At 41.5% G+C, this 144,179-nt stretch overlaps 1 protein-coding gene across 1 annotated transcript; it reads right to left on the bottom strand.

Annotated features, from left to right (window-relative positions):
* Positions 1–34,748: 34,748 nt before the first annotated feature.
* Positions 34,749–122,277, bottom strand: LOC126460020 (molybdenum cofactor biosynthesis protein 1-like). The gene is made up of 7 exons (XM_050095896.1): positions 122,179–122,277; positions 100,756–100,976; positions 96,362–96,617; positions 82,454–82,678; positions 73,088–73,233; positions 59,433–59,518; positions 34,749–34,804 (listed from the first exon to the last, which is right to left on the bottom strand). Exons 1-7 carry the CDS (start codon positions 122,275–122,277, stop codon positions 34,749–34,751), a joined length of 1,089 nt encoding a protein of 362 aa, XP_049951853.1.
* Between the last annotated feature and the right edge of the window lie 21,902 nt (positions 122,278–144,179).

Below are 144,179 nucleotides of genomic sequence, written 5' to 3'. Positions count from 1 at the left end.
TGCTCAGTGTAATGAACTAAGTGATACAGTTACCCTGCACTGGTGCAACGCAATCTAATAGTGTTCTCTCAGGAGCCACTCAAAGCACAAACTCTTAGAGGATTCACCCTTCTTGTACTAAAGTCGGCATTGTGCCTATTGAATTCAATCCCGATGTGATTTCTGTGTTTCATGGTCTACGTGAAGGTCCAAGGATACAGTAAACCTGCTCTGGTGCACCAGAATCTAATACTGGTTTCCCAGGAGCCGCTCAAACAAAACTCTTAGAAGATTCACTCTGCTTGTACTTATGTCGGCATTGTCCCTTTTGTATTCAACCCGGTGCAATTTTTGTGTTTCATTTTAAATGTGAAGGTTCAAAGGATACAGTACACCTGCACTTGTTCCTCGGAATCTAATACTGGTCTCCCAGGAGCCGCTCAAACCACAAACTCTTAGAAGGGTCACTCTTCTTGTACTTAAGTTGGCTTTGTCCCTTTTGCATTCAATTCCGATTCAATTTCTGTGTTTCATGGTCCATGTGAAGGTCCTAGGGGTACAGTAAATCGTATCTGGTGCATCGGAATATAATACTATTCTCCCACGAGCGACTCAAACCACAAACACTTAGAAGATTCACTCTTCTTGTACTTAAGTCAGCATTTTCAATATTGTATTCAATCCTGAAAACATTTTTGTGTTTCATGGTCAATGTGAAGATCCAAGGGATACAGTCAATTAGCACTGATGCATCGGAATGTAATACTGGTCTCCCAGGAGCCGCTCAAACAACAAACTCATAGAGGATTTACTCTTCTTGTACTTAAGTCAGCGTTGTGTCTTTTGTATTTAATCCTGATGCGATTTCTGTGTTTCATGGTCAAAGTGAAGGTCCAAGAGTTGCTGTAAATTCTGCACTGGTGAGTCACAATCTAATACAGGTCTCCCAGGAGCTGCTCAAAGCACAAACTCTTAAAAGATTCACTCTTCTTGTCCTTAGGTCGGCATTGTCCCATTTGTATTCAATCCTGATACAATGTCTGTCTTTCATGGACAATGTGATTGTTCAAGGGATACAGTAAACCTGCACTGGGGTTTCGGAATCTAATACTGGTCTCCCAGGAGCGGCTCAAATCACAAACTCTTAGAAGATTCACTCTTCTTGCACTTAACTCGCCATTGTCCCTTTTAAATTAAATCCCGATTCAATTTCTGTGTTTCATGGTCAATGTGAAGATCCAAGGGATACAGTCAACCTGCACTGAAGCATCGGAATGTAATACTGGTCTCCCTGGAGCCGCTCAAACAACAAATCCTTAGAGGATTTACTCTCCTTGTACTTAAGTCGGCGTTGTCTCTTTTTTACTTAATCCTGATGCGATTTCTCTGTTTCATTGTCAATGTGAAAGTCCAAGGGTTGCTGTAAATTCTGCCCTGGTGCATTGGAATCTAATACTGGACTCCCAGGAGCTGCTCAAAGCACAAACCCTTAGAAGATTCAGTCTTCTTGTCCTTAGGTCGGCATTGTCCCATTTGTATTCAATCCTGATGCAATGTCTGTGTTTCATGGTCAATGTGAAGGTTCACGGGATACAGTAAACCTGCACTGGAGAATCGGAATTTTAATACTGGTCTCCCAGGAGCCGCTCAAATCACAAACTCTTAGAAGATTCACTCTTCTTGAAGTTAAGTCAGCGTTGTGTCTCTTGTTTTCAATCCTGATGGAATGTCTGTGTTTCAAGGTCAATGTGAAGGTTCACGGGATACAGTAAAGCTGCACTGGAGAATCGGAATCTAATACTGGTCTCCCAGGAGCCGCTCAAAACACAAACTCTTAGAAGATTCACTCTTCTTGAACGTAAGTCGGCATTGTCCCTTTTGTATTCAATCCCGATGCAATTTCTGTGTTTCATGGTCAATGTGAAGGTCCAAGTAATACAGTAAACGTGCTCTGGTGCATCGTAATCATTTACTGGTCTCCCAGGAGCCGCTCAATGCACAAACTCCTAGAAGACTCACTTTTCTTGTACTTAAGTCGGAATTGTCCTTTTTGTATTAAATCCCGATGCAAATTCTGTGTTTGCTGGTGGATGTGAAGGTCCAAGGGATACAGTAAACCTGCACTGGTGCATCGGAATCTAATACTGGTCTCCCAGGAGCTGCTCAGAGCACAAGGTCTTAGAAGATTCACTCTTCTTGTCCTTAGGTCGGCATTGTCAAATTTGTATTCAATCCTGCTGCAATTTCTGTGTTTCCTGGACAATGTGAAGGTTCAAGGGATACAGTAAACCAGCACTGGGGAATCGGAATCTAATACTGGTCTTCCAGGAGCCGCTCAAATCACAAATTCTTAGAAGATTCAATCTTCTTGAACTTAAGTCGGCATTGTCCCTTTTGTATTAAATCCTGATGCAATTTCTGTGTTTCATGGTCAATGTGATGTTCCATGGGATACAGTAAATTCTGCACTGGTGCATCAGAATCTTATACTGGTCCCCCAGGAGCCGCTCGAACCACAAACTCTTAGAGGACTCTTTCCTCTTGCACTTAAGTCGGCGTTGTGCCTTTTGTATTCAATCTCGATGCAATTTCTGTGTTCCACGGACAATGTGAAGGTCCAAGGGATACAGTATGCCTGCACTGGTGCATTGGAATCTAATTCTGGTCTCCCAGGAGCCTCTAAAAATACGTACTCTTAATAAATTCACTCTTCTGGTACATAGGTCTGCATTGTCCCTTTTGTATTCAATCCCGATGCAATTTCTGTGTTTCATGCTCAATGTGATGTTCCATGGGATACAGTAAATTCTCCACTGGTGCATCGGAATCTAATACTGGTCTCCCTGGAGCCGCTCAAGCCACAAACTCTTAGAAGCTTCACTCTTCTTGTACTTAGGTCGGCATTGTGCCTTTTATATTAAACCCTGATGCGATATCTGTGTTTCATTGTCACTGTGAAGGTCCAATTGATACAGTAAACCTGCACTGGTGCACCGGAATCTAATACTGGTCACCCAGGAGTAGCTCAAACAACAAACTCTTAGTAGATACACTCTTCTAGTACTTAAGTCGGCATTGTGCCTTTTGTATTCAATCGCGATGCGATTTCTGTTTACCATGGTCAATGTGGAGGTCCAATTGATACAGTAAACCTGCACTGGTGCATCGGAATCTAATACTGGTCTCCCAGGAGCCGCTCAAAACACAAACTCTTCAAAGATTCACTCTTCTTGTACTTAAGTCGTCGTTGTGCCTTTTGTATTCAATCGCGATGCAATTTCTGTGTATCTCGGTCAATGAGAAGGTCCAAGGGATACAGTAAACCTGCACTGGTGCATTGGAACCTAATACTGGTTTCCCGGAGCCGTTCATAGCACAAACCCTTAGAAGATTCACTCTTATTGTCCTTAAGTCGGCATTGTACCTTTTGTATTCAATCCCGATGCGATTTCTGTGTCTCATGGTCAATGTGAAGGACCAAGGTTACAGTACATTCTGCACTGGTGCATCGGAATCTAATACTGGTCTCCCAGAAGCCGCTCAATGCACAAACTCCTAGATGATTCAGTTTTCTTGTACTTAAGTCGGCATTGAGCCTTTTGGAATCGATTCCAATGCAATTTCTGAGTTTCATTGTCCATGTGAAGATCCCAGGGATACAGTAAGCCTGCACTGGTGCACCGGAATCTAATACTGGTCTCCTACGAGCCGCTCAAACAACAACCTCTTAGAGGTTTCACTGTTCTTGTACTTCAGCCGTCATTGTCCCTTTTGTATTCAATCCCGATGTAATTTCGGTGTTTCATGGTCAATGTGAAAGTCCAAGGGATACAGTAAACCTGCACTGGTGCATCGGAATCTAATACTGGTCTCCCAGGAGCCGTTCAAACCACAAACTCTTAGAAGATTCACACGTCTTGTACTTAATTTTCACATTGTCCCTTTTGTATACAATCCCGATGCAATTTCTGTGTTAAATGGTCAATGTCAAGGTCCAAGGGATACAGTAAACCTGCACTGTTGCATCGGAATGTAATACTGGTCTCCGAGTAGCCGCTCAAAGCACAACCTCTTAGAAAATTCACTCTTCTTGTCCTTAAGTTGGCATTGTGCATTTTGCTTTCAATCCCATTGCGATTTATGTGCTTCATGGTGAATGTGAAGATCTAAGGGATACAGTTAACCTGCACTGGCGAATCGGAATCTAATACTGGTCTCCCAGGAGCCGTTCAAAGCACAAACTCTTAGAAGATTCACTCTTCTTATCCTTAGGTCGGAATTGTCAAATTTGTATTCAATCCTGCTGCAATGTCTGTGTTTCCTGGTCAATGTGAAGGTCCAATTGATACAGTAAACCTGCACTGGTGCACCAGAATCTAATACTGGTCACCCAGGAGCCGCTTAAACAACAAACTCTTAGAAGACACACTCTTCTAGTACTTAAGTCGGCATTGTGATTTTTGTATTCAATCGCGATGCGATTTCTATTTACCATGGTCAATGTGGAGGTCCTTTTGATACAGTAAACCTGCAATGGTGCATCGGAATCTAATACTGGTCTCCCAGGAGCCGCTCAAAACACAAACCCTTAAAAGATTCACTCTTCTTGTACTTAAGTCGTCGTTGTGCCTTTTGTATTCAATCGCGATGCAATTTCTGTGTTTCACGGTCAATGAGAAGGTCCAAGGGATACAGTATACCTGCACTGTTGCATGGGATTTAAATACTGGTCTCCCAGGAGCCGCTCAATCCACAAACTCTGTGAAGATTCACTCTTCTTGTACTTCAGTCGGCATTGTACATTTTGTGTTATATTCCGATGCAAATTCTGAGTTTCATGGTCAATGCGAAGATCCAAGGGCTGCTGTAAATTCTGCACTGGTGCATCGGAATCTAATACTGGTCTCCCAGGAGCTGCTCAAAGCACAAGCTCTTAGAAGATTCACTCTTCTTGTCCTTAGGTCGGCCTTGTCAAATTTGTATTCAATCCTGCTGCAATGTCTGTGTTTCCTGGTCAATGAGAAGGTTGAAGGGATACAGTAAACCAGCACTGGGGAATCGGAATCTAATACTGGTCTTCCAGGAGCCGCTCAAATCACAAACACTTAGAATATTCAATCTTCTTGAACTTAAGTCGGCATTGTCCCTTTTCTATTCAATCCCGATGCAATTTCTGTGTTTCATGGTCAATGTTATGTTCCACGGGATACAGTAAATTCTGCACTGGTGCATCGGAATCTAATACCTGTCTCCCAGGAGCTGCTCAAACCACAAACTCTTAGAAGACTCTTTCTTCCTGTACTTCGGTCGGCATTGTGCCTTATTTATTCTGTCCCGTTGCGATTTCTGTGTTTAATGGTCAATGGAAAGGTCCAAGGGATACAGTAAACCTCCACTGGTGCATCGGAATCTAATACTGGTCTCCCAGGTGCCACTAAAACCACAAACTTTTAGATGATTCACTCATCTTGTACTTATGTCGGCATTGTCCATTTTGTATTCAAATCCGATGCAATTACTGTGTTTCATGGTCAATGTGAAGGTCCAAGGGATACAGTAAACCCGCACTGGTGCATCAGAATCTAATACTGGTCTCCCAGGAGCCGCTCAAACCACAAACTCTTAGAAGATTCACTCATCTTGTACTTAGGTCGACATTGTGCCTTTTATATTAAACCCTGATGCGATATCTGTGTTTCATTGTCACTGTGAAGGTCCTATAGATACAGTAAACCTGCACTGGTGCACCGGAATCTAATACTGGTCACCCAGGAGCCGCTCATACAACAAACTCTTAGAAGATACACTCCTCTAGTACTTAAGTCGGCATTGTGATTTTTGTTTTCAATCGCGATGCGATTTCTGTTTACCATGGTCAATGTGGAGGTCCAATTGATACAGTAAACCTGCACTGGTGCATCGGAATCTAATACTGGTCTCCCAGGAGCCGCTCAAACACAAACTCTTCAAAGATTCACTCTTCTTGTACTTAAGTCGTCGTTGTGCCTTTTGTATTCAATCGCGATGCAATTTCTGTGTTTCTCGGTCAATGAGAAGGTCCAAGGGATACAGTAAACCTGCACTGGTGCATCGGAACCTAATACTGGTTTCCCGGAGCCGTTCATAGCACAAACCCTTAGAAGATTCATTCTTCTTGTCCTTAAGTCGGCATTGTGCCTTTTGTATTCAATCCCGATGCGATTTCTGTGTCTCATGGTCAATGTGAAGGACCAAGGATACAGTAAATTCTGCACTGGTGCATCGGAATCTAATACTGGTCTCCCAGAAGCCGCTCAATGCACAAACTCCTAGATGATTCAGTTTTCTTGTACTTAAGTCGGCATTGTGCCTTTTGGATTCGATTCCAATGCAATTTCTGAGTTTCATTGTCCATGTGAAGGTCGCAGTGATACAGTAAGCCTGCACTGGTGCACCGGACTCTAATACTGGTCTCCCAGGAGCCGCTCAAACAACAACCTCTTAGAGGTTTCACTGTTCTTGTACTTCAGTCGGCATTGTACATTTTGTGTTATATTCCGATGCAAATTCTGAGTTTCATGGTCAATGTGAAGATCCAAGGGCTGCTGTAAATTCTGCACTGGTGCATCGGAATCTAATACTGGTCTCCCAGGAGCTGCTCAAAGCACAAGCTCTTAGAAGATTCACTCTTCTTGTCCTTAGGTCGGCATTGTCAAATTTGTATTAAATCCTGCTGCAATGTCTGTGTTTCCTGGTCAATGAGAAGGTTGAAGGGATACAGTAAACCAGCACTGGGGAATCGGAATCTAATACTGGTCTTCCAGGAGCCGCTCAAATCACAAAATCTTAGAAGATTCACTCATCTTGCACTTAGGTCAACATTGTGCCTTGTATATTAAACACTGATGCGATATCGTGTTTCATTGTCACTGTGAAGGTCCAATTGATACAGTAAACCTGCACTGGTGCACCGGAATCTAATACTGGTCACCCAGGAGCCGCTCAAACAACAAACTCTTAGAAGATACAATCCTCTAGTACTTAAGTCGGCATTGTGATTTTTGTTTTCAATCGCGATGCGATTTCTGTTTACCATGGTCAATGTGGAGGTCCAATTGATACAGTAAACCTGCACTGGTGCATCGGAATCTAATACTGGTCTCCCAGGAGCCGCTCAATGCACAATCTCCTAGAAGTTCAGTTTTCCTGTACTTAAGTCGGCATTGTGCCTTTTGGATTCGATCCCAATGCAATTTCTGAAATTCATGGTCAATGTGAAGGTCCCAGGGATACAGTAATCCTGCACTGATGCAACGGACTCTAATACTGGTCTTCCAGGAGCCGCTCAAACAACAACCTCTTAGAGGGTTCACTGTTGTTGTACTTCAGCCGTCATTGTCCCTTTTGTATTCAATTCCGATGTAATTTCGGTGCTTCATGGTCACTGTGAAGGTCCAAGGGATACAGTAAACCTGCACTGTTGCATCGGAATGTAATACTGGTCTCCGAGGAGCCGCTCAAACCACAAACTCTTAGAAGATTCACTCTACTTGTCCTTAAGTTGGCATTGTGCATTTTGCATTCAATCCCATTGCGATTATGTGCTTCATGGTCAATGTGAAGATCTAAGGGATACAGTAAACCTGCACTGGCGAATCGGAATCTAATACTGGTCTCCCAGGAGCCGTTCAAAGCACAAGCTCTTAGAAGATTAACTCTTCTTGTACTTAAGTCGGCATTCTGCCTCTAGTATTCAATCCCCATGCGATTTCGGCGCATCATGGTCAATGTGAAAGTCCAAGGACTGCTGTAAATTCTGCACTGGTGCATCGGAATCTAATACTGGTGTCCCAGGAGCCGCTCAAACCACAAACTCTTAGAAGATTCACTCTTTTTGTACTTAGGTCGGCATTGTGAATTTTATATTACACCCTGATGCCATATCTGTGTTTCATTGTTACTGTGAAGGTCCAATTGATACAGTAAACCTGCACTAGTGCACCGGAATCTAATACTGGTCACCCAGGAGCCGCTCAAACAACAAACTCTTAGAAGATACACTCTTCTAGTACTTCAGTCGGCGTTGTGCCTTTTGTATTCAATCGCGATGCGATTTCTGTTTACCATGGTCAATGTGGAGGTCCAATTGATACAGTAAACCTGCACTGGTGCAGCGGAATCTAATACTGGTCTCCCAGGAGCCACTCAAAACACAAACTCTTAAAAGATTCACTCTTCTTGTACTTAAGTCGGCATTGTCCATTTTGTATTATTTTCTGATGCAAATTCGGAGATTAATGGTTAATGTGAAGGTCCAAGGGATGCAGTAAAACTGCACTGCTGCATCGGAATCTAATACTGGTCTCCCAGGTGCCGCTCAAAGCACTAACTCTTAGAAGTTTCACTCTTCTTGTCCTTAAGTCGGCATTGTGCCTTTTGCAATCAATCCTAATGCGATTTCTGTGTTTCATGGTCAATGCGAAGATCCAACGGATACAGTAAACCTGCACTGGTGCATCGGAATCTAATACTGGTTTCCCGGAGCCGATCATAGCACAAACCCTTAGAAGATTCACTCTTCTTGTCCTTAAGTCGGCATTGTGCCTTTTGTATTCAATCCCGATGCGATTTCTGTGTTTCATGGTCAATGTGAAAGTCCAAGGGATAGAGTAAACCTGCACTGGTGCATCGGAATCTAATACTGGTCTCCCAGGAGCCGTTCAATGCACAAACTCCTAGAAGATTCAGTTTTCTTGTACTTAAGTCGGCATTGTGCATTTTGGATTCGATCCCAAAGCAATTTCTGAGTTTCATGGTCAATGCGAAGGTCCCAGGGATACAGTAAGCCTGCACTGGTGCACCGGACTCTAATACTGGTCTCCCAGGAGCCGCTCAAACAACAACCTCTTAGAGTTTTCACTGTTCTTGTTCTTCACCCGTCATTGTCCATTTTGTATTCAATCCCGATGTAATTTCGGTGCTTCATGGTCAATGTGAAGGTCCAAGTGATACAGTAAACCAGCACTGGTGCATCCGAATCTAATACTGGTCTCCCAGGAGCCGTTCAAACCACAAACTCTTAGAAGATTCACTCGTACTTAATTTTCACATTGTCCCTTTTGTATACAATCCCGATGCAATTTCTGTGTTAAATGGTCAATGTCAAGGTCCAAGGGATACAGTTAACCTGCACTTTTGCATCGGAATGTAATACTGGTCTCCGAGGAGCTGCTCAAAGCACAAACTCTTAAAAGATTCACTCTTCTTGTCCTTAAGTTGGCATTATGCATTTTGCATTCAATCCCATTACGATTTATGTGCTTCATGGTCAATGTGAAGATCTAAGGGATACAGTAAACCTGCACTGGCGAATCGGAATCTAATACTGGTCTCCCAGGAGCCGTTCGAAACACAGACTCTTTGAAGATTCACTCTTCTTGTACTTAAGTCGGCATTCTGCCTCTTGTATTCAATCCCCATGCGATTTCTGTGCTTCATGGTCAATGTGAAAGTCCAAGGGCTGCTGTAAAATCTGCACTGGTGCATCGGAATCAAATACTGCTCTCCCAGGAGCTGCTCAAAGCTCAAACTCTCAGAAGATTCACTCTTATAGTCCTTAATTCGGAATTGTGCATTTTGCATTCAATCCCGATGCGATTTCTGTGTTTCATGGTCAATGTGAAGGTCCAAGGGATACAGTAAATCTGCACTGGGGAATCGGAATCTAATACTGGTCTCCCAGGAGCCGTTCAATGCACAAACTCCTAGAAGATTCAGTTTTCTTGTACTTAAGTCGGCATTGTGCATTTTGGATTCGATCCCAAAGCAATTTCTGAGTTTCATGGTCAATGCGAAGGTCCCAGGGATACAGTAAGCCTGCACTGGTGCACCGGACTCTAATACTGGTCTCCCAGGAGCCGCTCAAACAACAACCTCTTAGAGGTTTCACTGTTCTTGTTCTTCACCCGTCATTGTCCCTTTTGTATTCAATCCCGATGTAATTTCGGTGTTTCATGGTCAATGTGAAAGTCCAAGGGATACAGTAAACCTGCACTGGTGCATCGGAATCTAATACTGGTCTCCCAGGAGCCGTTCAAACCACAAACCCTTAGAAGATTCACTCGTCTTGTACTTAATTTTCACATTGTCCCTTTGTATACAATCCCGATGCAATTTCTGTGTTAAATGGTCAATGTCAAGGTCCAAGGGATACAGTAAACCTGCACTGTTGCATTGGAGTCTAATACTGGTCTCCGAGGAGCCGCTCAAAGCACAAACTCTTCGAAGATTCACTCTTCTTGTCCTTAAGTTGGCATTGTGCATTTTGCTTTCAACCCCATTGCGATTTATGTGCTTCATGATCAATGTGAAGATCTAAGGGATACAGTAAACCTGCACTGGCGAATCGGAATCTAATACTGGTCTCCCAGGAGCCGTTCAAAGCACAAGCTCTTAGAAGATTAACTCTTCTTGTACTTAAGTCGGCATTCTGCCTCTAGTATTCAATCCCCATGCGATTTCGGCGCATCATGGTCAATGTGAAAGTCCAAGGACTGCTGTAAATTCTGCACTGGTGCATCGGAATCTAATACTGGTCTCCCAGGAGCCGCTCAAACCACAAACTCTTAGAAGATTCACTCTTTTTGTACTTAGGTCGGCATTGTGAATTTTATATTACACCCTGATGCCATATCTGTGTTTCATTGTTACTGTGAAGGTCCAATTGATACAGTAAACCTGCACTAGTGCACCGGAATCTAATACTGGTCACCCAGGAGCCGCTCAAACAACAAACTCTTAGAAGATACACTCTTCTAGTACTTCAGTCGGCGTTGTGCCTTTTGTATTCAATCGCGATGCGATTTCTGTTTACCATGGTCAATGTGGAGGTCCAATTGATACAGTAAACCTGCACTGGTGCAGCGGAATCTAATACTGGTCTCCCAGGAGCCGCTCAAAACACAAACTCTTAAAAGATTCACTCTTCTTGTACTTAAGTCGGCATTGTCCATTTTGTATTATTTTCTGATGCAAATTCGGAGATTAATGGTTAATGTGAAGGTCCAAGGGATGCAGTAAAACTGCACTGCTGCATCGGAATCTAATACTGGCCTCCCAGGTGCCGCTCAAAGCACTAACTCTTAGAAGTTTCACTCTTCTTGTCCTTAAGTCGGCATTGTGCCTTTTGCAATCAATCCTAATGCGATTTCTGTGTTTCATGGTCAATGCGAAGATCCAACGGATACAGTAAACCTGCACTGGTGCATCGGAATCTAATACTGGTCTCCCAAGAGCCACTCAAAGCACAAACACTTAGAAGACTCACTCTTATTTACTTAAGTCGGCATTGTCCTTTTTGTATTCAATCCCGATGCAAATTCTGTGTTTACTGGTGAATGGGAAGGTCCAAGGGATACAGTAAACCTGCACTGGTGCATCGGAATCTAATACTTGTCTCCTAGGTGCCACCAAAACCACAAACTTTTAGATGATTCACTCATCTTGTACTTATGTCGGCATTGTCCATTTTGGATTCAAACCCGATGCAATTTCTGTGTTTCATGGTCAATGTGAAGATCCAAGGGATACAGTAAACAGGCACTGGTGAATCGGAATCTAATAATGGTCGCCCAGGAGGCGCTCAAACCACAAACTCCTAGAGGATTCTCTCTTCTTGTACTTAGGTCGGCATTGTGCCTTTTATATTAAACCCTGATGCGATATCTGTGTTTCATTGTCACTGTGAAGGTCCAATTAATACAGTAAACCTGCACTGGTGCACCGGAATCTAATTCTGGTCACCCAGGAGCCGCTCAAACAACAAACTCTTAGAAGATACACTCTTCTAGTACTTAAGTCGGCATTGTGCGTTTTGTATTCAATCGCGATGCGATTTCTGTTTACCATGGTCAATGTAGAGGTCCAATTGATACAGTAAACCTGCACTGGTGCATCGGAATCTAATACTGGTCTCCCAGGAGCCGCTCAAAACACAAACTCTTAAAAGATTCACTCTTCTTGTACTTAAGTCGGCATTGTCCATTTTGTATTATATTCTGATGCAAGTTCGGAGATTCATGGTTAATGTGAAGGGCCAAGGGATGCAGTAAAACTGCACTGCTGCATCGGAATCTAATACTGGTCTCCCAGGTGCCGCTCAAAGCACTAACTCTTAGAAGTTTCACTCATCTTGTCCTTAAGTCGCCATTGTGCCTTTTGCAATCAATCCTAATGCGATTTCTGTGTTTCATGGTCAATGCGAAGATCCAACGGATACAGTAAACCTGCACTGGTGCATCGGAATCTAATACTGGTTTCCCGGAGCCAATCATAGCACAAACCCTTAGAAGATTCACTCTTCTTGTCCTTAAGTCGGCATTGTGCCTTTTGTATTCAATCCCGATGCGATTTCTGTGTTTCATGGTCAATGTGAAAGTCCAAATGATAGAGTAAACCTGCACTGGTGCATCGGAATCTAATACTGGTCTCCCAGGAGCCGTTCAATGCACAAACTCCTAGAAGATTCAGTTTACTTGTACTTAAGTCGGCATTGTGCATTTTGGATTCGATCCCAAAGCAATTTCTGAGTTTCATGGTCAATGCGAAGGTCCCAGGGATACAGTAAGCCTGCACTGGTGCACCGGACTCTAATACTGGTCTCCCAGGAGCCGCTCAAGTAACAACCTCTTAGAGTTTTCACTGTTCTTGTTCTTCACCCGTCATTGTCCCTTTTGTATTCAATCCCGATGTAATTTCGGTGTTTCATGGTCAATGTGAAAGTCCAAGGGATACAGTAAACCTGCACTGGTGCATCGGAATCTAATACTGGTCTCACAGGAGCCGTTCAAACCACAAACCCTTAGAAGATTCACTCGTCTTGTACTTAATTTTCACATTGTCCCTTTGTATACAATCCCGATGCAATTTCTGTGTTAAATGGTCAATGTCAAGGTCCAAGGGATACAGTAAACCTGCACTGTTGCATTGGAGTCTAATACTGGTCTCCGAGGAGCCGCTCAAAGCACAAACTCTTCGAAGATTCACTCTTCTTGTCCTTAAGTTGGCATTGTGCATTTTGCTTTCAACCCCATTGCGATTTATGTGCTTCATGATCAATGTGAAGATCTAAGGGATACAGTAAACCTGCACTGGCGAATCGGAATCTAATACTGGTCTCCCAGGTGCCGTTCAAAGCGCAAACTCTATGAAGATTCACTCTTCTTGTTCTTAAGTCGGCATTCTGCCTCTTGTATTCAATCCCCATGCGATTTCTGTGCTTCATGGTCAATGTGAAAGTCCAAGGGCTGCTGTAATTTCTGCACTGGTGCATCGGAATCTGATACTAGTCTCCCAGGAGCTGCTCAAAGCACAAGCTCTTAGAAGATTCACTCTTCTTGTCCTTAGGTCGGCATTGTCAAATTTGTATTCAATCCTGCTGCAATGTCTGTGTTTCCTGGTCAATGTGAAGGTCCAATTGATACAGTAAACCTGCGCTGGTGCACCGGTACCTAATACTGGTCGCCGAGGAGGAGCTTAAACCACAAACGCTTAGATGATTCATTCCTCTTGTACCTAAGTTGGCATTGCCCCTTTTGTATTCATTCCCGATGCGATTTCTGTGTTTCATGGTCAATGTGAAGGACCAAGGATACAGTAAATTCTGCACTGGTGCATCGGAATCTAATACTGGTCTCCCAGGAGCCCCTCAATGCACAAACTCCTAGAAGATTCAGTTTTCTTGTACTTAAGTCGGCATTGTGCCTTTTCGATTCGATCCCAATGCAATTTCTGAGTTTCATTGTCAATGTGAAGGTCCCAGGGATACAGTAAACCTGCACTGGTGCATCGGAATCTAATACTGGTTTCCCGGAGCCGATCATAGCACAAACCCTTAGAAGATTCACTCTTCTTGTCCTTAAGTCGGCATTGTGCCTTTTGTATTCAATCCCGATGCGATTTCTGTGTTTCATGGTCAATGTGAAAGTCCAAGGGATACAGTAAACCTGCACTGGTGCATCGGAATCTAATACTGGTCTCCCAGGAGCCGTTCAATGCACAAACTCCTCGAAGATTCAGTTTTCTTGTACTTAAGTCGGCATTGTGCATTTTGGATTCGATCCCAAAGCAATTTCTGAGTTTCATGGTCTATGCGAAGGTCCCAGGGATACAGTAAGCCTGCGCTGGTGCACCGGACTCTAATACTGGTCTCCCAGGAGCCGCTCAAACAACAACCTCTTAGAGGTTTCACTGTTCTTGTTCTTCACCCGTCATTGTCCCTTTTGTATTCAATCCCGATGTAATTTCGGTGTTTCATGGTCAATGTGAAAGTCCAAGGGATACAGTAAACCTGCACTGGTGCATCGGAATCTAATACTGGTCTCCCAGGAGCCGTTCAAACCACAAACCCTTAGAAGATTCACTCGTCTTGTACTTAATTTTCACATTGTCCCTTTGTATACAATCCCGATGCAATTTCTGTGTTAAATGGTCAATGTCAAGGTCCAAGGGATACAGTAAACCTGCACTGTTGCATTGGAGTCTAATACTGGTCTCCGAGGAGCCGCTCAAAGCACAAACTCTTCGAAGATTCACTCTTCTTGTCCTTAAGTTGGCATTGTGCATTTTGCTTTCAATCCCATTGCGATTTATGTGCTTCATGATCAATGTGAAGATCTAAGGGATACAGTAAACCTGCACTGGCGAATCGGAATCTAATACTGGTCTCCCAGGTGCCGTTCAAAGCGCAAACTCTATGAAGATTCACTCTTCTTGTTCTTAAGTCGGCATTCTGCCTCTTGTATTCAATCCCCATGCGATTTCTGTGCTTCATGGTCAATGTGAAAGTCCAAGGGCTGCTGTAATTTCTGCACTGGTGCATCGGAATCTAATACTAGTCTCCCAGGAGCTGCTCAAAGCACAAGCTCTTAGAAGATTCACTCTTCTTGTCCTTAGGTCGCCATTGTCAAATTTGTATTCAATCCTGCTGCAATGTCTGTGTTTCCTGGACAATGTGAAGGTCCAATTGATACAGTAAACCTGCACTGGTGCACCGGAATCTAATACTGGTCGCCGAGGAGCAGCTTAAACCACAAACGCTTAGATGATTCATTCCTCTTGTACCTAAGTTGGCATTGCCCATTTTGTATTCATTCCCGATGCGATTTCTGTGTTTCATGGTCAATGTGAAGGACCAAGGATACAGTAAATTCAGCACTGGTGCATCGGAATCTAATACTGGTCTCCCAGGAGCCCCTTAATGCACAAACTCCTAGAAGATTCAGTTTTCTTGGACTTAAGTCGGCATTGCGCCTTTTCGATTCAATCCCAATGCAATTTCTGAGTTTCATTGTCAATGTGAAGGTCCCAGGGATACAGTAAGCCTGCACTGGTGCACCGGACTCTAATACTGGTCTCCCAGGAGCCGCTCAAACAACAACCTCTTAGGGGTTTCACTGTTCTTGTACTTCAGCCGTCATTGTCCCTTTTGTATTCAATCCCGATGTAATTTCGGTGCTTCATGGTCAATGTGAAGGTCCAAGTGATACAGTAAACCTGCACTGGTGCATCGGAATCTAATACTGATCTCCCAGGAGCCGTTCAAACCACAAACTCTTAGAAGATTCACTCGTACTTAATTTTCACATTGTCCCTTTTGTATACAATCCCGATGCAATTTCTGTGTTAAATGGTCAATGTCAAGGTCGAAGGGATACAGTAAACCTGCACTTTTGCATCGGAATGTAATACTGGTCTCCGAGGAGCTGCTCAAGGCACAAACTCTTAAAAGATTCACTCTTCTTGTCCTTAAGTTGGCATTGTGCATTTTGCATTCAATCCCATTGCGATTTATGTGCTTCATGGTCAATGTGAAGATCTAAGGGATACAGTAAACCTGCACTGGCGAATCGGAATCTAATACTGGTCTCCCAGGAGCCGTTCAAAACACAGACTCTTTGAAGATTCACTCTTCTTGTACTTAAGTCGGCATTCTGCCTCTTGTATTCAATCCCCATGCGATTTCTCTGCTTCATGGTCAATGTGAAAGTCCAAGGGCTGCTGTAAAATCTGCACTGGTGCATCGGAATCAAATACTGGTCTCCCAGGAGCTGCTCAAAGATCAAACTCTCAGAAGATTCACTCTTCTAGTCCTTAATACGGAATTGTGCATTTTGCATTCAATCCGGATGCGATTTCTGTCTTTCATGGTCAATGTGAAGGTCCAAGGGATACAGTAAATCTGCACTGTGGAATCGGAATCCAATACTGGTCTCCCAGGAGCCGTTCCAAGCACAAACTCTTAGAAGGTTCACTCTTCTTGTACTTAAGTCGGCATTGTCCCTTTTGTATTCAATCCCGATGCAATTTCTGTATTTCATGGTCAATGTCAAGGTCCAAGGGATACAGTAAACCTGCAGTACTGCATCATAATCTAATACTGGTCTCTGGGGAGCCGCTCAAAGCTCAAACTCTCAGAAGATTCACTCTTCTAGTCCTTAATTCGGAATTGTGCATTTTGCATTCAATCCCGATGCGATTTCTGTGTTTCATGGTCAATGTGAAGGTCCAAGGGATACAGTAAATCTGCACTGGGGAATCGGAATCTAATACTGGTCTCCCAGGAGCCGCTCAAAACACAAACTCTTAGAAGACTCTTTCTTCTTGTATTTAAGCCGTCATTGTCCCTTTTCTATTCAATCCCGATGTAATTTCGGTTCTTCATGGTCAATGTGAAGGTCCAAGGGATACAGTAAACCTGCACTGGTGCATCGGAATCTAATACTGGTCTCCCAGGAGCCTCTCAAACGACAAACTCCTAGAATATTCACTTTTCTTGTACTTAAGTCAGCATTGTCCATTTTGTATTCAATCCCGATGCAATTTCTGTGTCTCATGGTCAATGTGAAGTTCCAGGGGATACAGTAAACCGGCACTAGTGCATCGGAATGTAATACTGGTCTCCCAGGAGCCGCTCAACGCACATACTCTTAGAAGGTTCACTCTTCTTGTATTTAACTCGGCAGTGTGCCTTTTGTATTCAATCCCGATGCAATATCTGTGTTTCATGGTTAATGTTAGGGTCCAAGGGATACAGTAAACCAGCACTGGTGCATCGGAATCTAATACTGGTCTCCCAGGAGCCGCTCAAACAACAAACTCTTTGATGATTCACTCTTCTTGTACTTAAGTCGGCATTGTCCCTTTTGTATTATATCCCGATGCAATTTCTGTGTTTCATGGTCAATGTGAAGGTCGAAGGGATACAGTAAACCTGCACTGGTGCATCACAATCTTATACTGGTCTCCCAGGAGCAGCTCAAACCACAAACTCTTAGAAGATTCACTCCTCTTGTACTTATGTCGGATTTGTCCTTTTGTATTCAATCCCGATCCAATTTCTGTGTTTCATGGTCAATGTCAAGGTCCAAGGGATACAGTAAACCTGCACTGTTGCATCAGAATCTAATACTGGTCTCTGAGGAGCCGCTCAAAGCACAAACTCTTAGAAGATTCACTCTTCTAGTCCTTAAGTCGGCTTTGTCCATTTTGTATTATATCCCGATGAAATTTCTGAGTTTCATGGTCAATGTGAAAGTCCAAGGGATGCAGTAAACTAGCACTGGTGCATCTTGTGATGTTACAAAATAGAAGTGATGTTGCTATTCAATGGAAAGTTGGAAATTGAGATTTAACTAACTGTTTTATCAATCACAATTGGCGTAAGAATCATGGATTGACCATTGTCATAAAATATTGCATTATGAGATGTGAATAGTTTTTACTTGCGGTTTTGCGTGGCTTGAGGCAGTCACAACTAGCGTGCTATTGATTAAGGACTTGCGTTATCGTCTTTCTAATTACTTCATAATCGTAGATACGGTCATACCCGGTTGTGAAGTTATTGTTATGACAAAAAAAATTTCCTAAGGGACCAGAAAGTTCTTAAGGGCGCAGAAACAACTGTAACATCACACAATAGGGAAATTCGATATTAAAGCTGATGCAAGAAGACGATAAAACAGTTTTCTTTTTATCAATGTAACACGCACATTAGACTGCTGATCTTGGCGTCTGTAATATTAGCAGAATGCACAATTAAAATGAAAATAATACTGAGGAGATAATAGGAATGAGCACTGCTAAATGATTCAGTATTCCCAGAACAAATATTTATTATAAACTAAAACATTTCGTACCTTAAGCTTAGTACTACAATGACGGTAGATTTTTATGTCCGTATCATGTCCACTGAGCGCTCTTTTATATAGCCATTGTCTTCTTTGAGTCGCTCGTGCGTCGTCACGGTAAGTTATAACAGTTCTTTACACTTCACTCAAACTTAAACATAACACGTTTTTATACATTTAGTAAAAAATTAGATCAGACTGCCACAGATCTGCGTCTGTCTTACTTCAGAAAAACAATACAAGTCTTCTTTAGCGCTCATGGCTTCATTTGTTCTCCAGCGAACAAAATAGTGAAGGATCGCATATCCATCCGTACTTTTCTGTTTATATTGCCGCCCAAAGACGACGAATTACATTATCTAGAAAATTCCACCGTCGCCATGCGACGCCTTATTATATATTAATCATTCTTTATAAACAAGTATTTGCCTTCTGGCTGAATTTGCTGTTTTAATTAAGCCAAAAATAGCGAATATCACATTGCCTCCCATGAGGAGAGAGGGAATGCCGAAGGATTACCTCGATCCTCATGTCCTCATGAGATATTCGTGATTTTTGGTGTGACATTTACATAACGTTACTGGCGTACAAAGTACATAAATTGAAATCACATTTATAAACATATATCAGATATTTTAATTTTTCAAAATAAAGTTTTTCAGTCTTTGTTCATCAGTCACTTCATTCCATAATACCAAGACTAACATTTATGTGCATTTTTAAGTTTGGTCCATATTTGCTTATAACAATAAGTGAACGTTCATTTCGCTCTTCAGGGGATAGAATTCAGAAATTACTTTCTCTTGAGCTTAACAACTAATACATGAGTACAGTGAGTGCTTATTTTCACTAAACTAGAGTGGACAATGTTCGAGCATCTGTTGACTCCTTGTGGTTCAATTACAGTTTAATAACGTAGCACTACACTTCGTGATGCTTTCACTTTCTGTGTTAGCTGTCTACGGCGTTCATCATGCAGTACATCTGTCCTTTCCACTGTGGTCCCAGGAATTCAAGTGGCTTCCCGGGTTTTTATTTACAATATGAAACAGAAGAAGTGGAAAATTATTAGTATAATTTATAACCTATTGGATACACATGTTAAGGATCGGGACTGGTCTGGAGTTTAGGGTCTTCCTATAGTGCACATTCATTTTCTTTGTCCATCAAGAGACAGGATTATAATTCATTTTAGCAGTGTTCAGGAGTGCCGGTATTAAAGGCTTTAAGGTCTGAGTAATCTAACAATCTACTTCTCACTCATCTTAACTTCAACTCAAGAAAATTGCTTAATTTACATATGAAAATGTAGTCACACAAGTGTACAAATGTCTTTCCTCCAGTATGTACGATTGAAGTCATGGCAGTTAGCAGTTTAAAGTTTGGATTGTTTCGTCACCCACACGTCAGCCACTCACAGCGGCTGCACAGTGTTGCGTGAGCTCCAATACTTAGTATCCGTTCGCGCTCAGGCTGTAACAGAGCTGCTGGTCGTCGATTGCTCCCTTTTTTTTTTTTTTTTGTGAACATCGTATCACACGAGTGCATCGATACAAACACCTCGCGCGCGTTTCCCATCGGAGGAGCCGGACACTGAAGTTGCCTCCATACTTCTGTCAACTGCCTCCCATGAGGCTCACAGGTAAGTGACGACGAATGTTTTAGCTGTCGCTGCACTTAGAACAACACTGAACTTTGCGTTGCACCTGTTGTCGTAGCCTTGATTTCTCTTTTTTACACTTGCAGTACAACACTACCACTAGTATACAGTGAACAGTTATTTTTATTATGCACGTCGCACTTTAGTGTGTATCTTCACACAGCATTCGTGCTTAGTTCCTTCGCCGATGGAGTTCATTTACAAAACAATCAATTTTGCACGTTTCCTCCACTGGTATAGAAAGACTTATATTCTACTATTTACAAAATATCACTTACGAGCTAATATTTACAATTAATGGTCACTCCTTTTGTTAAGTCCAGTGAACAACTGCTTTATGAATGGACTCTTTATATCTCAAGATTTGCTTTCACTAGTGAACCTAAAAATATTCTTTCAAACTTTCTTTTAAGTGCTCATCTCCTCATTATGAAAACTACAGGTTTCGCAACACTCGTTGCATTTATTCTTTAGTGCACCCAAGATCATTTTCTACTGCCACGCAGCATATCTACTACTTAACGAGTACACATTTAACGCTGAATCTTTTTTTTTCTTTTTGTGCTTTCCTTTGTGCTTGCCAAATTTTTTTTATATTTGAGGGCAGACTGGATAACAATAGTTCTCCCTCTTCGCTTCATGTACTCAGCAATCGTTCTCTGTTAAAAAAAAAAATAGGGTAACGCGTGTCTACTATTTTTTTGCATGAATGGAATTACCGACAGTTCACTGGGTTTACGCAACCGGTCCATAACAAACATTACCAAAGCTAGCGAAGTTCATCACGCTACGTGTCTCATTTCTCATAAGCACTGCTTTGCTTCGAAGCACACGTGCCTTTTACAAGTCGACCCTTGGTCTGGGTTAATGAACCAGGATCAAAAGGAACGGGCACAAGGAAAATGGATTTCATAAGAGGAGTGTCTTAGGAGACATTTTTGCAATAAAATCTGCATGTAAATAAAATTATCTTAATAAACATAGGCACATATATAAACTTCAACCTCCTTCCTTACAGCATGCTTTGCTACTTCTACGTCTTACTCAGGTTATAGTCAATATTAAGTTTAAATATCACTGCATTGCTTGTTCTTTAGATTAGCCTTCAATTAGGGTATTGAATGGTCGCTAGATTACACTACAGATCTTCTGAAGATCTTTACTTGGACTTATTTATGATACAGGGGGCTTGCTGTGTGGTTATTTAGTACCTTTATTCTACTGAAATCAATTCGTCAGCTAACATTCCTCATATACTCTTTACATTGGGCTCAGATCACAGGGAAATAGTATACTTTCATAGCAATTAATGGCCTCGTGGAGTACTTACGCTACATTATTGATGCTTCATGGTTTGCCTCTATTTGTACTGTATTTCACCTAACTTAGTTTACTACAGCTTATTGTCTCCTTGCGTGAACACATGTGGGTTACCACTTGTTTTTCCATTTAACAGCACGCTTTAACTGAACTTTAAGCTATTTCTTCTACTCCTGTCCACTGTCTGGACTGTTTGAACATGTACCCTTTTTTTTAGGCAGGTAATTTGGGCTTTTACTACAGAACTTCAAGTACTTACATTACTAAAAATAAATCTATCTTCTTGTACCTTGAGAGAAGTGCTTATTTACGCATCCTCCTCCATTTCTCACCTTTACATATTTTATTTAGCTCCGGGCAATCACCTCGCAAGCACTTTTTTTCTTATTACCAACTTAAAATTAAATTGAAATTCTTGGTGCAACCTCAATTTCCTGCTTCAGCTTGTTGAAGAAATATCAGTTCATGTCCATCACTATAAACAATTTTTCCATACATAGCATTTAATACTTAAAGTTTACATGTAGTAGCCGTTACCATGTAGTCAGTGCACTGTTCAACACAATACTTATCATTAACAGTTCACACAAGGAAATTTCCAATACGCAAGAGGTAAGAAACCAAAACAGATGCTATCTGCAGTTGAGGCTGTGTCTGTAAACTAACTCTCTGTTTCAATGGACCAATCGCTCCCGATATAGAGCAACCCTGAATCGGCAATGATAAAACTTTTGAAACAGAAGACACCTGTCTGAAAAGACATGATGACATCACATTGATGTTTGCTCCTGTATCAACAATGGCTGTGACAGGAATGTTAGTAATAGAAATCTTAATCGAAGCCTGGACCTGTTCATCATAAATGTCATTAATGTCTTGAGCTTCTAGGTCAGGTGCAAGGTCATCTCGTAAGTCGGTCTCATGGTCGTACCGTATTGCATTAACATACTCAGAATCAGAGTATTCGTTAGTACCCCCACTGGAACCGGCAGCGACCTCTAGGAGGCTGAAAGGTGCTGCCTCTAATTTTCCGCAGGATGTTTAACCTGTTTGTCATTCACGGCCTTAGGTGTTTGTTCCGTTTCATATTGGTGCTGGTTATGTGGTACAAATGCCGGTGTAGAGGGGTAAAATCCACTGGGTGCATTCACTTGTGAATAAAATACTTGAGAAGGCTGATGTCGCCCGATCTTTTGGTTGCCGGCAAAACCATTTCCTTGTGAAGGAAAGTTCGCATTTGGTGCCATTTGAAAATTGTTCCGCGGTCCTCTATCCTGTGAATAGTTGTTCTTATGTTGTGCTGGGTGGCCTCCGCCTTGCCCATGCCACTTGCTATATTTCGACCTATAACTTTGATTGTACACTGGCCCATTTCAAAAATTACCACTAGTTTGTGGAGAATTTCCATACTGCTCAGGCGCAGAATTAAAGGGTGGGTTTCCGTACTGATGTTGTACCTGGTGGTTGTAAATTGGGTGGTATCTCTGCTGATTACTGTAATTGGTTTTCTGCTTCCGTTTAAAGTTATTGCCGTTTGCGTTTTGATAACCGCTGGCAGGTTGGTAACAGCGGTCGCAGTAGCTCTCTCTGTCCTTGGGCGCATTGTTGTCCGCGTGCGATGCATTCTGCTGGCTACCAGGGAAGAATTTGCCGCTGCCAACCTTGGAGCGCACATCCTCGCTAATTAAATCTAAGGAATCCAGCACAGAAAGGAATACATCCGTGTCTTCTTCGGACACATTTACTAATTTCTCTCTAATAGACACAGTGAGTTTGCTTTTGAGAATCATAATTACGTCCTTGGAAGAAATCGGAGAATCCCAGAATTTAATTTTTGCTAGATACTTCTCAAAGTATCGCCGGAGACTTCCATGCTTCTCATTGAAAATTTCCGCACCATACACCTCCTTCCTTAATCTTTGCTGTACCCCATTACTCCAAAATTTTGCCAAGAACATTTTCTCAAACTCTTCATAATTCCTACACGTGTCTACCATTTCCGTTCCCCATAATGCTGCATCACCAGAAATAAAGCCAGTGACGAACTGAATACGCTGTCTGTCTGTCCAGCTCCTGGGAAATATGCCGGAAAAATTCTTTAGGAACACGATGGGGTGCATTTCTCGCTTCTGCGGATGAAAAACAGGAAAAGTGCGATGCTTAATCACACTTTCCTCTTGCATTAAACTCACGATTGTGGGCGGATCATTTAGTTTCCCTACTCGGGACTCAACAGGACTGTTGTTTTGCATGTAATCAGGCGGTGAACGATAAGGAGTTGACTGACATTCGTCACCGTCTAAAGAGTTGTTCCCTATAGTTTGCGTATGTGTGTGCGGATTTTCTACCCAGTTTCTCAGCATTCTGACTTCGTCCACTACTTGCTGCTTCCACTCGGGAAGATCCCGTGTAAGTGTCCTCCGAATCTGTCCCAATTCAGAAACCACTGTGTCTCCCGACTTACCAGGAGCAGCTAAGATTTCATAAGTTACATCCTTGACAGTCTCCCTAAGCTCCTCCCTGACCTTCTTTTCGATAAAAATATCTTTACCCTTTATCAATTAACTGTAGTGTTCCGACAATGCCTCCGCGTGTGCTTTCACGGTGCTCTTAACCTGTTCTTCGATATTGATTGAGTCTATCTGCCTCGACAGATCCGCTACTACACCTTCAATGTCAGATACTGCATTTCTAACTGAGTTTATTTCTTTGGTAGCTGCCTGAATTTTTGTGTTTAATGTTCCAGATACTTCAGCTATTTCACTTTTCACCTGTTTCTGCATTTTCTGAATTTTATCACTGATCTTAGTTTGCACCTCACCCAAGTGGGTATTTAATTCAGCCGTAATTTCTTTATGCAGATCTGTTTTGATTGTGCCTAGCTCTGTTTTTAATGATTCACTTACAGCATCTAGTCGGGCGTTAACAGTCTGCTTTTGTGTTTTTATAGTCTCATTTTGTGTTTTTATATTCTCATTTACTGCGTCAAACTGTTGTTTCAGCATTTCCATTAACGCACCGAGGTCATTTGTAGCTGCAGCCGGACGAGTTTGGACTTCAGGGTCACTTTCCCCTGTTACAGACATGGTTAGTTCAGTTTCCACACGGGAACCTACCGTTCGCGATCGTAAAGGGTATGGAATACTATTAACGTCTTCACTCCCGTCTCCTGTTGTCACCTGTCTCTGTTTACTATCTGCCATTTTCGTCAGTAAATCACCTGTTCGGGCGCCAAGTGTGATGTTACAAAATAGAAGTGATGTTGCTATTCAATGGAAAGTTGGAAATTGAGATTTAACTAACTGTTTTATCAATCACAATTGGCGTAAGAATCATGGATTGACCATTGTCATAAAATATTGCATTATGAGACGTGAATAGTATTTACTTGCGGTTTCGCGTGGCTTGAGGCAGTCACAACTAGCGTGCTATTGATTAAGAACTTGCGTTATCGTCTTTCTAATTACTTCATGATCGTAGATACGGTCATACCCGGTTGTGAAGTTATTGTTATGACAAAAAAAATTTCCTAAGGGACCAGAAAGTTCTTAAGGGCGCAGAAACAACTGTAACATCACACAAAAGGGAAATTCGATATTAAAGCTGATGCAAGAAGACGATAAAACAGTTTTCTTTTTATCAATGTAACACGCACATTAGACTGCTGATCTTGGCGTCTGTAATATTAGCAGAATGCACAATTAAAATGAAAATAATACTGAGGAGATAAAAGGAATGAGCACTGCTAAATGATTCAGTATTCCCAGAACAAATATTTATTATAAACTAAAACATTTCGTACCTTAAGCTTAGTACTACAATGACGGTAGATTTTTATGTCCGTATCATGTCCACTGAGCGCTCTTTTATATAGCCATTGTCTTCTTTGAGTCGCTCGTGCGTCGTCACGGTAAGTTATAACAGTTCTTTACACTTCACTCAAACTTAAACATAACACGTTTTTATACATTTTGTAAAAAATTAGATCAGACTGCCACAGATCTGCGTCCGTCTTACTTCAGAAAAACAATACAAGTCTTCTATCGCGCTCAAGGCTTCATTTGTTCTCCAGCGAACAAAATAGTGAAGGATCGCACATCCATCCGTACTTTTCTGTTTATATTGCCGCCCAAAGACGACGAATTACATTATCTAGAAAACTCCACCGTCGCCATGCGACGCCTTATTATATATTAATCATTCTTTATAAACAAGTATTTGCCTTCTGGCTGAATTTGCTGTTTTAATTAAGCCAAAAATAGCGAATATCACAATCTGAATCTAATACTGGTCTCCCATGAGCCGCTCAAAATACAAACTCTTAGAAAATTCACTCTTCTTGTACTTAAGTCGGCATTGTCCCTCTTGTATTCAATTGCAATGCAATTTTTGTATTTCATGGTCAATGTCAAGGTCCAAGGGATACAGTAAACCTGCATTGGTGCATCAGAATCTAATACTGGTCTCCTGGGAGCCGTTCATAGCACAAACCCTTAGAAGATTCACTCTTCTAGTCCTTAAATCGGCATTGTGCCTTTTGGATTCAATCCCAAAGCAATTTCTGAGTTTCATGGTCAATGTGAAGGTCCCAGGGATACAGTAAACCTGGACTGGTGCACCGGAATCTAATACATGTCTCCCAGGAGCCGCTCAAACTACAAACTCTTAGAGGACTCACTCTTCTTGTACTTAAGCCGTCATTGTCAATTTGTATTTAATCCCGATGTAATTTCGGTGCTTCATGTCAATGCAAAGGTCCAAGGGATACAGTAAACCTGCACTGGTGCATCAGAATCTAATACTGGTCTCCCAGGAGCCGCTCAAAGCACAAATTCTTATAAGATTCACTCTTCTTGTACTTGAGTCGGCATTGTGAATAATGTATTCTATCCCATTGCGATTCCTGTGTTTCATGGTCAATGTGAAGGTCCAAGGGATACAGTTAATCTGCACTGGTGCATCGGAATCTAATACTGGTCTCCCAAGAGCCGTTTGAAGCCCACAGTCTTAGAAGATTCATTCTTCTTGTACTCAAGTCGGCATTGTGCCGTTTGATCTAAGCCCGATGCAATTTCTGTTTTTCATGGTCAAAGTGAAGTTCCAAGGGATTCAGTAAAACTGCACTGGTGTATCGGAATCTAATACTGGTCTCACAGGAGCCGCTCAAAGCACAAACTCTTAGATGATTGACTCTTCTTGTACTTAAGTCGGCATTGTGCCCTTTGTATTCAATCCCGAAGCAATTTCTGTGTTTCATGGTCTATGTGAAAGAGCAAGGGATACAGTAAACCCGCACTGGTGCATCGATATCTAATACTGGTTTCCCAGGCGCCGCTCAAATCAGATACTCTTAGAAGATTCACTCTTCTTGTACTTACGTCGGCATTGTGCCTTTGTATTCTATCCCAATGCAATTTCTGTGTTTAATGGTCAATGTGAAGGTCCAAGGGATGGAGTAAACCTGCATTTTTGCATCGGAATCTAATACTGGTCTCCGAGGAGCCGCTCAAAGCACAATCTCTTAGACGATTCACTCTTCTTGTACATAAGTCGGCGTTATGCCTTTTGTTTTCAATCCCAATGCAATTTTGCTGTTTCATGGTCAATGCGAAAGTCCAAGGGAAAAAGTATACCTGCACTGGAGCATCGGAACCTAATACTGGCCTCCCAAGAGCCACTGAAAGCCCAAACTCTTAGAAGATTCCCTCTTTTTGTACTTAAGTCGGCAATGTGCCGTTTCAATTAATCCCGATGCAATTTCTGTGTCTCATGGTCAATGTGAAGGTCCAAGCGATTCAGTAAACCTGCACTGGTGCATCGGAATCTAATACTGGTCTCCCAGGAGCCGCTCAATGCACAAACTCTTAGAAGATTCACTCCTCATGTACTTAAGACGGCATTGTGTTTTTGTATTCAATCCCGATGCAATTTCTGTGTTTCATGTTCAATGTGAAGGTCCAAGGGATTCAGTAAATCTGCACTTGTGCACCAGAATCTATTACTGGTCTCCCAAAAACTGCACAACGCACAAACTCTTAGATGATTAACTCTTCTTGTACTTAAGTCGGCATTGAGCTAAGGTATTCAATCCTGATCCAACTTTTGTGTTTCATGGTCAATGTGAAGGTCCAAGGGATATGGTAAAACTGCACTGGTGCATCGGAATCCAATACTGGTCTCCCAGGAGCCGCGCAAAGCTCAAATTCTTAGATGATTTACTCTTCTTGTACTTAGTTCGGCATTAAGCAATTTGTATTCAATCCTGATGCAATTTCTATGTATCATGGCCAATGTGACAGTCCAAGGGATACACTAAATACGCACTGGTGCATCGAAATTTAATACTGGTCTATCAGGATACGCTCAAACCACAAACTCATAGAAGATTCACTCTTCCTTAACTTAAGTCGTCATTGTGCCTTTTGTATTCAATCCCAATGCAATTTCTGTGTTTCGCTGTCACTATAAAAGCCCAAGGGATGCAGTAATCCTGCACTGGTGCATCGGAATCTAATACTGGTCTGCCAGGAGCAGTTCAAAACACAAACTCTTAGAAGATTCACTCTTCTCGTGCTTAAGTCGGCATTGTGCCTTTTGTATTCAATCCTGATGCATTTTCTGTGTTTCATGGTCAATGTGAAGGTCCAAGGTATACAGTATACCTGCACTGGTGCATCGGACTCTAATACTTTACCCATCAGGAGTCGCTAAAAGCACAAAATCTTAGAAGATTCCCTCTTCTTGCACATAAGTCGGCGTTGTGCATTTTGTATTCATTCCCGATGCAATTGCTGTGTTCCATGGTCAATGTGAAGTTCCAAGCGATACAGTAAAGCTGGAATAGTGAATCGGAATTTAATACTCTTCACCTAGGAGCCGCTCAAAGCAGAAACTCTTAGAAGATTCACTCTTCTTGTACTTCAGTCTGCATTCTGCATTTTGCATTCAATCCCGATGCAATTTCTATGTTTCATGGTCTATGTGAAGGTCCTAGGGATACAGTAAACCTGAACTGGTGCATCGGAATCTAATACTGGTCTCCCAGGAGCCGCTCAAAGCACAAACTCTTAGAAGATTCTCTCTTCTTGTACTAAAGTGGGCATTGTGCAATTTGTATTCAATCCCGAAGCAAATTCTGTGTTTCATGGTCTATGTGAAGGTCCTCGGGATACAGTAAACCTGAACTGGTGCATCGGAATCTAATAGTGGACTCCCAGGAGCCGCTCCGAGCACAAACTCTTAGAAGATTCACTCTTCTTGAACTTAAGTCGGCATTCTGTCTTTTGTATTCATTCCCGATGCAATTTCTGTGTTTCATGGTGCAATGTGACAGTCCAAGATATACAGTAAATCTGCACTGGTGCATCGGAATCTAATACTGGTCTCCCAGGAGTCGCTCAAAGCACAAACTCTTAGAAGATTCACTCTTCTTGTACTTATATCGGCATTGTGCCTTTTGTATTCAATCCCAATGAAATTTCTGTGTCTCATGGTCAATGTATAGGTCCAAGGGATTCAGTAAACCTGCACTGGTGCATGGGAATCTAATACAGGTCTCCCAGGAGCCACTCAAAGCACAAACACTTGGAAGATTCACACTTCTTGTACTTAAGTCGCCATTGTGTATAATGTATTCAATCCCAATGCAATTTCTATGTTTCATGGTCAATGCGAAAGTCGAAGGGATACAGTAAACCACCACTGGTGCATCGGAATCTAATACTGGTCTCCAAGGAGCTGTTCAAAGCACAAACTCTTAGAAGATTCACTATTCTTGTATTTAAGTCGGCATTGTGCCTATTGTATTCAATCCCGATTCAATTTCTGTGTTCATGGTCAATGTGATGGTCCAACGAATGCTGTAAACCTGCACTTGTGCTTCGGAATCTAATACTGGACCCCAGGAGCCGCGCAAAGCACAAACCCTTAGAAGATTCACTCTCCTTGTACTTAAGTTGGCATTGTGCATTTTATATTCAACCCCGATGCAATTTCTGTGTATCATGGTCAATGTGAAGGTCCAAGGGATTCAGTTAACCTGCACTGGTGCATAGGAATCAATACTGGTCTCCCAGGAGCCGCTTAAAGCACAAATTCTTAGAAGATTCACTCTTCTTATACTTAAGTCGGCAGTGTGCATTTTGAATTCAATCGCGGTGCAATTACTGTGTTTCTTGGTCAATATGAAGGTCAAAGGGATACAGTAAACCTGAACTGGTGCATCGGAATCTAATACTGGTCTCCCAGGAGACGCTCAAATCAGAAACTGTTAGAAGTTTCACTCTTCTTGAGCTTAAATCGGCATTGTGTCTTTTGTTTTCAATCCCGATCCAATTTCTGTGTTTCTTGGCCAATGCGAAGGTCCTAGCGATACAGTAACCCTGCACTGGTGCATCGGAATCTAATACTGATCTCCCAGGAGCCGCTCAAAGCACAAACGATTAGAAGATTCACACTTCTTGTACTTAAGTCGTCATTGTGCCAATTGTATTCAATACCGATTCAATTTCTGCGTTTCATGGTCAACGTGAAGGTCCAACGAATGCTTTAAACCTGCACTTGTGCTTCGGAATTTAATTCTGGTCTCCCAGGAGCACCTCAAAACACAAACTCTTAGAAGATTCAATCTTCTTGTACTTAAGTGGGCATTGTGCCCTTTATATTCAATCCCGATGCATTTTCAGTGTTTCATGGTCAATGTGAAGGTCCAAGGTATACAGTAACATGCACTGGTGCATCGGAATCTAATACTGGTCTCTCAGGAGATGCTTTAAACACAATCTTTAGAAGATTCAATCTTCTTGTACTTAAGTCAGCATTGTGCGTTTTGTATTCAATCACGATGCAATTTCTGTGACTCATGGTGAATGTGAAGGTCCAAGGGATTCAGTTAACCAGCACTGGTGTTTCGGAATGTAATACTGGTCCCCAGGAGCTGCTCAAAGCACAAACTCTTAGAAGATTCACTTATCTTGAACTTAATCCGGCATTACGAATTTTGTATTCTATCGCGATGCAATTTCTGTTTCATGATCAATGTGAAGGTCCAAGCGATTCAGTTAACCAGCAATGGTGCTTCGGAATCTAATACTGGTCCCGAGGAGCCGCACAAAGCATAAACTCGTAGAAGATTCACTCATCTTGAACTTAATCCGGCATTATGAATTTTGTATTCAATCCCGATGCAATATGTGTGTTTCATGCTCAATGGTAAGGTCCAAGGGATTCAGTAAAACTGCACTGGTGCATCAGAATTTAATACTGGTCTCCCAGGAGCCGCTCAAAGCTCAATCTCTTAGATGATTCACTCTTCTTGCACTTATGTCGGCATTAAGCCTTTTGTATTCAATCCCGATGCAATTTCTGCGTTTCATGGTCAATGTGAAATTCGAAGGGGTACAGTAAACCTGCACTGGTGCATCGGAATCTAATACTGGTCTCCCAGGAGCCGCTCAAAGCAGAAACTCTTAGAAGATTCACTATATTTGTATTTTATCCCTATGCAATTTCTGTGTTTCATGGTCAATGTGACGGTCCAAGGGATACAGTAAACCTGCACTGGTGCATCCGAATCTAATACCGGTCTGCCAGGAGCAGCACAAAACACAAACTCTTCGAAGATTCACTCTTCTTGTATTTAAGTCGGCATTCTGACTTTTGTATTCAATCCCGATGCATTTTCTGTGTTTCATGGCCAATGTGAAGGTCCAAGGTTTACAGTAAACCTGCACTGGTGCATCGGAATCTAATACTTAACCCCCAGTAGCCGCTCAAAACACCAACTCTTAGAAGATTCACTCTTCTTGTACTTAAGTTGGCATTGTGCACTTTGCATTCCATCCCGATGCAGTTTCTGTGTCTCATGGTCAATGTGAAGGTCCAAGGGATTCAGTAAACCTGCACTGGTGCATGGGAATCTAATACCGGTCTCCCAGTAGCCACTCAAACCGCTAACACTTAGAAGATTCACTCTTCTTGTACTTATGTCGGCATTGTGTGTTTGGAATTCAATCCCAATGCAATCTCTGTGTTTCACGGTCAATGTCCTGCAAAGTAGTGTTCCACGGCCCGCACAATCTAGAGAACATCCTTGTCCGCCCCTAATCCTGTGAGTGACCCAGGTGCAAGTCCTGTCCCGCAAATCCACCCACCACCTCCTACAGCAGTCCAGTCACAGGCGTCTCCCACCATATAAAAGGCACGATCATGTGCAAAAGCAACCTGTTAAAAATCAGCTATGCTGCAATTACCATACAATTTTCCATGTAGGGATGACAAGTAACCAACTGTTCACTCGCAGTAATGTCTAGCACCAAACTGTGGCAAACCAGAGACTTGACATTCCAGTTGCCAAGAAGCTGTACACCACTTCAACAACTGCTTCGCTAGACATACCATTTGGATATTCCCTTCCAGTGCAAGTTTTTCTGAACTATGCAGGTGGAAATTGTCTCTCCTGCACATCTAATGCCATCCACCTGACCTAAACCTCTGTTAATATTTTTCCCACTGTATCACTTTACCTTTCTCCTTCTCTCTTCTGTACCCACCAATCTTTTCCCATTCAGACCATGTACTGTCTTCTCCAATCACTCGTCCCCCCCCCCCCCCCCCACCTTCAGCTACTGCGCGTGTGTACATTTGGGTGTTTGTGTGGTTTCCAAACTAAACCATGTGCATTTTAGATATGTTAGATCCATATACTTTACCTGAAACTAATTCTCTGAGGTACTGAGACTACTGCTTCCTGGCTCAGGGTTTCTATTTTCACCTAACACAGAAGTATTGTCTACAAACAAAAGTGTATGGGACAGGATATTTACCAGTGAATCATTCACACTGGACACCAAAAAGACTGTTGTGGGGCATGTAGACAACCCCCGAGATGGTGCACCAAGGCAGTGTGACTGCAGGAGCAGACAGCAAAAACTCTACACAAAAGATGGTCCAGCACTTCTCAGAGCTTACAGTCAAAAATTATCAGACAAGGTGTCCATATTATGCAAATTAATGTAGGATAAACAAGTGACAAATGCAGTTACCAAAGCAAATTAGATGATGAGCATGCCATCAGTATTATAGCTCTATAGGAAATGCATTTAGGTGATAATTCAGCAGCTACATGCAAGATTACGCAATATAAAGCAATATCAATACTCCTCTCAATTGTTAGGTGCATCCACAATAAATGAAAAAAGAAACAGCTCTTGGATTATGCTGGCTTAAGCTGTCAGAAAATTAGTGATGTGAAGTAATTAGGATAAAACTCAAAGGCCTGTTTATTACATCAGTCCACAAATCATCTAACGGAAAGTGTCTGACACTAGTCTTACACACAGCAACTAGACAGCACGTATATGTTTAAGATTTTAATTCCAAAACACAACCCAGAGATACATAAATAGAGACAAAAATAGAGAACCATTGTTCGAATGGATCAACACACAAGAAATTATCTAAGTTTGATGCCAAGGAATTTAAAACGTTTTGGGCAGGCAGATGGAAACTGATACAAAACCTGACCCATCCATCTTTTCCACTGATGAGAACGAATTACCACTGAATCACTCAATAGTAGTACTGAAACATTTTTCAAGGAGTGTACATTGGCTCACAAAAGTTATCATTGGTACTGAAATATCAGTTACAAAATACATTGATAAACCCTCATGGAAATTTGAAAAAGCTAACTCGACACAATACACCCAGGAAGTGGAGAGCAACCCACACTGGACACCTCAAAAGGCAGAACATTGGAAATTATTGTAGATGTAGCTAAATGGAATATCTGAAGGGAAGTAACAAAATAATGGGTACTAGGATGGGATAAACCTGCCCAAGTCCTCTACAAAGGATACCATGTGTCTAAATAATGTTTTGATAACATTTTGTGTTTAAAAATATGTGTGTGTATAAATTGTTCATGTTGATGTAAATTTGACAATTTAAGAAATGGCCATGCTTAGGAACAATGTAAGAAATAGGTGTTATGTAAAAGCCAGTGTGCTTTTGTTTGAAACAAAAATGGCTGTGGTGAGTGGAAAAGGTGCGAAAGGCGAAAGGCGAATTGGCGTGCTACCTTGAGCAAGTTCGGGAAGTAAATCACACAGTCTGTAGGCAGCAGTGATTGAGGTAACTCCTTTGTGGAGCAGAAGCTTTGCCTGCAAATTTTCATAAAAATGCCTCGGTTGAAGACTGCAAACAGCTTGCAGCATTGCTGCGAGTTGTTGAGCTACTGTATGTAAAACTGAATGAACCCAAGTAGAGAAATTGAGCCCATACAGCAAGAAACTTGCAGGCCGTAGTGTGGGGAGTGTAGCCGTCATAACTGTTCACCACACTCAAGCCTACAGCCACCAGATAAGATTTTTTTCTATTTTTACCTTTGTACAGCATGAACCATTAATTTAAACTGTGTTTTAATAATCATTCTTGAACTTTACGGAAACTGGCTCACCCTGTTATTTCATCCTAATCATACATCTGTATAGGGTTCCTTCCTGGTGTTTGATTAATCCGAGTGTCCTGTTTTACAGACTTATGAAGTGCCAAGTTAATATAAAGAGGCACCATTTAAATTGCTTTAGTGTAAATAATAAAAATGTTTTCTTAACTATTGCAAAGTGTTATGGTTTGCTTACATAAAATTCAATCAGAGTGAAGCCAAGTTACTAGAACCTGTTAGATGGCTATACAGAATTAGTTCAAAGAATAATAGCTTTTGAAAGTAAATTCCACCAAGAAAGAGGTTTTCTTTAAGTGAAATGTTCAGTTAAAAAGTGTGTGCTTTAGTGTCTAAGTATTTAAGTTTCTTGATTATGGAAAGTGCTTTTCTAAAGGTTGTCCCCCCCACCCCAGCTAAATTTTTTTACCTTCATTGAAGTTATCTACTGGGCTTTTTCTTTTTTAAAAACATAATGTATAAAGATGTAGCCCAAAATTGTTTAAGTGAGGTAATTTATTTGAAGAGCCAAACTAAACAGTAGCAAGAAAGTAGGCAAAATTCACATTTCTGCTTCTCCAATACTTCACTATTTCATTGCCAGGATAGGTTGGTGACCATTAAGTAAATGTTTTAAACCACTAAATGAACTTGGAAATGAGTTGTCCTAGCTTCAGTATATTATTATTCATACTGTGTTCCTATCTAGCCACTGGGTAAGATCTTAGGAAAAGAAGTGAATAGTCCAATTTACTTATCCATTAGACGCAACACACGGTAAATCCTGTAAGAAGGATAACTCTATTGATTATCTTTTCCTATAAACAGGACTATCCTTCCATAGTGTACTTTATTTGGAAACTAAACTAAGAGGGTTATACGTGGCAACATAGAGACAGGGTTTCTGTTATTTACGTAAAAGCATACTAATATCATAATGGTAGTGTTATAAGGTCCTATTAATGTGTGGTCATGACATTTGTTAAATGTCTCACCACATTCCTATTGAAACTATTTACTCTTTTTGTAAATAACACCTATGACAATTTTATACAAATGTCCACTAAGACTTTGCTCGTCAACTTTCATTTAGGTAACAGCGATCTTTTAGATGTATTTAAATCAGTACTGTTAAGAAATACTGACTAGCTTTATTTTCAAGAATCTCAAGTTATACATACTGTTATCCTCCAATAAGAATCATTGGCCGATTCTTCATCTTTGACAGGTTCATCATGCCTGCAATGCAAAACATTATGTTTTGTATTAACAGATGAAATCCAACTTTTTAAATTTAATAAATGCTTATACAGACATAAAGTTTCTTCAAAAAATGCATTTCTGACAACTTCCTGTCACAGATAATTTTCACTGAATGTTTCAACCCAGTTATATTGCTGATGAGAAGCAAATGTTGATCTTTTCCCTCTCTTCCTTCACCATCTCCTGTTTTGTTCACCTTGACATATTTCTACCAAAAAGACTACCCCAATGGATCCACTGCTTATATTTAACACACAGTAAATTCAGTGCAAATATTTTCTTAACACAGGATGTGCATTGACGAGCTTGAATTAATCAGAAAAATATAAACAGATACTAACCGTTCCACAGCTCTTACAAAATACTTGCATTAAGTAATCATCAAAGCTACTTTTTGTACAGCAAGAGGACTAACAGTCAAAATGGTGCTACATGCTACAGGCAGTGCAATACAATTTATTTTACTCATTGCTACAGCAATAAATGTACTTACAAAAATATTCAGACTTAGACTATAATCAAATACAGAGAGAGAAAATATTCTAACTAAAGAGATATAGCAGCCATAGGCAGAAACAAATAAAAAAACTGATACTAATCTTAGCTTTGAGGACCAAAAGTTTCTTCATCTGGAAAACGTAAAAAGAGAAATGAGACTGTTCAAGAAATAAGGATGAAAATTTAGGATCTTGAGTCATGGAAGATGGATGGTTAAATGAATTAAAAAACTAGACTGGACATGATGAAATTCAGATGCGAAAGAGCAGCAGATGATGTAATTTTAAACGCTGAGAAATAAGATCTCTTCAAGAGGAGCCACCAAAAGGTCAAATAAGTGAAGAACAAGCTGAAAATACCAGTAAATGGGCTAAAATGGCGGCAAATAGATAAAGGAAACAGAAAGAAAGTGCTGAAGAACAGGCAACCAAACAACAACAACAACAACAACAACAACAACAATAATAACAGCACATTGTAGCAATATATAATAGCAGTCCCACAACATCTGGAGGAAGATTTTCCACTAACAGAGCAATAAATTCATGAAGCCATCAAATCTTCCAAAACTTCAAAGCAACAAATGAAGACCCCACTACAGCAAAATTATTGAAATAGTCAGAACACACAAATGATCTACAACTGCTGTTTGAGAACATTTGGAAAGCTGAAGAGATTATGGAAAGCATTAATCCACAGCTATGAAAAAAAGGGGACACACAAAATGTCAACAATTGCAGAGATGCCTCACTTCTGCCAGTGGTATACAAAATATTATCAAAAATTCTCTGGACAGAGTTGTAGAAACTTTAGACAAATAACTGGGAGAATCTCGAGGAGCTCTAGAAAGGGAAGACCCTGCACAGAGCAGATGTTCATTAGAAATTCAATAATCCTCCACAGACTGCTAATCACCAAACCTATAATAGTATCACGTATTGGTTTCAAGAAAACATTTGATTTGGTAGGCAGAGAAATTATAGGTAAAATCATCAAAGAATTTTGTGTTAAAGCAAACATAACCCTCAAAACACTAGCAAATAGGATGACTGAAGCTAATTTTATGGGAGAAGTATCTCAACCATTTGAAATAAAAACTGGTGTTAGACAAGGGGACAGTTTATCACCTTTACTGCAACACTGCATTCTAGAAAAAATAGAAAGTATCTGGAATTTGGAGAAAAAAAAATCACAAAATTGAACCAATAATTTTAGGATGAATAACAAATGGAATTAAGGTACACTGTCTGGCTTCTGCAGATGATTCTGATATACTTTCAAAAAATCTGACAGACAGTTATTGAAAGAAATCTTTTGGAAGAAATAGCAAAGAGAGCAGGTCCCAAAATTTCAGCCCAAAAAACAACATTGATGACAATTTCAAACAATGCATCAACATTCTTAGAAAAACAAAAATGTAAAATAGCGTTAGTAAGTAAATTTAACACTCTCTGTACCAGGCCTATTTTATGCACCCGTCCCTAGAAACCGGGCAATTTTACCAATATTAAAAAAATTACTGCATCAAATCTACTGTTTGGATTGTGGCAAATTTGGTACCATCTTGAAGCTGCACATTTCTACTTTAATTCTGAGTGAAAGAAACTACTTTACAATGCACAGCTTTAAGGTACAGTTATAGAAATCACTTAGATGTTTTAAGAATTTAGAAAAAGTCATACGAATAAGGGAATACAATTGTGATTTATTTTTAACCAAAATTGTGGCACTACATTACATGTTTCTGATAGTATACAGTATTACATATAAATTTCACACAGAATCATATTGTTTTTTAGTGTGGAAAATTTTAAAGCAAGGTTCCAGGCAGAGTGCAACGCCACACTGTTCACATTCGTATCGTGTCTCTTTGCGAGAAGCCTTGCCACTCTGTTTCTTGCTCCTGGAACTGCACACGTGACACACACGAGCAGCATACTTCTTAGTAGTTGCAGGTATGTGCTGCAAAAAATGTCTCTTTGTTAGCCGACCTACAGTTCCTTCATTTCTTGGAATGAATTCAAGTGTGTCGTCTTCAACAAGCTGAACTGCAAGCACTGTTATAAAGTCTGTTATTGTAATTTTCTTCCTGTGCACTGCATTGTACAGCCAAAATGCATTTGATACTCCCATAAGCAGCAAATGGAAATATAATTTTCGCCACCATTTCACAGTTCTGTGCTGGAACGGATTGTACTGCAGGCGTTGGTCTCCAATATCCACTCCAATTTTATTGAGGTTGTAATCAAGTACCTGAAGTGGTTTCAATACTACAGACCCATTTCTCTTAGTATGCGTACCAAATGTTGCTTGATGCCTTGTAGACAATGTATACACATCTCTCTTATCTTTCCACTTCATTGCCAATACATTATCTTTACGCCGAAAAGACATTTCGCCCTTTTTCAGCTTAGCAGATACTAAATCTTTAGGCAATCCTTTCCTGGATTTGTTCACAGTACCAACAGCTCCAGTGCCTTTCTCTGCCAGTTGCTGAAATAGCTCTGGACTGGAATAAAATCGATCTAAATACACAGTGTGGCCTTTGTTCAGCAAGCTGCTGTCAGACAACAATCGCAAAATAACCGCAGACGAAGAATTGTCAACAATATGCTTACCAGCATAAACTTCAAAATTTACAACATAGCCACTACTGGCTTCAGCAACAGCATATACTTTCAGTCCATACTTATGAGGCTTATTTTGCATGTAAACACGGAAACTCACACGACCTCGAAATGGGCAAATTCCTTCATCAATTGTCACTTTTTCTGAGGGACGATATGCCTGGATACATCGCTCCTTCAAATTATTATAATATGGCAAAACTTTGTAAAGTGGATGAAATCCATCTTCGCCTGGTTTTTTCTGATTTGAATTGTCAACAAGATGCAAGCATGACAGTATCTGAGTGAAACGCAAACGGCTCATGACATGGGGACAAAAGTTACAACTAAGAACAGGATTAGTGCTCCAATGGTCCGCAATTTTTGGCTTTTTCGAAACACACATGTGGAAAATAATACCCAAGAAACGCCTCATCTCACTTATAGTCACTGGCTTCCACGAACTCAAAACTGAATGGGGCTTCAGATTATTTCCTCTTCTTTTCTTCTGTATTGTCTGTGATGCATACAAATTTGTCTGTCTCTTGAGTTCATTTACGTCACTGTCAGTAAGGAACACTTTACTGCAATCCAGTACAGAACTCGACTCATCAATATCCACTAGTATCTGCCTGGGTGTCGTGTTGACAGGCAGAGGTCGGTAGGTGTCAACTGCAGTCCACTCACTGTCTTTCGGATACGGCACAGCTGCTGGATTTGAAGCAACACCTTCAACATCATTCTCGTCTTCATCTGAAGACAAACTGTCATCAATCTCGTCTTCTAAAAAGAATATCACATTATGTGTAACTACATACATCGTTTACACATGTTCAACAGATATGTGCGTACTGCACAATTACGTGGAAAATTCGGAAATACGTACCTTCAAACACACCATTGCATTCAGAATCGTCTGAATCACTCTCTACATTATCCAGAGTGTCGCTATGATTGATCAAATCCGCAATTTCTGCGTCTGATAAACCGCGCCGAAACATGATGACAAACAACTGAATGATATACAGACTGAGAACGCAAAGATAAGTTTTAACATGAATTACAGCGCTGCCGTGACATCTATGGACGCATTTTGTTAATAAACATCTGAAAAACGTATAGCGCTGGCCAAACCCGTAGAAATAACGTTGCAGTGTTTTGAATGAAATTAAATGTAGCGGCCCGTAAATTTTACGGGCTTGGTGATTTTCGCGCGATCCCAGGCCCGTAAATTTTACGGGCTTGGCGCTTAGAGTGTTAAATATATTGGACAAACTGTACAACAAAATGGACTGGAAGAATTAACAGTAGATGCAGGAGTCAGCAAACTGGAGAGAGCAAATCGTTTGACAAAGGATATTTACAACAAGAAATGTACAACTAAAAAAACAAAACTAAAACACTATCCCACAGTGGTATGACCAGGATGTTTATGTGGATGAGGATGCCTAATGATGAACTATAAGCTGGACAGAACAGAGGATCCTCAAAGGAGCATTATTAGAAAATAATGGTTGCAATACAAGCTACAGATGGCTGGAAAATGAGAAGTAATGAGGAGATCTACAAAAATTTTGAGAAAATATCAGAAGTAATGGCTAAAAGAAGATTAATCTTTTTTTAGAGACCTCTACTGAATGAGTAGTTCTGGAAGAAGGAATCAATGATAGCATGGATTACAGAAATAAGAAAGAAACAACATCAAACAATCAGAGATAATAGAAAGAAACCTTTTTACAGATAAAATACTGAATTTAAAAGGATCATCACCTCTCCAAGATCAAAATTAATTTCATCCCTCTCAATAAGACCATGAAAACCGGAAATAAAATTCATAAATGTGATATTGCGAAGCTCAAAATCAATCAAAAGATATTGGAACAATGCCACCAGTAACTGACAGTTGAATCCCATAAATGGGCAGACATTGACTCCATGATCCAACAAGCAGCTAATACTAAAATCCTGACAGCTAAAAAGAGGAATCATACATGGTGGAATGAGGTTTGTGGTGAGGTGGTGGCCCAAACAGCAAGTGCATGGAAAAAGTGGAACTCTACCAGGAGACCTGATGATTTTGATGTATTCCATGAAGTTCGAAAATATGCAGCCAGAACTCTATGAAGGTCTAGGCAATTGCATGAGAAACAGCAGTTAGAATAGATCGATCAGCGTTTCCAGATAAACAATGTCAGAGACTTCTATCAGACGTTCAAATCGAATTTGAAAGGATACCAAGCCCCTAGTTATTGTTTTAGAGACGAAAATGGAAAGCTCAGTGTTGTGTACATAGTTCCGCATATTCAGCGTGTACACAAATTTCCCACTAGAGTGCGCCCCACTAAGCACAACAGCGCAGGCGCAGCGCTCGTCCATCTCCGCACTATGAGATGGCGCTGCCATAGAGACGGACCAAATTCTGCTTCCGCCGATCCGCATATTAATATGTAACACAGCCAATGAGATTGCTGCTAACATAGAACATTTTCTCCTCGCGCATCACACTCGCGCAGTGATACATGAACGTGCGAGGTATTATAACGAGTGTAAAGACCTTCGATCAGTCAGTCTGCATTTGTCTGCACCAGTCTGTACCAGTCTGCATTAGTCTGTACCAGTCTGCATTAGTCTGTACCAGTCTGTCGAGTTCTACAATTGTCTGTACCAGTCCATAGTCAAGATTCAGTCTGCGCCTAATAAGATTACCATATTCCTGTACATAGCCATGAAGATAAATGTATAGACACTTTTGTCAAGTATCTGAGATATATGTGAGAATAAGATTAACGTACCAATCCCAAAGACCTTCAGATTGTCAATTGTAAATAGCATCCAGAACCAAGTTAAGTAATTTTTATATTTGTTATTATTTTAATAAATGTGTGTGAAAATTAATCAAGTTCTGTTTAAAGTTGGTCACCGTCGATCTGCTACTCTAAGCATGCAAGTGGCATTTTTATCATCTGACCTAATGGCAGAAGATAAACACACCATGATAAGACCACGAGACATATTGCTGACACTCGCTTACTTCGTTAGAGCAACAAGTCAAATAATCTGATGGTGTGTGTACTGAAGGTCTTACAGTACGTACACCACACTCAGCCTGACCAACAAAGAAAACTGCAAGATCATGTCTCGTTACTTTGAAAACCTACTTAATTGTGTTGAACCGAAAGAAAAATTCCCTGTATGTGCCCCAATCCACAAACTACCCCTCATCTCCATCTAGTAAAGAGGAGACCAAAGAGATCATCAACAACTTTAAGAATAATAAGGCAGCTGGAGAGGATTCAATAGTGGTGGAACTACTGAAGCTGGCAAATAATGAAACTCTAGATATACTAGTCCAACTTTTTGAGGAGATCTGGAGAGCTGGGATGATACCAACTGAATGGCAGTCAGCTTTAATCCATCGTCTACACAAAAAAGGTGATAAATAGAATGTCAATAACTATAGGGGTACCTCATTAGTATCTGTTCCATATAAGATTCTCTCCAAAGTGATACAGAATAGAATAGAAGATCATTGTAACCAACTGATTGGGGACTATCAAGCTGGTTTCCGAAAGGGCGATTCCTGCGCAGAACAGATCTTTAGCCTGAAGAACATCATCAGGTCCAAAAAACTGGAAGAAATAACTATGTGGTCATGTTTGTTGATTTTCAAAAAGTATATGACTCCATCAACTGACAGGCATTAATGAATATTTTGGAAAAGTTTGGGATGGATAATACATCAAGAAAGCTGATCAAACAAACTCTTACTAACACAGTGTCAAAAATTAAATTTATGGGTGAGGTATCTGAACCCTTTACAATCAGAACGGACATAAGACGAGGAGATGGACTATTTCTCTCCTTTTCAATTGTGTCTTGGAAAAGGTCATTCGAGAGTGGAGAAAGTTATTAGCCCAAGAAGAAACAAATGAAGAGTGGTTCAGATTTGGTCCTAAGAACAAAGGAGTGTGCATTGACTGCTTAGATTTTGCGGCTGACCTGGCCATTTTTGCTAACAACATAGAGTCAGCAGTCAACAAGATAAATAGGCTGTCAGAAATTGCTGAAAAAAGTTAGACTCCAGATCTCTATTCAAAAGACAAAATATATGACGAACATCTGGAACGGACCTAAATGGATGATAACCAACCTGGGAAAAAAATTGGATGAGTTAAGAATTTCAGGTATCTCGGTGAAGTCATCCACCAGGAGAATGGATTAAAAGAAGAAGCAATTGTCGGGATGAGGAAGTTAGACCAAGCATGCCAACTGACAAAGAATACTTATAACAAAAAGTCTATGAGTATATGGGCCAAGTTCCAACATTATAATACAGTTGTAAAACCTGAGGGCTCATAAGCATCCAAAACTTTGACCACGAATAGACAAGGTCAAGCTGAGTGGCTGGAAAAGCGTGAGTGTAGGATATTAAGGAAAATCCTAAGGTAATAGATGGGTCGATGGACAATGGCGAATGAGAGCAAATGAGGACTCGTGCAGCAAGACAGAACCTATCACAGCATCCATTACAAAGAAATGATTGTTATTTTATGGTCATCTCATGAAAATGAATGGTGATTGACTAACAAAAAGAATACAGAGTTTCATCCTATCTAAGAAAACGAGGCCGAGATGGTTCAAAGAATGTGAAAAAGATCTTAAGCAGATTGGTATCTCAGAGAGAAATTCCTGAAAGGAACAAATTTAGAAGATTGGTGACCAACTACCAAGGTTTTAACATGCCATCAACATCCGAAAGACAGTGAGGGCCATTATCTGAAGGGCATAAAAAGGCACTTCTTGGAGGGGCTCAGAAGATACTGGCAGGAAGTCAAAGCTGGAGCAAGAACAAGACCCGGACACTAGAGTGAAGTCGGTTGTTACCACGCAGTCCGTAGAGACTCACCTCGATAAAAAAAATAAGTAAATAAAATTAAAAGGCTTTCAATGCAGAAGAAATAAGGGATTGAGAACAACACGAATACAATAAAGGGGGAAAAACATGAGGAGGAAATGGACGAGTACTGGAAAAACAGGAGACGACAAGAAAAGAAGAAGAAGTGAAGTTATTACATGACGAGAGATGGTGATTGGATTTGATTTGATTCAGTTTTCGTTACATACACCGAAAAAATGAGATGATTCTCGAGAGTGTGGAACATGTCAGAATGTATAACACAAAACATTTTAATATAATGAATACTACCCTGATCATTTGTCACGAGATTGTCAAAGTAGGTGAATACAATACAGTAAACTGGAAAAAGCTAATATTTACAGAATTAATACGTTGTCAGAATGAAACATTGTTATGCACTGTTAATAAATTTAGCATACACAAAATACCTAATATTGACTGTTGCAACCAAGTGCTGTCAAAACTTAAATCTAACATATTTTTACTTACGCTGGCCTAACAGTCTCTGTTAGGATATTCATCTATAGAGTAGAAGGCATTGCCTATCAAAAAGTCATTCAAACTCTGTTTAAACTGTGCTTTATCTGAAACCAAGTTTTTAATGGTTGCTGGTAATTTATTGAAAATGTGTGTTCCTGAATATTGGACCCCCTTTTGGACCAACATAAGTGATTTTAGGTCTTTATGTAGATTGTTCTTATTCCTAGTATTGATAATATGTATTGAGCTATTTGTTGGAAATATAGATATATAACTTGCAACAAATTTCATTAAGGAGTAAGTATACTGAGAAGCAATGGTTGGAATTCAAAGTTCCTCAAATAGGTTCTACACGATGTTCTTCAAAGACTGGTCCCAGATACTCCATTGCACCATTCACCGAACCTGATAACCCCGAGCCATCAGTAACAAAAATTAAGTCTTGCTTAAGAGATTTACAACACTACATGCACTTGTTACCAAAGTCTCATTTACTTTTAGAGCTATCTGTTCCACTTCCATTTTGGTCCCACTTCTCTCTGTCTTCACTATATGCCATACAGTTCTTATTTTGTTGCCCGATACAATTATCTTTTTCGCTTAATAAAGCTACTTCGATTTCTGGATTACTTGATTCAATATTTTGCAGTATTCTTTGTAATGCATTACAATTCTAATATCAGAAATGTTCCTAGATAGTAGATACAGTCTCCTTTTTGCCCCACGTGATATCTTTATTCCTTGTGTAATCCATGGTTTATCTTTTGACTTCTGTGTGATTTGAGTTACCTTTAGGGGAAAACAATTTTCAAAAGAGGAGGTAACTTTATTAATAAATGCTTTGTATTTTCCATTTGAGTCAGGTAAACATCTCTACAGTTCATGTCTTTGAGCAATTTCCTGAATTCCTCAATTTCTGGCTTATTTATTATCCTCCTGTACTCAGATTTAATATTTTTTTTCCTGACAAGTTTCAACATTTAACACAAGATGCTGCACATCGTGATCAGATAGTCCATTTGCTATTGGTTTTGTGATATGACTTTTTTCCCCTAGATTTGTTCATAAAGATATTATCAATAGCAGTCTCAGAGCATTTACATATCCTAGCTGCAAAGTTCACAGTAGGAACTAAATTGAATGATAGTGTTAAAAACACCAGCAACCACTATTTCCTCTTCTTTTGTTTTTTACACTAGCTATTCCTTTCGCTTTGTGAAATGAAGCACTGCCTAGTTCCAAAACACAGGACTACTATGACAAGGTGAAATGTTCTCAGAGTGCTACATGTATGGTAGTAAATGTAATCCGCACTATAGTTGTTTTCTGAGTAGTTATGCTGTGTGTGCTTCATTCAATCAGATGAAATGGAATAAAATCATCAATTTATTTATTTGGGCTCTTTATCACCAAGATACATTCAATGTTGGTTGAGGTTTATCTTTTGAATTCACTCCAGTGTAGATTGTCAAAATTTTATCAGTTGTCAAAGTACTTGTAACACAGTTTCCGAATTTACTGCCATCCAGGAAAGTCTCCCACTCAAATTATTCTCAGAGACTGAGAGCTGGCTGAAACCCAGAGTAGAAAGCTCTGACATATTTAGTGATTAATGGAATATATATCGGAAAGGCAGGTTAGACACTGTAGGAGAGGGAGTGTCCATTGTCTCTATTGAGGTCAAAGCTGATTGTGACAGTGAAGTTATCTGGTTGCGTATAACAAGTCTATGTGAAATCACGTTAATTAATGGATGTTTTAATCAGCCACCCGGTTCTGCTATGGCAGTTTTGGAGCCATTCAAAGAAAGTCTACAGACAGTACCATGTAAATACCTAGATCATGCAATACTAGTTGGAGGTGAATTTAGCCTACTGAGTATAGATGGTAGCCTATGCCTTTATTGCAGGGGATGCAGTCAATCTTGTGAAGCACTTTTGAATGTGGTTTTCGAAAATTGTCTTGAGCACCTAGTTTGGCACGCCACATGCAATGGAAATATCTTAGATCTTGTAGTTACAAACAGCCCAGATATCATCAATGACTTCAGCATAGAGATGGGGATTAATAATCATGATAACATCATAACAACTAAGATTACAAAAATTAATAAATCAGTCAAGAAGGCTAGGAAAATGTTCATGCCAGAAAGAGCAGATAAGCAGATGTTAGCATCTCACTTGGACAGAACTGACATCACTTAGTTCTATTAAGATGGACGTAGAGAGATTATGGTCAAAGCTTAAATAGATCGTGAATTGCACTCTCAACAAGTCTGTACCTAGTAAACGAATTATGGATGCAAAACAGCCACTGTGGTTTAACAATGAAATTCAGAAAATACTGAGGAAGGAAAAGCTACTGCACTCTTGGTTCAAAAGAGAATGCCAAATGCCAACAAGGAAAGGTTACTACCACTGTCATACCTCAGCAAAAGATCTGGCTGAGAAGCAGGGGAAATTATTGTCCTATGTAAAATCACTAAGTGAGTCAAAGTTTTCCATCAAGTCACTTGACCAGTCTGGTGTGGCAGTAGGAGATAAATGTTTTAAATTTTGCATTTAAGAAATCATTCATGCAAGAGAATCATATAAACATACCGTCATTTGACAATAGCACAAAGACACCTAACAACAATCACCACAAGAGGCCAGCGCTAGCACAAGTTGTTCACATGATATTCGTTGGACTGTTGCCTGTAAACACGTGCCATGTCAGTGCTCTTGGAAGAGAGCTGTGGCAGTGACACGGCTCTGTTGTTGTTCCTGTGTAGTGATCTGCAAAGACGGGATGGTACGTTGGGGGGGGGGGGGGGTCGAGATTTAAGCAGTGATTAAGTACTTCATAAAGAAAGGTATGAAAGCGAAGGACATTCATGCCGATTTCCAGAATACACCAGGGGACTCTGCTCCTTTGTCTTCAACTGTTGCCAAGTGGATAAATGAATTTAAATTTGGTCAGAAGAGCTTAGATGATGATCATCCATGAATAGGTCAGAAGATGTGTCACTACTCTAGAAATAATTGCAAAAGTGCGCATAATGATCAAGGAGGATCACCAATTTAGAGGGCATGAAATTGCTCACGCTTGCCAGATGTATCTGAAAGGTATTCACAAGATGGGTCAAAAACACATGAGAATGGACATATCACAAGAATGTTTGGCCTGTTTTAGGAGAAACAAACAAGATCTTTTGTGCTGGTTTGTGACCACGAAGAAACTTTGGTTTACTGCTATACCCCAGAAACAAAGCAACAATCAAAGCAGTGAAAACATGCTGAATCTCTGCCGCCAAACTCCTTCAGCGGGGAAGGACATGGCGTCAGTGTTCTGGGATGCGCCACCAAATTCCTTCAGCGGGGAAGATCATGGCATCAGTGTTCTGGGATGAGAAGGGGATTCTGTTTGTACATTGTCTCCCCACTGGGCAAACAATTACTGGAGAATACTATGCTAACCTTCTGGACAAATTACAACAAACGATATGCGAAAAAGGCCACGTTTAATAAGGAAGAAAGTCATCTAGCATCAAGCCAATGCACGCTTGCACGCATGTGCCATCGCCATGGTAAAATTACACAAACTAAGGTATGAATTGTTCCCACACGTGCCTCTTCCCTAAACTGAAAATTTTTCTTTGTGGATGAAGATTCACTTAAATGAAGAATTGGTAGCCTGAGTTGACAACTATTTTGTAGGCCTGGAGGAAAATCATTGTCGAGATGGGATCAAGGTATTGGAACACTGTTGGACCAAGTGAATTAATCTACAAGCAGGGTACATTGAAAAACAAAAAAGTTTCAGTGACATAAGTACTTTTTTTCTATTCTGTTTCAAGAATTTTTCAAACCACCCTCGTAATCATCCCTGACACCTGAAATAATTAAAAACAAATAAGTCGCCAGTTGCAGATGGAATCTCAATTTGGTTTTACAAAGAGTGCTATGTGGCACTGGACCCTTACTTAGCTTGTATTTATTGTGAATCTCTCACCCAGCAGAAAGACCTAAGCAACTGGGGAAAAAAATACAGAGGCGTCTCCTGTATATACGAAGGGCGAAAGAACAGACCCACAAAATTGCAGACCAATACCCATAACATCAGTTTGCTGCAGAATTCTTGAACACATTCTGGGTTTGAATCTAATCAGTTTCATAGAGACCAATAAGTTTATGTCCACAAATCAGTACAAAGCATCGCTCATGGGCAACTCAGCATGCTCTTTTGTCATACGACGTCTGTTCAAAAAATTCCAGAACTTTGTCCACAAAATTTTCTATGCTTATCTTTTAGTTACTATGGATTGTCTCCTTCAAAATACTCTCCTCCACAATTGATACACTGCTCCCAATATCATTTCCACTTCCAGGAGCAGTCTTGACACACCTCTTGCTGGGTCGCATAAAGTGCCGTCTGCGAATTTTCTTTTATCTCATCTACCATTGCAAAACTTCATCCTTTTCAACTTTGGAAATAAAAAGAAGTCTGCAGGGGTCATACTATTCTCACATGGAACATCTCACTCTCTTTTGTGAGATCCAAAAAGTTTTTTTGGTCTTGACTCATGAGCCGTGGAATGAACTTGGCGGCAACACAATGCATTCCAAGATGCTGTGTCATTTCATAACATGATCCAATTGAAATGTTACATTCTTCTACAATCTCTCGGACAGTGAATCTTCGACTGGCACACACAATTTCGTTGACGTTCCTGACACAAGCGTCATCAGGGGACATCTGAGAGCGTCCTGAACAAGGATCATTTTTGACTTTTGTAAAGCCATTTTTAAAACGTGTGAATAATACGTAACACCGAGTATGGCTTAAGCACTCATCGCTATAGGCTCCCTGCATCATTTGGTGTGTCTCTGTAAAGGTTTTCTTGAGTTTCACGCAAAATTTAATGCAGATGCATTGCTCCTCTAACTTTACCATCACAAAATTCACAAACCCAGATTCCATATTTCTTGATTTCCGAGAAGCATTTGACATAGTGCCTCACTGCAGACTTTTAACAAAGGTACAAGCACATGGAATAGGTTCCCAGACATGTGAGTGGCTCAAAGACTTCTGAAGTAATAGAACCCACTACATTATCCCGACGGTGAGTGTCCATCAGTGACTAGGGTATCATTAGGATCGTTCCAGGGATGTGTGATAGGAGCGCTATTACTCATATTTTCTATGTGCATAACTGATCTGATGGACAAAGTGGACAGTAATCTGTGGTTGTTTGCTGATGATGTTGTGGTGTATGGAAGGTGTCATTGTTGAGTGATTTAGGAGGATAAAAGATGACTTGGACAAAGTTCCCAGATGGTGCGATAAATGACAGCTAACCCTAAATGTAGAAAAATATAAGGTACTGCAAATGAGTTGGAAAAACAAATCCATAATGCCAGAATCCAGCATTAGTAGTGTCATGAATGAAGAAGTCATATTGTTTCAATATCTGGACATAACTTTGCAATGTGATATGAAATGGAACAAACTTGTGAGGGTCATGGTAGGGAAGGTGAATAATCATCTTTCGTTTTTTGGGTGGATTTTACTAGTGTGGCTCAGCTGTGATGGACGTCACATATAGGGTGCTAGTGTGATCTCTTCTTGAGTACAGTTTGAGTGTCTGGGATCCACAAGGGGTCGAATTAAAGCAGACATTGAGGTAATTCAGAGGCAGGATACTAGATTTGTTAACAGTAGGTTGAAATAACAACATACAAGTATTATGGAGATGTTTCTGGAACTCAAATGGGAATCCCTGGAGGGATTTTGAGGAACACTGTGCTGACTGCAGAACAATTCTGCTTGCACCAACATACATTACGCATAAGGACCACGAAGATAAGAGATGACAAATTAGGACTCATAGAGAGCCATATAGACATTCACTTTTTCTCCACTCGATTGGCAGATGGAACGGGAAAGGAACTGACTACAGTCGAATTAAAATTACTTGATAGTTGGCACTTCAAACACCAATAAGAGTTGTCAGCGTCATACTTGAACTGTCTGCTGTTGCCAAACTCCACCAAAATTGGCCAGTCACTTCCAATTCCTGGTTCAGCATTCTTTCTTGATGTATTTGTATCCCGAATTATGAACCCGACACATTTATTATGTATTTCATGACATGCGATAACTACACCAAAAACAACACACATTAACAATGCTAATGAAAGACACACATTTCATTCATAGCACTAACCAAACACTACCGAATAACTCAGCACAAGGTGTAATTCAGTATCATACTTATAGTTATCATATTCAAAGAGATCATGTTACATTAGATAAGCTTTTCACTACACTGCGTGAAACTGAAATTTTTAAGGTTGCAATTCACAGTTGGAACTGGGTCACTACATTCACATATATAAATACTTCATGCAGTGCTGTGGCATAGCACAATGGTTGGCAGATTAATATAATGTGTAGCATGTCGTAGGTTTGAATCTCATCAATGTAGCAAAATTTTTATTTCTAAATCTAACCAAATGAGTGTGATTATTATTTTCATTCAATTAATTGGTTTAAATGTATTTTTTTATTTTTAATACTTTGCTGCATCATTTTTCATCATTGTTTTGACTGTTCTATTTGGTCTTATTTTTCGTCCTGTCATTATTTCTTCATTTGGAATCTGCCTCAGTCATCTATAATCCACGACTAAGGGCCCACACGGACTGTTCACTGGTTTCTAACATGGCAGCATGTGCAGCTAGGGTAAGGATAGTTACAGGTAACAAATGACACGGAGAAATTTCAATTTGCTTTCAGCCCTGAAATTGAGTTTTTGTTGTCTTGAGTTTACCCTTAAGGGTTAGCTTTAATCGCCTTGAACAAAGCGATAATGATATTAGTACTGCTGCAGACCGTTGACCACAATTTTCTCAGCTGGGTTAGGACACAAGTTTACAGTCAGGGATACAAAACGGGTTGTCTGCCCCAGTTCAGTCACTGGTCACTTTAAATCAATACTCAACAGAGTATCCAACATTTCTGACATACCTTGCACCAGCCACTAGAAAAATTGCTCTGTGTTGAATGTGGTGTCACCGCCAGACACCACACTTGCTAGGTGGTAGTTTAAATCGGCCGCGGTCCATGTAGTACATGTCGGACCCGCGTGTCGCCACTGTGATCGCAGACCTAGCGCCACCACCAAGGCAGGTCTCGTGATACGAGAGTGGACTCGACCCCAGTTGTACGAGAACCAAGCTACCGCCCAGTTGTACGCGAACCTAGCTATCGCCCAGTTGTACGAAGCCTTTCTCTCTCATTAGCCGAGAGACAGAATAGCCATCAGAAGTTAATGGCTACGAACTATCAAGGAGCCATTTGTATCAGTGCCTATAGCTTACGAGTATTCAAGAGAGATGTATTCCAAGGAATCAATAAAAGATAAGTAAAAAGTATCTACATACTTTTCTTCTTATTCATTCATAAGTTCTCATGTTCCAGACTTCACGCCCGTCTGCTTATTGCCGTTCGTGCACCATCGGCCACAGCGTTAGTTTAGCATTCCTTTTCAGCAATCCACATCACGGTGTCGGTCCAGCTACCGACACTACATTAAACATTTAACATAATTTGTGAAGTGAGCCGCTTGTTTGTTGTCACCTGTAACCAAACGGTAGCTGGTAGCCAATGTGGCAACATTGTTGCAGCAGGTGATTGATGTCAACTATCAAGTAATTTTATTCAGACTATTGTAGTGAGACAGGGTACCTTCTGCCATGCACCATATGGTGGCTAGTGGAGTATGTATGTAGATGTGGAATCAGTCTTTCCTTCTCATCCCATCTGGAAAGTCTCCCCTGATCTGCAGTTCTGGGTAACTTTCTCAAAATCTACCCTTTTTCCTAGACCTATCCTTCACCCCTCTTCCTCCCACTTCCACCCTTCTGCCTGAAGAATGAGCTACTGGCTCTGAAAGCTCGCCTAATTATAATCTTCTCTTATGTGTGTGTTCTGCCGCCACTTAGCAAGTAGATTGTTTATCTATCCAATTCAATTATCATGTAATCAAAAGCTGCATTTAACACACCAAGTCTCTTTTACCAATCATTTTTAATATGTCCTACAGAATGTACTGTCTATCCTGTCCTTTTTTGAGATTACTGTTTTGCTGTACTTTTCTACAGGCATCATCTTACTTATTAGAAGTCAGTTCATTCATGTTGTTGTTGCTGTGGTCTTCAGTCCTGAGACTGGTTTAATGCAGCCCTCCATGGTACTCTATCCTGTGCAAGCTTCATCATCTCCCAGTACCTCCTGCAACCTACATCCTTCTGAATCTGCTTAGTGTATTCATCTCTTGGTCTCCCTCTACGATTTTTACCCTCCACGCTGCCCTCCAATGCTAAATTTGTGATCCCTTGATGCCTCAGAACATGTCCTACCAACCGATCTCTTCTTCTAGTCAAGTTGTAGAGCTGCATGTCCTCGGGAAAAATTATGGCTGTAGTTTCCCCTTGCTTTCAGCCGTTCGCAGTACCAGCACAGCAAGGCCATTGTGGTTAATGTTACAAGGCCAGATCAGTCAATCATCCAGACTGTTGCCCCTGCAACTACTGAAAAGGCTGCTGCCCCTCTTCAGGAACCGCATGTTTGTCTGGCCTCTCAACAGATACCCCTCCGTTGTGGTTGCACCTACAGTACGTTCATCTGTATCGCTGAGGCACACAAGCCTCCCCACCAACGGCAAGGTCCATGGTTCATGGGGGAGTTCCTTCATAGTCAACAGTTAAGGAATGGGTGGCTGAATTCATATGTGGCATATGTCTGTAAGATGACTCATGAACAACTTTCTAGAATTACAATCAAATATGAAAATGCTGAGAAAGAACACAGTGTGATATTGTAAGATCAGTAATTAAAAAGATGTGCAAAACAGTTGATGCCGTGGCTGTACCAGAAAGTGAGTGGCATGTCTGTTGAAGCCTGACTACAACCTAATGTGAAAAACAATTTGGGACAATCTGACACACAACTGATTCTATGCACCAATCTGTTCCCGTGGATGAGAGATGACCGAAATGAAACAGCAGTTGCACAAAAATAGCCAAGGTGACTTCATCGGAGAGAAAGAGTGGTCATTGTTTTCTAGGATGCAAAAGGGATTTGTATTTTAGATTAGCTTGCAAGACTGAAACAATACCTCACAAATACTATGCAAGTATTCTGACTCAACTGGATGAAAAAATATGGAGCCAAGACCCAGGGGGGAAAAAAAAGTTCATCGTCAGTGAAATGCATATGGTCACAAAGGCACTTTCACAATAGGAAAACTGGGAGTTTCAAGTGTGAAGTCTTCAAATATCTATTCCATTCTCCAATTTTTTCACATTCTGACTTTAGCTTCTTCTTCTTTTCTTTTTGTATGAATGATTCACTTAAGGCTACATGCGTCACAGCTCAAAACCGTTTTGTGAGTCAACAACTGGATATGTTTTCACTGCTCTGTCTCTTGTAACTCCGTTGGACATGGAGGTAGCAAATGAGGATGTAGGATGTCCATGACATACTGCTGTGCTGTCAGAGTGACCTGAAGTCATATCCGATGCTGCCCCACACGCCCTCTCCCTATGTCGTTGTCATACTCACTGACAACTGTCATCGCGGGTCTTGCAGAATGTGACTCACTGCTGATCACATGACAGGTGCAGGTGTGAAAGGGTTACAATGTGCTCGGCGTACATTACAGCGATTCTCCTATGGGCTCGTCAGACACGGTCAACCGGAAGCTTGCTGACAAGCACGCCGCCCTTATGTTCCCAAGCAGTCCAACATGGGGCCACTACCATATCTGAATGTCTCACAAATCTGCATATTGCATAATTCAATCAGCCTGGCAAATGGAGACACACAATTAGGCCCCTTCAAATTTTGTTACGTGCTGATAATGCTGACTCACAGAAGTACAGGGCATCTGTGTCCTTCACAGGGATCACACAACATCTTACACTCTTCCCATCTCTTATTGCTCCTACCATTCATGGTAACAATCCGAGACACAAACAAAGCTAATGCAATCTGGTGGCCTTTGTATCCATTTCAGAGAGTTGCGACTCTCATAATTTACCACTGGTATGCACACTCGTGAAACTATGTTGCTTCAGGGAGCTTCCCTTTTTTTTCTTCAAGCAGTTTAGTTCTTTGAATCCATTTTTCTTGTAGCTCAGAATAATTATTTTATTGTGTAGCAAACTTACAGACTAGCATTCTGGCCTGAGCTGTCAGAGTTGGCGGTCATGTGTGTGTGAGGTGTGCTTGCTTGTGTGAATGAATGGTGTGTATTTGTATTTCTTTTTCTGATGAAGGTTGTGGCCAAAAGCTTATGTATAAGTGTCTTAACTGTGCCTGTCTGCATTTTAATGTGCCATCTTTATGGTAATTAGCACTCTATCTTTTCCTACACTGCTGATATTCCAACCTGGAGTTTCCATTGTTTGAACTTACGGTCTACTGTTTTATGTTGCAGTGCACTTCTACAAGTGTAATACACAAATGTTGTCTTAGGAAAGAGCCACAATAACATCCATGTCTACCGTTTGCTATTTTTTACGAAATAGCATGTCACACTCAAAATTTAACTTAGCCAATGAAATAAGTTTGAAGATTTATTGTGTGTAAAAGACACTATGGCCCACTGTGTGGGAAATGTGGGAAGTTATGTGCAGAGACTGAGTTATCCACAGACGTGGTAAGTCTGGGGAGCTATACGGGTGTTAAAACATCGCCACCTGCTGGGATGAGGGGCCACTTACTCTGTGGTGGCACTGTGCCAGCAACGAGCTCGACCCATTGATTAGCACCACAGATGACAATGAGCAACCAGCTGCTTCTCTGTGCAGAGATATAAAATTTATCGATTTTGGACATTGGGTGACAACCTGTCACATGGAGAACAATGTTTACTCTGGCAATTTTAACACTAATCTAGTGTTCTGCAACATATTAATGTGAAATGTTGTCTATGATGTTGAGGAGTGTAAGTTAAACTGATATCTGAGAATGTGTTGTTTTTGTGGCACTATCTGGAAAATGGCCTCTCTTGCGGCTCCAAGCATAAATGTATAGTGAAGAAGAATAATTAGCACAGCACACTGGTACCGAGTAGGGATCCGGTTTACTGCTCGGCCACTAAATTAGCATATTGTGAGTACACCAGAAGAGATGCTGTACACACTTGCATATACTACATACACAAGTACAAGCATCGATCAAGCTACTGTGAAACTGCACTCTGTGTGACTCATCACTACATCAGAATACCGTAAATGTGGTGATTCCAATATCGTAAGGTCTCTTCCTGTTTGTTTTCATCAGTTGGATCTTATTTTTCAAGTATGTGGGAATCCAATGAGCTGCCTGTTTGGATACATTCTTTCTGTATGTCCCACAAGTTGGATTCTTTGGAGACACATTGTAACAAGAGTTTTTAGGAATTTGCCTGGAGATTTCACGCTGGGTTCTGTGTGATGTGTTCCATCTTTTATTCTTTGACCTAAGATTTTTACTACAATTTTACATTCTTCTAATTCAGTTTGCTGTTTTCATGTCTTGTGTTGGACAAAGAGTCTATCTCATGCATAAAGAAATTCTAATTTGATCACTGTTGTACAATGTTAGATTTTAGAGTTCCAGGAAAAATACTTTTAGTTAACTGAGAGACAGTTTGTATTTTCTGAAGTCTGGATTCTATGGCCTTCTTTTCATTATGATGTTCAGTGGTCTTTTTGACCTAATTATTTAAACTCTTTAAGACCAAATACTATGTCGTTGCCTATATAAGTTCAACTAGTGCCATTTTGGTATCAGCCAAGAATTTTTTCTCCAGGTGAAATTAGTAGTCCAATTTTCTTAGCTTACTCCCTTAATATTTCAAATTGCTTTAGCACATCAGTGATGTTTTTGTCAATTAGTATTATGTCATCGGTATAGGTTACACAATATAGTTCTATCTTTAAGTTTACGTTCTAGCCAGTGTAATAGTGCACCTGCTCTTCTCCATTACCTTACAATTTTCTTAGGGGCATAGTTGAATAGCAATGTGATATGCCATCCCATTTTCATATTCTTATGTCTGTCTTAAATTACACTGCTTGAAAAAAAGTGAGACACTCAGAAGGTGGGGAGAAAACAAATTGAAACATAGCTAATTTAGAGGGTATGTGATGTTATTTCAGTGATAACAAAACAGAGTCAAATTTACACAGAACTTATCAGTTTGAGCCCACTTATCAATACAGCAATGCACCCTGTCTGGCCTGGACAGTGAGGGAGGATGTCGTAAAGCTGCTGCATACCCTCCTGAGAAAGGTGATCCACAACTGTTGTAACTGGACATTGCAATCATGGATACAGGCAGTGGGATGGAGTTGATGTCCATGTTGGTCCCATAATGTTCTATCAGGGACAGATATGGGGATTTTGCTGGCCACAGGAGTATATCAACATCACGCAGACAATTTAAAGAGACACATACTACATGTGGACAAGCACTGGCCTGTTGAAAAATAGCACCACAATACTATTACACACTGCTGTACCATCAGAGTTCCCTCGGCCATTACAAGCCGTGACTTGAAGTTATACCCAATGGCTCCCCACACCATGGGACTCCTTTGTGACCCCCCCCCCCCAAATGTGGAAGAATGGGACCTCTCCCCATCTCCCCGGGTCACTGTCAAACTTCTCCACGATAGTCATTTGGAGCAGTGCAGGACTGGGACTCATTAGTGAACATAATGTGACACCATTCATTAGCAGTCCGTACTTCTTGATCATGGCACCACTTCACATGCAGTCATTTGCTTGGGTGTTAATGGCAGCCTATGCGCAAGACGGCAATTCCATAGTCTGGCTGCTCCTAGCTGTATGACACAGCATGTTGCAAGGAGTCTATTACAGTGAACTCCTGTTTATCCGAAATGATCGGGACGGTGGCCGGTTCCGATAACAAAAATTTCAGATAAATCAAAGTCCCCCTGTTTTCACATGTGAACACTCCAAATTGCGTCAATATTGCAAAATACAATCGTAAAACGTGCGTAGGGTATGTAAAACATTACTGATAGGGTTGCAAATAACCCTGCACTTTTTTACTGAAAAATTGTGTTGACATGTTAAAAAGGCACCAAACTATGATTGAAAACTCAAAGTTTTTAAATGCTGTATAACAAAGCTCGTTTATTTTGCATTCTTACAGAAAAAAATCTCCCTTATTTGGCAGCAGGAAAAAACAGGAGTTTTAATTTTATTACCTGCTCTTTTGAATAAAAAATAAACTACTGAACAAAATTATGAAACAAATCTAGAGATTACTCAAAGGAACAAAAAGTCTGTCTAGAGGAACTTTCAAGAAAATTAAAAAAATAACTTTTTAAGTTATGGACATAGAAGTTCTAGGATGCTCCATTACAGTTTATTTTTTGGTAACGAATTCACAAATGTCTTTTTTTTGTTTTTTTGCTTGAGAAACTATTGCTGCAACAATACATCTCCAACGTTGAAATCAAACTATTTCAGGATAAATCGTCTCCTCCTGTTGGCTGACGTACTCCAGGGCAGTTTGGATCACTTCGTAACAGAATGTGTGAGGAATATTTTTCTCTGATTCATCATCAGAAACATAGTCTTCTGACACTTTATGATCGGTCACAATTTGGACGATTCCATCCTGAGTCACATGAAAAAATGCCATTTTCCATCCACTCTTCAATGTCTTCGAAGTGTGTGTCTTTACAACCAGCTTCTCCAGTAAATTCACCAAAATTATGTCAGCTTGAGTTTCAGTGTTGCCTCCTCCTTCCCACCACTTAGGTTGCCTTACGATCTAAGAGTTTTCTCCAAGACCTAACAAGAGGAACTGGAGGAATTAGATTCCAAGCTTCAGCAATCAATGAATGACACTTAAAACATCGATTTTTTTAAGAGCTTCCACAAAATCATCTGCAGCATCAATCACACCTATTAAGTATTCCAGCATCTTGTGTCTGTAATGTTTTTCCATCGCCTCAAGAATACCTTGGTCCATCGGTTGACATAGAGATGTGACATTTTGTGGAAGAAATACAACTTTGATATCCCCATCTTGCAGATCACCTGGGTGAGAAGGAGCATTGTCCACAAGAAGTAGCGCTTTTCAAGGAAGTCCTTTTCCTTCCATGTAATTTACTACAGCTGGAACAAACTCTGCCTGGAACCACTCTCTGAAGATGGCACTGTTTATACATGCCTTAAGACTGATTCGTGTACCTCAGTGGCAAAGCTGGTTGGTTGGTGTCTAAATGCTCTTGGTGTTTTGGATTTGCCAATTAAAGTAAGACACAGTTTATGATTGCCAGTGGCATTACTGCAAGTGAGGACAGTAAATCTTTCTTTGATTTTCTTGTATCCAGAAGCCATTTCTTCTTCTTTAGAGGCAAGGGTTTTCGTTGGCAGCATTTTGTAATTCAACTCAGTTTCATCACATTTGTAAAGTTGATTGCCAGTATAACCTCCTTTGTCAATAATTGTGTGCAGTTTCTTCTTAAAATCAGCGTAGCAGCTTCATCCCCAGATAATGATTTGGCACTGATGGCAATTTCATGAATGCCATGCCGCTTCTTGAAGCGATCCTGCCGGCCATTACTTCCGAGGAATCCTTGCTTCTTTCCTTCAATCAGCTCATCAGCTCATTTTGACAAAGAAAGCTGTGGCAGCCATCAAATGAAAGCATTCAATACATCTATGCCATTTCCTCTGTTCTACCCAAGCCCACATGGCAACACAACAGGGTGTTGTACACTCACTGTTAAACACTCAGCTTTGATGTCCCGACAACAAGTGGAAAGTGTTAGGCGGCGCACTCTAATTGTCGGTTTCGACAGGGCTACGTTGCGCTGCATAGAACAATACTGTATGTACTGTACTTCCAAGGAGTTCCAATAGATGGCAGTGGCATGAAACCATGCAATACGAATAAGAAACACAATAGAGCTTCAACCAACACACACACGAATTGACAATACTTGGACTTTTGACACGCACCAGTGCACTGATTAGCAGTAGATTGCCAAAAAACACCAGCAAATGCTTGGCTCCAGGTGCACGCAAACTGAAACTTGTCAAGTGTCAATCTAGCTAGCCAAAAGTGTAGCTGCACGAGAGTTTACTGTACTTGTTCTCAGATGGCAGTCACAGACGTGAACAGATTACAATGTACTCAGTACACTACACAGTGATGCTCCCTTGTAGTGGTCTGATGTAGTCAACTGGAAGATTGATGATGAGTATGCCCTTACTTTCCAACATCAGGCCACTGTCAGATCCAAATACTCCAAAAATACAGATGTTGCAAGGTTTAACCAGGCGACCAAATGGACATCCACAATGAGGTTTCTTTCAAACTCTCATCACATAATGCTGTCTCACACCAATATGCAGCACCTTCATATCCTCCAGAGTGATGATTCAACATCTGACGCTATTCACATCCCTTATATACCACACGATGCTTGCTAAACAGCAATAAAAAAAAGAACACTAATGAATAATGAAGGAAAAGATGGACTGTTACTTACCATAAAGAAGATACATTAGGCTGCAGATGGGCAGAATTAAAAGACACTTACATAAAGCTTTCAGCCACAGCCTTCATCAGTAAGTAGTAATCTGTCTTTTCCAACATTGTTGATATTCCTACTGGAGTTTCCATTGTTTCAAGGACACTGATGCTTTTCTGTGAGTGTTTCCTTTATGATGTTTTATGCATTTTAGCTATTTTTAAAAAAAGAAAAAAAAAGAAAGAAAGAAAGAAAGAAAAAGATTTGTTGCTGGAAAACTTCTGAAGTCCAATAAAGGAGTTACAACAGCCATATATGGTTATCTGGTGGACCTTGCAGATCCAAATTCTAGGGCTGAAATGTACTGTTGACCAATGGGCATTAATCAGAATGAATACTAAATAAAAAATTAAATCCAATTTTACACATAAAACACAGGTTCTATCACTGTTGTTTTTCGTTCTATTTTGCTCTTATGTTTGCTATGACTTTTTAAGCAGAAATTTTCTTTCTATCTATAGAGTTACATTTGCTGTAATGTACCTTACCTGCATGTTGTTTCTTCTTTCTTCTCACTGCTGCCCCAATCATGGCAAGCAAGTCATCCTCACTGCATTTGCTTTGTATTGCATCTCTGTAACAACAGTTAAAACACCCGTTAAACAGTACCAGGCAATTACCACACAGTGAAATGTTGGTACACTAAAAAGGAAGAAAAACTTTGCAGAAATCTTCAACAGTAATCTTGTTGTCTGCAGTAGGCAACAGCAGGATAACAAACCCACTGGACAAGAATGGGAAAGTCATGATAGAAGTTACTTTTATTTTTATAAATAAACAGGTATCTTACACAAATGCTCAAGAGTATACATAGGATCTCGGGCTGAAGAGGTGGAGCAGAAACTGACATTAGTTTTGTTGAAGAGGGAGTACTGGAACACAGCACAATTTCTTGCAAAATGAAGCCAAATTTATTGATAAACTCTTAATTAATTGCCAAGCTCACTAATGTGACCATTTTACAACAGGTACTTACTGCTTTGAGTATATGTGACTTTTCAGGCTTGCTTGATAGATCTGTTGCAAAAACACTTTGGGTTCCCCACCAGATAACATTATGCAAGTCCCTCCCTCAATATTTCAGTGACACAACGTTTTGGCATCTTCAGGTGGTGGTGATTTCCACCATCACTGCTGCAAGATGCAACTGGCAATTTCCACATGACAGCTTTGAAATTTATCATGTGGATGACTATGACCATCATATTTAGAATTCAGAGGATTTCATAGAATACCTGAAGATGCTTAAACTAGAACTTTCAGATCTTTTAGTTAGCTCAAATGTTATATCATTACTTACAAAAGTGCCCTGCAGCCCTCATTAGAGGTTATTAGCAGCAAGTTTGAGAAAGAAATTGTGGTGCTGTTTAAAAATGTGCATACCTCATCCTATTTCTTATGTAACACCAACTACTTTAATCAAGTGGACAGTGTTCCCATGGGAGATCCTCTATTTCCCTTAGTAAATATCCAACACTCCTCCTTCTGGCAGAATGCTGAAGAGACATTTGTGGTATGGTCCACATAATACAGACACTACCTATGTTCCTGCACCATTTGCACTCGCTCCATCTGAATATTCAGTTCACTGTGGAAGTACAAAAAGATAGCAGCTTACCATTCCTGGATGTCACGGTTAGAAGAAAAGCTGACATAACACTGGGGAATAGTCTCTACTGCAAACTGATACACGCAGAGTTATATTTGCGGTCCAAAAGTTGCCGTCACCCTGCACAATGTGGTGGTGTCTTACACTCCCTGGCACATAGAGCACACGTGATCTCAGATACCGACAGTCTGCCTGGTGAGCTGTAACACCTAAGAACAGTGTTCCAGCAGAATGTTTATTCTTGTAAACAGATTTGCAATGTGTTCTGAGCAAAGCAAGTTCAGTGTAGGGATGTAAATGAAGATACTTAGACAAGCACTACAAATGGATTTCTTGCCATATTTCAGTGGCATGTTTTCAAAAATAGAAAGAATCGCTAAGAGAAACAGAATCAAGTGTGTTTTTCATCTACCAGCAAAACTAAGGAATTGTTTGTGTTCAGTTAAAGACAATCTTGACCTTAGAAAACACAGATCATATATAAGATCTGATGCCATTATGGGAAATCTTATATAGGGCAGACACCTCACATTGTGCAAGAACACTGTGTTCAACAGTGCTGACAAAAATGCCACCCAGTAAATTAGTGGTAGCAGAGCACTGCCTGAATACAGGGCACCACATGTTTCCCAAGAGCACTGAAATTTTATCCTCAGCATCATCACTCTAGGATTGTGTTTTCAAGAATGAGGCATGTATCCCTACGGTGGGCAATCTTACCAACAGGAATATGGAATTTTGACTAAGCACTGCCCAGAATCCAGCACTGACTGCCATGAAATTAAAACATTAGAAACCAGATCCTCCGATGTGTGACCTGATGCAGCACCTTGGCGAGAGTTAATTCAGCTTTTAACCACATGAGTGTCCAGAAGTGCAGTCATTGCCCACAACACATAAGCAGAAGGCTACTATGAATGGCATTTCCATCCAACTGGGAGTGCCTGTCCACACATTCGTACTCCTGCTTCTAGCCTGACAAATTTCAATTCTGCTGTGCAAATATCACCAGTCACATCTTGTAGCAGTGATGACAGGACCCACCACTACCTGAAGATGACGAACAGTTGAGTTGGTGAAATATTGTGAGGCTTGCACAAAGTTATTCAGTGGCAAATCTGAGAAGATTTGTATACATTATTTTTCTGTGACGCAGGTAATGTGCAGCAAAATGTGATAATTTTCTGCATTTGCCTTTTTGTACATTTCAAAATACCCCAAAAATTGGTGAGAAACACTGAACATATGACATAACCAGATGACATACCCCACAGCATGTGAAGCAGTCGGGGCTGAGTGTAAAGGAATGATTGAGCAGTGCAATACTTTCATTTGAGCAAACAGAGCAAATTTCGAAAACATTTTGTAAATATGATCTGTTGTAAATGTAGATGTTACAAAATTATTGTCCCTGCTGTAATCAAGCAAAAGCAGTTCTGATTTTGTGTTTTTTGCTTTTGTCCTCTTTTTGTTTACAGACATTAGTTAGTAAAGAAAACATAGGTCATTTAATGGCATTGATGCTATTCTGAAGTTTATACTCATCTACTTTTTATGCAATACGGTAGGTTTTCATTGTACTGTACTTTGCAAGAAATCAAGGAAACTGCAAGATCGGTAAATAAAATAATAAACTTCAATATAAATACATAATTGTTTAACACAATGAAAAAAAACTGCCTGCCAGATGCAAGACTCAAATCCTGAACGCCATCACTAAAGTCGCACATGTGTGTCCGTAGCCACAATGATATGAATACTTGACTTGGGTTGGGATGATCAAGTGTGACAGACCGAGAGGCTCTACCACTGCAAGCATGGCAAGGTACATCATCTGGTGACATTTATCATTCACTTTTGACGTATTTCCCAACATTTGTATCGTATCCAACATTTGTGATCCCATGTGTCTTGTATTAAATTACTTGTCTCAGGGTCATCTACAGTGCTTTGGAGGTTTTTAAATGTTAATACGCATCACCCTGTCTGTCTGTGTGTGTGTGTGTGTGTGTGTGTGTGTGTGTGTGTGTGTGTGTGTTTATATATATGAAACAAATACTAACAAAGAGATAGAGGGCCTGGCCAGTACTTACCTCAGCTCAGTACAGCCGATACATACACAAAACAGAACAGAAAATTGACGTATCCTAGCTTTCGGAACTTCGTTCCTTCATCAGGGAGGAGAGAGGGGAAAAAAGGGGAAGAAGGGAAAGTGGATTCAGTTATTCACAACCCAGGTTATGAAGCAACAGGGGAAAGGTAAACAGGGAGGGTAGCAAAGATGGAGGCATGGATGTCAGAGGGAAGCCAAAGATATTCTACTGTAATTACTGTGCCAGCTTCAAACCAAGGAGGATGAATACAGAAGTAAAGAGGTACATAGTATAAAGATAAATGCAACTATGTAGGATGATAAGATGCGTGAATGGCTAAAGAGGAAAGGGAAAGAGGAGAAGACTAAAGAGTAAATGGGAGTGACGTTGGTTAACATAGGTTCAGTCCAGGGGGATGGCGGGATGAAAGGATGTGTTGGAGTGCAAGTTCCCATCTCCGCAGTTCCGAGGTACTGGTGTTGGGTGGGAGAAGCCAAATGGCACATATGGTGTAGCAGGTTCCTAGGTCCCTAGAATTATGCTGGAGGGCATGCTCCGCTACTGGGTATTGGACATCTCCTAGGCGGACAGTTCGTCTGTGCCTATTCATGCGCTCAGCCAGTTTAGTTGTCGTCATACCAATGTAAAAGGCTGTGCAGTGCAGGGATGTCAGTTGATAAATGACGTGTTGTCTCACATGTGGCCCTGCCTTGAGTTGTGTATGTTTTACCAGTAGCGGGGCTGGAGTAGTTGGTTGTGGGGGGATGCATGGGGCAGGTTTTGCATCGGGGTCGGTTACAGGGGTAGGAACCGCTGGGTAGAGAAGGTGGACTGGGAATATTGTAGGGTTTGACAAGGATGATACGGAGGTTAGGGGGTTGGCAAAAGGCAACTCTGGGTGGTGTGGGGAGAATATTGTCAAGGAATGATCTCATTTCAGGGCTTGACTTGAGAAAGTCATATACCTGGCAGAGTAATTAGTTGATGTATTCAAGGCCAGGATAATATTGGGTGACAAGGGGGATGCTTCTGTGTGGTCTGGGGGTAGTAACATCATTGTTGGGTGGGGAGGAATGTATTGCTTGGGAGATCTGTTTGTGGACAAGGTCTGCAGGATAGTTGTGGGAGAGGAAAGCATTGATATATAATATAATACAGGGAAACATTCCAAATGGGAAAAATATATCTAAAAACAAAGATGATGTAACTTACCAAACGAAAGTGTTGGTATGTTGATAGACACACAAACAAACACACACACACAAAATTCAAGCTTTTGCAACCCACAGTTGCTTCATCAGGAAAGAGGGAAGGAGAGGGAAAGACGAAAGGATGTGGGTTTTAAGGGAGAGGGTAAGGAGTCATTCCAATCCTGGAAGTGGAAAGACTTACCTTAGGGGGGAAAAAGGAGAGGTATACACTCGCACACACACACACTACACACACACACACACACACACACACACACACACACACACAGATATCCATCCGCACATATACAAACACAAGCAGGGTATATGTGTGGATGGATATGTGTGTGTGTGTGTGTGTGTGTGTGTGTGTGTGTGGCATACTGATTTGAACTATGCAGCCTTCAAATGGAAGTTTTTTGATCACTCCTTATTTTGCTCCCTGCCGCCTTGGCAATACGTACCGCAAATCATCAGACAGACGACCTTCCTGCATGCTTCGTGTTGTGTCTAGACAAGACAGCCTAGACACAATGAGAGGAAGCCGAAAGGCACACTCTAAGTTAAAAAAGGAGGGCGTGAGGTCTGAAACAGGATACGTAATGAATGCTATAAAGAAAAGTACGTAGGTTCTGGAATACTTAACTTTGATCCATCCTTTTGGTACATCTGGAGATTGTGGTGATACAAGTGAGACTCTTTAGATACATGCAATGTTACTAATGGTGCCTTGCTAGGTCGTAGCCATTGACTTAGCTGAAGGCTATTCTAACTATCGGCTCGGCTAATGAGCAATGCTTCGTCCATGTAGTCGCTAGCAAAGTCGTCCGTACAACTGGGGCAAGTGCTAGTCCGTATCTCGAGACCTCCCTTGTGGTGGCGCTCGGTCTGCAATCACACAGTGGCGACATGCGGGTCCGACATGTACTAATGGACCGCGGCCGATTTAAAGCTACCACCTAGCAAGTGTGGTGTCTGGCAGTGACACCACATTCCTCCCCCGCAAATTGGCGAACGGTCATGTTATAAGACTTCCGCCCGCCGTGGGGAGAACCCCATGTTCACGTATGCGATGAGGTGGGGAGCCTAACAACAGACGAGGCTGTGCCACCCGCACCCGGCCATTTGGTCCAAGGGGAGCTAGGAAACACCTGAAAACCTAGTCCAGGGTGCACGTCAACATGCGGTGTATGCGCCCGTAAAGAGACAGGAGGGGCCGAAGGGTCGACCTCCATTGCGTCGGGGTACCCGACACGCAAAGACGCCATGTGGTCCGGAGCGGGCAAGAGTTCCATGGCGGAGGACAGCTGGTCACGGGAAGCGATCGGCGGCGCGTGACCCAGGGAGGCGCTTGGCAGCTGCAGCGAAGCATCCACTGCGGGCGGCGCCGGCTGGAGGACAGGCGGGCCGGCGGCGGAGGCGGCAGCAGCACGTCGCCATGGGGCATAATGGAAGGCATCGTCGGTAACACCTGGGGATGAGGCGAGCCAGTAGATGGGTCCCCAGGGCGCTGACCGGACGGCACCGTCACTGAAAGCAGACGGGGAGCGGCAGAACCCATGCTACGACAGAGGCGCAGCTGATTGAGATGCCGACGCACCTCACCAGAGGCCCCCAAAACCAAATACATCACGCGGCCGAGGCAGCGAAGAATGCGCCCTGCGAGCCAACGCCATGAACCTCGATAGTTGCGATAAAATACAACGTCGCCTGGAGCAAAAGCAGATGTCTGCCGCTCCACAGGAACCTGATGCGGCGGGTGCAGCAAAGACATCAAGGTTCGATGAGGACGACCGTGGAGCAACTCAGCCAGCGAGCGACCATCTCGGGGCTGAGAGCGATACAAAGACAAAAAGAGCAACAACACGTCCTCCCGAGAATGCGACTCTATCAACTTCAACATCTGTGACTTGAAAGTCCGGACCAATCGTTCAGCGGCACCGTTTGACTGAGGCGAAAATGGCGCGGATGTCAGATGTTGAATACCATTGGCCTGGCAGAATGACTGAAATTCTGCGGACATGAATTGTGGGCCATTGTCGGAAACAATAGTCTGCGGAAGACCTTCAATGCAAAAGATAGCAGACAACGCTTGGATGGTGGCAGTTGACGTCGTGGAAGACATCCGGACAACAAAAGGACAATTACTGAAGGAATCTACCAGGACAAACCACCGAGCATTCCAGAATGTACCAGCAAAATCGATGTGCAAGCGTTGCCAAGGGGAAGTGGCTCTTGGCCATGCAAAGACTTTCCGCGGCGGTGCGGATTGTTGTTCGGCACACGCCATGCAAGAAGAACACATATTCGTAATCGCAGCATCGATTCCGAACCAAGTACAGTGCTGACGAGCAAGTTGTTTTGTTCGCACTATACCCCAATGTCCTTGGTGAAGAAGCCATAAAACAGAGGACTGTAATGAACGTGGGACCACGACTCTGGATTGATCATTATCAGAACGCAACAACAAAACACCACGTCGAACAAAAAGTCTCTCGTTGTGAGCAAAAAATCGGCGAACCAACGGATCCTTGATCCGAGACTTTGACAAAGGCCATTGCATAGCAACAAAACGCAAAACGGTAGCAAGGACCGGGTCAGCAGCTGTGGCTGTAGCTACACGACGAAAATCAATCAGAAACGAATCGACCACGTCATCGGTTTCCGAATCAATGAACATGCAAGCAAGTTCGGAAGAATCGAATGCTCTATCCTCAGCAACAGGCAAACGGGACAACGCATCGGCGTTTCCGTGCTTAGCAGTGGACCGATACAAGATATCATAGCGGTACTGCAAGAGGAAAATAGACCAGCGAATCAATTTCTCCGCTGTACGCGAAGGTACAGGCTTGTTCGGATGAAAAAGCGACGTCAAAGGTTTGTGGTCTGTGATGATGGTAAAGTGAAGACCATACAAGAAATCATGGAACTTAGTAACACCAAACACGAGAGCCAAAGCTTCTTTCTCTATCTGTGAATAATTTCTTTGCGCAGACGAGAGGAATTTGGACGCAAAGGCAATATGGCGATCATGCGACTCATCTTTGTGCGCAAGCACAGCCCGATCCCAAAATCCGATGCATCTACCATCAACAAAAGGGGTTTCAGGGGATCGAATGGCGTAAGGCAAGTATTAGAAAGCAACGCCGATTTCAACTGGCGAAAGGCGCGTTCGCATTCCGTCGTTCAGACGAACGGAACACCCTTACGGCGTAAGCTATGAAGCGGAGCTGAAATGGAAGAGGCATTAAGCAGAAAGCGATGATAATAGTTAATTTTACCCAACACATTCTGTAGCTGCTTCAAATTCTGCGGCGAAGGCAAGTCTTGTATGGCACGGAGGTGCTCTGGACTCGGATGGATGCCTTGGGCATTGATGACATGTCCCAGTTATGGTAAGTCACGAGCAAAAAACACACATTTGTCCTTCCGCAAGCGAAGACCATTTTGTCGCAATACCTGAAATAATGTTCGTAGGTGTGCTAAATGCTCATCTGCTGTCTTTCCGGAGATCACAATATCGTCCAGATAGTTCGCAGCAGTAGGAACCGACGCACAAACAGTTTGTAAATATTGCTGAAACAATGCAGGGGCGGATGCACACCCGAATGGCAGTCTTTTGAATCGGTACAAACCAAGATGCGTGTTAACCACCAAGACGCGCTGGGATTCTTCGTCCACTGGTATTTGCAAGTACGCATCTGCGAGGTCCAACTTTGAAAAATATTTACCCAGTTTGTCAAAAAGATCTTCCAGGCGGGGTAATGGAAAAGTTGCAATCACTAGTTGTGGATTCACAGTGGCCTTGAAGTCCACACAAAGTCTCAGTTTTCCGGAAGGTTTGGGCAAAATTACTAATGGTGAGGCCCAGAGAGAAGCCTGCACACGTTCAATTACACCTTGTGATTCAAAATCGTGTAATGTTCTTGCGACCTCATCATGCAATGCGTGAGGAACATTGCGCGCTCTGAAAAATTTCGGTTGCCTGTTGACTTTCAGTTCCAAATGTGCTTCATAGTTTTTAGCGCAACCTAAGCCCGGTGCAAAAATGTCTGCAAATTCTTCACACAGACGAGAAACACTGTCTGAAGGCACAGTCTGATTCACTGATAGGACCTGATTTACTATAGACATGTTAAACAACTGAAATAAATCGAAACCAAACAAGTTCACTGCAGTAGAAGAACGAAGAACGTAAAATGAGACAAGTTTTGTTTGTCCCTTGTATGTTGCAATAAGGCTGCACTGTCCTAACACAGGGATATTCTGACCTGAATAACTATTTAACTTAACATTTGCGGCACGCAACGGAGGTTTGCCCAGTTGTTTGTACGTGTCGTGATTGAGCAATGAAACTGCAGCTCCGGTATCAAGCTGGAATGGTATGACCATTCCATTAAAGTCCAAATCTACAAAAAGTTTATTGTCCTGCTGATGACAAGAGCGACTGTCCCGTGCAATTTGAACTGATACAGGTACAGCATCACTTGCTAATTGACGTGATTTCCGGCAACGTCGATGCACACTTTGTGTGGGACGAACACTGTCACTGTTTGAGAAAGTGGCACTTGACGGGGTGGAATTCACTACATGAATGTCCATGGGCGAAGGTCCACGAGCCTGAGTGTCCTTGGTTCGATTCCGGCGCGAAGCAAAAGGCCTGGAATGGTTGTGATTGTCTGAGCTGAGCTTTTTGGTTGGTTGGTTGGTTTGGGGAAGGAGACCAGACAGCGTGGTCATTGGTCTCATCGGAATAGGGAAGGATGGGGAAGGAAGTTGGCCGTGCCCTTTCAGAGGAACCATCCCGGCATTTGCCTGGAGTGATTTAGGGAAATCACGGAAAACCTAAATCAGGATGGCCGGACGCGGGATTGAACCGTCGTCCTTCCGAATGCGAGTCCAGTGTCTAACCACTGCGCCACCTCGCTCGGTGAGCTTTTTCTGGCAAACACTTTGAACATGTCCTTTCTTATTACAGAAAAAGCAAATAGCTTGGCGTGACAGGCAATTTTCACGCGAATGTCTAGTAGCACACCGCGGGCATGATTTCACTGCAGTTGTATGCTGTCGCGGCACACCTGGTTTAGAGCGTAGCGGCAGCTGCGTGGACGTGCGCGAGGGCAGTTTACCGGGCCGTGCAGCGCGCCCGGCTGGCCAGTTAATGTTACACACGGCTGGCGAAGTTGCAAATGATTCCTGAGCAAAGTCAAGCGTGTCTTGTCTATCTAATATGTCTATCACTTGCTGAAGGGAGGGATTAACTAGTTTCAAAATCTGTTCCCATATACGAACATCAGAAACGTTCTGTGCAATTTCATCACGGACCATTGTATCTGAATAAGGGAGTCCACATTCACACTCAAAAGCACAATCCCTTGTAAGGCCTTGCAATGTTGCAACCCACTCCCTATTAGTCTGACCGGCCGTACGTTTTGTACGAAAAAACGTATACCGTTTTGCAACCACATTAACTGTTTCCTTGAAATAGGCATCTAAAGCAGACAAAAGTTCTTCGTAGGACAGAGTTGCTACGTCGCGTCGGGGAAATAATTTCACTATCACACGGTACGTTTGCACCCCTACACATGCCAATAAATGAGGCTGCCGCTCGTTACCTTGAATTCTGTAGGCGGCGTGATGAAATCCAAACTGGCATGACCACTCCATCCATGTTTCCTTAGCTGGGTCAAACGGCCTAAAAGGCGGTGCAACTGCGAGTTGTGGCTGCGGTAGTGGTAGAGCAGCGGCTGCCGCATCGTTGTGCAGTTCACGTTGACCGTGGACGAGCTGTCCAAGGGCATCCAATAACGCCTGCGTCTGCTGATTCTGCAAGCGATAAAATTCGGACAGTACATCTAGCGAAGCCATGACACAAGTAAATGTAAGCAATTAGAAAGAACAAGACCCTTTCCGTTGACTCGTCGCCAAAAATTGTTGTGTCTAGACAAGACAGCCTAGACACAATGAGAGGAAGCCGAAAGGCACACGCTAAGTTAAAAAGGAGGGCGTGAGGTCTGAAACAGGATACGTAATGAATGCTTGTGTGTTGTGCCTGGTGCAACTTTGTTTTCTTTATGGTAAATAGTGATCTATCTTTCCCTGCACACACACAGAGAAAAAAAAACTGCCAAGTCCAGCAGCTAGGGGCAAGCTGCTGGAGTTGGCAGTCATATGTGTTTGACATGTGCTTGCCTGTGTGTATGAATGTGTGTGTTTCTCTGTATCTCTTTTGCTGATGAAGGCTGTGGCCGAAAGCTTTGTGTAAGTGCCATTTAATTGTGCCTGTCTACAATGTAACATGTCTCCTTTACAGTAAGCAGCAATCTATGTTTTCCTATATTTTTCATTTACACAGATGTAATTAACAAAACAGAGTCTATTTATTCCAGAGAAGTGACAGTTTGTTCATGACAGTTCAGCACAAATCTGATTTTTTATATACAGCAAGGCTACCTATAAATTATTCTGTGTGCCAGTGTTCATGCTGACTATAGGGATTCACACTGATCATGTGTAATTTTACATCTGGTCCTGTAAACTTACTTCTGCTCAACGTGAAAAATTCTCCAATCCACATTTTGTAATTAACCTTAACATATCAAATAATGCACCCTTTGATATAACTGCTTATTGTCCACTTCCCATCACTCTATTCCCAATGTCAACCCAGCTGACCTCTACTTCTAATCCAAAAACCATGGTTGACTCAATGTTTGCTATTGCAAGCTATTGCTATAGCAACACAAAAGTGCCAGAGGCACCAGTAATGATATACAATTAAAAATACTAGAAAGTAAGGCACACCGGTTAGTACATGCTAAGACAAACACTACAAGTGTCTAAGACACTGCGCTCTCACACAACAAGTACGAGGTCTGAATACATTCCAGTTACGATACACTAAACTGTTTCATTCACAGTGGCAATATACATACTCTCTCCCCAATAAACAGAATAGTTATAACTCAATTGTTCACAAGTGTATATTATGACTCTTGCCACAGCTATGCAGTCAGTATGCCACAGGCGTGCCATAGAAGGGGATCAGGTTCAATTCCTTGTAGAGCCGGGAAATTCTGCTCGGTGGAAAGACTGGAATAGGGTACACTCTGCTTGTAGTTCCAGCTGAGGAGATACTCAAGTGAGAAGTAGTGTCTTCAACTTCTGGAAGTTGATAACAGCCTGGAGAGTTGTATACTGACCCCCTAACTCTCCATAGATTTATAGTAGAGGACATCTCTCGAAGAGCATTGCGTGGTCTTCTGGGCCCAATGCAGGGTTCCTTTATCAATGTATATTGTAAATCACCACTTGTACACACTCATCAGCACAGTACCATATTGTCTCTTCACGTGGCAAATTGTTATTCCCTTGTTTCCAGATCAACATTTTTCTTCTTCTTCTTCTTCTTTTTTTTTTTTTTTTTTTTTTTTTTACTTGTACCACACATATTCCACACGGTTTATGCTCACGCCTTCAATGATACTGCCCATCCTTCTCTAGTGCACGAGTTGTCCCGGCTTTCCTGCATGTTTGTTGGTTTAAACACCCTTGTTTCAAAAGAGAGTGACAGCTTAGATACAGTCTTGTCAACATTTTGTATTTTTATTTAGCAATTATTGTTTGAGCCTTATAGACGAATGTCACAAGATATTGTCAACCACTGCATTCACTAGATTGGAATGGGGTTCATGGTAACTTATCAATTCAGTTTTTAAGTTGCTGTTATCTTTTTCATCCTATCTTGGACTAGCTTTTCCATACTCCCACTCTATTTTACGTAGTCAAACAGTTATCTGCCCTTGCAAACTTGCTCCTTTACTACCAAGTTAACTAATACTGGGCAGCCTAACAGAAGTTCCAATATCCAGTCTTTCACCACAATTCACCTACACACACTTTTCACTCACTGATTTTCTTTTTTCAATGTCATAAACATTTTGCTTTCACAGACTGCTGTGCTTTGAACATAAAATTGTAGGAACATCTGCCTCACATGTCAGTTTTTTTTTTTTTTATTAAAGAATATGTTCCTTGCTTATTCCTATCTGCTTCTGATACATTTCCATTCTCACTTTTATTTTGTTTTGATCCATTTCTTTTTTCTTTGATAGACAAGTCGAACAACAATGTCAATGTGTTGCAGGCCCCTGTGTTTCACCCTACTTACTACGAACTTACTTTTCTTAGCTTCCAATTTTATTAGTCATTTGGTTTTTAAGATACTTAAATTAATTGTTTGACCCTGTATTTTTATATCTTATTTTACCTTGGGTTGATAAAGAATTTCTGGTATGCTCACAAAGAGAGAGCTGATTCTTCCCACCCCCCACCCCCCTTACCTTGTCCTGAAACAAACTTATCGCCAAGTATCTTGCAGTTTTTTTCCTATTATTAATCTCTTAGTCTAGCCATCAATTTAAAAGTGTCAGTTGTTGGTCCCATTGTCTAATAATTTGTACATTTATACACATGAAGTTCCAATTTTTATTTGGAACATACAGACTCTGATAATCATGAATCACAGTTCAAATGGCTCTGGGCAGTATGGGACTTAACATCTGAGCCAAGGCAGGATTCAAACCTGCGACCGTAGCAGTCGCGCAGTTCTGGACTGAAGCGCCTAGAACCGCTGGGCAACAGTGGCTGGCGAATCATAGTTACCATCACATGGACAGAAATTCTGTGTTAACTTTATTACAACCTAGGGACATAGCTAAAAATGTCTTTACATAATTTCCAGTTCTGATTACTTTCCTTTAATTTAATCTCACAAATAGGTTAGTGTAACATGATGTTGACAGAGGCAAATTATATATACTCACAAATTATTTAGCTAGAGGTATATGGTTTGTATGTCTGGGAGGGAGGAGGGTGCAGGCTGAAAACTTCAAGAAAAGATTACTCATTTCATACCTGCTGGATTTAACTGCAGTTTATCTCTTCCATATACCAACCACATTCCTAATGTGCATGGCAAATAGTTTGAAAGTATTATTCTATACTCAGCATTTGGAACTATCAGTTCCTTCATGAGAGAGGAAAGAGCGATAAGTTTCTGAAGGTCTGAAAGGTCACTCGGACTCCACAACTAATGTGAGGACAAGAGGAATGAATGTGTCTATAAGAAGTTTTGGAATTTCACCTCCTGAAGGTAAAATACTGATCAGTCTGTCAGTCTTCTAGTAATTTTATGGTTTCCTCGCATGAATTTTCACTTGGACATGATTATTCTATGTTTCATCACTCACCTGAGAGATATCTCTGAATTCCCAAAGAGAGACACCTTCAAATTGCCATCAGCTGTTATCCGTAAACGGTTGCACGTGCCACAGAAGTGTTCACTCATTGAGGTAATAAATCCCACATGTCCCTTGAAGCCCGGAACATGGTATGCCTGCAAAAAGAAATTGTGAAAAAATAGCTACTGCTGTTGTGAAAATACTATAAATGTGTTGCTCACCAAGTGGAGGAAGGAGAAAATGTGCATAAAGGGGAGTTTGAACGCCCTATCCTGACAATGTTAAATTTAGTGACTTAACTTCCCCGTACTTCAGGAACAACTGTAGCCATTGACAAGAAACTTTTACAGGACATTAAACTATATGTTCTGAGTCTTACAATAATTGCATTTCAGCCACTGCTTTTGGAAATACAATTTTTTAATTACACAGTTAAAATTTTGTGTACTTTTTTGTATGTTATTCTAAATAATTTTATTTATACATAACATTGTGTTCTTCTTTTAGTTCAGAAGACTCAGGATACGTATGTCATTACTCCCTGAAAATTTGAATTCGCTACTTGAAGTAGTTTCTGAGATTTAGGGAAAAATGCAAGACAAAATGTAAATTTTCAGGAAGAGTTTTTAAAGTTTTAATAGACTGTAACTAAATATATGCTTAACATTTTATTTTTAGTCACTCAGAAGCACCCTGCACCATACTGTATATCATCCTATTGATCTTTTTTAAGTTTTTTTTTTTTTTGTTTTCTTCTTTCTGGACTCCGTAGTGGTCAACTGTGCTGCATACTCTGCTTTACCAGTGCAAACTTTGTCCATCCATTCAAATTCTCTGATGCAGTTTGCTCCAGAATTAATTCCCATATGTTGTAGCACTTTCACGCTACCAATGTTGCCATCATTAAAAGCAATAACAGCATGACTGACCCCCACTTTAGTGTCTTCATTACAAGAAAAATATTTTTTGATCTACATCTACATCCATACTCCTCAAGCCACCTGACGGTGTAGGGTACCTTGGGTACCTGTATTGGTTCTCCCTTCTATTCCAGTCTCGTATTGTTCGTGGAAAGAAGGATTGTCGGTATGCCTCTGTGCGGGCTCTAATCTCTCTCATTTTATCCTCATGGTCTCTTCGTGAGATATATGTAGGAGGGAGCAACATACTGCTTGACTCCTCAGTGAAGGTATGTTCTCGAAACTTCAACAAAAGCCCATACCGAGCTACTGAGCGTCTCTCCCGCAGAGTCTTCCACTGGAGTTTATCTAACATCTCCATAATGCTTTCATGGTTACTAAATGATCCTATAACGAAGCATGCTGCTCTCTGTTGGATCTTCTCTATCTCTTCTATCAACCCTATCTGGTACGGATCCCACACTGCTGAGCAGTATTCAAACAGTTGGCGAACAAGTGTACTGTAACCTAATTCCTTTGTTTTCGGATTGCATTTCCTTACGATTCTTCCAATGAATCTCAGTCTGGCATCTGATTTACCGATGATCAACTTTATATGATCATTCCATTTTAAATCACTCCTAATGCATACTCCCAGATAATTTATGGAATTAAATGCTTCCAATTGCTGACCTGCTAGATTGTAGCTAAATGATATGGGATCTTTCTTTCTATGTATTCGCAGCACATTACACTTGTCTACATTGAGATTCAATTGCCATTCCCTGCTCCCTGCATCAATTCGCTGCAGATCATCCTGCATTTCAGTACAATTTTCCATTGTTGCAACCTCTCGATATACCACATCATCATCCACAAAAAGCCTCAGTGAACTTCTGATGTCATTCACAAGGTCATTTATGTATATTGTGAATAGCAACGGTCCTACGACACTCCCCTGCAGCACACCTGAAATCACTCTTACTTCGGAAGACTTCTCGCCATTGAGAATGACAGGCTGCGTTCTGTTATCTAGCAACTCTTCAATCCAATCACATAATTGGTCTGAGAGTCCATATGCTCTTACTTTGTTCATTAAACGATTGCGGGGAACTGTATCGAACGCCTTGCGGAAGTCAAGAAACACAGCATCTACCTGGGAACCCGTGTCTATGGCCCTCTGAGTCTCGTGGACAAATAGCGCGAGCTGGGTTTCACACGATCGTCTTTTTCGAAACCCATGCTGATTCCTACAGAGTAGATTTCTAGTCTACAGAAGAGTCATAATACTCGAACATAATACATGTTCTGAAATTCTACAACTGATCGACGTTAGAAATATAGGTCTGTAGTTCTGCACATCTGTTCGACGTCCCTTCTTGAAAACGGGGATGACCTGTGCCCTTTTCCAATTCTTTGGAACGCTACGCTCTTGTAGAGACCTACGGTACACTGCTGCAAGGAGGGGGGCAAGTTCCTTCGCATACTATGTGTAAAATTGAACTGGTATCCCATCAGGTCAGCGGCCTTTCCTCTTTTGAGTGATTTTAATTGTTTCTCTATCCCTCTGTCATCTATTTCAATATCTACCATTTTGTCATCTGTGCGACAATCTAGAGAAGGAACTACAGTGCAGTCTTCCTCTGTGAAACAGCTTTGGAAAAAGACATTTAGTATTTCGGCCTTCAGTCCATCATCCTCTGTTTCAGTACCTTTTTGGTCACAGAGTGTGTGGACATTTTGTTTTGATCCACCTACCGCTTTGACATAAGAGCAAAATTTCTTAGGATTTTCTGCCAAGTCAGCACATAGAACTTTACTTTCGAATTCATTTAACGCCTCTCGCATGGCCCTCCCCACATTACATTTCGCTTTGCGTAATTTTTGTTTGTCTGCAAGGTGTTGGCTATGTTTATGTTTGCTGTGAAGTTCCCTTTGCTTCCGCAGCAGTTTTCTAACTCGGTTGTTGTACCACGCTGGCTCTTTTCCATCTCTTACGATCTTGCTTGGCACATACTCATCTAACGCATATTGTACGATGGTTTTGAACTTTGTCCACTGATCCTCAACACTATCTGTACTTGAAACAAAACTTTTGTGTTGAGCCGTTAGGTACTCTGATATCTGATTTTTGTCACTTTTGCTAACCAGAAAAATCTTCGTACCTTTTTTTAATATTTCTATTTACGGCTGAAATCATCGATGCAGTAACCGCTTTATGATCGCTGATTCCCTGTTCTGCGTTAACTGTTTCAAATAGTTCAGGACTGTTTGTCACTAGAAGGTCTAATATGTTATCGCCACGAGTCAGTTCTCTGTTTAACTGCTCAAGGTAGTTTTCAGATAAAGCTCTTAAAAAATTTCACTGGATTCTTTGTCCCTGCCACCCATTATGAAAGTTTGAGTCTCCCAGTCTATATCCAGCAAATTAAAATCTCCACCCAGAACTATAACATGTTGGGCAAATCTACTCGAAATATTTTCCAAATTATCCTTCAGGTGCTCAGCCACAACAGCTGCTGAGCCAGGGGGCCTATAGAGACATCCAATTACCATGTCTGAGCCTGCTTTAACCGTGACCTTCACCCAAATTATTTCACATTTCGGATCACCGTCAATTTCCTTCGATACTATTGCACTTCTTATCACTTTAAACATGCCTCCCCCTTCACTGTCCAGCCTGTCTCTGCGGTATACATTCCAATCTGAGTTTAGAATTTCATTACTGTTTACATCTGGTTTCAGCCTACTTTCTGTCCCTAGTACTATGTGGGCATTGTGACCGTTTATTAATGAGAGCAGTTCTGGGACCTTTCTATAGACGCTCCTGCAGTTTACTATTAGCACATTAATATTGTTATTCCCTGCCGCATATTGTCTACTCCTACCTTGCCGCATCTCAGGAGGTGTCTTGTCGGCGGGCCTAGGGAGGGAGTTCTCTAACCTAAAAAACACACATGTGCACTCCACACATACTCCGCTACCCTTGTAGCCGCTTCCTGCATGTAGTGCACGCATGACCTATTCAGGGGGACCCTACATTTCTCCACCCGATAGCGGAGGTCGAGAAATTTGCACCCTAGATCTCCGCAGAATCGTCTGAGCGCCTGGTTTAAGCCTTCCACTCGGCTCCAAACCAGAGGACCACTATCGGTTCTGGGAACGATACAACAAATAGCTACCTCAGATTCCACCCCGTGAGGCTTTCCGCCATCACCAACTCCACTAACCGCCTGTACGAACTGAGGATGACCTCTGAACCCAGACGGCAGGAGTCATTGGTGCCGACATGAGCAACAATTTGCAGTCGGGTGCACCCAGTGCTCTCTATCACTGCCAGCACGGCCTCCTCCACATCTCGGATGAGACCCCCGGCAAGCAGACAGACCTTCTTCCCTGACCTTTCCGCTATTTCCCTAAGGGGCTCCATCACCCGCCTAACATTGGAGCTCCCAATAACTAATATACCCCTCCCCCCATGTGCCTGCTCGGACCTTGCTGAAGGAGTGGCCACATGTCCACTCACAGGCAGAACGGGCGATGCCACACGGCCAGCCTCCACACTGACCCTCCGCCTCATGCGCCGCGAATGCCGCTGAACCCGCCACTCCCCTTGGGAAGAGGGTGGCCCAACCGCGCCCGGTACCCGCAAAGATGTCTTGAAAGCAGGGTCAGTGGGTGAAGCATGTAACACCTGTGGTGTACCATGCAACGCACCAAACTCCCCACTGCAGCTACACTCTGAGGCAGCAGCCTGAAGACGGCTAACCGCGGCTTCAACACATTCAGCTGTTCGCGAACAGTGGCCAGCTCCTCCTGTGTCCGTACACAGCAGTCACACATCCTATCCATCCTAAGAAATCAATTTACTGTAGAGAGTTAATCAACTTATAACTAGACTGCTAATTCACTAAAGGCGGCTGATAGTTGACTAAACTGTGGTTACTAGACACTTCCTGTAGAAAACAATGAAAATAGCACTACCTGTCTCTGGACTGTATTGAAAACAAACACTAGCATTACTGGCACTATGGCTGACTAAACGGACTCTCTCTGACTGTATTCAAAACAAACACAAAATCTATGGAACACTATTACTAGCACCCAACAATTAAAGCTTCCTAAAAGCAAAAACACACGGAAAAAGAAGTGACAAGTAAGAAAAATAGAGTTAATACTTAAATTAGCGTAGCTTGCTGCACAGTAGACATGACGCAGACGGCAGTTACGACGACACTGACACTATAAGATTATTGAACGACTCATTGGGATTTTGAGTCTGACAATGCAGACACTTCTTCAATAATTCAGGATTGCCAGGTCTCTGTAAACAGGTTTTATGATATCCACAACTGCTGCTGGGATAGAATGTTTATGGCTGTATGACCTGTTTGAGTACTGGGCATTGCGGTAATTGCACCATGAACCAGATCTAGGAGGGCAAAGATGGTGTACTAGTTTATCATCAGCTGACAGTCTCTGGAAGAAAGTAGCCCATACTGCCTGCTTCATTTTCAACAAATCCTCAGTATTATTTCTAATGGCAATCTCATAATACTGTTGTAGTTCATCAATCATTTTGTCTGTCAGCCTGCTTCTTATGGTCTTACCACCTGAAAGTTTCTTGTCTCTCAAACTTTGTTTCAACTTCCTCAATCTGGTACCCATCGTCTTCCGGACATGACCAACACATTCCAGTTCTGTGATCAGCTTCTCACCATAAGGCTGAGCGGCTACTACACTGTTATATGCATTTGAGTCTGCATAACCTAAGAACTTAGTGTAACACACTCCCCTTTAGTTTACAGATCGATTATAAATTTCAACAGCTGCACAGGCCTCCGTACGACTAGTTGTCCTTCATAATTTCTGTCACAGATATTCCCTTCTTCATTCCCTGATTTATACTTATAACAATGTTTGGTTAAAATCTGGAAATCTATTAGCGTTCCAGTATCCACACTGGTCACTGTAGCAACAGAATTCTTAGAACTGCAGCTGCGCTTCTACTAAGTGCCCCAAAAGCTACTGATATGTCAATCATACCATCGTTTATTTCAGCAGCTTCATTTGCAGCACCCTTAATTGACTCACATGCAGCAGATTTCACAGTAGCTCCAATAACTCCTGCATACTTGTCCATTTTACAAAGTGGGCGTGGCATATACATCACGACACACATTGTTTCTGCTGCAGTGTGTCCTTTGCCAATAGCTCTCAATCCATAAAACCACCTAACATTTATGTCAAAATAATTATCTTTACACTTATCAGAATTCCAAAATGAATGAGTATATTTACAACTGGCAGAATTAATGATAAGTTTCCTGGCTAGTCCATTTGATACCTCAATGTCTTCATTTAAACTAACTGGCCCTCCACATACATACAGCACACACATTCACATAACACCCCTGTTAGGATGTGTAAATGTATCAGAATATAACCTAACCTACCATTTACATGAGTTTTGTTTTGAGATAACTGTGTTATCACTATGTTTTATTTTAATCTTCGAAGCACTAATGGGTGTTTCTCTAGATACTCATGAGTTTGCCAGTATTTCATTGTCTGCAACTTCACACACCACATGCTGAACACAATGTTTCTCTTTATTCAAAAATTTATTACCATGAAACCCACATTTCTTAAAAACACTTCATTTTGGAGTCATACTTTTTGAGAGATTTACCAGTCTATTCATCACTTTTCCTCGGAAAAACGTTAGCACTTTGATATACAAAGCATGTTTATACTATGAAAAGATACGATACTATTTTTGACAGTGCTACCAATACAAACACATAATTTAACCTTTATAACACAGCAATCCACAGCTTTCTACAGGGTAGTCCATTGATAGTACCCAGGCCAAATATCTCACGAAATAAGCTTGAAATGAAAAAACTACAAAGAACGAAATTCGTCTAGCTTGAAGGGAGAAACCAGATGGCGCTATGGTTGGCCTGCTAGGTGGCACTGCCATAGGTCAAACTCATATCAACTGCATTTTTTAAAAATAGGAACCCCCATTTTTTATTACATATTCATGTAGTACGTAAAGAAAATTGAATGTTTTAGCTGGACCACTTTTTCACTTTGTGATAGATGGGGCTGTAATAGTCAAAAATGGTTCAAATGGCTCTGAGCACTATGGGACTTAACTTCTGAGGTCATCAGTCCCCTAGAACTTAGAACTACTTAAACCTAACTAACCTAAGGACATCACACACATCCATGCCCAAGGCAGGATTCGAACCTGCGACCGTAGCGGTCGCGCGTTTCCAGACTGTAGCACCTAGCACCGCTCGGCCACTCCGGCCAGCTGCTGTAATAGTCACAAACATATAAGTATGTGGTATCACATAACATTCTGCCAGTGCGGATGGTATTTGCTTCGTGATACATTACCCATGTTAAAATGGACCATTTACCAATTGCGGAAAAGGTCGATATCGTGTTGATGTATGGCTATTGTGATCAAAATGCCCAAGGGGCGTGCGCTATGTATGCTGCTCGGTATCCTGGACGACATCATTGAAGTGTCCGGACCATTCGCCGGATAGTTACATTATTTAAGGAAACAGGAAGTGTCCAGCCACATGTGAAACATCAACCATGACCTGCAACAAATGATGATGCCCTAGTAGGTGTTTTAGCTGCTGGGGCAGCTAATCCACACGTCAGTAGCAGACAAATTGCGCGAGAATTGGGAATCTCAAAAACGTCGGTGTTGAGAATGTTACATCAACATCGATTGCACCCGTACCATATTTCTATGCACCAGGAATTGCATGGCGATGACTTTGAATGTCATGTACAGTTCTGCCACTGGGGACAAGAGAAATTACGGGACGATGAAAGATTTTTTGCATGCGTTCTATTTTGCGATGAAGCATCATTCACCAACAGCAGTAACCTAAACCGCCATAATATGCACTACTGGGCAACGGAAAATCTACGATGGCAGCGACAAGTGGAACAGCAGCGACCTTGGCAGGTTAATGTATGGTGTGGCATTAAGGGAGGAAGGTTAATTGGCCCCCATTTTATCCATGGCAATCTAAATGGTGCAATGTATGCTGATTTCCTGCGTAATGTTCTACCAATGTTACTACTAGATGTTTCACTGCATGACAGAATGGCGATGTACTTCCAACATGACGGATGTCCGGCACATAGTTTGCGTGCGGTTGAAGCAGTATTGAATAGCACATTTCATGACAGGTGGATTGGTCATCAAAGCACCATACCATGGCCCGCACGTTCACCGGATCTGACGTCCCCGGATTTCTTTCTGTGGGGAAAGTTGAAGGATATTTGCTATCGTGATCCACCGACAATGCCTGACAACATGCGTCAGTACATTGTCAATGCATGTGCGAACATTACAGAAGGCGAACTACTCACTGTTGAGAGGAATGTCGTTACATGTATTGCCAAAGGCATTGAGGTTGACAGACATCATTTTGAGCATTTATTGCATTAATGTGGTATTCACAGGTAATCACGCCGTAACAGCATGTGTTCTCAGAAATGATAAGTTCACAAAGGTACATGTATCACATTGGAACAACCGAAATAAAATGTTCAAATGTACCTACGTTCTTTATTTTAATTTAAAAAACCTACCTGTTACCAACTGTTCGTCTAAAATTATGAGACATATGTTTGTGACTATTACAGCACCATCTATCACAAAGCGAAAAAAAGGTCCAACTAAAACATTCATATTTCTTTACGTATTACACGAATATGTAATAAAAAATGGGGTTCCTATTTTAAAAAACACAGTTGAAATCAGTTTGAGCTATGGCAGCACCTTATAGCAGGCCAACCATTGCGCCAGCTGGTTTCCCCCTTCGAGCTAGACAAATTTCGTTCTTTGTAGTTTTTTCGTTTGACACTTATTTCGTGAGATATTTGGCCCGGTCACGATTAATGGACTACCCTGTATATAAAAAATTACCTATTTTATTAGGTCTTGAAGTAATGCATGTAAAAATTTTAACATTTTCAACTGGTGTAGATTATATTTTAGAAAATAATATAAAATACTTCCCACGCAAGTTTATAAGTAATATACATATCATTTTATTTGGAAAATTGCAAATTTTATAATCAGATAAAAACCCAAAAAAGTGAAAAAGAATGTTTTCCCCTTCTAACTCCCCTTAAAGTTATGAAAATGTGCAAGCTTTTGGAGCCAGTGGCTTCTTCTTCTGACAGAAACAATGAAGGGGAAGGAAAAGGGAAGAAAGAAAAGGATTGTCAAGGTTTAGGAAATGGGGAGAGTTGCAGAAAAGCTGCAGAGAAACCCATGCCAGGACACACTTACTGAATGGGATGAGAAATATGTAACTAAACCAGTCCATCTCTCATACCACCAGCAGATGTGAAGTATTCTTGTGATTGGTAGTAAGTCATAAACATTAAATTATTTTCAATGTATGTTCATATGTAATACTGCACGTACCTTTGAGGTATCATTGGGCCCATTGGGAAGAGGATCAAAATCAGGCCACTCCTTTCTAATTATTTGGAGCATTTCACTAAATGAGACCATCTTCCCATCATTCCATTTGTTGCCGCTGGAAGGCATGTACTCGATAAATCTTACATCAACATTTTTCTCTTTTGTTAACTCCACAAAACTGCACACTTCATCTTCATTAAAACCTCGCATTACAACACAATTTATCTGTGGAAGAAAGACACCATTAAAAACTTGGTATCAGATAAAGCATGGTTTAAACAGAGTTTGAAAGACTTTTTGATAGGTAACTCATCCTACTCTATAGATTAATATCTTAACAGTGGCTGTTAGGCCAGCTTAAATAAGAATGTCTGTTAGATTTCAGTTCTGAGAGCACTTTGTCATAACAGTCAAGATTATGTACTTTTTGTTTGATAAATTTATTAATAGTGCATAACAATGTTTCAGTTTGACAGTGTATCAATTCTGAAAATATTAGCTGTTCCAGTTTGTATTGTAGTCACCTAGTTTGACAATATCCTGACAAATGATCAGGGTATTCAAATGTTTTATATTTTTTATGTTATACTTTCTGGCATGTTACTCACCCATGAGAACCATCTCATGTTTTGGGTCTTGGAACAAAAGCTGAATCTAATCTAATCTAACCTACAAAATAATGGTTCTACAAGTCTGCTGTTATATTTGTATACCTCACTGATTCTGTAAAATTAATCTTTTTCTCTCTTTTTAGAGAATGTGGGAATTTATCTTAGCATGCCAAGCTGTTAACCTTCTTAACAATTTACGAAAATTAAGCTACATACATCTCCAATCTTTTTTCCCACTCCAACGCACACATCTTTTGCTGAAGGTATTATTTTAACTATCACATTAAATTAAGAAGCTTTCTTGAAACTGTGCTGCCATTTGTGAAACAAAGTTAAAAGTGTTCTCAAGATAAAAGGTCTTCACAAAAGGAGCATTTAGTATCTGTGCAGGTGGTAACACTGACAGCCTTCATATAAACAAGCCCAAATGGTAGAACATCCTGCTTTACACATACACGCAATGGCAGAAAAAAGGAAAAGAGCACACCTTTCATTCAAGCATTGAATATATAAACTAATGAGACAAAACACTATGACCTCCTGTTTGATAATGTGTTTGTCCACTGTTGGAACACAATACAGCAGTGATTTTGTGCGGGACAAGTTCAACAAATTTCAGGTATGTTCCCAGCATTATGTGAGGTATGTTCCCAGCATTATGCAGCACCGCATGTCTAAGCACAGGTCATGTAATTCCCATAAATTGGAGATCAGTGGTTACTGGGTGCAGAACTGGTATCTGATAGCATCGCAGATGTATTCCATCAGATTCAGAAGGGGTGAATTTGATTCTGGCCTCGTGACACTGAAAGTCATATTGTTGAAACATGTCACCTTCATTAGGGACAGGGTGCGGACAGTGCACAACAATGTTCACACAGAACAAAGCTGTTATGGAGCCTTCAGTTACTACCACAGGACCCACAGAAGACCAGGTGAATGTCCTCCATAGCATAATATTGCTCCCACTGGCCTAAGTCTGTAGCAAAGTGTACCTTTCAAGCACCAATTCACTCTGTTGACAGTGTATGTGCACAAAACCGTCAAGCAGGTGTAATGCGAAACACGAATGATTCAACCAGATGACACATTTCTATTGATTCACTGCCCAGTCTCAATGCTCCTGAGCCACAGAAATTGTAATTCAACAGTGTTGTCAACATGGGAACATACAGGGGTTGTCTGCAGCAGAGCCCTATGTTTAACAATGTGCAATGAATGGTGTGCTCTGAAATACTCGTGCTTCCACCAGCACTGTGTAGCTTCCTCAGCCGAATGTCATCTTTTTCAAAGGAACCATCCCAGAATTTGTCTTAAATCATTTAGGGAAATCAAGGGAAACCCAAATTTTGGTGGCCCGATGGGACTCGGGTCCGTTGTCCTCTCAAAGGCAAGTCCACTGTCTGACCACTGTGGTGGCATGACTTAGTCTTAATTAAGCCAGAAAATCTTGGGAAATCCTTTCATGAATTTCACTACAATTTTCTGCTCTTTTGAAAAATAATTTCTTTTGGCTGTTTTGATGTTGTTTAGCATGTTTAAATAATGATGGCAGTCTCTATAAAAGGGCAGTTTGACTTTTAAGTTTAGTTATACTGTTTTAAACTACATCCTTCATCTATTTGTCCTCCCAGAAGTGCTATAGGATATAACTTGAAGACTATGGTGAGGTGGTGGGGGATAGTCATGTGTTGAGGAGGAGGTGCTGCCAGAAATGAAGTGTGTGAGGTGACGTTATTGACACTGCATACAGGGAGAATAAAAATACTCTATTCCATATTCATTCACGATCTACGTCTGGCCCCCATATGGTTTCACTTTTCTCCAATAAGAAAAAAGAAATTGTCAGTAACTGTCTCTATAAGGTCTTAAAAGGAAACAAACAATAGAAAATCTAGGCTGGAATAATGACCATATTATAAAAAAGATACATTGCTATTCACTGTATACAGGAAATGTTAGGTCACAGACAAGCACAACAAAAAGACTACTAAACACGTAAGCTTTCGATCAGAAAGTCTTCTTCCTAAGTGGACAAAACACACACACACACACACACACACACACACACACACACACACACACACACACACGACCGTTGTTTCTCCCATGATGCGCAGTTGCTCCCAGTCTGGCCCTAGCAGCCAGAGACAGTGGTCATGTATGTGTGATCTGCAGTTGCACGCATGTGTGTGTGTGTGTGTGTGTGTGTGTGTGTGTGTGTGTGTGTGTGTGTGTGTGTGTGTGTGTGGGAAGGGGGGGGGGGGCCTTGCACCAAAAGCTTACGTGTTTAATGGGAGGTGTATTCTTTTTTTTTTTTTTTTTTGCCCTGCCTCCAACACAACATCTACACTATACAGTGAGTGCCAACCTATCCTTTTCATAATACTGTTGTTACCACCTTGCCAAGAGGCATATTGTGGAGAAATCCAAAGGGCTCTACTAATTTGTACAAGAGGAAGGAGAGCACAATCTCAATGTAAGTTTTTAGAAAACTGGTATGTGCATTACTTCTGCAAACCTTTCAGAAAGGACACGGTATGCACTTCATTCAGCAAGATGAGTAATAAACAATATTAGCAATACTGCATCAAACTTGTTCACTTTCATCTTTGGATTAAACATTCGATTTCAGAGAGTACAGAATTTGGCAGAATCAAATTTTGGGGATATGTGGAACTGGGACAATGGCATATTTTTTACCCATTCAACAAACTAAGCACTGCTGATTGCTACTTTATTGTGTCTGCTGCTGCAATGCATATATGAAACTGTAAGTGCAGCATCTATGATGGAATAAAATGTTATACAAATGAAACAACCAGGCACAGTGAAATAGAGTAGTATGGCTCATCATTTCGGTCTCATAGATTAGCAGGTGTTGACTTGAAAGATAATACTTAAGAAGTTGAATCCAAAGGAGAGGATGTACCGTATTTACTCAAATCTAAGCCGCATTTTTTCCGGTTTTTGTAATCCAAAAAACCGCCTGCGGCTTAGAATCGAGTGGAAGTTCTGAAAAATGTCGGTAGGTGCTGCCACAACTAACTTTTGCCGTCGAATATATGTAGCGCTACACAGGCTTCGTAGGCACAAAGATAAATACTGGCGCTAAAACCTCTGCGTCAGTAAATAAATTAAAAAAAAAAGGTGGACGACGATTTTCATACATTATCCAACGAAGTAAATATAAATTCCGTATTGTTCATCATCGAATGTAGCAGAACTTCAATGTATTACGAAAATCCGACTGGCAAGACTGTTTCGGATGTTTGTCAATATGGCCAACTCTACGTTCTGAATTTTTTCCTACCTGTGAGAAGAGATGGTTGCTTATAGGAACCTGATGAAATGTGAATCACATGCAGTATTCTCTTCATCATAAGAGTAATACAAATATAAACATGTTGCCATGTATTCTTTCGTGTTTGCTGCTATCTTATTTAAATCCTGTCTGCCTAATAAACTACGAAACTAGAGTGAGACAACAGCAAATGCGGAAGAATATACGTATCGTGTCATGTTTATATTCGTATTATTCTTATGCCTAATAGTGATACAGTCAGAAATGAAGCACGGCAACTGACTAGATTTTTAAATCTAAGATGACTCTAATTTCTGTGCAGAATTTGATGTACTAAAGAAGCGGCCGCAAAGATTTTCAAATGGAGATAAATTTTCGCCTAACTCTCATTCAGAACATGTTCTATCATACGCAGTCTATTATTTGGTTCTTGTTGATCATTATCAAAGAAAGCAGCAGTGTAAGTAACAACAAATAGTAGTCTCTTGCCATTGTTTCGCTAATGAGATGATTTCTCTCTCTTTTTTTTTTTTAATTTTAGGCGGTGGTAGCGTGCATAAAAGCAAGCCATGCCGCGAGCGACGACAGACCGCAAACACGCACTATCAGAATGCGACAAACAATGCATGACACAGTACAGTAATGTATTTTCAGCTTAGAGTGACATAAACGCCTATAACAAGGAAAACGGCACTTATCAGATCAAAGCAAAATAAGCAATTGATTCAAACCAGACGAAGCACGTGAAAAAGGAAGGGTACCAGTATAAATATGGACGGAGCGCCTGAAGCATAGCAAAGGCTACCTGGTAAATCTTAAGTGCTAAGCTTACGACTTACGACTTACGACCTAAATTGTGTCTCATATTACAATGGACCGACTTTGTTTCGATTTGGAGGTGCGGCCTAAAACTTTTCTCTCCCCTTGAACTTTGAGTCTCAAATTTCAGGTGCGGCTTAGATTCGGGAATTTTTTTTTTCCTTCCTTTATTTCGAGTCTCATTTTTCAGGTTTGAGTGCGGGTTGGATTTGAGTAAATACGGTAGGTGATATTTCAACTAATTCTGACTATGAAATAAAACAAAGTACAGCAGGGAGCTCTGACGAATCAAAGAGCAGCGATGAAGATTCTGATGAATAGTAAAGTATGAGTTAAGAAATAAGATGCTACTGAGATCGTAAATTTTTGTTGTGTTGATGAATCTGTTAACAAACATATTCAAAAATGCACTGAAACATTGGCACATGTAGTGTTGGGAGGTGATAAACTGTCATTACTGTTAGAGGAGCTCCGTATTTCTTGCTGTTCTACTCCTACATGACACTGTATCTGAAGGTACAGAATGAATCTTCACTGGCTAGAGAAATGGGTAACACAATTTTACAAGTCTCTGCTGTCATGTAATCTCTTCAGGGAAATCATGACTGTACTAAGATTCGGTTTGTGGTTGACAAGGTCAGAGTCATTAAGAAATGCAAGGCAGCTACCATGTCAGTCCTAGAAGAGAGAGACGTAGCAAACTGTCAAAGCACGTACATTCCCGGTCCATATGTTTGTGGTGATGTACTAACCAAGTAATACTGAAGTGTGATCCAAGTCGCACAAATATGGCTTTACTAATAACCTCCGAACAATATGCCTCTAAGGACTCAACAAGACACAGAACACTGATGTGCACATTACAAACTAGAATCACACAGAGAGACAGTCAGCACTGTTCCACACCTATATATGTGCGAGTCGCCAGCAGATGGCACGGCAGGGACCGCGCCACATGCTTGGCTCCCAGAGACGGCCTCCAGCAGCCAGCCTGCAATGATCAGTGGGTGACAAATTTAAAGACGCATGTACGGCAACACCACTCTCGGTGCACTCACACTGACACGTACTAGTAGCACGATACAGCAGTGATGAGCAGTAGTACCCCTCCTGCCTTGCGCGCCTTTTATCTGGCCCTACAATTTACTTTCCTAGACCCACACAAATGCCTGATCCTCCTAATTCAATTTGCTCTGCAGACTATTTAAAATTCACAAAGAAAAAGGAGCCACAATTGCACTTTGTGTGCCAGTTACTTTCCAATACACTGGCAACAGCTGATCTTATTTAAGAATACTCAACTTTCGTAGCTATACTTACAGCACATCGTTTGCTTCCTGGCCTAAATCGAAGTGAACTACCAGCCCCCCTGCCCCCCTCCCCCCCCCCCCCCACACACACACACACACGCCCCTCCCCCACCCCTCCCCCCCTCTCCCCCCCTCCCAATCAGCTAGTTGTGTGCTGTTATCTCACGTCACACCCTAGTCTATGAGTGCCCAGCTGTCTGTCGCCTGACCCCTCTACTTGCACCCCTAGCTAGCCCACAGATGGCTCCCCACTCTCCCACGAGCCACTAAATGCTTCCCTCCAAACCCCTCCCATCTCTCTCCATCCCTCATATTGCCTCAACCCACCCCATCCTACCCCACTCTAAAGCCCCACCTCACTCCAGAACACTCACCATGGGCCAGTAAAGAGCTGGCAGTTGAGCGACCACAACATAAGGAGACATGCATGCGCATGTGTGTGTGTGTGTGTGTGTGTGTGTGTGTGTGTGTGTGTGTGTGTGTGCGCACGCGCGCGCATGTTGTCCCTACAGCTAGAAAAAGACAGTGCATTCTGGAAGCTCGCCAAGCAACGTACCTTTTAGTTTGGAAGGTAGAAGACGAGGTACTGGTGGAAGTAAAGCTGTGAGGATGGGCCGTGAGTCGTGCATGGATAGCTCAGAGGGTAGAGCACTTGCCCACGAAAGGCAAAGGTCCCAAGTTTGACTCTTGGTCCGGCACACACTTTTAATCTGCCAGGAAGTTTCATATCAGTGCACACTCCACTGCACGGTGATAATCTCATTCTACATACCTTTTGTTTGTGTGCCTATCGATGAGACAGTGCTTCTGCCTTTTGGTGAGCCATCTCCTTTATTCCTAAATAATTCGTAATTTTCAACAGAAACTTTCCGTACGCTATTATTGCATCCTACATTACAATATGCAATTTCCACAATATGTGGTCATCTGTGAATATAATGGGGGTAACAACTATAGGAGACCAAAAACTGACTGCAGTAAGCAAGTTCAAGTTATTGTACGCTGCAGTAGTTACGCAGAGGTGAAGAGGGTCACACAGGATAGGCTAGCATGGGCAACTCCATGAAACCAATCATCAGATGGAAGATCACAACAATAAAAACATTTGATTCAGCATACACCAGACTCCAAACAGCGTACACAACCTGTATGCTCAAAAACACAGAAAATCATATTGGTTCCACCAGCAGGAAACTTCAGCCCGTAATTGTTATGGAACACTGCGGCGATTTTGTTCATTAATAAAACCCAAAACTTTGGAGTAGTAAGAGAGTATTGTTGTAACTTCTTATCAACCTCGTTACCAAAATACATATTAAGAAGACTGGTAAATTGTTATTTTAAAGGGGTCACTTCAAAGCGCCATGGAAGTATTTGAGCAATGTATAAAATTAGAGAATCGGTGCACAATATTGAAAGCCTATCTACATTATCTATATCTGCATGACTAGTCTGTATTCACAATTAAATGCTGGCAGAGGTTTCAGAGAACCACCCTCAACCTATTTATCTACCATTACACTCCCCTACAGCATTTGAGGAAAAACAAACACTTCAATATTTCCGTACAAGCTCTCATTTCTCTTATTTTATTATAATGACCATTTCTCCCTATGTAAGAAGGCTCTAACAAAATATTTTCACATTCGGAGGAGAAAGTTGATGATTGAAATTTTAAGAACCTGCTCCAGCAAAATGCTTTCGCTTTGATGACTGCCACCCCAATTCACATGTGATATCTGTGGCATGCACTTTCCTGTTTCCCAATAATACAAAATGAGCTGCCTTTCTTTGAACTTTTAAATGATGTCCTCTGTCAGTCCTATCTGGTAAGGATCTCACACCATGCAGAATACTCCAAAAGAGGACAGACAAGTATAGTTGTAGATAGTCTCTTTAGTAATCCTAATCTTCTAAATGTTTTACTATTAAATCACAGTCTTTTGTTTGCTTTCCCACCACATTATCTATGTGAGCATTCCAATTTAAGTTATTTGTAAATGTAATTCCTAAGTATTCAGTAGACTTCACAGCCTTTAGATCTGCGTGAATTATCATGTAACAAAAATTTAGTGGATGACATAACAATTTTTATTATTTAAGGTCAGTTACCACTTTTTGCATCATATGGATAGGTAGCCTAAATCATTTTGAAGTTCATTTTGATCATCTGATCACTTTACAAGACAGTAAATGATTTGCAAGACTGTAAATGATAGCATCATCTAATAGGACTGCTCAGATTCTCTCCTAAATTGTTAATGTAGATCGGCAACAGCAGGTGGTCTATAACACTTCCTTGAGGAATGTCAGATATCACTTCTGTTTTACTTGACGATTTTCCATCAATTACTATGAACTGTGACCTTTCTGACAGGAAACCACACATCCAGTTGCACAACTGAGACAATACACCATAGGCACACAATATGATTAGAAAATGCTTGTGAGGAACTGTTTCAAAACGTCTTCTGGAAATCTACAAATATGGAATCAAATTGAGAGCCCCAGTCGACAGCACTTATTACTTTGTGTGACTAAAGAGCTAGCTGTGTTTTAAAAGGTCAATATTCCTGAATCTATCTTGGCTATTTATCAATGAATCATTATCTTTGAGATAATTCATAATATTCAAACACAATATATGTTCAAAAATCCTAATACAAATCAACATTAGTGATATGAGTCTGTTATTTAGTAGATTACTCCTCTTTTCTTTCTTGAGCATTGGTGTGACCTGAGCAACTTTTCAGTCTCTAGGTATGGATCTTTATCAAATGAGCAGCTATATATGATTTCTAATAGAGCTATTGTATCAACATTCTCTGAAAGAAACATAAATGCTTTATGACACTGAGGAGAGCTACTACTAAGTTACTCACAGTTGCAGTTGTTCTTGATTTGAATACTGCAATAATAACTTTGTTGTCTTTGGTGAAGAAATTTCAGAAATCCGTGTTTAGTAACCCTGCTTTAGTAGCACTGTCATCAGTAACATTACCACAGCTATTGCGCAGTGAAGGTATTGGTTGTGTCTTGCCATTGGTGTACTACACATGCAACCAGAACCTCTTTGGATTTTCTTCCAGATTTCAAAACGAAGTTTCACTATGGGAACTATTAAACACATCTTGCACTGAAACCCACCATAAGTTTCGAGCTTCAGTAAAACATCACTAATCTTGGAGATTTTGCATTCTTTTAAATTTTGACATGCTTTTTTTCATTGCTTCTGCAGCTGAGTTTTGATATATTTTGTGCACCACCCTTTTAATTTATTTGGTATCCTTTCAATTTATTTGGTATATATCTCTTAATTGATGTCGATACTATTTCTCTGAATTTAAACCATCTCTGGTCTACACTTACATAGTCGGACTTGAAGGAGTAGAGACTTAGTAGAGACCGTCTCCTTGGAAGGCATCAAGTTAATTTTTATCTGCTTTCTCATTAAATGCCCTATTGTGTAGGGCTGAAAATTAATAGAGATAAGGCAAACAGAATGTGCAAAGTAAGTGGAAATTACTCGTCTCTTCCCCGATTACAGTGCAATAGAAGATACTACAAGATGTTGACAGATTGCCATAGCTCGGTAGCTTTATATGTAATAATGAGGTCACAGATGCAGAAATCACCAGCAGAACTGGAAAATCAGTCCATATGGCAATTAGGTCTGTAATATGTCAACAAAGCTTTGACTGTACTCCTTTATTGTTTATATTTGTGAGACTTGGAAAATGTCAGTAAAATCAGCACACAGTCTCCATATTTTTCACCAACAATGCTAGAGATGAATTCTGAAGATGTTAACATAACCAAGTTATAAACGATGAAGTGCTGAGAATACGAGGTCTACACAGCCTGCACAAAATTATTGTTGAAAGAAGACTGAAGATTGCAGGTTATGTTCTACGCATGTAAGGTGGAAGAATCCCAAAATCAACACTGTTGTGGAAATCAATGGACAGATACAGGTGTACAGGAAGACCTTTCAACACCTGGAACTTTTGCAATGAATCTTCAATGCATGGACACAAACTTGTAGGAAGGTGAGAACTTGGCAGCTGATCGAGTGAACTAGTGGAAACCAGTCCCTTGTATGGTACACAGCAAATCTGAGTAAGTTAGTAAGTAAGTAAGTAAAGTAAGTACAACTGGGGATTTTGCAAAACTGTTGGATGATCGATATTATTGTCTAGATTTGACACTGTTGGACTTCTACCTTTTCCTTGATGTGTATTCTTCAAATTGTGAGTTTTATGAGAAAGCTGATAGGTACTTACCAATCAATCTTCCCTGACACGAACTGACATTGTCTCTTTATAAATTCTACTGTGCTAACAATTATCTACTGAGAATCCTCGACTAGGTCTCCGCAGCTCAAATGAGCCAGTTTCTTTTAAATTTCTGTCTTTGGCTATAATTGTCTTCCAAGTATGGTGACACAACATCCTGTCATGAAACTTTTGCCTTTACACTTGTTTACTTTTCTGGACACTGCCTTTTTCTGCACTGTGCACCAAATACACTATGTGAGTAACGCCCAATCTCCAACAACCAATCGTGAACTGTAAACAGTTGTACACTCTGCCAGGGCACATAACAAACAATTAACATTTGTGTTTTAGTGTTCTAAGCTGTGAGGTCATCAGCGGACAAATAATTTAGTACCTATTCCTGGACAGCCGGAGTGGCCGTGCGGTTCTAGGCGCTACAGCTGGAACCGAGTGACCTCTACGTTCGCAGGTTCGAATCCTGCCTCGGGCATGGATGTGTGTGATGTCCTTAGGTTAGTTAGGTTTAATTAGTTCTAAGTTATAGGCGACTGATGACCTCAGAAGTTAAGTTGTATAGTGCTCAGAGCCATTTGAACCTATTCCTGACGTGCAGTTGTTTGGAACAATGACTGACATGATCCAAAATATTGCTTTCTTTTATTATAGCTTCACTTTTATTTTGTCTAATGATTACTAATTTCAGTATCAAACTCCATCATCAAGCCTCTATATGATCAGAAAGCATAGTGTATCGTTAAAATATTGTTTAATAAACAGATTACCATTATATCATCATTCCTTAAAGTAATGTCCAAAGTGGAAGGACAGATGATTAATTTTGAGTATATACTAAAGTCAGAGTACTGAACGGGATATGAAAGAAGGAAAACCAGAAGGGCAGTGAGAGACGGGTGCCTTCTATCACCTTACTTCCTTAATATGTTCATCAAGGAAGTAATAACAACAACAAAGAAAACATGACAAGAATCAAAAGGTAATTTCTGGAATACTCCAAGGAAATGTGATAGGACCATTACATTTACAGTGTATATAAATGATCCAGTAGAAAGTGTCAGAGGCTCCTGAATATTGTTCACAGGTACTACACTTGTCCATCAGAAAGTAGCAACAACAGAAGGCAGTATCAATTTGCACAATGACCTGCAGAGGATTGGTGAATGATGCAGGCTCTGGCAGTTGACCCTGCACATAAATAAATGTAACAAATCACACACACACACACACACACACACACACACACACACACACACACACACAGGAAAAGAAATCCAATACTGTACAACTTCACTATTAATGACAAATTACTGGAAACAGAATTTACCGTAAAATATCAAGAAGTAACTATCCAGAGCAACCTTAAAGTGGAATGACCACATAAAACAGCAATAGAAAAGCAGATGCCAGACTAACATCCACAGGAAGAATCTTAAGTGAATGTAAATTACCCCTATGTCCTTACCCAGTACGACTGACAGAAGAGAGAAAGAAGATCCAATGAAGTGCGGAGTGTTTTGTCACAGGATCATTTAGTCACTGTGAGATCATTACAGAGATGCTCAGCAACTCCAGTGGTAGATGCCATAAGAGAGCAGTTGTGCATCACGGAAAGATTTACTACCCAAATTTCGAGAGAGTAGTTTCCGAGAAGAGTCTGACAACATAATAGTTTCTCTCACATACAATTAACGAAATGATCACGAGAAGAAAATTTGAGAAGTTAGAGATAATACAGAAGCGTACTGACAGTCATTCTTCCCAAGCACTGTTCACAAGTGGAACAAGGCAGAGGGGATCAGTTGGTGGCATGAGACGTACCCCCTGCCACACACAGTTAAGTGGTTTTTGGAGCATGATGTCGATATGGAAACTTAATTGCATGCATATACACTGCAGATTGACGACATCGCAATAGTAAATCAGAGTAGGAACTAAATAAAATGTTTCAGGCCTTAAATCAAGAAATGGTAAAACTAAAGCTAAAAATGAATACAAAGAAGACAAAAGTTATGGCTACAGACAAGACAGGAGGTGGAGGTAGGACTGACACAAGAACAGGCAATGAGCAACTCAAGAAAGCAACTGAAATTCACTATCTCAGTAGCATTTTGCAAGAAAACAATCAATATTTCAAGGCATTCAAGAAAAGAATAGCACAGGTGAAGAGTTCCTTCCAAAATAAGAAGAAGCTGCAACTGAATAAACATATCAGCTTCCACATTAAGAAAATATTTGTAAAGACATTTGTGTTGAGTGTTCTGACACACAGATGCAAAATCTGTACATTAGAAAAGCCAAAGGAAGCTCACCTCAAACCTGCTGAAATGTGGTTCTGGAGGAGAAGTACAAGAACTAGCTGCATTGACAGAAAAATTAAAGGAAATAGGAGAGAAGAAAGAACCACTGACAGTTATAGGCCAGAGCAAAGCAAAATACACTGGACACTTAACTGGAGATGATAATTTTTTAAAAAACATTTCTGAAGGCAAGATCGTAGGTAAGAAAACAAGGGGATGACTGAGAACATCCTACTTAAACAATACGATCAATGAATGGGATTTTCTTCACACATGGAGATGAAGACAACTGCTGAAGAGAGGAAGCTGTGGCTGCAGAGACAAGGTTTAACCTTTTGGAAGAGTAAGGACAAACTAATACAAAATATGATTCTGCATGGCAGCTACATATGGAATAAATGACAACTTCTTGTGTGCATTCATCAAGTCACTTACCCCAGTAGGTGTCTTATCTACTAAAAGTAAAGGTCACTGTTGTGCTTTCAATAGATGTGAACTGCACCCTGAAAATGGTATGTCTAGTTTGCAGTTGTACAGAAGCTTTTTATTTTGCAAAATGGTTCAAATGGCTCTAAGCACTATGGGACTTAACATCTGAGGTCATCAGTCCCCCAGACTTAGAACTACTTAAACCTAACTAACCTAAGGACATCCCTGCCTGAGGCAGGATTCGAACCCGCAACCGTAGCAGCAGCACGGTTCCGGACTGAAGTGCCTAGAACTGCTCGGCCACAGTGGTCAGCTTTTATTTTGCAAAGAAATTTTTGATAATAAGATGAACTGATGCTGGTACTCGCTACTGAAACCAGTAGTACTTTGACACAACAAAAGTGTGACTACAGAATTAAGAATAATTTTTCCAAACAATCGAGTATTTTTTTCAAAACAACACCACAATAGAGGAAACTTATTTTAAACTAAAGACACAAAAGAAAAAAAGAGAAACTGTAAAGATCTTGAGTCTCATAAGACTCTCTTTGGAGGAAAATATAAGATACTTAATTGGTAAACTTGCAAGGCATACTTTTTTATGTTGTATAAACTATGAAACTGTTAGCATTGTCAGCTAAAATTTACTTCTTCTGTCTTAATATACCTTCCTTCACTTACAGCTGCAGTGTGCAGACAGCGGTGAGGGTGGGAGCGGGGATGGGGGCGAGGGTGAGGGCATACTGCTTTAAAATGGTGATTCTTGTATTGATATTCTTAACAACAGATTTATATCTTTTGCTTATGAAAGTCTGCATGCGATGACAGATGCACTAGTAATACCTTCACAGGGTCGTATTCAAGTTGCAAGGCTAGATCTATGCCAGCCATGACACGCTCCCAGCCTTTCCTCCTCGTGATCTGGTTGTAGCGTTGGGACTGCAGGGTGTCTAAGCTGATGTTCAGACCGTCAAGCCCTGCCCTCTGCAAGGTAACCAGCTGTCTTGCCAATATGAGGCCATCGGTTGTCATTAAGACACTTTCGAGATCTTTTATTTCCTTCAAGGCACCTGTGAAACAGCAAATTATTCTAAAGAAACTGAAACAAATAATTTGTAACATTGCTGCTGCATATGAAACAAAACTCCAGTCGATAAATTGAAAATACAAATTCCTTAAAAGTTAACTGTACATTTGCCCTAATACAAAGAGATAAGAAGGGTTAATAAACTGAATTGGAGAATGCAAGTTAAGATAGCAATGAAAAAATAATTAGAGGCATAAGATCACCTACTGCAACAGGGAAATGGGAATCAATATGAACCATTACCCAGCTACTGTCAACTGATTCCATGTCTCCATGCACACTGTATAAACCACTGTGGGTTTGTCCGACAAAGTACATTGTTGTACCACACATTATGGTTTTTCCCCATTCAATGCTCATGTGGAGTGTGGGAAGAATGATTCTTTAAATGGTTCTGTGCATGCTGTATTTAATCTTGCCTTCATGGTCCCTATAGGAGTGATACATATGTGGTTATTGTATAATCCCTAAATACCTCGCTTAATACAGGTTCCTGAAATTTCATAAGTTGGGTTTTGTCATATATTTGGCATCTATCTTCACTTGTCTGGCATTTCCAATTTTTAGTAGCTTCTTGATGCTCTCCCATGCATCAAATAAATCTATGATCAATCATGCTACACTATTTTGTATACATTCAATGTCTGCCATTAGCCTTATTTGTTATGGGTCATACTTAAGCAATATTCTAGAATGGGCCACACAAGTATTTTGTAAGCAATGTCCTCTATAGACTGATTGCATTTTCCAGTATCTTACCAACGAATTGAAGTCTGCATTCTGCTTTGCCTACAAGTGAGTCTATGTCACCATTTCATTTCATCCAGATTTTTGAATGAGTTGACCAATTAAAACTGTGATTATTTGATAATGTAGTCATACAATACTGTCTTTTATTTGTTTTGTGATGTGCTCCAATTTACATTTCTGAAAACTTAAACTCAGTTGCCTATCTTTGGACCAATTTCAAATGTTATGATCTGACTCAAATTTGTGCAGATTTTTTTCAGGCAATAATTCATTATAGACAACTTCATCATCCAGGAAAAGTATGAGGTTCCTTATAATATCATCTTCCAGAACATTAAGGCACAACATTAATGTAATGGTATAAATTACTATAACTGTATAAATAAGTTTATAAGTGTGTAAAATACATAGAACTATTTGTTACAACAAAACATTGTACTGGTATACTCAGCAAGATGTTAAATCAGCAGATAGCTACATTTTATGTTCAACATTTTGTGTACAGCATATATGCTGGAAAGAATTTATACCCAAATTAAATAAATCTGAAGAAATGGTAGTGTGTCTCTGGAAAAAAAAATCCATAAAAACTCATACAGTCCAATATGCTATTATTGTACTGTTACTGAAATATAATACAAAGTAACTGAATTCGATGAACATTCTCAGAGTGCAATATGCCTCAGAGTGAAATGCACAGTAATGTCAACATTATTTTTCAAGGCTATGTTTGTGAAAATGGATGACAGCAAACCACACATTTTGTTCTCAATCTGTGGAAGCATTATGCACTGTAAAACACTGTACTGCTGTTCTACATAAAAGCTGTCTCATTGCCAACATCTTTCCCCTGCTGGCTGTTCTACACTTCTCACCATTGATTCAACACGTTGTAAGATATTTTATGCTGTATGACACCACAGTCCAATCTGGTAAGGATAGCATAAAAATAATATATGAATTTCAGTATTGAAACTGGAACAGCAGAACAGCTCTCATCACACTGGATATCAAATCGAGGTTGGATTACAGCCATGGGTACATCATTTCATGCTACTCAACTGTATGTCATATGTCAGAGTTCTTCAACTGTAGTGGCTGGCGACTGGTGGCTGGCGACTGGTGGCATACCCATCTCCTGGAATCCTGTGAACAGACGTTCTCCACAGGTGACAGATTTGAAGAAAATGCTGGATACGGCAACAGTGGAACACTCTCTGTATCGAGGTAGCTCAGTACAGCTCAGGTGATGTGTAGTCTTGCATTATCCTGTTAAAAGATAACAACACGGAGCCCTTGAAAATAGGGCACAGCGATAGGCCTTAACAAAACACAAATGCAATGGCTGCTGTCCAAATTACTGGCTATGTGAACCAGAGGTTGTGACATGTATCCAGTTGCACCCCATACCATCACATCACATGCTGGACCTGCATGTGAATGACAGGTACAATCTGGCCAGGTCTGTTGGCATCAGAGCCTCCACACACAAGTACATCAATTGTGACGATGTTGCAGAACCGAGACTCATCTGATATGATGACACAGTGCCATTCCTGTGACTGGCATTGTTGTCTGTTGCACCGCTGTCAGTTCAACTCTCTCTAGAGCTGCATTAAAGGGCTTGACAGTCTGTGCTGCTCCAGATGCCATCACATTGTCTGTGTGGATACTTGTCTCACTGTATACAAGCCCACTTCCTGGCTAAATGTACACAACTTCACTTCAGGATCATGTACGCATGAGCGAACACTTGTCTGCCCTCTCAGGTGCTAGTTGGGTGGCACTACTGAGGCCCTGCAAGGCATTTAGCATGGCCCTCCTGAACCTACCGATTCTATGTTCGCACAAAATGAGATTCTGAGCAATGCAAGCAGCAATATAGTGAAACAATAAACCAGAGTCTCAGCAGACCATGAGCCTGCCACTGCCAAATCTGGAATGCTGATAAACATTTCTCCTTCTTCCATTATGCTTAACACGGTCTTCGTGTAAACAACCAACACTGAAATAGAATTTCTGAATGAGAAACCCGCTTTCTTGCATACAGAATATGCATGGGAGTGCTGAAAAGTAATGCCACTGAATTTTTTATTCTGTTCTCAATATCGGTCGAGGTATGACACGTCACGCATATTACTTGGTCAACTTTCCCACTTCACTGACTCGTGGCACACCCCACTCCAGCAAACAGATGTAGTCGCAATAGGCAGCCCACTCTGACCAGAGATTGTGAATATGTTTACGGTGCACTTCGAGGAAGAGGCCCTGATGTCATCCAAATAGAAATCCATCTTCTTCTTCTTCTTCTTCTTCTTCTGTTATTTACACACTTGTCATCTGGCCTCATGGAAGAGACAAACTTCTTGACTTCTTTGTACATCTGAACTCCACACACCACAAAATCAAATTCACTATGGAGATCAAAGAAGAAGCAAGACTACCATTCCTGCACATCATAGTCAGGAGAATAACGGACAGCACCCTGTGCCACAGCGTGTATCTGACTCTATACAACACATAAACTCAGTTCTCCCTATGGCACTGTGAATAATTTCAATAACAAAAAGTGTGATGAATGTTGCAGCGTACATTTAATTTCCACTTTGGCTTTGCATTCAAGATCAGTCTTTGGTTAATTTAATTATATGTTCATTAGATTTTGGTTATAAGGCACGTTTTGCTGCCTACTGTTTCATCTCCAAATGCTGGAAACAATCCATGGAGGAAAAGGAGTATGTAAGACATTGGTGGACCAGGTTGGAAGAATCTGTGAATTTCAATACTCTGTAGAAGAGCTCAATCATTTGAAAATAACTTTCAGACCTTGTGGCTATTCTAACAGATATACATAAGGCACTACATTCTAAAATATTTGCATCTTTCACTGAAAAACAAGCAACTAGAGGAAAAGTTCTCTTGCCATTTGTAAAAACAGTCGCAGATCGCGACCTCCGAGTGCTATGAAGAGAAGGTATTGACGCAGTGCTTAAACCAAACTGAAGACCACAACAGCAGCAATACTCAAGTAAATTGCTATGCAGTAGTTTCAGTGAATTTGACAATGATGTGGCTGCTTTCATGGTGGCCCAGTCATATTGTGGGGTAGGGAATGCCAGTGACAGGGCTGGAATTGTAGGTGACAGATGGATTTTTGGCAAAGCCTTGTATCAATACCTCCTTAATTATTGAGCTGAAAAACTGTAAAAAACATCCATACAGTAAAATCACACAAAAAAATTTCCTATTTCTGCAGGTATTGTGCCTTCTGTTTCTTTTTCATTACAAAAACTTATTGATTCAATTTATAAAGTCACAACTATGTCACTGTGATTTGTGTAACACACATTCTGGAACATGTTCCAGGAATGTCATGAAACAGACAGCTTTAAATACTTACTCTAGCTCATCTTTCAAGACTTGCATGCCAACAACAACACCATCTATCCAATCTGTTTTTATTTCTCTTTCATGTAAAGATTTCTCCACAAAGGATATCATGTGCCATGTAGGCAGTGCAAGAGGAAATTCCACACTCACATTTGGGCAATCAAGTGGATTCTGTGTCTTGTCAGAACCAAGTACAATCAACCCAATTTCATCTTTACCACTGGTAAATATCTGGAAACATATTAAATGGTAAAAATAAGTTTTGTTTATAACAAGTTGTATACCAATAAAAACATCACACACAGATACTCTTTATAAAATTATTTAATTGGATGGATAAAAAACCTACTCGCCAAGCAGTGGCAGAACACACACATAAAAGACTGTTGTGATAGGCAAGCGTTTGGAGCCAGTGACTCCTTCTTCAGGCTGAAGGGTTGCAGGGGAAGCAAGAAGGGTGAAGGAAAAGGACTGGAGAGGTCTAAGAAAAGGGGTAGATTTTGGGAAAGTTACACAGAACCGTGGGTCATGGGTGACTTACCGTACAGGATGAGAAGGAAAGACTAATTGTTGGGGACTGCATCGGGCAAGATTCGGAAACCTGAGAGCTTAAAGGTGGAAGACAGGGTAATATGCAAGACAGAGATTACTACTAAAACTGTACATGAGTTAATAAGAGTGAGAAGCTAAGCGTATTGTATACAAAAGCTGTGGGAGGGGGCAGTGAAAATAGACGGGAAAGACAATGAAAGATGTAGAAAGCTAAAATGGAGTGAAGCAAAGAGTAATTACAGTGAAGAAAAGCTGAGACAGGAGAAATTAACGTAAATTAAGGCGAGGTGGGTGGTGAGAACCAAGGACACGTTGTAGTGCTAGTTTCCACCTGCGGAGTTCTGAGAAACTGGTGTCTGGCGGAAGAATCCAGGTGGCATGTGTGGTGAAACAAGTGTTGAGGTCACGTATGCCATGTTGTAGAGCATGCTCTGCAACAGGATATTGTGAGTTTCCAGTATATACACTATGCCTATGCCCATTTATCCTAACTGATAATTTGGTGGTAGTCATGCAGATGTAGAAAGCTGAACAGTGTTTACATAATAGCTGGTATATGACATGTGTCATTTCTATTTTCCACCTGATCTGCAGTTCTGGGTGACTTTCCCAAAATCTACACCTTTTCCTGGAACTCTCCAGGCCTTTTCCTTTACCCTTCTTCCTTCCCCTTCAATGCTTCTCTCTGGAGGAGCCACTGGCTCCGAAAGCTTGCCAATCACAACAGTCTTTCATGTGTATGTTCTGCTGCCGCTTGGTGAGTAGATTTTTTATCTATTCAATTAAATAAATTTATCAATAATTTATTGTTTTTGTTGTTATAGTTACTCTTTATAACCTACTTAAAATACATCACGTACCCTCCTCTCCACAAATCTTCGAACACATAGTTTTGCCTTTTGTAAAAAATCACTGCATTTCTGTATAACATACTTGGAGTCAAAGTGTCCAACATCTATTACAATCATAAATAGAAGAAAGAAAGTCATTGTATTTATTGGCAGTATTACGCAATCAAATATTTTGAAAGAGTTCCAGTGGTATAAATTTACAAAATCTTACAAATAAATATATACGTTTATTCTTTAAATCAATTCTTAGCAATAACATAGTAGTATAAATTGCAGAAACAATATAGCCAATTTTAATGTAATGACTGCAATACAAATACAAAATAACAGCGGTAAGTTATAACAAATGAGAAAGAGAGAGAGAGAGAGAGAGAGAGAGAGAGAGAGAGAGAGAGGCATTTAGACAATGTTTCATTACAGTGTGAAACTTATTAGAATTAAAATGAAGCCATAGTGAATTATTACATTCCAAAAATAATAATTATTGTGCTCTTTCACCCCAAAATAATACATTCATTAGGTAATATATACTTTTAATTTCAGAAATTTTTTACAACAGCTCTGGACTTCACTGCCTTGATGAATTTATTACATGTGTCAATGAATGAGGGTTGATAACACTGCTTTAGTCATTCAATTGTTCGTCATGTGATATTCGCAATGTTCTTAATAACTTTTTATGTAAAGTTCTATCATCAAAAAGATAATCTACGTAAGTTTTAAAAGTCGCGAATCTTTAAACAACAACTTGAAAATGGGTATATCAGTATTTTGTATACATTCTAGCATTGCTAGATTTACTTTTAAATTTTAAAGTATATGAGCAGATTGAGCGACTTTCCATCCAGAAAATTTGCTGTTGGCAAGACCTCACTACAAAGAAAAATGGTCTTTCCGGAGTCAAATGCTAAAAAATTCATAAATACCAGCATTGTAAGTGATACAAACAGGTATTAAGCAACGGGCATAAATATCGTTCTGCTTGACGAGAAAAAAAGTAGGTAGATGAAAGAGTAAATTGGGTGCAAGGATTGAACATAAACTCTCACAAATTGCAAAGGATTTTTTTTTTTTTTTTTTTTTTTTTTTTTTAAAAAAAGAGGGTCACTGCTCAAGAATTGAAAACTGCCCCCCCCCCCTTTCTTTTATAGGCTTGCTTTCACTTTTCAGATGAGACCATGTCCCCCATATGTGAAGAAAATAGCCAATATGTAAAGAGAATTACAGTTAAAGAGTTTTCTAGAATGAGAATTTCACTCTGTGTTGCCATTTTCGGAGGTAGATCTCGTATCTGGAAAGAGGAGATGACAGTTAGGGTACTATGGGCGAGCCTCTGCCATCAATTTTTGATGGTGCAGAACCCACAATAGAGCAACTGCTGCCTAGTCCAAAGGCACATGTTACCAGTCTTACCCCACAATAGTGTATCGAATCCAGACTTAATGTCGAAGCTGATAAAAAGTCATATGAGAGGTTCCTGTAATCTAGGTGTGACTGCACCAATGCTGCATACAGCCATATCAAAGTAGAGTGGACCACACCGCGGTCGGTGTCGCTGAGGCATAGAAGAGCATTCAGGTGCTACCTACATGTCTGCTTTAGTTGACAAAGAGGGGGAAGCCATGTCAACTAGGCATCAAAGACCGGTCCTAAAAAACACAATGACAGAAATGCATAACGTAGGTCATGGCAGCCAAAAAATGGATGCTATGAGTGAAAGCCCAGGATTGTGCTTGATGTATTGCTCCCTGCATTCTGCCTCCAGCAATGGCCGTCGCGGACGAACAAAAAAGATGGGGACACCATATGTCATGCAGCTGCCGCCAGATCATTGATAGCCACAAAAAGGAGAGCAGCACTCAAAACAGAACCTTGTGCAAGCCCCTTCTCCTGCAGGGGGGGATGCTACAGGAGGCACCAACCTGCACCCAAAAAGTGTGACATGGAAGAAAGTTCTAGATAAAAATCAGGAGTGGGCCATGGAGGCCCCACTCCTTTAAGGTGGCAAGGACGTTATGGAACCATGTGGTATCATAAGATATATACGCAGATCAATGAAAACTGCAACAAGGAACTGATGCTGAGCAAAAGCTGTTCAGATAGCACACTTCAAGTGGACTAAATTATCTTCAGTAGAGCGCCCTTGGTGAAAAGCACACTGGATCGAAGCCAAAAGATCCGGGGATTCAAGGACACAATACAGCCTTCGACTAACCATATGTTCAAGTAACTTGCAGGACACTGAGTAAACAATCTGGACGACAGCTGTCCGGTTGAAGAGGCAATTTATCTGATTTCAAAATTGGAATAAAAGCATTTTCTCGCTACTGGGAAGAAAATTCTGCATTGCACCAGGGATGGTTAAAGAAAGGCCAGGCACACTGACGGAAAAATTTGCAACACCAAAAAATAATTAATGTAGAGTAATGAAATACCAGAAATATATTTGTTGAGACAACATATGTAAAGTGATTAACGTTGCAGGATCAGAGATCAATGTGAGTGTGAGATAAGCCACTGCAAATGTAAATGTAAATGCTGGTACGCTGTTGTACATGTCTCATGTGTCAGTTTGTGGAATGGAGTTCCATGCCTGTTGCTCTTGGTTGGCCAATATAAGGACAGTTAATGATGTTTGTGAATGGGTTGAAGCTGTCATCAGATGATGTCCAATATGTGCTCGATTGGAGGTAGAGCTGGTTATCGAGCAAGCCAAGGCAATATGTTGACACAGTATAGCATGTTGGCTTACAACAATAGTATGTGAGCAAGTGTTATCCTGTAGGAAAACACCTCCTGGAATGCTGTTTGTCAATGGCAGCACAACAGGTCAAATAACCAGACGGACATACAAATTTGCAGTCAGCGTTCGTGGGATTCATACAGACAGTTTTGTCAGTGGAAAAGTGAAAGCCATTGTCGATGCTCCAGGAGTAAAGACAATCAAGACATTGCTGAAGATGCCACTAAGTGAGACAGGTTCATAGAGAACTGCAATAGAAGGCAAAATCGTCAAAAAAAGGGAGCCGGAGATGCCCAGTGGGAGACAGGCCATTATAGGGTTAATGGCGATAGCAAAGAGAATGACACTCAGGATGGAACCCTGAGACACACCATTTTCCTGGATAAAGGTGTCCGACAAGGCAGACCCTTCACGCACCTCGAAAACTCGGTCTTTTAAAAATGTCTGAAGGAAACAGGGTAGGTGGCCACGGAAGCCCCACATGTGAAGAGTATGGAGGGTACTAGCTCTCTAGCAGGTGTCATAGGCCTTCTCCAAATCGAAAAACACGGCGACAGTCTGGGATTTCTGCAGAAAACCATTAATGACATGGGTGGGCAAAATAATGAGACGGTCAACTGCAGAATGCCGTGTTGAAAGCCACACTGTGCATTCATCAAAAATTGTGACTCGAGCCACCATATCATCCGGGCATGAATCATATTTCCCATCACCTTGCGAACACACTGGTAAGAGAGATGGAGTGGTAGCTAGAAGGAAGAGAGTGTGTGTGTGTGTGTGTGTGTGTGTGTGTGTGTGTGTGTGTGTGTGTTTGTGTTTGTGTGTGTGTCAGAGAGAGAGAGAGAGAGAGAGAGAGAGAGAGAGAGAGAGAGAGAGCTAAATTCGGCAAGAGCTGGATTTCCATCAATAAACAGAGTTGAAGTCTGCTGTTGTGGTCTTCATCCAACTACCGATTTGGTGCATCTCACCAGCCTATTCCAGCCTTTGTAAGCCTCTTCATCTCTGCATAGTATTTCAACCTAAATCCACTTAGAATGGTGAACCACCATTCAGAGAATAACTTTTTAACAACACAGTTTGACTTCTGTAAAGGCTTCTATACTGAGAATCCAACATAATATCTCACAAATTCAATTCCAGTAGAATTAAATAGTGGAAATTATCCCCTCTGTCATCTTGCCAAAGCCTTTGACTGTTTAGATTAAATAATTTTGTGAGGAGAAGCTAAAATAGTATGGCATTAAAAGTCTTCCCCTTGCATGGATTGAGTTGGACTTTAACTACAGAAAATGGAAGGTCACATTAACAAATGATAAGACAGGAATAAGATTAAACTCAAAAAGGGAGAACATAAAATATGGTGTGGCACACAGTGTTTGCTGCCAAGTCCACAAAAATGATTTACTTGGGGCACTGGAGGGCTTTGGAAAAACTCTAATGTTTGCAGTGTCACAAACTTATTGATGCAAGATCTAAACTCATCCATACCATAAACATCCAGGAGAATAACAGAACAGGCTTGTATAGATCCACAGGTACCAGCTTAATGCCTAAAAACTTGTATTGTGCAGTTCTAAAGAAATAAAAGCGACCTACAGATATGAATATCAAAAGTAGGGATAAATGGGCAAATAGGCTCCCGTGTTCTAAGTTACTGGGTATGCAGATACCAATCACGTGTGAGACCAGCATGTGGGTCAGTTAACCGAGAAGCTCAGTTCCGCCAATTTTGTGCTTAGAAATCTCTTACTGTATCAAACTGGACAAAGGATTGCTAACACACTTTCACTCAGTTTACTCATATGGCATAATCTTCTGAGGTACTTCAGCTAAGTGGAAAAAAATATTTATTCTACATCTTGAAAAAGCTTCTTCAGGGACCCATGGATTCTCACACTTACATGCCTATAGAAGTTATATTCCCTAATGGTATTTGTGATTAATAACAAGAGTTAGTTTAAGATGAACTCAGCAATTCAGAACTGCAATACTAGAAGCAAAAATAATTTCCATATAGAAAAACCTAAAATCAGGGTTGCCACAAGTTTCTCCAAGTGAAATTCCCTGATATTTCTCTGATTCCACAGACACATTTTAGAATTTTTCCCCAACAAATTTTGAGGTCTCAAGGGGAGGTAAAGACATAAGTCGACAAAAGAATGTAAGTGCTTTGTACTTCTCACCCATTTTGTTTCAGGGCGCAAAAACAACTAGGGTCATATGTGTCCATGCCAAAACTGTGAAACACAAAGGTGAAGAGAGGAGTTAAAAATGATTACATGTCAACGTTTAATGACAGAAGAGAGGACAGCTATAAACAGGGACATGGAGAAAGGTCTACGAAGTACGCAATAGGGAAATGGAGGCCCAGAACTAAAAATTAAATGGCCTTCACCATATTGCTACAACTGATAAAAAGTAAAACACGGTCGACAGCCCACGCATTGTTCACTAAAACGGCCAATAACTCAGGTGGCAAACCCAAACGGGAACGTAAACGGTAAAAAAAAAGGGCATCCCCTCAGGAAACGGCAGACAGTTAAAAGTTGGGTGCAATGTGCACAAATTAGTGGGGGAGCACCACTTAACAAATGGTGATGGCTAAAAAGGCAGTGCCCAATATGCAAACTAGTTAAAATGACCACCTCGCCGTAGGAGGACTGAGAGGCGGTTGTCCAAGCCACTGGGAGAGGCTTGATAAACAAGAGCTTATTCCTATGAATGGAGGACCAGTGGCGATGCCAAAGTGACACCACCGCCTGACAGAAAGCTACAAGAGATCATCAGAGGGAATGCAAGAATTATTGGGCTGAAGTACGAGGAATGCAGCTTTGGCAGCAGTGTCAGCAACCTCCTGGACCGATATGACCTGGCACCCACATAAACATCACAGTGGCTCCATAAAAGTGAGCAAGTGGAAGCTTTCCTGGAACCGGTGCATTAAGGGATGGACAGTCTACAGTGCACAGAGGCTTTGAAGGGTGCCGAGAGAGTCTGAGCAGTGACACAGTTGAAAGGAGTATGTCACCAGATGTACTCCATGATCTGATACAGGGTGAAGAGCTCTGCTGTAAATACTGAGCAATGTGCCAGAAGTCAGTACCAAAAAATGTTGGTTGACGTTGAAGGCACACCCGAAACCATGGTCAATCAAAGAGCCATCATTGTACACAAAGATACTATTGCAAAATTCCATGCATAGGTCGTGAAACTGAATGCAATAGAGCGAGCCTGGTGCAGTGTCTTTAGAAAGTGAATGAAGGTCAAGGTGAAGATGGGCTGCCGCACGAAGCCAAGATGGTGAAGGGTTCACACCCATCGAAAAAGCTGCAGGGAGCATGAAGTGGGAGGACCAAGATAGTTTTGTATAAAGCAGGAGCCTCAGGAATTTTGTAGTTTCAATGAATGGAAGAGCAACAGGCCCAAGATGTAAAAATGGTGGGAGAAACCAGCTGTGCTGCCAGAAATTCATACAAATGTTTTTGTCAGTAGAAAAACGAAACCCACTGTCAATGCTCCGTGAGTAAAGACGATCGAGACATTGCTGAAGACACCACTCAATGAGACAGGTTCATGAAGAGCAGCAGTAGATAGCAAAATTGTCAACAAAAAGAGAGCCAGAGATGCCCAGCAGGGGACAGGCCATTGTAGGGTTAATGGCGACAGCAAAGACGACGACACTCAGGACAGAAGCCTGAGGTACACCATTTTCTTTGATAAAGGTGTCCGAGGAGGCAGACCCCATACGTACTTCGAAAACTCGTCTTTTAAAAGTTCCTCAAGGAGATGGGGCAGTTGGCCCCATGTGTAGAGAGTACAAACGATACTAGTCCTCCAACAAATGTCGTAGGCTTTCTCCAAATTGAAAAACACAGCCAGTCTGGGATTTCCACAGAAAACCATTCATGACATGGGTATAGAAAGTGGGTGATAGCCAGAAGGAAGTTGTTTGTCCTTACCGGGCTTAGGTGTGGGTATGACAGTGGCTTCACGACAGTGGCTGGAAAACATGCCCTCTGCCCTGGTCCGGTTGTACGTATTAAGGAAAAAGTGCTTGCCCACAAGAGAAAGGTGCTGCAACATTTGAAAGTTAACAGTGTCTGGTCCAGGGCGGAGGATTGAGATGAAGTGAGAGCGTGATCTAGCTTCCTCATAGTAAAGGCAGCACAGTAACACTCACGATTCTGAGAAGAGAAGGGTATTGCCCGAGTCTTCTCTGCTCATTTCCAATAGAGGTAGGCAGGACGATAGTGGGAGGAGCTCAAAATTTCTGCAAAATGGTGACCCAAGGTGTTGGAGATAGCAATAGGGTACACGATGATATTGTCTGCTACTGTCAGGCCGAAAATTGGGGAATGGATCTTGCTCCCAGAGAACTGTCGGAGGTTGGTGCACACGATGGTAGAGGGGGGGTGAAACTGTTAAAAGAACTAGTGGATGAAGTTCAGCTACCTTTTTGGTTATCCCGAAGAATGCGAATTGCATCGCAGCAGGCTTCAGTCCACCAAAGGACTGGGATGCATCGCAGCAGGCTTCAGTCCACCAAAGGACTGGGACACAGCATAGTAAAGAGGAAGTGTGAGGAATGGAATGTTCTGCGACGGTAAGGATAATGTTTGTAAGAAATTCCACCTGGTCACGACAACGGCGGAAATCGTGTTCGTTGAAGGTCGCCAGGGAGGAGTAAAGTCTCCAGTCAGCCTTAGTGAGCTGCCATTTCGATGTGCACGGAGGTGGGGTAGGAGTCAGCAAATGGATAGCACACAGGAAATGGTCGCTCGAGTAGGTGTCAGAAAGAATGGACCGTTCAACATGATGTGCAGGACGGGCAGTGAAGAAGGAAAGGTCCAAATGGGAATAGGTGTGTGACGAGTCTGAAAGCAACATGGGTGCTTCTGTGTTAAAGAAGAAAAGGTTAAGTTGATTAAGAATGGCAGTGAAAAGGGCACCTCTCGGATAGGTTCTGGAAGAGCCCCAAATGGGATGGTGTGCATTAAAGTCCCCAAGCAGCAGAAATCAGCGAGGAAGCTGTCCAATAAGCTGGAGGAAGTCGAACCTGGTGACATCGAATGACGGTGGGATTTAAATGGTAGAAAGGGAAAAGCTCAAGTGAGGAAGGAAAAGACGAACTGCAACAGCTTGATGACTGGTAGTCAGGGAGATGGATGGGTTGACTATGAATGTCATCCCATATGAGCAGCATGACTCCCCCATGAGACAGAATGCCAACCTCGAACAGAAGGTCAAAACAGACCAGGAAGAAATGCGAAAGCTCAAAGCAGTCGTGAGGATGCAATTTTGTTTCCTGAAGGCAGAGTACAAGTAGAAGCTGCGATTCTAAAAGCAGTCATAAATCCTCTTTGTTGGATCAAAGGCTGCAAAAGTTCCACTGGAGGACAGTCACGATGAGGACAATACAAAGGGGTGTCACCCCGGCAGCTGCCGAGTGCCAGTCTGCAAAAACTCGCTGCTACAGGGCACAGAGGCAAGAGGATCCTGCTCCATGAGGTCCTACAGAAGTGTCGGCTTTCTTCTGCTGTCGACATGAGGAATCCAGGGCATGTTGTCTGTAGTTCAACAATGTCTAGATGATCAATACTGCAGTTCGATTGCATCTGCATTATTACTTTGTGCCAAGAAGGGCTCTCAGCAAGGGTAGTGTCCAGGCATCGTTTTGTTGCATACATACAGTGATACATGGTCCCTTGTGAGTTTTGTGTTTGGTATATAATGGGGAGTGACATTCTACAAACGTCTTGTTTAGCTTGCTGAGGTGAGTGTAATTGTGTATTATGACCAGTGGGAAGCCAGTCGGTGTAGTGTTCTGCGTAGCGGCTGGGGTAGTGTTGTGTAGTTGAGGTGCTGCAGAATTATTTGTATGGTCCCTCATATTACCAATGCTCAGAACTGGTGTTGGTAAAAGCACGCTGCATTTGCCCTGTGAGTTAGTAGGCTCAGTTGTTCGTGTATGTTGCTGCTGATTGCATTTTGGACCCACCAGCTTCGAAGGTCCATCTTTGTTCCACGGAGCTGTCACTTCCAGCTCGAGGACTACTGCGGTGATATTGAGGGCCTCTCTAGTATATTCACTGGTGGTGTGACTGGTGTTGGTGTTGCTGTTGCTGTTGCGTTGTTTCCACCCGTCAGTTGGACAATGAGCTCATGCTGTCTCCGAGCCATTGCTTCTTGATTTGTGGCAGCAAAGTCCAGATTTAGCTGGTTCATCACTTACTGATAGGTGGCAAAGCAAGACAGAAACGTTGAAGAGAACAGATGGCACTCCTGCCTCTTGTGCTGCAGTCTTGCTACGGGTCGTCGGGTGGAATCTGCTTGGTGGATCTGCCGTCTCCCAGACATAAGGATACTTTTAAGGATAGAATGTGGATATGAGACAATTTTACTTTTTCGTCTGAAAAGACAATTTTGCTTTTTTAGTGTACACATAGAAGAGGGGAGTCCTTATGACTCACTTGTGCAAGATGCAATGCACAGTGCAAGAGAGCACGGGTGGAAGACAGCAGCCTGTACTGGACAGTGTTGTCCAATGTGAACGTGCCCCGGACACTGAAATACCCTATTAAAGAATGGGAGAGTCACACTGGGGAAGTTCCAACCACAGTTGCAGGAACTTTGAGCCAGAACTCTTGGCCACCTAGCACTGTCAAGTGTGTAGCAGCGTGTGCTTGTTAGTGACACTCCAAAGAGTGTCCTGTGGCATCTACGCCAGTTTTAGCGTATGTGTAACACAAATTTCCTCTCGCTCGCAGCTACTGCAGGTACAGGGGGAAGGCAGCTGCTCAGCTGTGACTCACCCGTAGTACTGCCCGTGGTTTTCCTTGGTGGGAGGACTGGAACGAGGTGCACCAAGCCTTGTGATGCCCATTGAGGAACTGTTGGACTGAGGCGTAGTGACTCTGAGGTCAAGAAAGCTGGCAGTGACCAGAACAGGGTGTGCTGACGCCGCCCCCCCCCCCCCCCCCCCCTTCTGCTTTCAGTGATGACATTGCAGAGGATTACACTGTGGTTGGTCATCTGGTTTTGATGTGGGCCAGAACATGAAGCTTTCCTTTGCTTTTTTTTTGCTAAATTGTCTCTTACTTCTGCACACAAACACCTATACAGAGCAAATGTATTGGCATCCAAGGTTTGGTTATTTGGGGGGGGGGGCAGGGGGGAGTGACGGTCTGTTATTGTTTCCACCCCCCCTCGCCCAGCTTCCCTCAAAAATGCAACTCGCTAGCAACCTCGCTGTTAGCATACGACAGACATCTACAATTTTAATAACAATAATAAACACACAAAAATATATTAAATTATTCAATATAATAGTAACAATACAAATAGGTGGATCAAAGAAGGAAGAAAACATAGAACAAACAAAAGAACTTCAGAAAGTGTGCAAACTGACGTGGACACACTATAATAAAAGAAACATTTCAGTACAAGGCAAACACATGCACTACAATACAGTTATAGTATCAGAAGCACTCTTCGCATCAGAAATGACCACAATCTGAGGACCAGGCACCACAAAGCAGAAAGAATACAATGCAAAATCCTCAGAAAATTTTTTGGAGCAGTGCACAGAGATGGTGTATGGATGAAGAGATCAACCAGAGAATTATATAAACACAGAGGCAGACTCAGTCACAATCAGAAAACACCGACTAACATTCTATGGACACATACACACAATGAATAGCGACAGATTCACAAAGGGATTTAGGATGTAGTAAATGCCTTAATCAAAAAAACCAGGTGGTTTCAAGAAATAGAAGAAGGCTAAAACGAGCAGGAATCAGAATGGAAATGATGAATGAAAGAGACAAATTCAGAAACAAAACTATGAACATAAAACTTGAAGTAAAGGGAAGGAAGAAAGCAGAGAAAATATGTACATATCAAAGGAAACAAGAACACAGTCAAAGAATGAAAAGATTTTGGGAAGAGAAAAGGGAGGAGGAAAGAAGGAAAAAGCTGAACAATCACGTAACAACCAAGTTGAACTCTGTCAAAGTGTGTGCTCACCATCATTATTTCAATAAACATTATGACTGAACAGAGGTCTGCAAACACATGTGAATGAGGGGAATACTGTTTCTATCAGTGATTTCCAACTGTGTTCTGGAAGTCATTCTTTCTGTTGTTGTTGTATCGGATCTGTTGTTGACAGCTGGTATGTTCAACCCAGTCCTGTGCAGCTTTACCCGGCTGCAATGTTGTCAATCAGACCAAAAGCATGTCCTTGTGGGCAGACCCTAGCACGAGCAACTGAAAAGTGGCCTTTATTAAATGTAGCTTGTCATTGCTGGAAGAACTTGGCATTTTGTACACACTTCTGTTTCCACGCTACCTCCTTCTCCAAAAGTTATGTGTGCATTTGGAAATTGGTGAAGTAAAAAATATAAAGACATCGTGTCATTCTGCCACATCTGTCTGTAGTGTGCATTTTGGAGTGTGTGTACGATACAAGGCATTTAGGTATGGTGAGGTTACTTAGCCATTAGTGTTCACAATGGCTGGCATAAAGGAAACATGACAAGTATTACATTAGAAAGCAACAGCGATAGCTTTCCGACTGCATAAATTCTACTAGGCAGAGTTAGAAGCAGACACAGTGGCCTGTGCCAGATAGGAGTGTTGGAAGTGGCTGAAATGTGAGTCGTGGGACAGAGAGAAAGAAAGAGAGAGAGAGAGAGAGAGAGAGAGAGAGAGAGAGAGAGAACACACAGACAGCATCATAAAGCATTCCCCATCTCTTTCTGCACAGAATGCACCACATTGCTGCCTTCTTAAGTGCACCCCAGTATAATATGTTGTTTGGGAAGTGGGTGGTACTTATCACCATTGCCACGACCTCCCCTTGTATCCACTCCTGCAAGATTGTAAAATCTACAGCCACTGAGGAGATTTATGCGAGATGTTCCTATCAACTTTGTGTAATATTCATATTGCACACTTCTGCAGACAAAGCAGATTCTCGACCTTAGCTTAGGAAAGAAAAGAATCATCACAGATCATTAAGGTTCAAAGAACTTGTCTTGAACACTGTAAGGGATCCGTGATCCCACAAACATAGATGCTAGTATCTGACGCCCAGGTCGATAGCGGACAGGAGTCGATTGTCGAGCACTGCAGTAGGCAGTGAGACTAGTGCTGAGTGCGCAGTAGTATGGTAGAGTGTCGAGTGAGAAGTAGTGCGGGAATGACGGGCAAGAATGGTGGTCGAGTGAGTTGTAAACGGTAAAACTCACTGGAGTATGACGAGTGAGCACGTCCCCCTGATCGTCGTGGGGTTGACTCTCACTAATGCCGATTCGCGAGTGATATGAAACAGAAAGTGACAAGTGCCGAATTACGTGTTTCGCGTCAACCGCGTCGGCCAGCAACAACCATGGATTGCAGTGAGGATTGTTGTGAATGTTAACCATCAGCATTGCGTGTGACAAAGTACTGAAAATCAGCAATCAATAAAAAGAGATAACCGCAATTAGACGTGTAAGGCAAAGGTAGCAACTGCCTCAGAATTTGTGTGTTAGTAGGAAATATATATCAGTTGTACATCGCAACCTTTGTGATACTTAATAATAGACAAACTTTCAATCATTAGCTATTCCATCTCAGAACAGCCGCATTCGGTTGAAATACTCCCGAAACCACAGCAGAACAACCAATAGCCTTTCATCCATTAAGCACACGGTCACATAATAATTAACTGTTTGGTGGCTTCGGTAAATTACCCAAAATCCTGTAAAGGAATTAATCGGGGGTGTTTCAACACGAATGCTTAAAAATTCTTTTGTAGTTAACCTATTTTCAGATTATGAAGAGTTCTTTGTTACAGCTTGTATTTTTGTTCCAGGTGGCACTGAACTTGATGGCTGTAGTGATGTCATGAAGGCACAAATTCGGAAGTTGTTAAACCTTCAGAAACAAGATTTTCAAAGTACTTCTTCTCAGATGCCAATATTTTGCCCCTGTTTGTGTCGGATACACAGATGTCTCAGTTGTTATCACATAATTTGAGTGTAGTGACTGAATCTAGAAAACAGTTTCTTTTGCTTCCCTGTACCCCAAGCATTATGTGCAATGCAGGACTCCTAACAAGACAAACACACAGAGCACAGCCCTCTGTCTTCTCTTGCCATTTCTGCAGTTCGGTAGCACAGTCCGGAAGTCTGACTTATGTCGACCGGACCGGCAGTGCGAAAATGGTCGACGTGGGTTCGAAGCCGGTGACAGAACGGACTGCTACAGCATGAGCAAAGGTTTTTGTGGGACCCAAACTGATGAAACTCGTACGAGAAAATGGCCTGAAGAAAGGTGACGTACTTAGCGTTGCTCGCCTGGTGGGAATTGTGGGGGCCAAGCAGACGTCCAGCCTTTTCCCTCTGTGTCATAATATATCTTTATCCTCTGTGGCTGTGGACATTGAACTGGACTCTGCTCTCAACTGTGTGATTATAACTGGCACGGAAAAGTGTAGAGGGCAGACGGGCGTGGAGATGGAAGCTCTCACTGCTTTATCGGTGTCTGCCTTAACAGTGTACGATATGTGTAAAGCTGTGAGTCATGACATTATGATATCTGAAATAATGCTTCTGGCCAAAAGTGGGGGAACTAGAGGAGACTTCCACCGGACATGAGCATCTGTGTGGGTCAGTGAAATAAGTTAAGTATACCTGGTGTGATGTAGGCAAATTTCAAAGTCTGTTCATAGTTATCATAAATTATATACACATCGAATTGGCCTGAATATAAATTGCACCTTTAATTTCGAAAAAGAGAGAAACTTTATTAAAACTAATTTGTCAAGTTGCCCATTTACAATAGCTTTTCAAAATGTGATTTACCCTTAACCACTTTTTTTGTAGTACACTGTAGATAAATTACACACAAAAACAAAGCTTTAAGTTGCAGTTTTCATGTAAGACACTGTTAACTTCACTAACATTCATTGTTTTGTCACTGTCAGTATTTTTGTCACTCTCCTCCCAAAGTACAGTGCCGTCGCTACAATCCCGGGCATTGCATGTGCAGCATTTCTTGAACCGTACCTTTAAAAAGCACATTTGTTAGATGAATAACTGTGAGTTTGAAATTTGCAACGTAACTGTACCGAATTCCAAAATTTTCTCTCAATGTTGTGCTTCATTGGTGAAGAATAAATTATATTCTTTAGTCAGAGAAAAACTGTGCCTATCCCATTGTCTAAAATAGTGAAACTGTGAGAATGGTAATACAGAGGGGTCCAGAAAAATGTAGACTCTCTTTGATAGTCAATATTGATGGAACAAAATGGCATAGTGTCAAAATTCTTGCATGGGAGGAAGATCATTTTGTGTGTTCAAAGTAACACCTGTTAGCAGCCAAGCAACATCAATGTTGCTGAATTGTTGACTGAAGTACAGCTGTCAGTGTTGCCAGTGTGGTAGCTGCACAGGATGTCTTGATGGTTTCTCATATCTCATCCAGTGTAGCTGGTTTCTGTTGGTAAACTTTGTTTGTCGAGGTCCCCCATTGGTAGAAGTCGAGAATTGTAAGGTCCCGTGACCTTGGTGGGCACTTGACAGCTCCTCTTCGACTTATCCGTCGTCCAGGTAGATTTTCATCTAAGTAGAATCTGATGTCTCTGTTGTGGTGAGGCGGAGTACAGTCTTGTAGGTAAAAATCTTTTGTTTCCAAACACCTCTTGGATGGCTAATAAAATCAATGTTTGCAGCATATGATACACCTCACCAGTTATGTACCTTCAAAGAAGAATGGGTCAGAGAAACAATACTATGACGGACCACACCACACATTAACACCAAGTGAAGTAACATGTTTGTCCATGTGAACATGAGGATTTTCAGCAGCCCAATACACGCAGCTATGACAGTTTACATTACCATTCAGGTTGAATTGTGCCTCATTAGGCCAGATAACCTTCCCTGCAAACCATCATCTTCGTGAAGCATGCCTTCAGACCACTCGTAGTGCTCCATCCTTCATTCAGTGCTGCATTGTCATCTGCTGGAAACCCACACGACAAGATCTGTTGGGAAAACAGTGGCTTATGCTACCACTCAAAATTGCAGCCATATAACACTTTGTTCCTAAGGTAATAACTATCAGAGAATGTCTACATTTTTCTGGATCCCTCTGTAGTCACTACCTAAATGGGATAGTAACAAAGAGAATGTTTGCATTGCTACCTCATACACAACAATTGATTTACAAACTGTAGTGATATTTTTGGTTCATTTCAAACTTAAGAAGAAGCACTACAGTTGAGGTTTCTATGATTCATAAAAGTCCCAGTCTTTATGGGGTGTGGTGTATACTCTAATTTTTTTGGACATTTTTTGTAGAAACGGTGTAGCTTATATTCAGGCCAGTATGGTACCTGTTTACATCCTGTTTTAAGTCTTAATTCAAAATATTTATTTTTCTTTTTCCAATACCTGATCAATTTGAGAGAGATATTTAAAACAAAAAATAAGCACTAGCAAGTACGTTACTTTGCTATTGTTAAAACTTTTTCTCGTGCATGTTCTCTACAATTTTGATATGACACCACCTGCACTCTTATCTTGTTGCCAGTAAAAAGTGAGTAAGTAGGTCATTAAACACTCTCTCTCTCTCTCTCTCTCTCTCTCTCTCTCTCTCTCTCTCTCTCTCTCTCTCTCTGTGCCCTCCCCCAGCTGTGTGGTAGTGTCCTCTGTGTTGCTCTATTGTTTCAATTTTTGATGGTCCCATGCTGTGAAAAGTTGAGGTGAAGTGTTCATTCTTAAATAAATAGTGTGTATCAGCTCTTTTCTCCTAGGATCAGGTTGTCATTGCTGTGTTCATTGAAGTAAAATGGCACTTTTTTAACAGTTCCTAAAAGGTGCACCACTTCATTGACACTTTTGCTCACGTGTAGAGCATATTGGCCAGACTAATTTACATGTTTCAGCTTTACACTGTATGGTATCCTCTTTTTTAAAGGCCTATCATCTTTCTTGTGTGTGACTTGTCCAGCGATTGAAAATGTTTTATTTTGTAAGTTACCAATCCAGAACAGGTTTCTGTCAATTTAATTCTTCAGGTTTTTCCAGAAGTTTGCTGAAATTCCCGAGTTGTCCTTTGCACAGTCGGACATCATTGTCTTACTCGCATATTTCGGTGACATTAGTCGTTGCTTTTACAAATTGCTACTTGAGACTGATCGTCAGATGGAGCAGGTCTGTAATTTGTTCCCTCTGCCTTCCTGCTTCATCTGCAATCTGCTCTGACAGACACCATCCTCAGGTATCCGTGTTGCGTGATATTCCGAGTGCCATCTACACTCATGGGCATGATCCTTGTGTGTTATGTTTTCAGTCCAAGCTGGCTGGTAGAATTCTGTTTGTGGGCTGTCCCCGTTTGGGGACAAGGATCGGCAGGGCATTAAACCCTAATCTCTCATCTTTCAGTTAACTCAAATGTCGAGTGTCACTTTTTTCATGTACTGCGGTTACAAATATAAGAGAATACAAAATGAAAACTTCTCAACATAGTCATGTTTCTTTTCAGTATGTTTCTCAGATCAGTACACTGCAATGCAAATATTCCATTAAAAGAATATATTTTTGATTGTTACTTCAGTCAAAGATGCATTGCCTTTTTGACTTAACAATCAGTGTCAAATCATTGTCCCTCAAATAATCCTGCAGGGGTTTGACAACGTGAGACCACGGCTTTATGGAGCATCACCTAGAATTAGCTGCCGTCTTTTCTGACATGATTTTAAATCAATGCTATCATCACTGTTTCTTTTGCTTAGGGTTTTGAGTCTAGGAATGATGCAAACAATCAGCAGTTTATTTCTTTTTTACGTGATCTTTTTTCTCCTCCCTAGCCCCCTTTCTTCTTTCATTTGGTAGCCTCGAGCAAATTGAATATTCCTGCTTTTGTTTGTATTTATTAATCTGTTTGTGACCCTACTTCTTAAAAGACTTCATTATGACACTAATACTCTGAAGCAGCAAATTTGGGGAAAAAGAGCTGCATTCATTTATGCTGTTGTAAAATGGAGGAATTGGTTGTAGACGGAAAAAAAATCTGCCTTTTACAGCTGCTGATTTTTGTCATTTATTTTACGTAGCCCACCCATGATCTACAATCAGGTCTTCCTTTTTATGTTGTATTTTTCATAAGAATGTTGAAATATAGATGATTGTTATGCATCTTTGCAGCAGCTTAACTTGAATATTGTACTTAAAAATGTTATTTGTTGTCTTTTTTAAATTAAATTGTTATGTTTAAGAAGTGAATTAAATAATTGTTACCTGTGATAATTTTGTAGCAGCTAAAATTAAATGCTGGTCTTCAATATTTTAATTGTTATAGTTTGGGGTATGATTGTTGTAATTAGAAAATGAATGTGTGCCTTGTGCACTATGTTGTTACAGTAATTTGGAGTTTATTTTGTACATCATCTGGCGTAAATTATAAGAATTTAAGCAAAAACTTCTGTCTCTCAACAGCTTTCTTAATAACACTATTCCAGTAACTGGATATGCATATTGAAATATCTGTGTTGTATATTAGATTCTATGACCTGTACCGAGGCAATATTTTGCGGTTGCAAATTTTCTTGACTATTATTAAGTGTGTGTGTGTGTGTGTGTGTGTGTGTGTGTGTGTGTGTGTGTGTGTGTGTTGCTTATGCCCTACATACACGAGTCCTCCATGCTACTGATGATCTGACCAATGTACGACATGCCAAAATGCTACGGCTGCATGGGGAGATACAATTAAATCCCATCCCCCCCCCCCTCTCTCTCTCTCTCTCTCTCTCTCTCTCTCTCTCTCTCTCAAAGATCGGCAGGTTCAGGAATCTAACACAGAAAGAATTTAATCACGGTTTCTTTTTCATCTCTATCATACAATGTAGTCCAATTTTTTGCTAATACAGAAATAACATTTTGTGATTTATGTTGTGTACTCTTCAAAAGATCTAATGATGTCCTCATTCCTTTCTTATAAACAAAACAAGAAAAAACTGACAATAATTGTCGTTAAAATAAAACACAGAACAGTGTCTCCATAGCATCAATGAGAACATCCTTTCAGCACCTTTGACCCAGGCAGTGAACACAGCAGCGGTCAGTCTATGACTTGCAGCAGGTGAATCCCAGTCAGCTGCATTGCTCATGCACCCCACATAAATAATAATACACAAAATCTAACAATACACATAACCAAGGCTTGATTTGTGACAGTATACCGCTGATGATGAGAAAAATTGGACCCAAAGATTTTGAGATGTGATACAATAGAACTTTTGCTCTAGTTGAAGCAGTAAGATGCAAATGTTGTATTCACACTTTTAAAAAGTTCAGAAAAGTGTTATAACTTTTTCAGAAGTCTAAATCAAACTATGGAAACTCTCGGTAGGAACTTAGAAATATAGGAAATGATAGAGTGCTACTTACCATAAATACATATTAAGAAGTCTATTTTTTTTCCTTTAACAAATCTAGCACTGCATATTACTGCCAAATTAGTCATTACCTATGATTGCCCCAGTGGCAGAAGTATGTATAATAATGTCAAAACGTTTGTGACACTACACACTAGGAGAAGCTCAAGTTTCAGGTACACGTTGATTGCGTTCTTGATGATGCTATCTACATGTTCATCCACACACTGCAAACCACTATGAAGAGTATGACAGAGGGTACATCTCACTGTACCAGATATTAAAGCTTGTTCATGTTTCAAGACCATTTAAATCTTTCTCTGCATGCTGTAATTAATCTAATATTGTCCTCACGGTCCCTATGGGAGCAATAGTTACAAGGTTGTAACATATTCCTAGAGTCGTCTTTTGGTAAGCATACTTTCTTAGGATAGTGTACATCTTATCTTGAAGCATCTGCCAATTCAGTTACTTCAGCATCTCTGTGACACTCTCCCTTGGGTCAAACATACCTGTGACCATTTGATCTGCCCTTCTCTGCATGCGTTCAAATCACCCATTAATCCATTTTGATACGGGTCCCACACATTTGAGCAATATTCTAGGATGGATCATACAAACGATTTGTAGAATGACTGCATTTCTATGGTATTCTACCAAAAAAAATCTAACTCTTTCGCCTGCCTTACCCCTGAGTGGGCCTATATGACTGTTCCATTTCATATCCCTACAAAGTGCTCCACCCAGGTAATTGTATGAATAGACATAATCCAAGCAAGACACCCTGATACTGTAGTCATACCACACTGCGTTTTCTTCATTTTGCAAAATGCACAATTTTACATGTCTGAACATTTAAAAGAAAGTTTGAAATTATCAAGATCTGACGAATGTTTGTACAATTTCTTTCAGACTGTACTTTATTCTAGATAAATGCACTATCTGTGAAAAGAGTGCTTTACTATTAATATTGTCTGCAAAGTCATTAATGTACATGAACATGAACAGCAATGGTCACAACATACCTCTCTATGACACATCTGAGGTTACTTCTACATCAGATGATGACTCCCCAGCCAAGATAACATGTAAGTCATTCCTACCAAAATATCCACAATTCCAGTGACAAATTTCACTCGATACCCCTCATGGTAGCAATTTTGATAATAAGCATCGATCTGGCACTAAGTCAAAAGCTGTTCAGAAAGCGGGAAATACTGCCTGCACCTGTCGAGTCAGGAAGACGAAAGTTTTAAGGTCAGGTTGACAAAACAGATTTTTAATACTCTTGGAAACAACCCTAAAGTTTCTGACGTAGTTCAGGGGAAGACAAAGGGATCTTTGACAGGCTGGATTAAATCTAGGCGGCGTCTCAGACCGACCAGAGTTACAACTTTAAAGGCTTCTACGCTGAGCAAATACAACGGGCTGTTGGAGGAAGAATGCAAAGGCAGCATCTAGTAATGTGCAATTGCTATTCTGCGTGGTCTTTAATGGCCATTACCAAATTTTAAAAAATTAAGAATAACAATAACACAGTACACAACAGGAAGGGTACAGCAGACTTTCCCTGATTGTTCCTTACATTACCTTTCCTTGATTTTTTTTTTTTTTTTTTAATGATAATGTTTCTAAGTCTTTCCTGGTTTCCATTGAAAGGTTTGGATTGTTTCAAAGATTAATTTACACATTTTTTAATATTTTAATGTATTCTAGGACAGGAACTCAAAGAGCACAAGTATAAAAAAACTGCATGTAGGACATTCGTGTAAAGCTTCCCATTTTTAACTGCAAGGTAATGGCAGTCTATTTTGTTACAAGAAAATGAATCGGGACTTAGTTCTCCAGAGCTGATACTATTATAAGGAGTTGTGATGGAAGAACATGAGTTCCAAACAATGGATGCCTTGGATCTGTTTGCTGCTGCTTCTTTTTAATCTCTGCTGCTAATCCCATGAGTGAAAGATCTCTACCAATGAAAAAGTAGATTTGAATGACATCAAGTTTCTTCTCTTGTCAATAGTTGTTTCTACTGAAGAGAAATGAGTCTGGTCATCTTTGTCCATTTGCAGTAATTCAAAGGTGTCGTGACACCTGACATGTATGCTTGAAAATAACAAACGATCAATATTGTAATTAACAAAAGTATTGACAGCAGTAAGCTGTATTTATCACATGCAAAAAGTTTGTAAAAGCTGTGGACCCTTGTTTTATCATGTCAATCCATTTGTGCCAATGGCTAACAGAGTACCATTCACCATCATGTCAAGTGGCAATAACAGTTTGCTTGCATCATAAATATTGAGTGTCAAAAGTTAATTCCAACAATATGAAATAGGACAGATTGCTACTCACCAGTTAGAGCAGGCAATGGGCAGCAGACAAGCATACTGAAAAAAAAGAAACTGTCAGATACTATATACTCAAAAAAACACTTAGGTACTGAAGGAATTATCGAAATACCAAATAGGGCTGAAATCAGTAAATGTGACATACATGTGAAGACAGAAAAATAATTACAGTTTCAGAAAAAACTGGATGATTTATTCAAGAGAAAGAGCATCACAAATTGGATGAGATGGTCCACCTCTGGCCCTTATACAAGCTTGGCTCTGGCTGATAGAGTTGTTGGATGTCCAACAGAGGGACATCATGCCAAATTCTATTCAAATGTCACGGTAGATAGTCAAAATCCCGAGGTGGTCTAATGGCCCTGCCCATAATGCTCCTTACATTCTCAATTGGGGAGAGATCCAGCAACTTTGCTGGCCAAGGTAGGGTTTGGCAAGCACGAGGGCAAGCTGTGTGCGGACAGGCATTACCTTGCTGAAATGTAAGCCTTGCCAAGAAGGGAAACAAAATAGGATGTACAGTATTGTCAACAGACGACTATGCTGTAGGGGTGACATCCATGTCACCCCTACAGCATAGTCGTCTGTTGACGAAAAGGGATCTGTTATGAAAAGAAATCGCACCCCAGATAATCAGTCCTGGTAGTTGGACCGTATGGGATGTGACATTCACGGTGGTATCCCACCGTCTGGGGCGTCTTCGGACACATCTGTGCTGATCATTGGGGCTCAATTCATAGTGGGATTCATCACTGAAGCCAATTATATTCCAGTCAATGCAATTCCAGACCAGGGACGTGCCTGGGGGCACACCAGATAGCAGTGCGATACCAACCCGGCTGCTGGCTGCCATACAGCCAAACGAGAACTGATGGTCTACTGTGCCATTTCTTTTCATAACAGGACCCCTTTGGTTGTCATCTGTGTCACCATTACAACACAGACATCTGTTGACGATATTATAAACCCCATTTTGTTTCTCTTCATGACAAGCCATCATTTGCTTACATTTCAGCAAGATAATGCCTGCCCACACACAATTCGTCTTCATACTTGCCACACCTTATCTTTGCCAGCGAGGTCACGGGATCTCTCCCCAACTGAGTATGTCTGGGGCATTATGGGCAGGGCCACCCAACCAGCTCATGATTTAGACAATACAATGCGCCACTTGGATAGAATTTGGCTTGATGTCCCTCAGTAGGACATCCAACAAATCTATCAATGCCAAACTTGCTCAAGAGTCAGAAGTGGACCAACTTGCTCAATTTGTGAAGCTCTTTCTCTTGAATAAATCATTCAATTTTTCTGACATTGTAATTTTTATTTTATTTTATTTATTTATTTTTTTGTCTGTGCACGTACATCACATCTACATATTTCCATCCCACACAGATAATTCTTTCATACTGGATAATGTTTATTTTTATCTTACGAGTGTAATCTAATGGACAGAACCCACCTCAGCATAGGGAGTCTCTGCTGGTTGGGAGTGTGGAGGTGGACAGACAGAGAGAGGTGTACTAGGGGGACAGTAACAGTGTGTGAGATTGGAATGGGAGCATGGGAGGGCATTGAGGTGTGGGGCCACAGGAACGAAGCCTAGAAACTCTAGCTGCGACATATTCTTCACTCCTGTAAACCCCGTTACCTAAACCTTTGCTAGTCTCTGTCTCACATATCTAGGCCTTTACCTGCTCCCACCCCAGCCTCACACCACCACACCTGCTTGATGAGGACTGTCCCATACTTTCTAATATCTAAAAACCTTCCTTCAATGTGCCAGTCTGCCACTCAGTGTCTCCTCTAGGTGGGGAGCAGAAAGCTATCCTATTTCATATTATTGTTATTCCATCCCAGATTTCCCAATGTTTAAAAATTAATTTTATGCTTGCCGTAAAGTATTACACAAACACTAAGTGGTTATTTTTTCTGATATTCAAATTATATTTTACTCTCATTTTTGTCCCTTTATCTAATCAACTTTGCAGTGTGACATTTCTGACGAAAGTACGAGTTATTCAGAAAGTAGGTAAAAAGTAGTGAATTCTTCCTTTGAATCACTCTCACTCTGTCTCAGGCGCGAGCAAATGTGTGTACCTGTATATGCATTTAGCTGTATCAAATTATCTTCCCCAACACACAAAATGGGGGTCATTATTCAATTTATCTTGAAAGTATGTGTGAAACGCACTTTCCACAAAAAGGCTCAGATGCATAACTCTTAAAATATGTGTTTGAACAATAGGTCTGGAATTTTTAAAGACAAGGTGAAGAAACCATTGGATTGTATAATTTTTTTATTAATCACAAAGAAACAACATGATTCAAAGACATCAACAACTGCAATGGACGTTCAAGTGAATTGTCTGCCTCCAATTCTGATCACAGAGAAACACTCCAATAGGAAAGAGGGCACAACATCCTGCTCCATTTTCAAAAGCTGCAATGTCAAATATTACAACCTGTAACAAAAAAAGGTCATGTGATAAATATTGTTTACATATCGATTACAGCAACAGAGGCATATATGGTCTAATAGGAAGGGGGAACAGAAGGGCAGGACATGGGGAACAATGAACAGATGAGATGTGAAACCATGGTAAGCTAATAGTGGTGATAATGCCAGTAAATTACATGTGTGGGAAAAGCAACCACTCTTGCAACTTAGAGCTACTCTTGTTTCTGCAACTGATCTTCCGTTCTTTCATTGTTCCTATTTTTTTCTCATATTAATAATTCTAGTTATAGAAGGTTTTCTAACTAAAAGCTTATTAGCATTTTGTAATGAAACCGATAAACAATACAGTCTCATTCTCTAATGGAAGAACACAGTACATCGCGTTCGTAAATAACTTGATCCAACAAAACTTTTTATATGAGTATCTGGACATTCATTACATGACATTTAATTTTAAGTATCAATACAAACACTTACATAAAACATTATTTACACTCAAAACCCATTATTCAAAACTGATGTCCATATGTGCAACTGTTTACAGTAGCAATTATTAATATAGTTACTATTGCTAGCTTTAATATGGATTGTTAAAAAGTTAAGAAATGTTAACTTAAAAATGAACTGTAAGCAAAATCTTTTCTGTTAAAAAGTTAATGTTGAAACCACTGGAGAAACATTATAATGTTTTATTGTAGTCATCATGTACATTGAAAAAAAAAAAAAAAAAAAAAAAAATTTGCAACACCAAAAAGTAATTAACGTAGAGTAATGAAATTTCAGGAACATATATCTCTAAGTAACTTATTTAAGTGATTAACGTTGCAAGATCACAGGATAATATAAGTGCGAGATACACCACTGCAAATGTGATACACTAATACATTGAAATCCAGTGTAACTGCCCGAATGTAAGCATGCAAACGTGCATGCATTGTGCTGGATATGAGTTTGTGGGATGAAGTTCCATGCCTGTTTCACATTGTCATCGAAACAGGGATGGTTAATGCTGTTTTTGGGAGACACTGGAGTTGTTCGATGATGTCCCGTGTGCACTGAATTGGAGCCAGACCTGGTGATCAAACAGGTCAAGGCAACATGTTGACATACTGTAGAGTATACACCCATGCCTCCATCTTTGCTACCCTCCCTGTTTACCTCTACCCTGTTGCTTCATAACCTGGGTTGTGAGTAACTGAATCCACTTTCTCTTCTTCCCCTTCTTTCCCCTCTCTCCTCCCTGATGAAGGAACAAAGTTCCAAAAGCTAGGATACGTAAATTTTCTGTTATGTTTTGTGTATCTATTGGCTGTACTGGCCAGCCCCTCTATCTCTTTGTTAGTATTTGTTTCACGTCTTTATATGAGATTTTCCATCATCACAATAATGTTGGTTTATAATTTATGGACAGCCTAATCCATTATTTCCTGTCAAGGTTTGAAACTTTAGTAAATCATAATTTTTGTCTTGGTAAAATAAAGGTGATTAGATGTTTCCCTCATGCAGATGTAAGAGACTGTCGGTTCACATCTACGTTTATAATCTGCAATCCACCAGGAGGTGCATGGTACAGGGTAAGTCCCATTGTACCAGTTATCAGGGTTTCTTGCTGTTTCATTCATGTATGGAGCGTGGAAGAATGATTGTCTGAATGCCTCTGTGTGAGCAGTAATCATTCTAATCTTATCTTCACGACCCCTGTGAGAGCAATATGTGGGGGGGGTTGTAGTATATCCCTAGAGTAATCATTTAAAGACAGTTCTTGAAACTTTGCTAATACACTTTCTTGGGATAGTTTACACCTGTCTTCAACAGTCTGCCATTTCAGTTCCTTCAGTATCTCTGTGACACTCTCCCATGGATTAAGCAAACCTGTGACCATGCTGCCTTTCTTTGTATACATTCAATGTCCCCTGCTAGTCTTATGTGGTACAAGTCCCACACACTTTAGCAATAGTCTAGGGGGGGCGGGAGGGGGGGGGGGGGGGTCACACGAATGACTTGTAAGCATCTCTTTAGTAGACTGATTGCACTTCCCCATTATTATACCAATAAACCAAAGTCTACAACCTGCTTTACCCACAACTGAACCTATGTGATCATGCCATTTCATATTCCTACAAAGTGTTACACACAGGTATTTGTACGAGTTGGCAGATTCCGACAGTGACTCACCAATATTATAGTCACAGGATACTAAGTTTATACATTTCTAAACATTCAGAGCAAGTTGCCAATCACTGCACTATGTTGAAATCTCATCAAGATCTGACTGAATATTTATGCAGCTTCTCTGAAATAGCACTTCATTACAGATAACTGCATCATCTGCAAAAATCCTGATTTACAGCAAGGTTATTAATGGACAAGAACTGCAAGGGCCCCAACACACTTCCCTGGGGCACACCTGAGGTTACTTCTACATCTGATGATGACTCTCCATCCAAGGTAACATGCTGTGTCCTTCCTATCAAAAAGTCCTCAATCCAGTCATGAATTTCACTTGATACCCCATATGATCGTACTTTTCACAGTCACTGTAGGTGTGGAACAGAATCAAATACTGTTAGGAAATCAAGAAACACTATCTACCTGTTGCCTTGATCCAACGCTTTCAGCAAGTTATGTGAGAAAAGTGAGAGTTGGGTTTCATATCATCTATGTTTTTGAAAACCATGCTGGTTGATATTGAGAAGGTAGTTCCGTTCGAGATACCTCATTATGTTTGAGCTCAAAATATTTTCTAAGAATCTACAACAAATCGATGTCAAGGCTACTGGATGGTAGTTTTGTCACTCCTACAACCCTTCTTGTAGACGGATGTGATCTGTAACTTTTTCCAAAAACTAGGTAAGGTTTTTTGGATAGATTACAGTGAGAAGAGAGGATAACTCAGCCACAAATTCAATATAGAATCTGACTGCGATTCCATCGGGGTCTGGAGCTTTGTTTAATGATTTCAACTGTTTCTCAACACAACTGACACTAATACCTATTTCGTTCATTTTTTCAGTGTACGAGGATTGAATTGGGGCAGTTCTCCTGGGTTTTTATTTGCAAAGGAACATTTGAAAATCGAGTTCAGAATTTCAGCTTTTACTTTGATACCCTCAATTTCAGTTCCTGTCTCACTTGCTAGGGACTGGACACTAACTTTTGTGCCACTAACAGCCCTTACATACGACCAGAATTTACTTGGATTTTGTGAAATGTCATTTGACAATATTCTGCTACAGTAGCCATTGAAGGCTTCATGCATTGCTCTCTTGACAGCCAAACATGTTTCATCCAGCGTCTCTCAATCTATAATCCTACACTTTGTTTTACACCTATTATGCAGTAATCTCTGTTCCTTTAGACGTTTTCTTTACAGTGACTGTATACCACGGAGGTTCCATCCCATTATGAATTGTTCTACTAGGAACCTATCTACTCAGTGAATGGTCAACTGTTCTTTTCAAGTAGAGGAAGAGCACCTCTACATACTCCTGACCTGTCCTGAAAGTTTCAAGTTCCTCACTGAGATAAGATATTACTAATTTCTACTTAGTTAACTGAACGCATAATAAGAGGATCCTCACGACACAGTAAATAACTGTGCGTCAGTCGGGTGTGGCCAATGCGGAGCCGACAAACGACGACTGAGTCCCTGCGGGTGGCTCGCAGGGATGACCGCCAAACAGTCGTCGTCTCCTTGATACGACGGAGTTTGTTTGGCACGGGCAGGTTGCGCCATTCAGTGTCCCAGAAATCAAAAACTTTGCGGCGTAATAGTGCCCGCAAATCAGTCGCCGGGAGGCAAATCTCCAGAGGTGGTTTACTGATGGCCTCTTTCACCAGGCGGTCAACATTCTCATTGCCGGGGATCCCAACATGGCCTGGGGTCCACACAAAGACCACAGAGCGGCCGCTACGTGCAAGAGTATGCAGGGACTCATGGACAGCCATCACCAGATGAGAACGAGGGAAATACTGGTTGAGAGCTCGTAAACTGCTCAGGGAATTGCTACAGATAACAAAGGACTCACCTGAGCAGGAGCGGATATACTCTAGGGCACAAAAGATGGCGACCAGCTCAGCTGTGTAAACGCTGCAGCCATCCAGCAAGGAACGTTGTTCAAAATGGTCCCCTAGCGTAAGCCCATATCCGACACGACCAGCAACCATCGAACCGTCAGTGTATACAACGCCAGAGCCCTGATACGTGGCCAAGATGGAATAAAAACGGCGGCGGAAGGCCTCTGGAGGGACGGAGTCCTTCGGGCCCTGTGCCAAGTCGAGCCGAAGGCAAGGGTGAGGAACACACCATGGGGGTGTCCGCAAAGTGGCCCGGAAAGGAGGTGGAACTGTAAAAACCCTAAGCCCGGAGAGAAGCTCTTTGACGCGGACCGCGATCGTACAACATGACTGGGGCCGACGTTCAGGAAGATGGACGACCGATTGCGGGAACAGGAGACGATAGTTTGGATGCCCGGCCAAGCTAAAAACATGGGCAGCATAAGCGGCCAGTAAATGTTGGCGCCTCAATAGCAGTGGAGGGACACCTGCCTCCATAAGTATGCTGTCCACAGGGCTGGTGCGGAATGCTCCTGTCACCTGTCGAACCCCACAGTGGTGAACGGGGTGCAGCAGTTGCAACGCTGAGGGCGACGCTGAGCCATACGCCACACTCCCATAATCAAGCCGGGACAGCACAAGGGCTTTGTAGAGCTGCAGCAGCGTATTACGATTGGCACCCCAAGTTGTGTTGCTGAGGCAGCGAAGGGCATTCAGATGCTGCCAGCACTGACGCTTGAGGTGACGAATATGTGGAAGCCAAGTAAGCCGGGCATCGAACAGCAATCCCAGAAAACGGTAAGTGTCAACAACCCTGAGCATGGCATCCTGAAGATAGAGCTCAGGGTGGGGATGGACAGTTCGACACCGACAAAAGTGCATAAAAAAAGTCTTCGCAGGAGAAAATTGAAACCCATGAGCTAGGGCCCATGACTGCGCCTTGCGTATGGCTCCCTGCAACCTATGTTCTGCAACACTAATGGTGGAGGAGCTGAACAAGATGCAGAATTCGTCAGCATATAACGTGGGTGAGACAGACGACCCAACTGCTGCTGCAAGGCCATTAATGGCCACAAGGAAAAGGGGCACGCTCAATACTGAGCCCTGTGGAACGCCGTTCTCCTGGATATGAAGTGAACTATGGGATGTGCCAATTAAAACACGGAATGTCCGAACAGATAAAAAATTCTGAATAAAAATGGGGAGAGAGCCCCGGAGACCCCACCCGTGCAACGTGGCTAGTATATGGTGCCGCCACGTCGTGTCATATGCTCTGGAGAGGTCAAAAAAGACGGAGACAATGTGTTGGCACCTGGAAAAAGCAGTGCGGATTGCAGACTCAAGAAAGACCAAAGTATTGGCGGTGGAACGGCCCTGACAGAAGCCGCTCTGGCACTGAGCCAGAAGACCCCGAGACTCGAGCAGCCAACACAGCCGTCGACTCACCATACGTGATGGTACTTTCTCGCCACTGCGACGGAAAGACACCATCGCCCCATATGCGGTTGAAGATGGCAAGAACACATCGCTGACAGACCGGGGACAGATGTTTGAGCATCTGATTGTTGACGCCATCTGGCCCAGAGGCTGTATCGGGGCACTGTGCCAGGGCGCTCTGGAGTTCCCACAAACTAAATGGGGCGTTATACGTCTCAGGGTGGCGAAAAGCAAAAGAAAACCATTTGCCTTCCTCCCGGCGTTTAAGAGCGCGAAACGCAGGCGGGTAATTCCCCGACGCAGTGGCCCGAACATAGTGCTGTGCGAAATGCTCGGCGATTGCATCAGCATCGGTGGATACCGCCCCGTTGATGGTAAGCCCTGGAACACCTGTAGTGTGCTGCACTCCAAAGATGCGCCGAATCTTCATCCACACCTGGGAGGGTGAAGTATGGGAACCAATGGTGGAAACGTACCTCTCCCAGCACTCCTGTTTCCGCCTCTTGATGAGCCGCCGTGCCTGAGCACGGAGACGTTTGAAGAAAATGAGGTTCTCCAAAGACGGGTGCCGCTTATGTCGCTGAAGAGCCCGCTGATGTTCTTTAATGGCTTCAGCGACCTCCAGAGACCACCAAGGCACTGCCTTTCGCCGGGGGCACCCTAACGAACGAGGAATGGTACATTCCGCAGCGGAAACAATCGCTGCAGTCAGTGTCTCAACTGCCACATCGATGGTACCGTGGGGGAGAGATGCAACAGTGGCAGCAGAGGAGAATGTTTCCCAGTTTGCCTTGCTAAATGCCCATCTAGGCAGGCGTTCATGGGATCGACGCTGGGGTAGTGAAAGGAAGATGGGAAAATGGTCACTACCACACAAGTCGTCATGGACTCTCCAGTGGACCGATGGTACAAGCCCTGGGCTGCACAACAACAGATCTATGGCCGAGAATGTGCTATGTGCCACACTGAAATGCATGGCAGCGCCAGTGTTTAAGAGGCAGAGTTCAAGTTGGGAGATGAGATTCTCGACATCTCTGCCTTGGCCAGTAATCTTCGATCCACCCCACAGGGGATTGTGGGCGTTAAAATCCCCAAGGAGAAGAAAAGGCATGGGAAGTAGGGCGACAAGTGCAGCCAATTCGGTCAGGGAGACTGTACCACCTGTAGGAAGATAGACACTGCAGACGGTTATGTCCTGGGTAGTCCTTACGCGGACAGCCACAGATTCCAAAGATGTTTGAAGTGCACAGGAGCACTATATACAGAGGTAAGGACATACACGCAGGCTCCACCTGACACACTATTGTAAGTGCTACGGTTGCAGTAATAACCCCTGTATCCACGGAGGACAGGGGTCCGCATTGCCGGGAACCAGGTTTCCTGGAGAGCAATGCATAAAGCAGGTGTCAAGCTTACAAGCTGACGCAGCTCAGGTAGATGGCTAAAATAACCGCCACAATTCCACTGGAGGATTGTACAAAGTGTGTCTTGTAGAGGCATTCAGGCACTGAAAAGGCAAATTACTGGGCAGGGTCACATGCTGCCACCGACTGAGTGACGGACGTCGCTACGGCCATCGTTTCTGAGGAGACGGCGAGATCCAGGTCATCAGGGGACGCAAAGAGCTCGACCTCATCCTCAGAGGCTGAGCTGACAGGAAGCGTTGGTGCGGGAACCACTGGGTCCTTATCCTTCTTGGAGAGCTTCCTCTTCTCTCTCTTGTCTTTGGGAGGAGGGTTGGCATGCTGGGAGGGCTTTCCTGACGCATTTTCAGGAACAGAGGAAGAGCGTGAAGCCCTTCGACCAGCAGCTGGTGGCTTCTTCAGCCACTGGCTAGTGGCTTGTGAGACACTGGGGAAGTCCTTGGAAGGGACTCCCCCAAGGGATCCCTTCCGAACAAGTGAGGCCGGAGGAGGCTGTTGCGTCTCCGGCTGAGCAGCCGGAGAGAGCTGTCGCTTCCCCGGCTGAGGAGCCGGAGAGGGCTGTCGCCGCTCCGGCTGAGAGATGGGGACTGACGTCCCCAGTTGCTTGGGGCGCACTGCTCCCAAACTGTGTGTTTTGGGAGCAGTGGAAGAGAGAGTGGCCCCCACCGGTGGTGGGGCAGGCGAAACGTGACTGTTCGGTGGGCCAACTGTGAAAGGAGTCTTTGCAGGAACTGGTGGCTGCAGTGTTACAGCAGCATAACTCCTCAACATAGGTGTGGGGTTGAGCCATTCTAATTTCTTCCTCGCCTCTTGGTAAGTTAAACGGTCCAGGGTCTTAATTTCTTGTATCTTCCGCTCTCGTTGGTAGACTGCACAGTCTGGCGAGCAGGGAGAATGATGCTCCCCACAGTTAACGCTGGTGGGAGGTGGAGCACACTGTGCATTTGGATGCGAAGGTCGTCCACAATCGCGACATGTGGGGCTGGTAGTGCATGTGGAGGACACGTGTCCGAATTTCCAGCACTGGAAGCATCGCATAGGGGGCGGGACATAGGGCTTGAAATCGCACCGGTAGATCATGACCTTGACCTTCTCAGGCAAGCAGTTGCCCTCAAAGGCCAGGATGAAAGCACCGGTAGCGATCCTATTATCCTTGGGTCCCCTAAAGACACGACGAACGAAGTGTGCACCTCGTCGTGGCAGGTTATCCCGTAGCTCGTCATCAGACGGTAGCAGAAGATCTTTATGAAAGATAGTCCCCTGGACCAAATTTAGTGACTTATGGGGAGTGATGTTAACAGGTATGTCACCAAGCTTCTCACAGGCGAGCAACGCCCTTGACTGTGCAGAGGAAGGTGCTTGTATCAAAATGGCCCCGCTCCGCATTTTGGAAAGAGAGGCCACTTCCCTGAACTTATCTTCAAGATGGGTCACAAAGAACAGAGGCTTAGTCCCCAAAAATGAATCCCCATCAGTTCTGCTGCACACAAGATATCGCGGTGAATATGGCTCCTGTCTGTCCACAGCCCTGCGTCCCTCCCAGGGCGTGGCTAGGGAAGGGGACGATTTGGGGTTATAAGCCACAGCGTTAAAGTCTACTTTATTGCGCTTAGAGACATTGGTGGTCGTGCGACCACCGGATTGAGATTGTACCCGCTTCATTGCGGGGTATCCGCCCCGATGCCACCCACTCCGACCAGGGGCTCTCCCCACGGGTGGCACCCAGCCACACCAAAGGCCACCTAGCAGGATGGCCGTTGCCGGGAGTCCTGATGCCCCAGAGAGACGGGTATCTACTGCTTGGCTTACGTGGGGAGGCGGCAGCTCAGGCATCGGCAGTACGATCCCTGTGTTGTTAGGGGGCTACAACCTAGAGGGTACATGACGACCCCACCACAACGGACTGGCTACCGTGCTGGATTTTGGGTGCCATGGGTAGTCCATAGTGATCGTGGGTGCAGATGATGATGCACTAAGGGCTTAACTTACACAATCCATCAGGTGTGTATGCCCAAAATGAGGGATGGAGGGTGCAGTTACGACGCCCAGACGATAAAGTGTGCCAAGGTCTTAGGGCACAGAGGACTGATGGTGCACCACGTAAGGGGTCCTTCCCCAAAAGGCTCTTACTTCTGTTGAATTTGGAAAAATGGAGGTCAAACCCTAATGGGGACCATCACATTAAAGGCCGAAACAGTTGAGACTCCTTTTAGTCGCCTCTTACGACAGGCAGGAATACCGCGGGCCTATTCTAACCCCCGAACCCGCAGGGGGGAAATGGACACAGGCAGACAGTGTTTGTTGGTAATGAGGATCACCCTGTGGCTAAACATGCCTTGGTGCACGGCCAGCACATCTTGGCACAGTGTTACACCGTCCGGGTTATCTGGATACCTCCCACTAACACCAACCTGTCAGAACTCTGGAGATGGGAACTTGCCCTTCAGTATATCATCTCTTCTCGTTATCCGCCAGGCCTCAACCTCCGCTAATTTCAAGTTGCCGCCGCTCGTACCTCACCTGTCTTTCAACATCATTGTTGCCTCTGTACTTCTGCCTCGACTGACATCTCTGCCGAATCTCTTTGCCTTTACAAATGTCTGCTTGTGTCTGTGTATGTGTGGTTGGATATGGGTGTGTGTGCAAGTGTATACCTGTTCTTTTTTCCCCCTAAGGTAAGTCTTTCCGCTCCCGGGATTGGAATGACTCCTTACCCTCTCCCTTAAAACGCACATCCTTTCATATATATATATACACACACAAACATACACACAAAATTCAAGCTTTCGCAACAAACTGTTGCCTCATCAGGAAAGAGGAAAGGAGAGGGAAAGACGAAAGGATGTGGGTTTTAAGGGAGAGGGTAAGGAGTCATTACAATCCCGGGAGTGGAAAGACTTACCTTAGGGGGGAAAAAAGGAAAAAAGGACGGGTATACACTCGCACACACACACATATCCATCCACACATATACAGACACAACCAGACGTATTTAAAGACAAAGAGTTTCGGCAGAGATCTCAGTCGTGGCAGAAGTGCAGAGGCAAAGATGTTGTTGAATGACAGGTGAGGTACGAGTGGCGAAAACTTGAAATTAGCGGAGATTGAGACCTGGTGGATAACGGGAAGAGAGGATATATTGAAGAGCAAGTTCCCATCTCCGGAGTTCGGATAGGTTGGTGTTAGTGGGAAGTATCCAGATAACCCGGACGGTGTAACACTGTGCCAAGATGTGCTGGCTGTGCACCAAGGAATGTTTAGCCACAGGGTGATCCTCATTACCAACAAACACTGTCTGCCTGTGTCCATTCATGCGAATGGACAGTTTGTTGCTGGTCAGTCCCACATAGAATGCGTCACAGTGTAGGCAGGTCAGTTGGTAGATCACGTGGGTGCTTTCACACGTGGCTCTGCCTTTGATCGTGTACACCTTCCGGGTTACAGGACTGGAGTAGGTGGTGGTGGGAGGGTGCATGGGACAGGTTTTACACCGGGGGCGGTTACAAGGGTAGGAGCCAGAGGGTAGGGAAGGTGGTTTGGGGATTTCATAGGGATGAACTAAGAGGTTACGAAGGTTCGGTGGACGGCGGAAAGACACTCTTGGTGGAGTGGGGAGGATTTCATGAAGGATGGATCTCATTTCAGGGCAGGATTTGAGGAAGTCGTATCCCTGCTGGAGAGCCACATTCAGAATCTGATCCAGTCCCGGAAAGTATCCTGTCACAAGTGGGGCACTTTTGTGGTTCTTCTGTGGGAGGTTCTGGGTTTGAGAGGATGAGGAAGTGGCTCTGGTTATTTGCTTCTGTACCAGGTCGGGAGGGTAGTTGCGGGATGTGAAAGCTGTTGTCAGGTTGTTGGTGTAATGCTTCAGGGATTCTGGACTGGAGCAGATTCGTTTGCCACGAAGACCTAGGCTGTAGGGAAGGGACCGTTTGATGTGGAATGGTTGGCAGCTGTCGTAATGGAGGTACTGTTGCTTGTTGGTGGGTTTGATGTGGACGGACGTGTGAAGTTGGCCATTGGACAGGTGGAGGTCACGATCAAGGAAAGTGGCATGGTATTTTGAGTAGGACCAGGTGAATCTGATGGAACCAAAGGAGTTGAGGTTGGAGAGGAAATTCTGGAGTTCTTCTTCACTGTGAGTCCAGATCATGAAGATGTCATCAATAAATCTGTACCAAACTTTGGGTTGGCAGGCCTGGGTAACCAAGAAGGCTTCCTCTAAGCGACCCATGAATAGGTTGGCGTACGAAGGGGCCATCCTGGTACCCATGGCTGTTCCCTTTAATTGTTGGTATGTCTGGCCTTCAAAAGTGAAGAAGTTGTGGGTCAGGATGAAGCTGGCTAAGGTAATGAGGAAAGAGGTTTTAGGTAGGGTGGCCGGTGATCGGCGTGAAAGGAAGTGCTCCATCGCAGCGAGGCCCTGGATGTGCGGGATATTTGTGTATAAGGAAGTCGCATCAATGGTTAAAAGGATGGTTTCTGGGGGTAACGGATTGGGTAAGGATTCCAGGCGTTCGAGAAAGTGGTTGGTGTCTTTGATGAAGGATGGGAGACTGCACGTAATGGGTTGAAGGTGTTGATCTACGTAGGCAGAGATACGTTCTGTTGGGGCTTGGTAACCAGCTACAATGGGGCGGCCGGGATGATTGGGTTTGTGAATTTTAGGAAGAAGGTAGGGGTGCCGGGTGTCGGTGGGGTCAGGAGGTTGATGGAGTCAGGTGAAAGGTTTTTTAGGGGGCCTAAGGTTCTGAGGATTCCTTGAAGCTCCGCCTGGACATCAGGAATGGGATTACCTTGGCAAACTTTGTATGTGGTGTTGTCTGAAAGCTGACGCAGTCCCTCAGCCACATACTCCTGACGATCAAGTACCACGGTCGTGGAACCCTTGTCCGCCGGAAGAATGACGATGGACTGGTCAGCCTTCAGATCACGGATAGCCTGGGCTTCAGCAGTGGTGATGTTGGGAGTAGGATTAAGGTGTTTTAAGAAGGATTGAGAGGCAAGGCTGGAAGTCAGAAATTCCTGGAAGGTTTGGAGAGGGTGATTTTGAGGAAGAGGAGGTGGGTCCCGCTGTGGCGGAGGACGGAACTGTTCCAGGCAGGGTTCAATTTGGATAGTGTCTTGGGGAGTTGGATCATTAGGGGTAGGAATAGGATCATTTTTCTTCATGGCAAAGTGATACTTCCAGCAGAGAGTACGAGTGTAGGACAGTAAATCTTTGACGAGGGCTGTTTGGTTGAATCTGGGAGTGGGGTTGAAGGTGAGGCCTTTGGATAGGACAGAGGTTTCGGATTGGGAGAGAGGTTTGGAGGAAAGGTTAACTACTGAATTAGGGTGTTGTGGTGCCAGATTGTGTTGATTGGAATTTTGAGGTTTTGGAGGGAGTGGAGCTGGAAGTGGGAGACTGAGTAGATGGGAGAGACTGGGTTTGTGTGCAATGAGAGGTGGTTGAGGTTTGCTGGAAAGGTTGTGAAGGGTGAGTGAGTTGCCTTTCCGGAGGTGGGAAACCAGGAGATTGGATAGTTTTTTGAAGTGAAGGGTGGCATGCTGGATACTTCCCACTAACACCAACCTATCCGAACTCCGGAGATGGGAACTTGCTCTTCAATATATCTTCTCTTCCCTTTATCCACCAGGCCTCAATCTCCGCTAATTTCAAGTTGCCGACACTCGTACCTCACCTGTCATTCAACAACATCTTTGCCTCTGCACTTCTGCCTCGACTGACATCTCTGTCGAAACTCTTTGTCTTTAAATACGTCTGCTTGTGTCTGTATAGGTGTGGATGGATGTGTGTGTGTGTGCGCGAGTGTATACCCGTCATTTTTTCCCCCCTAAGGTAAGTCTTTCCGCTCCCGGGATTGGAATGACTCCTTACCCTCTCCCTTAAAACCCACATCCTTTCGTCTTTCCCTCTCCTTCCCTCTTTCCTGATGAGGCAACAGTTTGTTGCGAAAGCTTAAATTTTATGTGTATGTTTGTGTTTGTTTGTGTGTCTGTCGACCTGCCAGCACTTTCATTTGGTAAGTCACATCATCTTTGTTTTTAGATATATTTTTCCTACGTGGAATGTTATATAAATCATTTATTGTTGATGTGCCCTATTCTTGTATACACATAATATACAGAGAAGAATTGCATTTTATGTTCTTTATATCTGCTTTTTTCATATTCTATTCGAATTTTACGATTCCAACAGGACAAAAACATGCCACGTGAACTTACATTTGAAGAAATTCTAGCAGAACTAGAGAACCATCAAGAGAGTGACGATGAAGATGATATACAGAATTGGCAATTATTCCACCCGATGCAGATGAAGAAGACACTGACGAAAATGTACTGTTGTACAAGATGACGCCGGTACTTTAGAGCTCACAACCAGCTGAGATGAAGTTAATGCTACAGTTGTACATCCAGAAGCCAAAAGAAGGAAAGCGTTGGGAGGTGGAGGAGAAAGTGGTATGTTATCTACAAAAAAATATATATGTAAGTGGTATAAATGTCAACCAATGTACACAAACAATAGTGAACCAGGGAAGAGCAACAAACATTATGATGCGGAATGTCTAGCAAATAACACAGTGCCCCAGGTGTTTGAGGATTTTTTTTCTGAGAAACTAATGGATACTATTATTGAACAAAGCGAAATTTATGCTTGCCAACATAACAGAATAAATTTTCTGCTAACCAAAGAAGAACTAAAATTATTTATTGGCGTACTACTTCTGAGTGGTTATCATAAGCTTCCCCACAAGAATAAGTACTGGGAACAGGCTCCTGATGTCGGTGTTCCTTTAGTCTTCAACTACGGGTCAAGAAATAGGTTTTGGGAAATAAAGAGATTCATTCATCTCAATGAAAACTCCAAAATAGACAGAAACGACAAGATGTACAAACTGAGGTTATAATTTGAAATGCTGATATAGGAATTTGGTAAATTTGGCGTATTTCATTCAGAACTCTCAACTGATGAAATAATGGTACATTATTATGGCAAACATTCAGCTAAAATGTTTCTGAGGGAAAAGCCTATCAAATTTGGATATAAAATTTGGTGTCTTACAAGTTCCAATGGCTTTCTTTATAATTTTTCACCATACTGTGGCAAGACTGACAACAAACAGGAGCCTTTAGGTGCAAGGGTAATAAATGAACTAATCACCATGATTCCAGAATCAGAGTATCCGAATTATAAGCTTTTCTTTGACAACTTTTTCACCAGTGTTGACACACTGATCACACTCGGAAAGAGTAAAATGAAAGCTGCAGGAACAATAACGGAGATCCGAACTAATGCATGTCCTTTTAATTGACTCGAAAAGAATGGCAAAAGGAAGGAACGAGGATTCTACGACTACATCTTTGACAAAGAGAATGAAGTTCTGGTTGTGGAATGGAGTGACAACAAACCAGTATGTGTAGTGACAAATAACAGTACTATTATTCCACGAGTTCTGCTAAAAGATATTCATGGGCAAAAAAAAGGAAATATCTGTTGCACTGCCACATATCATTGAAGAATACAATGCCCATATGGGTGGCATATATCTACTGGACAAGCAGATATCACTTTATAGGACGAGGATAAGGTCAAAGAAATGGTGGTGGCCATTATTCACACAGATGATATATATCTGCGTAGTAAACACATGGCGTGCATACCAAATTGCTAACTCTAATGAGAAGCTCTTATTTTTGGATGTCCGACAGAGAATAGTGATGTTTTTTCTATCAAAGAAAAAAGGATCAGTACCAAAACAAAGAGGACCACAAGGAAGCAAATTGATGGGAGGACGGGTGGGCACAGATGTACGACTAGATCCAGGAAATCATTTCTTTGTGCCAAGTAAAACACAGAAGAGATGTGCTTACTGCAAGAAAAAAACAACAAAAATTTGTGATAGGTGCAATGTTGGTGTACATGACAAGTGTTTTGCTTCATTTCATACTGAATATACATTCCTTAACATTAAAATATTCTTTATTTAATGTTTGTGTTGCTTCTTACAATATTATGCATGGAGAATAAGATTGTGAATTTGGATAGCGCATTTGGCCAATGTCCCAAAAATGGGACTTCTGTAGTTTTTGTTCTAATAAACTGAAACTTTTCAAAACAACTTTTTATTCAATTTATCACTCAATGTAACATATTTATGTATAAAAGTTTGCAAAAAAAAGATCCAATAGAGTTTTGGCCAGTAAAGGGTTAAGGGAAAACCAGATGTAACACAAAATGTCTGGCAGAAAATCTGCTACAGGAACTACATCACAAACCCCAACTGCTCACAGATTATGCAAAGGACAATGGTAATTTCCGAAAATTCTCAAAAATACACATTTATTTGCATTGACATACAATGAAATTCAGGGGTGATGTATACTTTGGCTGAGCTGTGAACCACAAAGCATTGATTTGCTATGTAAATTACGTATACAAAACACTGGTAGCACTAACTTACAAAGTATAGTTTTGCAGGCATCTCAAAATTCTGAAACTAAACTATTTCTCACATAATTGGACAACAAAATAAGAGACAGACTATTTTGAATGAGGATGATAGGCATACTGTTCTAAAAATTTTTGAAAGAGCACAATTCAGTTTAAGCCTACAATTGACGCTAATAGTACTAGTTTATCACGGGATTCCCAAATGTTTGAAATTTCACAACATATCAGAATTCAAACAAGTATCGATACAATCAATGAAAAATTACGCAGAAGTGACATGAACAGCAAAATATACAAATATAGAACTTCAAACAGACACTTTATCTAGTACAAACAGTCCCCACATAAGGGAAAATTCCTAAGTCAGCTTTATTTAAATGGGCAAATAAAATAAATAACAAAACTGGAAATTGTCCCTCCTCTTGCAATGAATTGCTACTGGACAACTGCTTTTGTACATTAAATGGAGAGTACAGTACACATCTAATTAACACCAATGGATTTCTTTTCACAGAATAACAATCTTTGGATACTGTACTGCATAGTGTGGGAATTCTGAGACACTCTGGGTTGCTGCAGAGTGATTCATTTTCTAAAATAGACAATGTGTAGTGGTGTACACTGTTAACACACTAGGCATATTACACGGGCCACTTGTTCACTCCTTTTGTACACACATCAGTTAGACTCAGGTAGCAATGGAGTTTAAAAGAAGACATTCATACATGGCACTGAATTTAAGATAGAAGTGAATTTAAAGCAGTATTTGGAATCTCTTCATGCAATAAACCAACAGTCTGCTGCTGATTTTATGATTTCTGAGACACACTCTTGAAGACTGAAGTCAATAATGACAGCCACTACTGAAAGAAACTAGCTTCACCTCTGGATAATGATGACTGAAGAGGACAGCTCCCCACTGTCTCTACCAACAAAATGAATGCAATCTTTGAATCAGATCAGAACTAGTTTCCTGCGTGGCAATCTTCAGATCAGAAAAATAGTTGTGAAGATCAGAAAAATAGTTGTTAGATACAACACCTTTTAACACTTGAGTAAAAAAACTTGCTGCTAAATCCTGATATTAAACAGTTGAAAAATTTGATTCTCAGTGGTCAAAAGCAGCATACAATAACTAATGACAGAAAACAACTGTACCAATCTTAGAAACAAACATGTGATAGACCTTCTCAGAACACACCCATATGGCAAAAGTGAAAAAGAGGACACAAATATTATTAATGTCATTGGATGAAAATGATATTTTTCAACTTAAGATAATAGAGTTACTAAAAATATTTTTAATTAAGCAACTAGTTTCAGCTCGAAAAGCCATTTTTCGGTTTACACACATAGCGAGGTCCCACAGAAATAAAAAGGCAGCAAACTCACACTATGTGCTACTGTTCATCATGGCTTACAAATTACAGTAGAAATGGTACTGTTTGTTGTACTTTAAAAACATTTAAAATGACTTTTTGGGCCAGAAATAACTGTACAGGGTGATTCAAAAAGAATACCACAACTTTAAAAATGTGTATTCAATGAAAGAAACATAATATAACCTTCTGTTATACGTCATTACAAAGAGTATTTAAAAAGGTTTTCTTCACTCAAAAACAAGTTCAGTGATGTTCAATATGGCCCCCTCCAGACACTCGAGCAATATCAACCCGATACTCCAACTCGTTCCACACTCTCTGTAGCATATCAGGCGTAACAGTTTGGATAGCTGCTGTTATTTCTCATTTCAAATCATCAATGGTGGCTGGGAGAGGTGGCCGAAACACCATATCCTTAACATACCCCCATAAGAAAAAAATCGCAGGGGTAAGATCAGGGCTTCTTGGAGGCCAGTGATGAAGTGCTCTGTCACGGGCTGCCTGGCGGCCGATCCATCGCCTGGGGTAGTAGACGTTCAGGTAGTTACGGACAGATAAGTGCCAATGTGGTGGCGCTCCATCCTGCTGAAATACTAATTATTGTGCTTCTTGTTCGAGCTGAGGGAACAGCCAATTCTCCAACATCTCCAGATACTGTAGTCCAGTTACAGTAGCACCTTCGAAGAAAAAGGGACCAAAATCTTTATTGGCTGAAATGGCACAGAAAACGTTCACCTTAGGCGAGTCATGTTCATACTGAGTTGTTTCCCGCGGATTCTCAGTGCCCCATATACAGACATTGTGACGGTTGACTTTCCCGTTAGTGTGGAAAGTTGCTTCATCACTAAACACAATCTTTGAAATGAAAGATTCATCTGTTTCCATTTGAGCAAGGATAAAATCACAGAAATCGATTCTTTTAATCTTATCAGCTGCAGACAGTGCTTGAACCAATTTCAGACGATAAGGTTTCATAACTAACCTTTTTCGTAGGACTCTCCATACAGTTGATTGTGGAATTTGCAGCTCTCTGCTAGCTCTGTGAGTCGATTTTCCTGGGCTGCGAACAAATGCTTGCTGGATGCGTGCTACATTTTCATCACTCGTTCTCGACCGTCCAGAACTTTTCCCTTTGTACAAACACCCATTCTCTGTAAACTGTTTATACCAACGTTTAATACACCACCTATCAGGAGGTTTAACACCATACTTCGTTCGAAATGCATGCTGAACAACTGTCGTCGATTCACTTCTGCCGTACTCAATAACACAAAAAGCTTTCTGTTGAGCAGTCGCCATCTTAGCATCAACTGACGCTGACGCCTAGTCAACAGCGCCTCAAGCGAACAAATGTACAACTAAATGAAACTTTATACCTCCCTTAATTCGCCGACAGATAGTGCTTATCTCTGCCTTTTGTCGTTGCAGAGTTTTAAATTCCTAAAGTTGTGGTATTCTTTTTGAATCACCCCGTATAATTAAGGAGAGGTCTTATTAAAATACAACAGCTTAAATGCAAAAAACATCACCTTTATTCATTATGAAGGTTGTCGTAATGTCAGAGACATTTTGAATGTATCACACATATGTAAATTTAATTACCTGAGCAGATCAGTATCCTTCATCACTCCAAGTAATGTTGTAAACAGGATATGCAGTCTTCAGAATTTCTACAGTCTTGCTGTGGTCTGCCTTCCCAAACCCCTGAAATGAAGCAGTCTTTGGGTATTTTAAAACTAAAGTACAATTAAACAGTGTGCTACATATCACAATAATAATTAAACACTAAAACGAGAACTCTTAACTACAACTACATCATAAGTAAACAATGTGCTTGTACGTACACTAAAAATGCATCTAATACAGAGCACATGAAACTGTAAAGCAATCTGAAATTTTCTAAACCACACATCACAACACAAAAGCAGCAGAAAAAGGGAGTGTGTAAAGACCTTCAGAACAGATGTGCAAGATGCAGCATCAGAATTAATTTTTCTATTGATGGGTCTGGCATTGTACACAACACTGAAACACAAGCAGCAGTAACCGTGCAAAAACATTACACACGTACCCACAATCTGCAACTGTATTAATTGTGTTAAATGAAACAGGTAGGTCACAAAATGTGTGAAACACAGTCTGAAAAGTATAAAATAGGTGCGAGGGGTACAGAGGAATCATTTGGTCTGCTCCAAGTGCAAGGAATTGTTGATTTGAGTACTTATGACAACTGTTCTGGCAACTGGAAAAAGTCTTGTAAAAACACCAGGCTCACCACAATTCATGTGC

Source organism: Schistocerca serialis, chromosome 1 (assembly GCF_023864345.2).
Source record: "Schistocerca serialis cubense isolate TAMUIC-IGC-003099 chromosome 1, iqSchSeri2.2, whole genome shotgun sequence".
Taxonomy (NCBI): Eukaryota; Metazoa; Arthropoda; class Insecta; order Orthoptera; family Acrididae; genus Schistocerca; species Schistocerca serialis.
This window is presented reverse-complemented; position numbering and strand designations above follow the sequence as displayed.

Coding starts and splice junctions, on each gene's coding strand:
- LOC126460020 (XM_050095896.1), bottom strand. CDS start 122,277: ATGGGATTAGCAGCAGAGATTAAAAAGAAGCAGCAGCAAACAGATCCA. Junction 96,618..100,755: donor GTCTTGAAAGATGAGCTAGA/GTAAGTATTTAA, acceptor TATTTGTTTCAG/TTTCTTTAGAATAATTTGCT. Junction 34,805..59,432: donor AAAGAAGAAACAACATGCAG/GTAAGGTACATT, acceptor TTTGCATTGCAG/GCATGATGAACCTGTCAAAG.